The sequence below is a fragment of the Phyllobates terribilis genome, unplaced genomic scaffold (genome assembly GCF_046119375.1).
Source record: "Phyllobates terribilis strain yellow unplaced genomic scaffold, ASM4611937v1 Scaffold_6__1_contigs__length_29720123, whole genome shotgun sequence".
In the NCBI taxonomy this organism is placed as follows: Eukaryota; Metazoa; Chordata; class Amphibia; order Anura; family Dendrobatidae; genus Phyllobates; species Phyllobates terribilis.
In genome coordinates this window covers 11,946,811-12,090,989 of record NW_027362766.1, presented here as the reverse complement: position 1 = coordinate 12,090,989, position 144,179 = coordinate 11,946,811, and the positions used below count along the sequence as shown (strand labels likewise).

Sequence of the window (144,179 nt, the reverse complement as noted above, 5' to 3'; positions counted from 1 at the left end):
AATATCAAGTGCTCTCTACTGATTCTCATTAGCGCCACCCAGTGGTCATAATATCAATTGCTCTCTACTGATTCTCATTAGTGCCACCCAGTGGTCATAATATCAAGTGCTCTCCACTGATTCTCATTAGCGCCACCCAGTGGTCATAATATCAAGTGCTCTCCACTGATTCTCATTAGCACCACCCGGTGGTCATAATATCAAGTGCTCTCTACTGATTCTCATTAGTGCCACCCAGTGGTCATAATATCAAGTGCTCTCTACTGATTCTCATTAGCGTCACCCAGTGGTCATAATATCAAGTGCTCTCCACTGATTCTCATTAGCGCAACCCAGTGGTCATAATATCAAGTGCTCTCTACTGATTCTCATTAGTGCCACCCAGTGGTCATAATATCAAGTGCTCTCCACTGATTCTCATTAGCGTCACCCAGTGGTCATAATATCAAGTGCTCTCCACTGATTCTCATTAGTGCCACCCAGTGGTCATAATATCAAGTGCTCTACTGATTATCATTAGCGCCACCCAGTGGTAATAATATCAAGTGCTCTCCAATGATTCTCATTAGTGCCACCCAGTGGTCATTATATCAAGGGCTCTCTACTGATTCTCATTAGTGTCACCCAGTGGTCATAATATCAAGTGCTCTCTACTGATTCTCGTTAGCGCTACCCAGTGGTCATAATATCAAGTGCTCTCTACTGATTCTCATTAGCGCCACCCAGTGATCATAATATCAAGTGCTCTCTACTGATTCTCATTAGTGCCACCCAGTGGTCATAACATCAAGTGCTCTCTACTGATTCTAATTAGCTCCACTCAGTGGTCATAATATCAAGTGCTTTCTACTGATTCTCATTAGTGACACCCAGTGGTCATAATATCAAGTGCTCTCTACTGATTCTAATTAGCTCCACACAGTGGTCATAATATCAAGTGCTTTCTACTGATTCTCATTAGCGCCACCCATTGGTCATAATATCAAGTGCTCTCTACTGATTGTTATTAGCACCACCCAGTGGTCATAATAACAATTGGTCTCTACTGATTCACCATAGTGCCACCCAGTGGTCATAATGTCAAGTGCTCACCACTGATTCTCATTAGCGCCACCCAGTGGTCATAATATCAAGTGCTCTCTACTGATTCTCATTAGCGCCACCCAGTGATCATAATATTAAGTGCTCTCTATTGATTCTCATTAGTGCCACCCAGTGGTCATTATATTAAGTGCTCTCCACTGATTCTCAATAGTGCCACCCAGTGGTCATAATATCAAGTGCTCTACACTGATTCTCATTAGTGTCACCCAGTGGTCATAATATCAAGTGCTCTCTACTGATTCTCATTAGTGCCACCCAGTGGTCATAATATCAAGTGCTCTCCACTGATTCTCATTAGTGCCACCCAGTGGTCATAATATCAAGTGCTCTTCACTGATTCTCAATAGCGCCACCCAGTGGTCATAATATCAAGTGCTCTCTACTGATTCTCATTAGTGCCACCCAGTTGTCATAATATCAAGCGCTCTTCACTGATTTTCAATAGCGCCATCCAGTGGTCATAATATCAAGTGCTCTCTACTGATTCTCATTAGTGCCACCCAGTGGTCATAATATCAAGTGCTTTCCACTGATTCTCATTAGCGCCACCCAGTGGTCATAATATCAAGTGCTCTTCACTGATTGTCATTATTGCCACCCCACCCAGTGGTCATAATATCGATTGCTCTCCACTGATTCTCATTAGTGCCACCCAGTGGTCATAATATCAAGTGCTCTCTACTGATTCTCATTAGCGCCACCCAGTGGTCATAATATCAAGTGCTCTCCACTGAATCTCATTAGTAACACCCAGTGGTCATAATATCAAGTGCTCTCTACTGATTCTCATTAGTGCCACCCAGTGGTCATAATATCAAGTGCTCTCTACTGATTCTCATTAGCACCACCCAGTGGTCATAATATCAAGTGATCTCTACTGATTCTCATTAGTGCCACCCAGTGGTCATAATATCAAATGCTCTCCAGTGATTCTCATTAGTGCCACCCAGTGGTCATAATATCAAGTGCTCTCTACTGATTCTCATTAGCACCACCCAGTGGTCATAATATCAAGTGCTCTCTACTGATTCTCATTAGCGCCACCCAGTGGTCATAATATCAATTCCTCTCCACTGATTCTCATTAGTGCCACCCAGTGGTCATAATATCAAGTGCTCTCTACTGATTCTCATTAGTGCCACCCAGTGGTCATAATATCAAGTGCTCTCCACTGATTCTCATTAGTGCCACCCAGTGGTCATAATATCAAGTGCTCTTCACTGATTCTCAATAGCGCCACCCAGTGGTCATAATATCAAGTGCTCTCCATTGATTCTCATTAGTGCCACCCAGTTGTCATAATATCAAGCGCTCTTCACTGATTTTCAATAGCGCCATCCAGTGGTCATAATATCAAGTGCTCTCTACTGATTCTCATTAGTGCCACCCAGTGGTCATAATATCAAGTGCTTTCCACTGATTCTCATTACCGCCACCCAGTGATCATAATATCAAGTGCTCTCTACTGATTCTCATTAGTGCCACCCAGTGGTCATAATATCAAGTGCTCTACACTGCTTCTCATTAGTGCCACCCAGTGGTCATAATATCAAGTGCTCTCTACTGATTCTCATTAGTGCCACCCAGTGGTCATAACATCAAGTGCTCTCTACTGATTCTAATTAGCTCCACTCAGAGGTCATAATATCAAGTGCTCTCTACTGATTCTCATTAGTGCCACCCAGTGGTCATAATATCAAGTGCTCTCTACTGATTCTCATTAGTGCCACCCAGTGGTCATAATATCAAGTGCTCTCTACTGATTCTCATTAGCACCACCCAGTGGTCATAATTTCAAGTGCTCTCTACTAATTCTCATTAGCGCCAGCCAGTGGTCATAATATCAACTGCTCTCCACTGATTCTCTTTAGTGCCACCCAGTGGTCATAATATCAAGTGCTCTCCACTGAATCTCATTAGTAACACCCAGTGGTCATAATATCAACTGCTTTCCACTGATTCTCATTAGCGCCACCTTGTGGTCATAATATCAAGTGCTTTTCACTGATTCTCAATAGCGCCACCCAGTGGTCATAATATCAAGTGCTCTCTACTGATTCTCATTAGTGCCACCCAGTGGTCATAATATCAAATGCTCTCCACTGATTCTCATTAGTGCCACCCAGTGGTCATAATATCAAGTGCTCTCTACTGATTCTCATTATCACCACCCAGTGGTCATAATATCAAGTGCTCTCTACTGATTCTCATTAGCGCCACCCAGTGGTCATAATATCAATTCCTCTCCACTGATTATCTTTAGTGCCACCCAGTGGTCATAATATCAAGTGCTCTCCACTGAATCTCATTAGTAACACGCAGTGGTCATAATATCAAGTGCTCTCTACTGATTCTCATTAGCGCCACCCAGTGGTCATAATATCAGGTGCTCTCCACTGAATCTCATTAGTAACACCCAGTGGTCATAATATCAAGTGCTCTCCACTGATTCTCATTAGTGCCACCCAGTGGTCATAATATCAAGTGCTCTCTACTGATTCTCATTAGTAACACCCAGTGGTCATAAAATCAGGTGCTCTCCACTGAATCTCATTAGTGCCACCCAGTGGTCATAATATCAAGTGCTCTTCACTGATTCTCAATAGCGCCATCCAGTGGTCATAATATCAAGTGCTCTCTACTGATTCTCATTAGTACCACCCAGTGGTCATATTATCAACTGCTTTCCACTGATTCTCATTAGCGCCACCCAGTGGTCATAATATCAAGTGCTCTTCACTGATTCTCAATAGCGCCACCCAGTGGTCATAATATCAAATGCTCTCCACTGATTCTCATTAGTGCCACCCAGTTGTCATAATATCAAATGCTCTCCACTGATTCTCAATAGTGCCACCCAGTGGTTATAATATCAAGTGCTCTCTGCTGATTCTCATTAGCGCCACCCAGTGGTCATAATATCAAGTGCTCTCTACTGATTCTCATTAGCGCCACCCAGTGGTCATAATATCGATTGCTCTCCACTGATTCTCATTAGTGCCACCCAGTGGTCATAATATCAAGTGCTCTCCACTGATTCTCATTAGCGCCACCCAGTGGTCATAATATCAACTGCTCTCTACTGATTCTCATTAGCGCCACCCAGTGGTCATAATATCAAGTGCTCTCCACTGAATCTCATTAGTAACACCCAGTGGTCATAATACCAAGTGCTCTCCACTGATTCTCATTAGCGCCACCCAGTGGTCATAATATCAAGTGCTCTCTACTGATTCTCATTAGTGCCACCCAGTGGTCATAATATCAAGTGCTCTCCACTGATTCTCATTAGTGCCACCCAGTGGTCATAATATCAAGTGCTTTCCGCTGATTCTCATTAGCGCCACCCAGTGGTCATAATATCAAGTGCTCTTCACTGATTCTCATTATTGCCACCCCACCCAGTGGTCATAATATCGATTGCTCTCCACTGATTCTCATTAGTGCCACCCAGTGGTCATAATATCAAGTGATCTCCACTGATTCTCATTAGCGCCACCCAGTGGTCATAATATCAACTGCTCTCTACTGATTCTCATTAGCGCCACCCAGTGGTCATAATATCAAGTGCTCTCCACTGAATCTCATTAGTAACACCCAGTGGTCATAATATCAAGTGCTATCTACTGATTCTCATTAGTGCCACCCAGTGGTCATAATATCAAGTGCTCTCTACTGATTCTCATTAGCACCACCCAGTGGTCATAATATCAAGTGCTCTCTACTGATTCTCATTAGTTCCACCCAGTGGTCATAATATCAAATGCTCTCCACTGATTCTCATTAGTGCCACCCAGTGGTCATAATATCAAGTGCTCTCTACTGATTCTCATTAGCACCACCCAGTGGTCATAATATCAAGTGCTCTCTACTGATTCTCATTAGCGCCACCCAGTGGTCATAATATCAATTCCTCTCCACTGACTCTCTTTAGTGCCACCCAGTGGTCATAATATCAAGTGCTCTCCACTGAATCTCATTAGCGCCACCCATTGGTCATAATATCAGGTGCTCTCTACTGAATCTCATTAGTAACACGCAGTGGTCATAATATCAAGTGCTCTCCACTGATTATCATTAGTGCCACCCAGTGGTCATAATATCAAGTGCTCTCTACTGATTCTCATTAGTAACACCCAGTGGTCATAATATCAGCTGCTCTCCACTGAATCTCATTAGTGCCACCCAGTGGTCATAATATCAAGTGCTCTTCACTGATTCTCAATAGCGCCATCCAGTGGTCATAATATTAAGTGCTCTCTACTGATTCTCATTAGTACCACCCAGTGGTCATAATATCAACTGCTTTCCACTGATTCTCATTAGCGCCACCCAGTGGTCATAATATCAAGTGCTCTTCACTGATTCTCAATAGCGCCACCCAGTGGTCATAATATCAAATGCTCTCCACTGATTCTCATTAGTGCCACCCAGTTGTCATAATATCAAATGCTCTCCACTGATTCTCATTAGTGCCACCCAGTGGTTATAATATCAAGTGCTCTCTACTGATTCTCATTAGCGCCACCCAGTAGTCATAATATCAAGTGCTCTCTACTGATTCTCATTAGCGCCACCCAGTGGTCATAATATCGATTGCTCTCCACTGATTCTCATTAGTGCCACCCATTGGTCATAATATCAAGTGCTCTCCACTGATTCTCATTAGCGCCACCCAGTGGTCATAATATCAACTGCTCTCTACTGATTCTCATTAGCGCCACCCAGTGGTCATAATATCAAGTGCTCTCCACTGAATCTCATTAGTAACACCCAGTGGTCATAATACCAAGTGCTCTCCACTGATTCTCATTAGCGCCACCCAGTGGTCATAATATCAAGTGCTCTCTACTGATTCTCATTAGTGCCATCCAGTGGTAATAATATCAAGCGCTCTCCACTGATTCTGAATAGCGCCACCCAGTGGTCATAATATCAAGTGCTCTCTACTGATTCTCATTAGCGCCACCCAGTGGTCATAATATCAAGTGCTCTCTACTGATTCTCATTAGTGCCACCCAGTGGTCATAATATCAAGTGCTTTCCGCTGATTCTCATTAGCGCCACCCAGTGGTCATAATATCAAGTGCTCTCCACTGAATCTCATTAGTAACACCCAGTGGTCATAATATCAACTGCTTTCCACTGATTCTCATTAGCGCCACCTTGTGGTCATAATATCAAGTGCTTTTCACTGATTCTCAATAGCGCCACCCAGTGGTCATAATATCAAGTGCTCTCTACTGATTCTCATTAGTGCCACCCAGTGGTCATAATATCAAATGCTCTCCACTGATTCTCATTAGTGCCACCCAGTGGTCATAATATAAAGTGCTCTCTACTGATTCTCATTAGCACCACCCAGTGGTCATAATATCAAGTGCTCTCTACTGATTCTCATTAGCGCCACCCAGTGGTCATAATATCAATTCCTCTCCACTGATTCTCTTTAGTGCCACCCAGTGGTCATAATATCAAGTGCTCTCCACTGAATCTCATTAGTAACACCCAGTGGTCATAATATCAAGTGCTCTCTACTGATTCTCATTAGCGCCACCCAGTGGTCATAATATCAGGTGCTCTCCACTGAATCTCATTAGTAACACCCAGTGTTCATAATATCAAGTGCTCTCCACTGATTCTCATTAGTGCCACCCAGTGGTCATAATATCAAGTGCTCTCTACTGATTCTCATTAGTAACACCCAGTGGTCATAATAACAGGTGCTCTCCACTAAATCTCATTAGTGCCTCCAAGTGGTCATAATATCAAGTGCTCTTCACTGATTCTCAATAGCGCCATCCAGTGGTCATAATATCAAGTGCTCTCTACTGATTCTCATTAGTACCACCCAGTGGTCATATTATCAACTGCTTTCCACTGATTCTCATTAGCGCCACCCAGTGGTCATAATATCAAGTGCTCTTCACTGATTCTCAATAGCGCCACCCAGTGGTCATAATATCAAATGCTCTCCACTGATTCTCATTAGTGCCACCCAGTTGTCATAATATCAAATGGTCTCCACTGATTCTCATTAGTGCCACCCAGTGGTTATAATATCAAGTGCTCTCTGCTGATTCTCATTAGCGCCACCCAGTGGTCATAATATCAAGAGCTCTCTACTGATTCTCATTAGCGCCACCCAATGGTCATAATATCGATTGCTCTCCACTGATTCTCATTAGTGCCACCCAGTGGTCATAATATCAAGTGCTCTCCACTGATTCTCATTATCGCCACCCAGTGGTCATAATATCAACTGCTCTCTACTGATTCTCATTAGCGCCACCCAGTGGTCATAATATCAAGTGCTCTCCACTGAATCTCATTAGTAACACCCAGTGGTCATAATACCAAGTGCTCTCCACTGATTCTCATTAGCGCCACCCAGTGGTCATAATATCAAGTGCTCTCTACTGATTCTCATTAGTGCCACCCAGTGGTCATAATATCAAGTGCTTTCCACTGATTCTCATTAGCGCCACCCAGTGGTCATAATATCAAGTGCTCTTCACTGATTCTCATTATTGCCACCCCACCCAGTGGTCATAATATCGATTGCTCTTCACTGATTCTCATTAGTGCCACCCAGTGGTCATAATATCAAGTGCTCTCCACTGATTCTCATTAGCGCCACCCAGTGGTCATAATATCAACTGCTCTCTACTGATTCTCATTAGCGCCACCCAGTGGTCATAATATCAAGTGCTCTCCACTGAATCTCATTAGTAACACCCAGTGGTCATAATATCAAGTGCTCTCTACTGATTCTCATTAGTGCCACCCAGTGGTCATAATATCAAGTGCTCTCTACTGATTCTCATTAGCACCACCCAGTGGTCATAATTTCAAGTGCTTTCTACTGATTCTCATTAGCGCCACCCAGTGGTCATAATAACAATTGCTCTCCACTGAATCTCATTAGTAACACCCAGTGGTCATAATATCAACTGCTTTCCACTGATTCTCATTAGCGCCACCCGGTGGTCATAATATCAAGTGCTTTTCACTGATTCTCAATAGCGCCACCCAGTGGTCTTAATATCAAGTGCTCTCTACTGATTCTCATTAGTGCCACCCAGTGGTCATAATATCAAATGCTCTCCACTGATTCTCATTAGTGCCACCCAGTGGTCATAATATCAAGTGCTCTCTACTGATTCTCATTAGCACCACCCAGTGGTCATAATATCAAGTGCTCTCTACTGATTCTCATTAGCGCCACCCAGTGGTCATAATATCAATTGCTCTCCTCTGATTCTCTTTAGTGCCACCCAGTGGTCATAATATCAAGTGCTCTCCACTGAATCTCATTAGTAACACCCAGTGGTCATAATATCAAGTGCTCTCTACTGATTCTCATTAGCGCCACCCAGTGGTCATAATATCAGGTGCTCTCCACTGAATCTCATTAGTAACACCCAGTGGTCATAATATCAAGTGCTCTCCACTGATTCTCATTAGTGCCACCCAGTGGTCATAATATCAAGTGCTCTCTACTGATTCTCATTAGTAACACCCAGTGGTCATAATATCAGCTGCTCTCCACTGAATCTCATTAGTGCCACCCAGTGGTCATAATATCAAGTGCTCTTCACTGATTCTCAATAGCGCCATCCAGTGGTCATAATATCAAGTGCTCTCTACTGATTCTCATTAGTACCACCCAGTGGTCATAATATCAACTGCTTTCCACTGATTCTCATTAGCGCCACCCAGTGGTCATAATATCAAGTGCTCTTCACTGATTCTCAATAGCGCCACCCAGTGGTCATAATATCAAATGCTCTCCACTGATTCTCATTAGTGCCACCCAGTGGTCATAATATCAAGTGCTCTCCACTGATTCTCATTAGCGCCACCCAGTGGTCATAATATCAAGTGCTCTCTACTGATTCTCATTAGTGCCATCCAGTGGTAATAATATCAAGCGTTCTCCACTGATTCTGAATAGCGCCACCCAGTGGTCATAATATCAAGTGCTCTCTACTGATTCTCATTAGCGCCACCCAGTGGTCATAATATTGATTGCTCTCCACTGATTCTCATTAGTGCCACCCATTGGTCATAATATCAAGTGCTCTCTACTGATTCTCATTAGCGCCACCCAGTGGTCATAATATCAACTGCTCTCTACTGATTCTCATTAGCGCCACCCAGTGGTCATAATATCAAGTGCTCTCCACTGAATCTCATTAGTAACACCCAGTGGTCATAATACCAAGTGCTCTCCACTGATTCTCATTAGCGCCACCCAGTGGTCATAATATCAAGTGCTCTCTACTGATTCTCATTAGTGCCATCCAGTGGTAATAATATCAAGCGCTCTCCACTGATTCTGAATAGAGCCACCCAGTGGTCATAATATCAAGTGCTCTCTACTGATTCTCATTAGCTCCACCCAGTGGTCATAATATCAAGTGCTCTCTACTGATTCTCATTAGTGCCACCCAGTGGTCATAATATCAAGTGCTTTCCACTGATTCTCATTAGCGCCACCCAGTGGTCATAATATCAAGTGCTTTTCACTGATTCTCATTATTGCCACCCCACCCAGTGGTCATAATATCAAGTGCTTTCTACTGATTCTCATTAGTGCTACCCAGTTGTCATAACATCAAGTGCTCTCTACTGATTCTAATTAGCTCCACCCAGTGGTCATAATATCAAGTGCTTTCTACTGATTCTCATTAGCGACACCCATTGGTCATAATATCAAGTGCTCTCTACTGATTCTTATTAGCACAACCCAGAGGTCATAATATCAATTGGTCTCTACTGATTCACCATAGTGCCACCCAGTGGTCATAATGTCCGGTGCTCGCCACTGATTCTCATTAGTGCCACCCAGTGGTCACAATATCAACTGCTCTCTACTGATTCTCATTAGTGCCACCCAGTGGTCATTATATCAAGTGCTCTCCACTGATTCTCATTAGTGCCACCCAATGGTCATAATATCAAGTGCTCTCCACTGATTCTCATTAGTGCCACCCAGTGGTCATAATATCAAGTGCTCTCTACTGATTCTCATTAGTGCCACCCAGTGGTCATAATAATCAATTGCTCTCTACTGATTGTCATTAGCGAAACCCAGTGGTCATAATATCAAGTGCTCTCCACTGATTCTCATTAGCGCCACCCAGTGATCATAATATCAAGTGCTCTCTACTGATTCTCATTAGTGCCACCCAATTGTCATAATATCAAGTGCTCTCCATTGAATCTCATTAGTGCCACCCAGTGGTCATAATAATATCGAGTGCTCTCCACTGATTCTCATTAGCGTCACACAGTGGTCATAAGATCAAGTGCTCTCCACTGATTCTCAATAGTGCCACCCAGTGGTCATAATATCAAGTGCTCTTCACTGATTCTCAATAGCGCCACCCAGTGGTCATAATATCAAGTGCTCTTCACTGATTCTCATTAGCGCCACCCAGTGGTCATAATATCAAGTGCTTTCCACTGATTCTCATTAGCGCCACCCAGTAATCATAATATCAAGTGCTCTTCACTGATTCTCAATAGCGCCACCCAGTGGTCATAATATTAAGTGCTCTCCACTGAATCTCATTAGTGCCACCCAGTGGTCATAATATTAAGTGCTCTCCACTGATTCTCAGCGCCACCCAGTGGTCATAATATCAAGTGCACTCCACTGATTCTCATTAGTGCCACCCAGTGGTCATAATGTCAAGGGCTCTCCACCGATTCTCAATAGTGCCACCCAGAGGTCATAATATCAAGTGCTCTCCACTGAATTTAGTTAGCGCCACCCAGTGGTCATAATATCAAGTGCTCTCCACTGAATCTCATTAGTGCCACCCAGTGGTCATAATATCAAGTGCTCTCCACTGAATCTCATTAGTAAAACCCAGTGGTCATAATATCAAGTGCTCTCCCCTGATTCTCATTAGCGCCATCCAGTGGTCATAATATCAAGTGCTCTCCACTGATTCTCATTAGCGCCACCCAGTGGTCATAATATCAAGTGCTCTTCACTGATTCTCATTAGCGCCACCCAGTGGTCATAATATCAAGTGCTTTCCACTGATTCTCATTAGCGCCACCCAGTAGTCATAATATCAAGTGCTCTTCACTGATTCTCAATAGCGCCACCCAGTGGTCATAATATTAAGTGCTCTCCACTGAAGCTCATTAGTGCCACCCAGTGGTCATAATATTAAGTGCTCTCCACTGATTCTCATTAGTGTCACCCAGTGGTTATAATATCAAGTGCTCTCCACTGATTCTCATTAGTGCCACCCAGTGGTCATAAAATCAAGTCCTCTCCACTGAATCTCATTAGTAACACCCAGTGGTCATAATATCAAGTGCTCTCTACTGATTCTCATTAGCGCCACCCAATGGTCATAATATCAAGTGCTCTCCACTGAATCTCATTAGTAACACCCAGTGGTCATAATATCAAGTGCTCTCCACTGATTCTCATTAGCGCCACCCAGTGGTCATAATATCAAGTGCTCTCTACTGATTCTCATTAGCGCCACCCAGTGGTCATAATATCAAGTTCTCTCTACTGATTCTCATTAGTGCCACCCAGTGGTCATAATATCAAATGCTCTCCACTGAATTTAGTTAGCGCCACCCAGTGGTCATAATATCAAGTGCTCTCCACTGATTCTCATTAGTGCCACCCAGTGGTCATAATATCAAGTGCTCTTCACTGATTCTCAATAGCGCCACCCAGTGGTCATAATATCAAGTGCTCTTCACTGATTCTCAATAGCGCCATCCAGTGGTCATAATATCAAGTACTCTCTACGGATTCTCATTAGCGCCACCCAGTGGTCATAATATCAAGTGCTTTCCACTGATTCTCATTAGCGCCACCCAGTAGTCATAATATCAAGTGCTCTTCACTGATTCTCAATAGCGCCACCCAGTGGTCATAATATCAAGTGCTCTCCACTGAATCTCATTAGTGCCACCCAGTGGTCAAAATATAAAGTTCTCTTCACTGATTCTCAATAGCGACACCCAGTGGTCATAATATCAAGTGCTCGCTACTGATTCTCATTAGCGCCACCCAGTGGTCATAATATCAAGTGCTCTCCAATGAATCTCATTAGCGCCACCCAGTGGTCATAATATCAAGTGCTCTCCACTGATTCTCAGCGCCACCCAGTGGTCATAATATCAAGTGCTCTCCACTGATTCTCATTAGTGCCACCCAGTGGTCATAATGTGAAAGGCTCTCCACTGATTCTCAATAGTGCCACCCAGAGGTCATAATATCAAGTGCTCTCCACTGAATCTCATTAGTGCCACCCAGTGGTCATATTATCAAGTGCTCTCCACTGAATCTCATTAGTAAAACCCAGTGGTCATAATATCAAGTGCTCTCCACTGATTCTCATTAGCGCCATCCAGTGGTCATAATATCAAGTGCTCTCCACTGATTCTCATTAGCGCCACCCAGTGGTCATAATATCAAGTGCTCTCTACTGATTCTCATTAGTGCCACCCAGTGGTCATAATATCAAGTGCTCTCTACTGATTCTCATTAGTGCCACCCAGTGGTTATAATATCAAGCGCTCTCCACTGATTCTCATTATTGCCACTCAGTGGTCATAATATCAAGTGCTCTCCACTGATTCTCATTAGTGCCACCCATTGGTCATAATATCGAGTGCTCTCCACTGATTCTCATTAGCGCCACCGAGTGGTCATAATATCAAGTGCTCTCTGCTGATTCTCATTAGCGCCACCGAGTGGTCATAATATCAAGTGCTCTCTACTGATTCTCATTAGTGCCACCCAGTGGTCATAATATCAAGTGCTCTCTACTGATTCTCATTAGCGCCACCCAGTGGTCATAATATCAAGTGCTCTCCACTGATTCTCATTAGCGCCACCGAGTGGTCATAATATCCAGTGCTCTCCACTGATTCTCATTAGTGCCATCAAGTGGTCATAATATCAAGTGCTCTCTGCTGATTCTCATTAGTGCCACCGAGTGGTCATAATATCAAGTGCTCTCCACTGATTCTCATTAGCGCCACCCAGTGGTCATAATATCAAGTGCTCTCCACTGATTCTCATTAGTGCCACCCAGTGGTCATAATATCAAGTGTTCTCTACTGATCCTCATTAGCGCCACCCAGTGGTCATAATATCAATGGCTCTCTACTGATTCTCATTAGCGCCACCCAGTGGTCATAATATCAAGTGCTCTCCACTGATTCTCATTAGTGCCACCCAGTGGTCATAATATCAAGTGCTCTCCTCTGATTCTCATTAGTGCCACCCAGTGGTCATAATATCAAGTGCTCTCTACTGATTCTCATTAGCGCCACCCAGTGGTCATAATATCAAGTGCTCTCCACTGATTCTCATTAGCGCCACCCAGTGGTCATAATATCAAGTGCTCTCTACTGATACTCATTAGTGCCACCCAGTGGTCATAATATCAAGTGCTCTCTACTGATTCTCATTAGCGCCACCCAGTGGTCATAATATCAATTGCTTTCCACTGATTCTCATTAGCGCCACCCAGTGGTCATAATATCAAGTGCTCTCTACTGATTCTCATTAGCGCCAACCAGTGGTCATAATATCAAGTGCTCTCCACTGATTCTCATTAGTGCCACCCAGTGGTCATAACATCAAGTGCTCTCCACTGATTCTCATTAGCGCTACCCAGTGGTTATAATATCAAGTGCTCTCCACTGATTCTCATTAGTGCCACCCAGTGGTCATAATATCAAGTGCTCTCTACTGATTCTCATTAGCGCCACCCAGTGGTCATAATATCAAGTGCTCTCTACTGATTCTTATTAGCGCCACCCAGTGGTCATAATATCAAGTGCTCTCTACTGATTCTCATTAGCGCCACCCAGTGGTCATAATATCAAGTGCTCTCCACTGATTCTCATTAGCGCCACCCAGTGGTCATAATATCAAGTGCTCTCCACTGATTCTCATTAGCGCCACCCAGTGGTCATAATATCAAGTGCTCTCTACTGATACTCATTAGCTCCACCCAGTGGTCATAATATCAAGTGCTCTCTACTGATTCTCATTAGCGCCACGCAGTGGTCATAACATCAATTGCTTTACACTGATTCTCATTAGCGCCACCCAGTGGTCATAATATCAAGTGCTCTCTACTGATTCTCATTAGCGCCACCCAGTGGTCATAATATCAAGTGCTCTCCACTGATTCTCATTAGTGCCACCCAGTGGTCATAACATCAAGTGCTCTCCACTGATTCTCATTAGCGCTACCCAGTGGTCATAATATCAAGTGCTCTCCACTGATTCTCATTAGCGCCACCCAGTGGTCATAATATCAAGTGCTCTCTACTGATTCTCATTAGTGCCACCCAGTGGTCATAATATCAAGTGCTCTCTACTGATTCTCATTAGCGCCACCCAGTGGTCATAATATCAAGTGCTATCTACTGATTCTCATTAGTGCCACCCAGTGGTCATAATATCAAGTGCTCTCCACTGATTCTCATTAGCGCCACCGAGTGGTCATAATATCAAGTGCTCTCTGCTGATTCTCATTAGCGCCACCGAGTGGTCATAATATCAAGTGCTCTCTACTGATTCTCATTAGCGCCACCCAGTGGTCATAATATCAAGTGCTCTCCACTGATTCTCATTAGTGCCACCCAGTGGTCATAACATCAAGTGCTCTCCACTGATTCTGATTAGCGCTACCCAGTGGTCATAATATCAAGTGCTCTCCACTGATTCTCATTAGTTCCACCCAGTGGTCATAATATCAAGTACTCTCTACTGATTCTCATTAGTGCCACCCAGTGGTCATAATATCAAGTGCTCTACTGATTATCATTAGCGCCACCCAGTGGTAATAATATCAAGTGCTCTCCAGTGATTCTCATTAGTGCCACCCAGTGGTCATTATATCAAGGGCTCTCTACTGATTCTCATTAGTGTCACCCAGTGGTCATAATATCAAGTGCTCTCTACTGATTCTCGTTAGCGCTACCCAGTGGTCATAATATCAAGTGCTCTCTACTGATTCTCATTAGCGCCACCCAGTGATCATAATATCAAGTGCTCTCTACTGATTCTCATTAGTGCCACCCAGTGGTCATAACATCAAGTGCTCTCTACTGATTCTAATTAGCTCAACTCAGTGGTCATAATATCAAGTGCTCTCTACTGATTTTCATTAGTGCCACCCAGTGGTCATAATATCAAGTGCTCTCTACTGATTCTCATTAGTGACACCCAGTGGTCATAATATCAAGGACTCTAGACTGATTCTCATTAGTGCCACACAGTGGTCATAATATCAAGTGCTCTCTACTGATTCTAATTAGCTCCACCCAGTGGTCATAATATAAAGTGCTTTCTACTGATTCTCATTAGCGCCACCCATTGGTCATAATATCAAGCGCTCTCTACTGATTGTTATTAGCACCACCCAGTGGTCATAATAACAATTGGTCTCTACTGATTCACCATAGTGCCACCCAGTGGTCATAATGTCAAGTGCTCACCACTGATTCTCATTAGCGCCACCCAGTGGTCATAATATGAAGTGCTCTCTACTGATTCTCATTAGCGCCACCCAGTGATCATAATATTAAGTGCTCTCTATTGATTCTCATTAGTGCCACCCAGTGGTCATTATATCAAGTGCTCTCCACTGATTCTCATTAGTGCCACCCAGTGGTCATAATATCAAGTGCTCTACACTGATTCTCATTAGTGCCACCCAGTGGTCATAATATCAAGTGCTCTCTACTGATTCTCATTAGTGCCACCCAGTGGTCATAATATCAAGTGCTCTCCACTGATTCTCATTAGTGCCACCCAGTGGTCATAATATCAAGTGCTCTTCACTGATTCTCAATAGCGCCACCCAGTGGTCATAATATCAAATGCTCTCCATTGATTCTCATTAGTGCCACCCAGTGGTCATAATATCAAGCGCTCTTCACTGATTCTCAATAGCGCCATCCAGTGGTCATAATATCAAGTGCTCTCTACTGATTCTCATTAGTGCCACCCAGTGGTCATAATATCAAGTGCTTTCCACTGATTCTCATTACCGCCACCCAGTGATCATAATATCAAGTGCTCTACACTGATTCTCATTAGTGCCACCCAGTGGTCATAATATCAAGTGCTCTCTACTGATTCTCATTAGTGCCACCCAGTGGTCATAACATCAAGTGCTCTCTACTGATTCTAATTAGCTTCACTCAGAGGTCATAATATCAAGTGCTCTCTACTGATTCTCATTAGTGCCACCCAGTGGACATAATATCAAGTGCTCTCTACTGATTCTCATTAGTGCCACCCAGTGGTCATAATATCAAGTGCTCTCTACTGATTCTCATTAGCACCACCCAGTGGTCATAATATCAATTGCTCTCCACTGATTCTCTTTAGTGCCACCCAGTGGTCATAATATCAAGTGCTCTCCACTGAATCTCATTAGTAACACCCAGTGGTCATAATATCAACTGCTTTCCACTGATTCTCATTAGCGCCACCTTGTGGTCATAATATCAAGTGCTTTTCACTGATTCTCAATAGCGCCACCCAGTGGTCATAATATCAAGTGCTCTCTACTGATTCTCATTAGTGCCACCCAGTGGTCATAATATTAAATACTCTCCACTGATTCTCATTAGTGCCACCCAGTGGTCATAATATCAAGTGCTCTCTACTGATTCTCATTAGCACCACCCAGTGGTCATAATATCAAGTGCTCTCTACTGATTCTCATTAGCGCCACCCAGTGGTCATAATATCAGGTGCTCTCCACTGAATCTCATTAGTAACACCCAGTGGTCATAATATCAAGTGCTCTCCACTGATTCTCATTAGTGCCACCCAGTGGTCATAATATCAAGTGCTCTCTACTGATTCTCATTAGTAACACCCAGTGGTCATAATATCAGGTGCTCTCCACTGAATCTCATTAGTGCCACCCAGTGGTCATAATATCAAGTGCTCTTCACTAATTCTCAATAGCGCCATCCAGTGGTCATAATATCAAGTGCTCTCTACTGATTCTCATTAGTACCACCCAGTGGTCATATTATCAACTGCTTTCCACTGATTCTCATTAGCTCCATCCAGTGGTCATAATATCAAGTGCTCTTCACTGATTCTCAATAGCGCCACCCAGTGGTCATAATATCAAATGCTCTCCACTGATTCTCATTAGTGCCACAAAGTTGTCATAATATCAAATGCTCTCCACTGATTCTCATTAGTGCCACCCAGTGGTTATAATATCAAGTGCTCTCTGCTGATTCTCATTAGCGCCACCCAGTGGTCATAATTTCAAGTGCTCTCTACTGATTCTCATTAGCGCCACCCAGTGGTCATAATATCGATTGCTCTCCACTGATTCTCATTAGTGCCACCCAGTGGTCATAATATCAAGTGCTCTCCACTGATTCTCATTAGCGCCACCCAGTGGTCATAATATCAACTGCTCTCTACTGATTCTCATTAGCGCCACCCAGTGGTCATAATATCAAGTGCTCTCCACTGAATCTCATTAGTAACACCCAGTGGTCATAATAACAAGTGCTCTCCACTGATTCTCATTAGCGCCACCCAGTGGTCATGATATCAAGTACTCTCTACTGATTCTCATTAGTGCCACCCAGTGGTCATAATATCAAGTGCTCTCCACTGATTCTCATTAGTGCCACCCAGTGGTCATAATATCAAGTGCTTTCCACTGATTCTCATTAGCGCCACCCAGTGGTCATAATATCAAGTGCTCTTCACTGATTTTCATTATTGCCACCCCACCCAGTGGTCATAATATCGATTGCTCTCCACTGATTCTCATTAGTGCCACCCAGTGGTCATAATATCAAGTGCTCTCCACTGATTCTCATTAGCGCCACCCAGTGGTCATAATATCAACTGCTCTCTACTGATTCTCATTAGCGCCACCCAGTGGTCATAATATCAAGTGCTCTCCACTGAATCTCATTAGTAACACCCAGTGGTAATAATATCAAGTGCTCTCTATTGATTCTCATTAGTGTCACCCAGTGGTCATAATATCAAGTGCTCTCTACTGATTCTCATTAGCACCACCCAGTGGTCCTAATTTCAAGTGCTTTCTACTGATTCTCATTAGCGCCACCCAGTGGTCATAATATCAATTGCTCTCCACTGAATCTCATTAGTAACACCCAGTGGTCATAATATCAACTGCTTTCCACTGATTCTCATTAGCGCCACCCGGTGGTCATAATATCAAGTGCTTTTCACTGATTCTCAATAGCGCCACCCAGTGGTAATAATATCAAGTGCTCTCTACTGATTCTCATTAGTGCCACCCAGTGGTCATAATATCAAATGCTCTCCACTGATTCTCATTAGTGCCACCCAGTGGTCATAATATCAAGTGCTCTCTACTGATTCTCATTAGCACCACCCAGTGGTCATAATATCAAGTGCTCTCTACTGATTCTCATTAGCGCCACCCAGTGGTCATAATATCAATTCCTCTCCACTGATTCTCTTTAGTGCCACCCAGTGGTCATAATATCAATTGCTCTCCACTGAATCTCATTAGTAACACCCAGTGGTCATAATATCAACTGCTTTCCACTGATTCTCATTAGCGCCACCCGGTGGTCATAATATCAAGTGCTTTTCACTGATTCTCAATAGCGCCACCCAGTGGTCATAATATCAAGTGCTCTCTACTGATTCTCATTAGTGCCACCCAGTGGTCATAATATCAAATGCTCTCCACTGATTCTCATTAGTGCCACCCAGTGGTCATAATATCAAGTGCTCTCTACTGATTCTCATTAGCACCACCCAGTGGTCATAATATCAAGTGCTCTCTACTGATTCTCATTAGCGCCACCCAGTGGTCATAATATCAATTCCTCTCCACTGATTCTCTTTAGTGCCACCCAGTGGTCATAATATCAAGTGCTCTCCACTGAATCTCATTAGTAACACCCAGTGGTCATAATATCAAGTGCTCTCCACTGATTCTCATTAGTGCCACCCAGTGGTCATAATATCAAGTGCTCTCTACTGATTCTCATTAGTAACACCCAGTGGTCATAATATCAGGTGCTCTCTACTGATTCTCATTAGCGCCACCCAGTGGTCATAATATCAGGTGCTCTCCACTGAATCTCATTAGTAACACCCAGTGGTCATAATATCAAGTGCTCTCCACTGATTCTCATTCGTGCCACCCAGTGGTCATAATATCAAGTGCTCTCTACTGATTCTCATTAGTAACACCCAGTGGTCTTAATATCAGGTGCTCTCCACTGAATCTCATTAGTGCCACCCAGTGGTCATAATATCAAGTGCTCTTCACTGATTCTCAATAGCGCCATCCAGTGGTCATAATATCAAGTGCTCTCTACTGATTCTCATTAGTACCACCCAGTGGGCATAATATCAACTGCTTTCCACTGATTCTCATTAGCGCCACCCAGTGGTCATAATATCAAGTGCTCTTCACTGATTCTCAATAGCGCCACCCAGTGGTCATAATATCAAATGCTCTCCACTGATTCTCATTAGTGCCACCCAGTTGTCATAATATCAAATGTTCTCCACTGATTCTCATTAGTGCCACCCAGTGGTTATAATATCAAGTGCTCTCTACTGATTCTCATTAGCGCCACCCAGTGGTCATAATATCAAGTGCTCTCTACTGATTCTCATTAGCGCCACCCAGCGGTCATAATATCGATTGCTCTCCACTGATTCTCATTAGTGCCACCCATTGGTCATAATATCAAGTGCTCTCCACTGATTCTCATTAGCGCCACCCAGTGGTCATAATATCAACTGCTCTCTACTGATTCTCATTAGCGCCACCCAGTGGTCATAATATCAAGTGCTCTCCACTGAATCTCATTAGTGCCACCCAGTGGTCATAATATCAAGTACTTTCCACTGATTCTCATTAGTGCCATACAGTGGTAATAATATCAAGCGCTCTCCACTGATTCTCAATAGCGCCACCCAGTGGTCATAATATCAAGTGCTCTCTACTGATTCTCATTAGCGCCACCCAGTGGTCATAATATCAAGTGCTCTCTACTGATTCTCATTAGTACCACCCAGTGGTCATAATATCAAGTACTTTCCACTGATTCTCATTAGCGCCACCCAGTGGTCATAATATCAACTGCTCTTCACTGATTCTCATTATTGCCACCCCACCCAGTGGTCATAATATCAAGTGCTCTTCACTGATTCTCGTTAGTGCCACCCAGTGGTCATAACATCAAATGCTCTCTACTGATTCTAATTAGCTCCACTCAGTGGTCATAATATCAAGTGCTTTCTACTGATTCTCATTAGTGCTACCCAGTTGTCATAACATCAAGTGCTCTCTACTGATTCTAATTAGCTCCACCCAGTGGTCATAATATCAAGTGCTTTCTACTGATTCTCATTAGCGACACCCATTGGTCATAATATCAAGTGCTCTCTACTGATTCTTATTAGCACAACCCAGAGGTCATAATATCAATTGGTCTCTACTGATTCACCATAGTGCCACCCAGTGGTCATAATGTCCGGTGCTCGCCACTGATTCTCATTAGTGCCACCCAGTGGTCATAATATCAACTGCTCTCTACTGATTCTCATTAGTGCCACCCAGTGGTCATTATATCAAGTGCTCTCCACTGATTCTCATTAGTGCCACCCAGTGGTCATAATATCAAGTGTTCTCTACTGATTCTCATTAGTGCCACCCAGTGGTCATAATATCAAGTGCTCTCTACTGATTGTTATTAGCGAAACCCAGTGGTCATAATATCAAGTGCTCTCCACTGATTCTCATTAGCGCCACCCAGTGATCATAATATCAAGTGCTCTCTACTGATTCTCATTAGTGCCACCCAATTGTCATAATATCAAGTGCTCTCCACTGAATCTCATTAGTGCCACCCAGTGGTCATAATAATATCGAGTGCTCTCCACTGATTCTCATTAGCGTCACACAGTGGTCATAATATCAAGTGCTCTCCACTGATTCTCATAAGCGCCACCCAGTGGTCATAATATCAAGTGCTCTCCACTGATTCTCATTAGAGTCACCCAGTGGTCATAATATCATGTACTCTCTACTGATTCTCATTAGTGCCATCCAGTGATAATAATATCAAGCGCTCTCCACTGATTCTCATTAGCGCCACCCAGTGGTCATAATATCAAGTGCTCTCTACTGATTCTCATTAGTGCCACCCAGTGGTCATAATATCAAGTGCTCTCTACTGATTCTCATTAGTGCCACCCAGTGGTCATAATATCAAGTACTCTCTACTGATTCTCATTAGTGCCACCCAGTGGTCATAATATCAAGTGCGCTCCACTGATTCTCATTAGCGACACCCAGTGGTCATAATATCAAGTGCTCTCCACTGATTCTCATTAGTGCCACCCAGTGGTCATAATATCAAGTGCTCTCTACTGATTCTCATTAGTAACACCCAGTGGTCATAATATCAGGTGCTCTCTACTGATTCTCATTAGCGCCACCCAGTGGTCATAATATCAGGTGCTCTCCACTGAATCTCATTAGTAACACCCAGTGGTCATAATATCAAGTGCTCTCCACTGATTCTCATTCGTGCCACCCAGTGGTCATAATATCAAGTGCTCTCTACTGATTCTCATTAGTAACACCCAGTGGTCATAATATCAGGTGCTCTCCACTGAATCTCATTAGTGCCACCCAGTGGTCATAATATCAAGTGCTCTTCACTGATTCTCAATAGCGCCATCCAGTGGTCATAATATCAAGTGCTCTCTACTGATTCTCATTAGTACCACCCAGTGGTCATAATATCAACTGCTTTCCACTGATTCTCATTAGCGCCACCCAGTGGTCATAATATCAAGTGCTCTTCACTGATTCTCAATAGCGCCACCCAGTGGTCATAATATCAAATGCTCTCCACTGATTCTCATTAGTGCCACCCAGTTGTCATAATATCAAATGCTCTCCACTGATTCTCATTAGTGCCACCCAGTGGTTATAATATCAAGTGCTCTCTACTGATTCTCATTAGCGCCACCCAGTGGTCATAATATCAAGTGCTCTCTACTGATTCTCATTAGCGCCACCCAGCGGTCATAATATCGATTGCTCTCCACTGATTCTCATTAGTGCCACCCATTGGTCATAATATCAAGTGCTCTCCACTGATTCTCATTAGCGCCACCCAGTGGTCATAATATCAACTGCTCTCTACTGATTCTCATTAGCGCCACCCAGTGGTCATAATATCAAGTGCTCTCCACTGAATCTTATTAGTAACACCCAGTGGTCATAATATCACGTGCTCTCTACTGATTCTCATTAGTGCCATCCAGTGGTAATAATATCAAGCGCTCTCCACTGATTCTCAATAGCGCCACCCAGTGGTCATAATATCAAGTGCTCTCTACTGATTCTCATTAGCGCCACCCAGTGGTCATAATATCAAGTGCTCTCTACTGATTCTCATTAGTGCCACCCAGTGGTCATAATATCAAGTACTTTCCACTGATTCTCATTAGCGCCACCCAGTGGTCATAATATCAACTGCTCTTCACTGATTCTCATTATTGCCACCCCACCCAGTGGTCATAATATCAAGTGCTCTTCACTGATTCTAATTAGCTCCACCCAGTGGTCATAATATCAAGTGCTTTGTACTGATTCTCATTAGTGCTACCCAGTTGTCATAACATCAAGTGCTCTCTACTGATTCTAATTAGCTCCACCCAGTGGTCATAATATCAAGTGCTTTCTACTGATTCTCATTAGCGACACCCATTGGTCATAATATCAAGTGCTCTCTACTGATTCTTATTAGCACAACCCAGAGGTCATAATATCAATTGGTCTCTACTGATTCACCATAGTGCCACCCAGTGGTCATAATGTCCGGTGCTCGCCACTGATTCTCATTAGTGCCACCCAGTGGTCATAATATCAACTGCTCTCTACTGATTCTCATTAGTGCCACCCAGTGGTCATTATATCAAGTGCTCTCCACTGATTCTCATTAGTGCCACCCAGTGGTCATAATATCAAGTGTTCTCTAGTGATTCTCATTAGTGCCACCCAGTGGTCATAATATCAAGTGCTCTCTACTGATTGTTATTAGCGAAACCCAGTGGTCATAATATCAAGTGCTCTCCACTGATTCTCATTAGCGCCACCCAGTGATCATAATATCAAGTGCTCTCTACTGATTCTCATTAGTGCCACCCAATTGTCATAATATCAAGTGCTCTCCACTGAATCTCATTAGTGCCACCCAGTGGTCATAATAATATCGAGTGCTCTCCACTGATTCTCATTAGCGTCACACAGTGGTCATAATATCAAGTGCTCTCCACTGATTCTCATAAGCGCCACCCAGTGGTCATAATATCAAGTGCTCTCCACTGATTCTCATTAGAGTCACCCAGTGGTCATAATATCATGTACTCTCTACTGATTCTCATTAGTGCCATCCAGTGATAATAATATCAAGCGCTCTCCACTGATTCTCATTAGCGCCACCCAGTGGTCATAATATCAAGTGCTCTCTACTGATTCTCATTAGTGCCACCCAGTGGTCATAATATCAAGTGCTCTCTACTGATTCTCATTAGTGCCACCCAGTGGTCATAATATCAAGTACTCTCTACTGATTCTCATTAGTGCCACCCAGTGGTCATAATATCAAGTGCGCTCCACTGATTCTCATTAGCGTCACCCAGTGGTCATAATATCATGTGCTTTCTACTGATTCTCATTAGTGCCACCCAGTGGTCATAATATCAAGTGCTCTCTACTGATTCTCATTAGCGCCACCCAGTGATCATAATATCAAGTGCTCTCTACTGATTCTCATTAGTGCCACGCAATTGTCATAATATAAAGTGCTCTCCACTGAATATCATTAGTGCCACCCAGTGGTCATAATAATATCGAGTGCTCTCCACTGATTCTCATTAGCGCCACCCAGTGGTCATAAGATCAAGTGCTCTCCACTGATTCTCATAAGCGCCACCCAGTGGTCATAATATCAAGTGCTCTCCACTGATTCTCATTAGTGCCACCCAGTGGTCATAATATCAAGTGCTCTCTACTGATTCTCATTAGTGCCACCAAGTGGTCATAACATCAAGTGCTCTCTACTGATTCTAATTAGCTCCACCCAGTGGTCATAATATCAAGTGCTTTCTACTGATTCTCATTAGTGCCACCCAGTGGTCATAATATCAAGTGCTCTCCACTGATTCTCATTAGTGCCACCCAGTGGTCATAATATCAAGTGCTCTCTACTGATTCTCATTAGTGCCACCAAGTGGTCATAACATCAAGTGCTCTCTACTGATTCTCATTAGCGCCACCCAGTGGTCATAATATCAAGTGCTCTCTACTGATTCTCATTAGCGCCACCCAGTGATCATAATATCAAGTGCTCTCTACTGATTCTCATTAGTGCCACCCAGTGGTCATAATATCAAGTGCTCTCCACTGAATCTCATTAGTGCCACCCACTGGTCATAATATCGAGTGCTCTCCACTGATTCTAGTTAGCGCCACCCAGTGGTCATAAGATCAAGTTCTCTCTACTGATTCTCATAAGCGCCACCCAGTGGTCATAATATCAAGTGCTCTCCACTGATTCTCATTAGCGCCACCCAGTGGTCATAATATCAAGTGCTCTCTACTGATTCTCATTAGTGCCACCCAGTGGTCATAATATCAAGTGCTCTCTACTGATTCTCATTAGCGCCACCCAGTGGTCATAATATCAAATGCTCTCCACTGAATTTAGTTAGCGCCACCCAGTGGTCATAATATCAAGTGCTCTCTACTGATTCTTATTAGTGCCACCCAGTGGTCATAATATCAAGTGCTTTCCACTGATTCTCATTAGTGCCACCCAGTGTTCATAATATCAAGTGCTCTTCTCTGATTCTCAATAGCGCCACCCAGTGGTCATAATATCAAGTGCTCTTCACTGATTCTCATTAGCGCCACGCAGTGGTCATAATATCAAGTGCTCTTCATTGATTCTCATTAGCGCCACCCAGTGGTCATAATATCAAGTGCTCTCTACTGATTCTCATTAGTGCCACCCAGTGGTCATAATATCAAATGCTCTCCACTGATTCTCATTAGTGCCACGCAGTGGTCATAATATCAAGTGCTCTCTACTGATTCTCATTAGTGCCACCCAGTGGTCATAATATCAAATGCTCTCCACTGAATTTAGTTAGCGCCACCCAGTGGTAATAATATCAAGTGCTCTCCACTGATTCTCATTAGTGCCACCCAGTGGTCATAATATCAAGTGCTCTTCACTGATTCTCAATAGCGCCACCCAGTGGTCATAATATCAAGTGCTCTTCACTGATTCTCATTAGCGCCACCCAGTGGTCATAATATCAAGTGCTTTCCACTGATTCTCATTAGCGCCACCCAGTAGTCATAATATCAAGTGCTCTTCACTGATTCTCAATAGCGCCACCCAGTGGTAATAATATTAAGTGCTCTCCACTGAATCTCATTAGTGCCACCCAGTGGTCATAATATTAAGTGCTCTCCACTGATTCTCAGCGCCACCCAGTGGTCATAATGTCAAGTGCTCTCCACTGATTCTCATTAGTGCCACCCAGTGGTCATAATGTCAAGGGCTCTCCACCGATTCTCAATAGTGCCACCCAGAGGTCATAATATCAAGTGCTCTCCACTGAATTTAGTTAGCGCCACCCAGTGGTCATAATATCAAGTGCTCTCCACTGAATCTCATTAGTGCCACCCAGTGGTCATAATATCAAGTGCTCTCCACTGAATCTCATTAGTAAAACCCAGTGGTCATAATATCAAGTGCTCTCCACTGATTCTCATTAGCGCCATCCAGTGGTCATAATATCAAGTGCTCTCCACTGATTCTCATTAGCGCCACCCAGTGGTCATAATATCAAGTGCTCTTCACTGATTCTCATTAGCGCCACCCAGTGGTCATAATATCAAGTGCTTTCCACTGATTCTCATTAGCGCCACCCAGTAGTCATAATATCAAGTGCTCTTCACTGATTCTCAATAGCGCCACCCAGTGGTCATAATATTAAGTGCTCTCCACTGAATCTCATTAGTGCCACCCAGTGGTCATAATATTAAGTGCTCTCCACTGATTCTCATTAGTGCCACCCAGTGGTTATAATATCAAGTGCTCTCCACTGATTCTCATTAGTGCCACTCAGTGGTCATAATATCAAGTGCTCTCTACTGATTCTCATTAGCGCCACCCAGTGGTCATAATATCAAGTGCTCTCCACTGATTCTCATTAGTGCCACCCAGTGGGCATAATATCAAGTGATCTCCACTGATTCTGATTAGTGCCACCCAGTGGGCATAATATCATGTGCTCTCCACTGATTCTCATTAGTGCCACCCATTGGTCATAATATCAAGTGCTCTCCACTGATTCTCATTAGCGCCACCGAGTGGTCATAATATCAAGTGCTCTCTGCTGATTCTCATTAGCACCACCGAGTGGTCATAATATCAAGTGCTCTCTACTGATTCTCATTAGCGCCACCCAGTGGTCATAAATATCAAGTGCTCTCTACTGATTCTCATTAGTGCCACCAAGTGGTCATAACATCAAGTGCTCTCTACTGATTCTCATTAGTGCCACCAAGTGGTCATAACATCAAGTGCTCTCCACTGATTCTAATTAGCTCCACCCAGTGGTCATAATATCAAGTCCTTTCTACTGATTCTCATTAGTGCCACCCAGTGGTCATAATATCAAGTGCTCTCCACTGATTCTCATTAGTGCCACCCAGTGGTCATAATATCAAGTGCTCTCTACTGATTCTCATTAGTGCCACCAAGTGGTCATAACATCATGTGCTCTCTACTGATTCTAATTAGCTCCACCCAGTGGTCATAATATCAAGTGCTTTCTACTGATTCTCATTAGCGCCACCCATTGGTCATAATATCAAGTGCTCTCTACTGATTCTTATTAGCACCACCCAGTGGTCATAATATCAAGTGCTCTCCACTGATTCTCATTAGTGCCACCCAGTGGTCATAATATAAAGTGCTCTCTACTGATTCTCATTAGCGCCACCCAGTGATCATAATATTAAGTGCTCTCTATTGATTCTCATTAGTGCCACCCAGTGGTCATTATATCAAGTGGTCTCCACTGATTCTCATTAGTGCCACCCAGTGGTCATAATATCAAGCGCTCTCCACTGATTCTCATTAGTGCCACCCAGTGGTCATAATGTCAAGTGCTCTCTACTGATTCTCATTAGTGCCACGCAGTGGTCATAATATCAAGTGCTCTCTACTGATTCTCATTAGCGCCACCCAGTGGTCATAATATCAAGTGCTCTCTACTGATTCTCATTAGCGCCACCCAGTGATCATAATATCAAGTGCTCTCTACTGATTCTCATTAGTGCCACCCAGTGGTCATAATATCAAGTGCTCTCCACTGAATCTCATTAGTGCCACCCACTGGTCATAATATCGAGTGCTCTCCACTGATTCTCATTAGCGCCACCCAGTGGTCATAATATCAAGTGCTCTCCACTGATTCTCATTAGCGCCACCCAGTGGTCATAATATCAAATGCTCTCTACTGAATCTCATTAGCGCCACCCAGTGGTCATAATATCAAGTGCTCTCTACTTTTTCTCATTAGCGCCACCCAGTGGTTATAATATCAAATGCTCTCCACTGAATTTAGTTAGCGCCATCCAGTGGTCATAATATCAAGTGCTCTCCACTGATTCTCATTAGTGCCACCCAGTGGTCATAATATCAAGTGCTCTTCACTGATTCTCAAAAGCGCCACCCAGTGGTCATAATATCAAGTGCTCTCCACTGATTCTCATTACTGCCACCTAGTGGTCATAATATCAAGTGTTCTTCACTGATTCTCAATAGCGCCATCCAGTGGTCATAATATCAAGTGCTCTCTACTGATTCTCATTAGCGCCACCCAGTGGTCATAATATCAAGTGCTCTTCACTGATTCTCAATAGCGCCACCCAGTGGTCATAATATCAAGTGCTCTCTACTGATTCTCATTAGTGCCATCCAGTGGTCATAATATCAAATGCTCTCCCCTGATTCTCATTAGTGCCACGCAGTGGTCATAATATCAAGTGCTCTCTACTGATTCTCATTAGTGCCACCCAGTGGTCATAATATCAAGTGCTCTCTACTGATTCTCATTAGCGCCACCCAGTGGTCATAATATCAATTGCAATCCACTGATTCTCATTAGTGCCACCCAGTGGTCACAATATCAAGTGCTCTCCACTGAGTTTCATTAGTGCCACCCAGTGGTCATAAAATCACGTGCTCTCCACTGAATCTCATTAGTAACACCCAGTGGTCATAATATCAAGTGCTCTCTACTGATTCTCATTAGCGCCACCCAATGGTCATAATATCAAGTGCTCTCCACTGAATCTCATTAGTAACACCCAGTGGTCATAATATCAAGTGCTCTCCACTGATTCTCATTAGCGCCACCCAGTGGTCATAATATCAAGTGCTCTCTACTGATTCTCATTAGCGCCACCCAGTGGTCATAATATCAAGTTCTCTCTACTGATTCTCATTAGTGCCACCCAGTGATCATAATATCAAATGCTGTCCACTGAATTTAGTTAGCGCCACCCAGTGGTCATAATATCAAGTGCTCTCCACTGATTCTCATTAGTGCCACCCAGTGGTCATAATATCAAGTGCTCTTCACTGATTCTCAATAGCGCCACCCAGTGGTCATAATATCAAGTGCTCTTCACTGATTCTCAATAGCGCCATCCAGTGGTCATAATATCAAGTACTCTCTACTGATTCTCATTAGCGCCACCCAGTGGTCATAATATCAAGTGCTTTCCACTGATTCTCATTAGCGCCACCCAGTAGTCATAATATCAAGTGCTCTTCACTGATTCTCAATAGCGCCACCCAGTGGTCATAATATCAAGTGCTCTCCACTGAATCTCATTAGTGCCACCCAGTGGTCAAAATATAAAGTGCTCTTCACTGATTCTCAATAGCGACACCCAGTGGTCATAATATCAAGTGCTCGCTACTGATTCTCATTAGCGCCACCCAGTGGTCATAATATCAAGTGCTCTCCAATGAATCTCATTAGCGCCACCCAGTGGTCATAATATCAAGTGCTCTCCACTGATTCTCAGCGCCACCCAGTGGTCATAATATCAAGTGCTCTCCACTGATTCTCATTAGTGCCACCCAGTGGTCATAATGTCAAGGGCTCTCCACTGATTCTCGATAGTGCCACCCAGAGGTCATAATATCAAGTGCTCTCCACTGAATTTAGTTAGCGCCACCCAGTGGTCATAATATCAAGTTCTCTCCACTGAATCTCATTAGTGCCACCCAGTGGTCATATTATCAAGTGCTCTTCACTGATTCTCATTAGCGCCACCCAGTGGTCATAATATCAAGTGCTCTCTACTGATTCTCATTAGCGCCATCCAGTGGTCATAATATCAAGTGCTCTCCACTGATTCTCATTAGCGCCACCGAGTGGTCATAATATCAAGTGCTCTCCACTGATTCTCATTAGTGCCACCCAGTGGTCATAATATCAAGTGCTCTCCTCTGATTCTCATTAGCGCCATCCAGTGGTCATAATATCAAGTGCTCTCCACTGATTCTCATTAGCGCCACCGAGTGGTCATAATATCAAGTGCTCTCCACTGATTCTCATTAGTGCCACCCAGTGGTCATAATATCAAGTGCTCTCCACTGAATCTCATTAGTAAAACCCAGTGGTCATAATATCAAGTGCTCTCCACTGATTCTCATTAGCGCCATCCAGTGGTCATAATATCAAGTGCTCTCCACTGATTCTCATTAGCGCCACCCAGTGGTCATAATATCAAGTGCTCTCTACTGATTCTCATTAGTGCCACCCAGTGGTCATAATATCAAGTGCTCTCTACTGATTCTCATTAGTGCCACCCAGTGGTTATAATATCAAGTGCTCTCCACTGATTCTCATTAGTGCCACTCAGTGGTCATAATATCAAGTGCTCTCCACTGATTCTCATTAGTGCCACCCATTGGTCATAATATCAAGTGCTCTCCACTGATTCTCATTAGCGCCACCGAGTGGTCATAATATCAAGTGCTCTCCACTGATTCTCATTAGTGCCACCCAGTGGTCATAATATCAAGTGCTCTCCTCTGATTCTCATTAGTGCCACCCAGTGGTCATAATATAAAGTGCTCTCTACTGATTCTCATTAGCGCCACCCAGTGATCATAATATTAAGTGCTCTCTATTGATTCTCATTAGTGCCACCCAGTGGTCATTATATCAAGTGGTCTCCACTGATTCTCATTAGTGCCACCCAGTGGTCATAATATCAAGCGCTCTCCACTGATTCTCATTAGTGCCACCCAGTGGTCATAATGTCAAGTGCTCTCTACTGATTCTCATTAGTGCCACGCAGTGGTCATAATATCAAGTGCTCTCTACTGATTCTCATTAGCGCCACCCAGTGGTCATAATATCAAGTGCTCTCTACTGATTCTCATTAGCGCCACCCAGTGATCATAATATCAAGTGCTCTCTACTGATTCTCATTAGTGCCACCCAGTGGTCATAATATCAAGTGCTCTCCACTGAATCTCATTAGTGCCACCCACTGGTCATAATATCGAGTGCTCTCCACTGATTCTCATTAGTGCCACCCAGTGGTCATAATATCAAGTGCTCTCCACTGATTCTCATTAGCGCCACCCAGTGGTCATAATATCAAATGCTCTCTACTGATTCTCATTAGCGCCACCCAGTGGTCATAATATCAAGTGCTCTCTACTGATTCTCATTAGCGCCACCCAGTGGTTATAATATCAAATGCTCTCCACTGAATTTAGTTAGCGCCACCCAGTGGTCATAATATCAAGTGCTCTCCACTGATTCTCATTAGTGCCACCCAGTGGTCATAATATCAAGTGCTCTTCACTGATTCTCAAAAGCGCCACCCAGTGGTCATAATATCAAGTGCTCTCCACTGATTCTCATTACTGCCACCTAGTGGTCATAATATCAAGTGTTCTTCACTGATTCTCAATAGCGCCATCCAGTGGTCATAATATCATGTGCTCTCTACTGATTCTCATTAGCGCCACCCAGTGGTCATAAAATCAAGTGCTCTTCACTGATTCTCAATAGCGCCACCCAGTGGTCATAATATCAAGTGCTCTCTACTGATTCTCATTAGTGCCACCCAGTGATCATAATATCAAATGCTCTCCCCTGATTCTCATTAGTGCCACGCAGTGGTCATAATATCAAGTTCTCTCTTCTGATTCTCATTAGTGCCACCCAGTGGTCATAATATCAAGTGCTCTCTACTGATTCTCATTAGCGCCACCCAGTGGTCATAATATCAATTGCAATCCACTGATTCTCATTAGTGCCACCCAGTGGTCACAATATCAAGTGCTCTCCACTGAGTTTCATTAGTGCCACCCAGTGGTCATAAAATCACGTGCTCTCCACTGAATCTCATTAGTAACACCCAGTGGTCATAATATCAAGTGCTCTCTAGTGATTCTCATTAGCGCCACCCAATGGTCATAATATCAAGTGCTCTCCACTGAATCTCATTAGTAACACCCAGTGGTCATAATATCAAGTGCTCTCCACTGATTCTCATTAGCGCCACCCAGTGGTCATAATATCAAGTGCTCTCTACTGATTCTCATTAGCGCCACCCAGTGGTCATAATATCAAGTTCTCTCTACTGATTCTCATTAGTGCCACCCAGTGATCATAATATCAAATGCTGTCCACTGAATTTAGTTAGCGCCACCCAGTGGTCATAATATCAAGTGCTCTCCACTGATTCTCATTAGTGCCACCCAGTGGTCATAATATCAAGTGCTCTTCACTGATTCTCAATAGCGCCACCCAGTGGTCATAATATCAAGTGCTCTTCACTGATTCTCAATAGCGCCATCCAGTGGTCATAATATCAAGTACTCTCTACTGATTCTCATTAGCGCCACCCAGTGGTCATAATATCAAGTGCTTTCCACTGATTCTCATTAGCGCCACCCAGTAGTCATAATATCAAGTGCTCTTCACTGATTCTCAATAGCGCCACCCAGTGGTCATAATATCAAGTGCTCTCCACTGAATCTCATTAGTGCCACCCAGTGGTCAAAATATAAAGTGCTCTTCACTGATTCTCAATAGCGACACCCAGTGGTCATAATATCAAGTGCTCGCTACTGATTCTCATTAGCGCCACCCAGTGGTCATAATATCAAGTGCTCTCCAATGAATCTCATTAGCGCCACCCAGTGGTCATAATATCAAGTGCTCTCCACTGATTCTCAGCGCCACCCAGTGGTCATAATATCAAGTGCTCTCCACTGATTCTCATTAGTGCCACCCAGTGGTCATAATGTCAAGGGCTCTCCACTGATTCTCGATAGTGCCACCCAGAGGTCATAATATCAAGTGCTCTCCACTGAATTTAGTTAGCGCCACCCAGTGGTCATAATATCAAGTTCTCTCCACTGAATCTCATTAGTGCCACCCAGTGGTCATATTATCAAGTGCTCTCCACTGAATCTCATTAGTAAAACCCAGTGGTCATAATATCAAGTGCTCTCCACTGATTCTCATTAGCGCCATCCAGTGGTCATAATATCAAGTGCTCTCCACTGATTCTCATTAGCGCCACCCAGTGGTCATAATATCAAGTGCTCTCTACTGATTCTCATTAGTGCCACCCAGTGGTCATAATATCAAGTGCTCTCTACTGATTCTCATTAGTGCCACCCAGTGGTTATAATATCAAGTGCTCTCCACTGATTCTCATTAGTGCCACTCAGTGGTCATAATATCAAGTGCTCTCCACTGATTCTCATTAGTGCCACCCATTGGTCATAATATCAAGTGCTCTCCACTGATTCTCATTAGCGCCACCGAGTGGTCATAATATCAAGTGCTCTCCACTGATTCTCATTAGTGCCACCCAGTGGTCATAATATCAAGTGCTCTCCTCTGATTCTCATTAGTGCCACCCAGTGGTCATAATATCAAGTGCTCTCTACTGATTCTCATTAGCGCCACCCAGTGGTCATAATATCAAGTGCTCTCCACTGATTCTCATTAGCGTCACCCAGTGGTCATAATATCAAGTGCTCTCTACTGATACTCATTAGTGCCACCCAGTGGTCATAATATCAAGTGCTCTCTACTGATTCTCATTAGCGCCACCCAGTGGTCATAATATCAATTGCTTTCCACTGATTCTCATTAGCGCCACCCAGTGGTCATAATATCAAGTGCTCTCTACTGATTCTCATTAGTGCCAACCAGTGGTCATAATATCAAGTGCTCTCCACTGATTCTCATTAGTGCCACCCAGTGGTCATAACATCAAGTGCTCTCCACTGATTCTCATTAGCGCTACCCAGTGGTTATAATATCAAGTGCTCTCCACTGATTCTCATTAGTGCCACCCAGTGGTCATAATATCAAGTGCTCTCTACTGATTCTCATTAGCGCCACCCAGTGGTCATAATATCAAGTGCTCTCTACTGATTCTTATTAGCGCCACCCAGTGGTCATAATATCAAGTGCTCTCTACTGATTCTCATTAGCGCCACCCAGTGGTCATAATATCAAGTGCTCTCCACTGATTCTCATTAGCGCCACCCAGTGGTCATAATATCAAGTGCTCTCCACTGATACTCATTAGCTCCACCCAGTGGTCATAATATCAAGTGCTCTCTACTGAATCTCATTAGTGCCACCCAGTGGTCATATTATCAAGTGCTCTCCACTGAATCTCATTAGTAAAACCCAGTGGTCATAATATCAAGTGCTCTCCACTGATTCTCATTAGCGCCATCCAGTGGTCATAATATCAAGTGCTCTCCACTGATTCTCATTAGCGCCACCCAGTGGTCATAATATCAAGTGCTCTCTACTGATTCTCATTAGTGCCACCCAGTGGTCATAATATCAAGTGCTCTCTACTGATTCTCATTAGTGCCACCCAGTGGTTTTAATATCAAGTGCTCTCCACTGATTCTCATTAGTGCCACTCAGTGGTCATAATATCAAGTGCTCTCCACTGATTCTCATTAGTGCCACCCATTGGTCATAATATCAAGTGCTCTCCACTGATTCTCATTAGCGCCACCGAGTGGTCATAATATCAAGTGCTCTCCACTGATTCTCATTAGTGCCACCCAGTGGTCATAATATCAAGTGCTCTCCTCTGATTCTCATTAGTGCCACCCAGTGGTCATAATATCAAGTGCTCTCTACTGATTCTCATTAGCGCCACCCAGTGGTCATAATATCAAGTGCTCTCCACTGATTCTCATTAGCGCCACCCAGTGGTCATAATATCAAGTGCTCTCTACTGATACTCATTAGTGCCACCCAGTGGTCATAATATCAAGTGCTCTTTACTGATTCTCATTAGTGCCACCCAGTGGTCATAATATCAATTGCTTTCCACTGATTCTCATTAGCGCCACCCAGTGGTCATAATATCAAGTGCTCTCTACTGATTCTCATTAGTGCCAACCAGTGGTCATAATATCAAGTGCTCTCCACTGATTCTCATTAGTGCCACCCAGTGGTCATAACATCAAGTGCTCTCCACTGATTCTCATTAGCGCTACCTAGTGGTTATAATATCAAGTGCTCTCCACTGATTCTCATTAGTGCCACCCAGTGGTCATAATATCAAGTGCTCTCTACTGATTCTCATTAGCGCCACCCAGTGGTCATAATATCAAGTGCTCTCTACTGATTCTTATTAGCGCCACCCAGTGGTCATAATATCAAGTGCTCTCTACTGATTCTCATTAGTGCCACCCAGTGGTCATAATATCAAGTGCTCTCCACTGATTCTCATTAGCGCCACCCAGTGGTCATAATATCAAGTGCTCTCCACTGATTCTCATTAGCGCCACCCAGTGGTCATAATATCAAGTGCTCTCTACTGATACTCATTAGCTCCACCCAGTGGTCATAATATCAAGTGCTCTCTACTGATTCTCATTAGCGCCACGCAGTGGTCATAATATCAATTGCTTTCCACTGATTCTCATTAGCGCCACCCAGTGGTCATAATATCAAGTGCTCTCTACTGATTCTCATTAGCGCCACCCAGTGGTCATAATATCAAGTGCTCTCCACTGATTCTCATTAGTGCCACCCAGTGGTCATAACATCAAGTGCTCTCCACTGATTCTCATTAGCGCTACCCAGTGGTCATAAGATCAAGTGCTCTCCACTGATTCTCATTAGCGCCACCCAGTGGTCATAATATCAAGTGTTCTCTACTGATTCTCATTAGTGCCACCCAGTGGTCATAATATCAAGTGCTCTCTACTGATTCTCATTAGCGCCACCCAGTGGTCATAATATCAAGTGCTCTCTACTGATTCTCATTAGTGCCACCCAGTGGTCATAATATCAAGTGCTCTCTACTGATTCTCATTAGCGCCACCCAGTGGTCATAATATCAAGTGCTCTTCACTGATTCTCATTAGCGCCACCGAGTGGTCATAATATCAAGTGCTCTCTGCTGATTCTCATTAGCGCCACCGAGTGGTCATAATATCAAGTGCTCTCTACTGATTCTCATTAGCGCCACCCAGTGGTCATAATATCAAGTGCTCTCCACTGATTCTCATTAGTGCCACCCAGTGGTCATAACATCAAGTGCTCTCCACTGATTCTCATTAGTGCCACCCAGTGGTCATAATATCAAGTGCTCTCTACTGATTCTCATTAGCGCCACCCAGTGGTCATAATATCAAGTGCTCTCCACTGATTCTCATTAGTGCCATCGAGTGGTCATAATATCAAGTGCTCTCTACTGATTCTCATTAGTGCCACCCAGTGGTCATAATATTAAGTGCTCTCTACTGATTCTTATTAGTGCCACCCAGTGGTCATAATATCAAGTACTCTCTACTGATTCTCATTAGTGCCATCCATTGGTCATAATATCAAGTGCTCTCTACTGATTCTCATTAGCGCCACCCAGTGGTCATAATATCAAGTGCTCTCTACTGATTCTCATTAGTGCCACTCAGTGGTCATAATAACAAGTACTCTCTACTGATTTTCATTAGTGCCACCCAGTGGTCATAATATCAAGTGCTCTCTACTGATTCTCATTAGTGCCATCGAGTGGTCATAATATCAAGTGCTCTCCACTGATTCTCATTAGTGCCACCCAGTGGTCATAATATCCAGTGCTCTCCTCTGATTCTCATTAGCTCCACCCAGTGTTCATAACATCAAGTGCTCTCTACTGATTCTCGTTAGCGCCACCCATTGGTCATAATATGAAGTGCTCTCTACTGATTCTCATTAGTGCCACCCAGTGGTCATAATATCAAGTGCTCTCTACTGATTCTCATTAGCGCCACCCAGTGTTCATAACATCAAGTGCTCTCCTCTGATTCTCATTAGCTCCACCCAGTGTTCATAACATCAAGTGCTCTCTACTGATTCTCGTTAGCGCCACCCATTGGTCATAATATCAAGTGCTCTCTACTGATTCTCATTAGCGCCACCCATTGGTCATAATATCAAGTGCTCTCTACTGATTCTCATTAGCGCCACCCAGTGGTCATAATATCAAGTGCTCTCCACTGATTCTCATTAGTGCCACCCAGTGGTCATAATATCAAGTGCTCTCCAATGATTCTCATTAGTGCCACCCAGTGGTGATAATATCAAGTGCTCTCTACTGATTCTCATTAGTGCCACCCAGTTTTCATAATATCAAGTGCTCTCCACTGATTCTCATTAGCGCCACCCAGTGGCCATAATATCAAGTGCTCTCCACTGATTCTCATTAGTGCCACCCAGTGGTGATAATATCAAATGCTCTCTACTGATTCTCGTCAGTGCCACCGAGTGGCCATAATATCAAGTGCTCTCCACTGATTCTCATTAGTGCCACCCAGTGGTCATAATATCAAGTGCTTTCCACTGATTCTCATTAGTGCCACCCAGTGGTCATAATATCAAGTGCTTTCCACTGATTCTCATTAGTGCCACCCAGTGGTCATAATATCAAGTGCTCTCTGCTGATTCTCATTAGTGCCACCCAGTGGTCGTAATATCAAGTGCTCTCTACTGATTCTCATTAGCGCCACCCAGTGTTCATAACATCAAGTGCTCTCTACTGATTCTCATTAGCGCCACCCATTGGTCATAATATCAAGTGCTCTCTACTGATTCTCATATAGCCTCTGTTGATCCATTATCCCAATACAATCACATATATAGGTATAACAATGCGTAAAGGGACTGTACACAAAGATAAGATATTACCATAATTACCAAAGAGCTCAAGTCAGAGGTCCAAGTACCCCTGGACGAAGCATTTCCTGTGCGAAACGCGCGTCGGGTGCGTGGTGGGTACTTGGACCTCTGACTTGAGCTCTTTGGTAATTATGGTAATATCTTATCTTTGTGTACAGTCCCTTTACGCATTGTTATACCTATATATGTGATTGTATTGGGATAATGGATCAACAGAGGCTATTTACCTATTATTATTAATTTTGGATTGTTATTATTCTTTGTGATCAATATATTTATATATACACCTCTGTCTCTGTTTGTTCGTGATATTTTATATCATGTTTTATATTGATTACCAATGATATATTTATGCTAGTTACCTGAATGATATAGCCTTTTTGCTTATATATATACTATGGGTCCAGGCATCCCACCACATTTTTTTCATCTGTGGTGTGCCTTGTTTTTATGATTATTATATGTAATTTTTAATATGTATTTCATTAAAGTATTGGCATTTTTTCAACTTTGGGTCTTTTAGTTGTTTCTTTGCCCTTATTTATCTTGGTGTTTTATTCAATTAGTTAGTAACAGTAGCACCATCTGGTGGTAATCAAACATAATACACTATGCAAAATAAATTTAGATTTGAACATTAGCTCCATCTAGTGTTGATTACATAGAATTGCAACCAGCTACTGTGGAATTATAGTGAACTGAAGTCACTGGTCACTATACAATGAGTGTGGCTGTAATCACTTCCCGGCACCATGTGTGCGGAGCATGTGCAGAGCGTGTGTGAGGAGCGTGTGCGGAGCGTGTGCAGAGCGTGTGCGCAGAGCATGTGTGCGGAGCATGTGCAGAGCGTGTGTGCAGAGTGCGTGCAGAGCTGGCTGTCAATCAAGGTGCAGTGGGTTGTCTTGTGCATTCCCTCTGCAGAGCGTTAATAGAAGTTAATATGCTGTCTGTACCCCATTATAGTGCCATGAGAAATACAACTCATCCTGCAAAAAATAAAGCCTCGTATACTTTGATGGAAAAATATAAAAGTTATGGCCCTTGCTGTGCAGAAAAGAAAAAAACAAGGTTGTAAATGCTTTGCAGTATTAAGATAAATGCTGAGATCACACCTGCCATTACTTCCTCTTGGGGTAGGGCATTTCTTAACCTTACTACTCTAACTGTAAAGATTCCTTTCCTATATAGATGTAATGTGAAATGTAACTAGGAGTAAATGGTGTATAAAGAGAACCTACCACAAATCTGGGCGACCTTTTTAGATTGGTGATTTTTCTAAATTATCCTGTAGCAACCACACAAAAAATTGCCCCTGATGTCCCCTGAAAGGGACGGAACGGAACTAGTTCTTCTCCCGTTTGCATAGTCCTCTGGCACAATGTAGAGATTGCATCAAGGACAAGATCTAGATTTGCACTCTCCTCTTCTTCCGGACTATGTTAGGCGACTTGTCCTTCACAAAACCATGACCAGTAGGTTTTAGATGATATTCTTGACCTCGCAGTCCTTCTTGAGCACCGTGCGTCCCGTCACACTCACCCTGTTACAAGAGGCTAAAAAGATGAGATACAACAGTCTATGAATTACCAAGCTCAGTTCTCTCAATACCTATCTATTCTTTTTGCTCTCAATTCTGATAATTTTGGTGAAAAGCGATATAATCCACCATTTTACTGCTCCATCTGCTCGTTAGCAGCATACAGCCAGATTTGGTTGATTTGAATAGCATTGCTGTATTGTGGAAGCAGAGAAACTTATATTACTGCGGTATTAATCCTGATTGGGTTTTTTTTTTTGCAAGCTGCAAAATATTATACTGCATTTAAAATGGGCAAGACGCGTGGCAAGGAATGGGAGGTGGACGTGGTGGTGATGGTGCACGCAGAGGCCGTGGGCAAGATGAAACTGTGCCACAACAAACACCCACATCATGTCGCTCGACCTTCCTGTCCCACTTTCTAGGGGACCGCAGAACACCACTATTGAAGCCAGACCAGTGTGAAAAGGTCATTGGTTGGATAGCAGATAATGCTTCCAGTCACTTTGCCACCACCAGCACCACCCTGTCTTCCACACGGTGAAGTCTCAGTAGCCGTGAGTCTGGACCACATATTCCTCACCCTGATCCTCCTTCCTCCCACCATGTCGAGTGCCCGGAGAAAACTGATCCCACACTTGGACACTCCGAAGAGCTGTTCACTTTTCCATTTATAGATTCGGGCCTCTCGCCCGGTCCACTTGAAGCGGGGCAAGAGGAGATCACATGTAGCGATGCCCAAATATTTGAGCAGCCACGGTCACATGAAGGCAATGGTGGGAAAGTGTCACAAGAGGTGGATGGTGATGAGACACAATTGTCAGCAAATCAGGAGGAGGCCCAGGATGCATACGTGGAAAATGAGGTGGTGGACGATAAAGTCACTGATCCAACCTGGCAAGGTGACATGCAGAGTGAGGACAGCAGCAGAGAGGGAGAGGGAGGCGTAGCACCACAATAGGGAGGAACAAGCAGTGTGGTGGCCACAGACACAAGGCGGGCAACTGTTCCCAAAAACACCAATACGAGGGAAGTTTGACAGTCCAACTGTTAGGTCTTCCTGAGTCTGGCTCTTTTTAAAAGACTCTGCAGTTAACCCCAAAAAGGCCATTTGCAACATCTACCATGCCAGTGTGGCACCTCACCCAGAGGTGTGGTATCCCACTCTCAGGTAAGGAAGGAGTACTGCCCAGGACCCTAACACCTGCATCCAACACTACACTACTCGAGACCAGCAGAAAGGGCAAGATGCCCTGCTCCTCTGCTGAGCCCTGTCCCTGGCTGGAGTGGGGGGAACCAAGAGAGGAGGAACCATGTAGTGGGTGTGGGTGAAGGAAGGAGTTTAGTGGAGCACTTCGGCAAGTGTATAAAAAGGGATGGAACCATCTAGAACGGTTCCAGTCAGAGGAGGAAGAGTTTGGAGCAGGAGCTCTGCTCAGGGAAGCGCAAAAGCGCCGGCCTGAGTGAGAAGTCCCAGGAGAAGGAGAGGAGGAAGGAACGGGAGCAGAGAGAAGGCTCCAGGAGTGAAGAAAGGATCCCAGGGGTACGGGCAGTGCTGGAGGCCACCCGTACGTCCGAATCTACCAGGCAGTGGAGGGATCGAGCCGCAGAGGGGACCGGCCTCTAACTAGTGAGAATTACAAAGTTCAATTAGAAACCGGAGGCTTCTGTACTTTCAGGGTGCAGTTGCCACATCCGCACTCAAGTCGCCAAAAAGGTAACTACATAGGATCCAGGAAACTCCAGGTTGCCCAGAAAGATCCGAGGATACCGGCTTGGGACATTGTTTGTGAGGCGCAGGGCAAGAAGGGTGAGAGCCAGCGCAGGAAGATGGCTGAGAAGGGCATATAGAACGGGGTCCTGTCAGGCACTCTTAAAATACCTGAGGAATTACTGAACCCCTGCCCGGTGAACGCAGGACGACATGGGAAGTTATGATCTGCAGTTGTAACCAGGAGCAAAGTAAGAACTATGAGTAAATCCGGAAGACTGCACCCCACTGTCTCTATGAATTATTACTGCTGCGCCATCACCCCCTGCACTACACTGCACCACAACCTCTACCTCAACATCTACACTGCCCTGGAGCTAAGCTCTACCTGTGGAGAGCTGAACCAACTCTGCTGCATTCACACCAGCTCCAGAGGACCTGCTCCGCAGCGGCGGCTCCCTTTAGCCACATACCACAGGTGGCGTCACGAACATTAAAAGAACTTGAAATCCCCTTTATTAAATCATTCCCCTTTTCATTGACTGCCCTGGGTCACGGAGTGGGTCACTGCCACTGTGACATCCTCAGCCCCAACGACCAGCCCGGCTACCGAGTACCCCACGGCCCAGGGGGCGAGTCACCAGCATCACCAGGGGCAGCAAACCTACACCACCATATCAAGAGGGTGACCATCATGCAACATGTACATAATTTTTTTAAGGGTGTTTATGATGCCGTATATTTTTCGAGGCCTACCTCTAACATTCTGTATGTTATACAGTATGTTCATGTATACAGTATGTTCATGTATACAGTATGTTCATGTATACCCTCCAGGGGTAAATGTTTTTCAGCCCATGCACTTAGTGCATGGGCATTACCAGTATAGGAGACCCACTCCTTAATAATGGAATTTTTTTTTTTTTAACGAAGCCCTCCTCTATGTCTCTTCAAAGAAGTTGTGGAGGCACGGGGTCTTCAGTGGGTGTAATACCACTCAGACAACACAGGGTGAGGGTAAAACAGCGTGGCAATACTTTATTGAACCACCAAATCGACAATAAACACATAGAACAGTCCCAGCAAATACCCAAGATGGTGCAACATTACACAGTCTCACCCTTCCTCTCCGCCCGCCTGGGATAGAACAGCTGCGACTTTGGGATTTCCAGGGCCAACTACCTCAACCAGTGGCCCCCCACTTTTGGCGGGCCCTCACAGAGAGGGGGTAGTGGCAACCTCAGGAAGCTGACAGTCCATCGAGGTACAAGGCCAGGAGGCCCGAGGGTGCCACCCTGGCTTCTCCGAGAGTTTCCATGAGGCCAGATGACCGGCTGGTCCCAATCTGGCTTCTCCGAATGTTTCCATGGGTTCCAGGCATAGGCGGATTATAATGAGGGCATTCTGGGTGACCGCCCGGGGCCCCGAGCCTGCAGGGGGACCGCAGCTCCGGGCGGGGTGTCTAATGCCGGATTGCCCTTATTATATGTGCGGGCCGCCGCGGCACATATCGGTAGCAGTGGCGGGAGGGGGGGCCCCGGACCGCTCTCCCAGCAGCGGCCGCTGCTGCTTCTTCATCGGCCGGGCCAGCACTGCAGCAGTTAACTTCCCTGTGCTGGCCCGGCCGCGTCATTGCTACGAGACACGGCCCTGTGCGCGGCCGTGTCTCCTAGCTGTGACGTCACGTGCCCGGCCTGCACTGCTGCAACGAAGAAGTCAGAGCAGGCAGGAAGAATGGAGACGGGGGATGGTGAGTCTGCGTGTGTGTGTGTGTGTGTGTGTATGTATGTGTGTGTGTATGTATGTGTGTGTGAGTGTGTGTGCAGATATCATTGTGTGATGTCTGTTTATATGTATTTTTGTGTTTCAAATGTGTTTATGCGTGTGTATGTATGTGTGTGTGTAGCCATCTGTGTATAGATGGCTACGTGCAGCCTCCCGCTGTGTATAGATGGCGCCGTGCGGCCTCCTGCTGTGTATAGATGGCGCCGTGCGGCCTCCCGCTGTGTATAGATGGCTACGTGCGGCCTCCCGCTGTGTATAGATGGCTACGTGCAGCCTCCCGCTGTGTATAGATGGCGCCGTGCGGCCTCCCGCTGTGTATAGATGGCGCCGTGCGGCCTCCCGCTGTGTATAGATGGCTACGTGCGGCCTCCCGCTGTGTATAGATGGCTACGTGCGGCCTCCCGCTGTGTATAGATGGCTACATGCGGCCTCCCCCTGTGTATAGATGGCTACCAGCGTGTGTGTGTGTATGTGTGTGTGTGTATGTATGTGTGTTTATGTGTGTGTGTGTATGTATGTGTGTGTATGTATGTGTGTGTGTATGTATGCGTGTGTATGTATGTGTGTGTGTGTGTGCAGATATCATTGTGTGATGTCTGTTTATATGTATTTTTGTGTTTCAAATGTGTTTATGAGTGTATGTATATGTTTGTGTGTGTGCGTGACTGCGTGCGGCCTCCTGCCGAGTATAGTTGGCGCCGTGTGGCCTCCTGCTGTCTCCGGGGGGGGGGGCGCCGTGCGGCCTCCCACTATGTATAGATGGCACCGTGCGTACTCCCACTATGTATAGATGGCGCCGTGCGCCCCCCCCGCTGTGCATAGATGGCGCCGTGCGGCCTCCTGCTGTGCATAGATGGCGCCGTGAGGCCTCCTGCTGTGCATAGATGGCGCCGTGCGGCCTCCTGCTGTGTATAGATGGCGCCGTGCGGCATCCTGCTGTCTCTGGGGGGGGGCGCTGTGCGGCCTCCCGCTGTGTATAGATGGCTATGTGCGGCCTCCCGCTGTGTACAGATGGCTACATGCGGCCTCCCGCTGTGCATAGATGGCTACGTGCGGCCTCCCGCTATGTATAGATGGCTACGTGCGGCCTCCCGCTGTGTATAGATGGCTACGTGCGGCCTCCTGCTGTGTATAGATGGCGCCGTGCGGCATCCTGCTGTCTCTGGGGGGGGCGCCGTGCTGCCTCCCGCTGTGTATAGATGGCTACGTGCGGCCTCCCGCTGTGTACAGATGGCTACGTGCGGCCTCCCGCTGTGCATAGATGGCTACGTGCGGCCTCCCGCTGTGTATAGATGGCTACGTGCCGCCTCCCGCTGTGTATAGATTGCTACGTGCGGCCTCCCGCTGTGTATAGATGGCGCCGTGCGGCATCCTGCTGTCTCTGGGGGGGGCGCCGTGCTGCCTCCCGCTGTGTATAGATGGCTACGTGCGGCCTCCCGCTGTGTACAGATGGCTACATGCGGCCTCCTGCTGTGCATAGATGGCTACGTGCGGCCTCCCGCTATGTATAGATGGCTACGTGCGGCCTCCCGCTGTGTATAGATGGCTACGTGCGGCCTCCTGCTGTGTATAGATGGCGCCGTGCAGCATCCTGCTGTCTCTGGGGGGGGCGCCGTGCTGCCTCCCGCTGTGTATAGATGGCTACGTGCGGCCTCCCGCTGTGTACAGATGGCTACGTGCGGCCTCCCGCTGTGCATAGATGGCTACGTGCGGCCTCCCGCTGTGTATAGATGGCTACGTGCCGCCTCCCGCTGTGTATAGATTGCTACGTGCGGCCTCCTGCTGTGTATAGATGGCGCCGTGCGGCATCCTGCTGTCTCTGGGGGGGCGCCGTGCTACCTCCCGCTGTGTATAGATGGCTACGTGCCGCCTCCCGCTGTGTATAGATGGCTACGTGCGACCTCCCGCTGTGTATAGATGGCTACGTGCGGCCTCCCGCTGTGTACAGATGGCTACGTGCGGCCTCCCGCTGTGCATAGATGGCTACGTGCGGCCTCCCGCTGTGCATAGATGGCTACGTGCGGCCTCCCGCTGTGTATAGATGGCTACGTGCGGCCTCCCGCTGTATATAGATGGCTACGTGTGCTCAATATTGAGTCATACAATTAATACAATACAATTAATTGAGTCATACAATTAATGTAAAGCTATGTGCCCACGATACAGAAATGTTCCGGATTTTTTTTTGACCGTTTCTGCATCTCCCTAGCAGAAAAAACGCATGCAGATTTTACATGCGGATTGTACATGCGGATTTTACATGCGTTTTCCTGCCAGGGACTTGCGGATGTGAAGTGTTCTTCACTTGCATTTCCGCATGCGGGTTGACAAGCGATTTTAGCATCACTTGGAAAGTGCTTGACAACTTGGTTACACTATATAAATCCATGCAACCGGCAACCAGCATGGATTTATATAGTGTGACCGTAAAAGAATGGTAAAAAATAAAAAATATATACTTACCTTCTGATGGCCTGCCGACGTCAGCGGTCGCGTGACCCGTCACATGACTACATGACATCACGGCAGGTCCTTTTCAGACCATCGCGAGCTGCCGGCAAGCCAGGACGCATCGGATAAACACACCGGAGGCCATCAGACAGTAAGTATGATATTTATTTTTTATTTTATTCTTTTTTTTTAAAGGTTCTATGGTACCCGGGTCCGGAGGAGAGTCTCCTGTCCTCCACACCCGGGTACCATCCGCACATTGAAACGTATGGATTCCGCATCTACAGATGCAGGGATGCGGATTCCATGCGTTTTAATGCAAGTCAATGGCGGCGAAAACGCCGCGCTTCCGCAAAATAATTGGTAATGCGGATTTTTCCGTAGCGGAAATTTCCGCAGCATGTGCACAGCACATGCGGATTATCATTGGGGAACATTGCAGACCTTCTACCAAGCGTTTTTTAAGCGTTTCTGCAGCGGAATCGCCGCTGCGGAATCGCTTAAAAAACGCATAGTGGGCGCACAGCCTAAAAAAAAATATTATAACTAATATTATGCCAAATTAATTTCACGTGAACTATCACATGATCTATCACAGGGGATCATGTGACATGTCACGTGATAAATCAGGTGTGTGTGGGGGGGGCCCGCGCCTTCTAAACTGCCCGGGGCCCTTGCTACTCTTAATCCACCCCTGGTTCCAGGCGACCGGAGGGTCCCACCTTGCAACCCCAAACAACATATCCAAGGGGTCTGGTGACTTCATCGTCCCAACCTGGTCTCCCCTAATGTATCCATGGGCTCTCTGATGGTCAATGCTGCAGATCCGTATCCTTCCAGTCAGGGCTATTTACCCTTAGGCTGGAATCATGTAGAATCCAAATCTGTGTCTCTTTGGATAAAGCCATGCTACCAAGCTGATGGTGTGAAGAGAGTCTGATCTTTGATTCTCCTTGTAAAGTCTCTTTCAATTCTCTGTTTCAAATCTGCCTGCTACAGAGGCATATGTTTCTTAATTAGTTCACATTTGTTCTTTCAAGTACACATCCACAGGGCAAGGTTTAGGGATGGTATTATTCCACAGGGCTCAAGGCTCATTGTTTGAGCCTTTAATCAATTTACATAGTTGGTATAGCAGGAGGCTCTTGTAAATAAGCATCTTGCTGGCTTTAGTATAATATGCAATTAGCATAGTAACAAACATCATTGTTTCAGAACCAAAATAATTGTATGTCGTTCTTGACCAGCCACAGAAACACACACAAGTTCTTAAGTCAACAGAAACACAATAGTGCATTTCTCTTGGCTTAACAAATCTAGACGTCTGGCTGATTAAGATTAGAAGCTGTTTCGTCACAGAAGTATTGGACTGCGTCCTAATTTTTGGCAGCTCTTGAACTTGCTGCATATGCAATAACAGTATAGGAGACACACTCCTTTATAAGGGGAACATTTTTTTTTAATGAGGACCTCCTCTAAGTCTCTTCAAAGGGGTATTGGAGTGCGTCCTAATTTTGAGCAGCCCTTGAACTTGCTGCATATGCAGTAACAGTATAGGAGACACACTCCTATGTTGTATGTTGCAGTATCAGATGGCCCTTGTTGAAGAATTATTTTTAAAAAATCCCATCTGACAACGCTGAGGTCACAGTGTCTTGGACAACCAAGGAGTACAGGCGAGGGAAAACAAAGCAGATGCAGCAGAGGCAGGGGAACACTGTCAAAGGTCTGGGACAGTTTTCTCAGACCCTCCCAGCACCCAGGCCGTGATGCGCGGGTTACTCTGACATAGAGGGAAAAGTTTTGGAAGATGCTGAAGGACTACCTTAGCGACCGTACCAACGTCCTCCGTGATTCCTCTGTGCCTTACAACTATTGGGTATCCAAGCTGGACACGTGGCATGAACTGTCTTCTCTACGCCTTGGAGGTCCTGGCCGCTAGCATTTTGTCAGAAATGGTTTTTAGTGCCACCGGGGGTATTATAACATATACGCAATAACAGTATAGGAGAGCCACTGAGTTCTTATGACAGCTCAGTGATCGTTTAGTGACCTGCCTCCTATTTTACCTAGCCCCGCACTACTAGATGCATTATGTAAAATAGGAGGCATGTCAGTGAAGGCACAATGAGCTGTCATAAGAGCATACAGATGAATATGTAAGCAGAGCACCAGATAGAGCTCCCCCCACAGGCCGCCCCGGAGCACCAGATAGAGCACCCCACTCAGGCTGCCCCGGAGCACCAGATAGAGCACCCCACTCAGGCCACCCCGGAGCACAAGATAGAGCGCCCCCCACAGGCTGCCCCGGAGCACCAGATAGAGCACCCCACTCAGGCTGCCCCGGAGCACCAGATAGAGCGCCCCACTCAGGCTGCCCTGGAGCACCAGATAGAGCACCCCACTCAGGCTGCCCCGGAGCACCAGATAGAGCGCCCCACTCAGGCCGCCCCGGAGCACAAGATAGAGCGCCCCACTCAGGCAGCTCCGGAGCACCAGATAAAGCGCCCCACTCAGGCCGCCCCGGAGCACCAGATAGAGTGCCCCCCTCAGGCCGCCCTGGAGCACCAGATAGAGCGCCCCACTCAGGCCGCCCCGGAGCACCAGATAGAGCGCCCCACTCAGGCCGCCCCGGAGCACCAGATAGAGCACCCCACTCAGGCCGCCCGAAGCACGGGCATATCATTATCTCCAAACTGAAAGTAAAGATTACACAAGAACCAAAGGACGGATTTGATCAATCAAGGTGTCATATTAATCAGTGTAATGTCACCCTCCTGACTGCGTATGTGGTTTACTGAGCACAACCCTGCTGACAGGTGCGCTTTAATAATGGGAAGGCCAATTCAAATCGATTCTATATTCTACAATATTACCTCTCATCTGAAATTCATTTACGGGTGAGCTATCGCAGTATGGATAGCGTATTACACCAATCCCGCCAGGTATTATTTCCTTATACTGGGTACTGCTGCTGCAAAAAAATATATATTCTATTCCATATTGATACCGCTGTTAGCTGCATTTATAATAGGGACAGGTGCAAGATATCATCAGCTGGAGATGAGTGTTGTTCATTGTCGTCGAATACCGTTGAAAGAAATGCAGAAGTGCAGAAACGCATCAAAAACTCTACTTGTGAACATAGCCAGAGATGTGGAGGAGCATTCTTGTTTTTGGATATTTATTTTGCCTTACATATAAATTATTACCCTGGAAGGAATGTTTCTTAGCATTTTTTTCCACGAAAATCCATTTTTTGCTTAGTTTTTTGTATGTTTTATTGTCAATCCGTAAGAGTGGCGTAATACCTCTGACAACGTTGTTGACAACAGTGATCTGGGAGTCAGAGATGCTTCCAGGAGTCTTCCCCATGCTGTTCCCATATCATTTGACACTGTTCCCATCGATTTGGGCAATTTTTAGGCCCTCTGCAGACCGCCGGGGGGAGCCGCCTGAAAAATGCTCGAGTTTCCCATAGACTTACATTGGGCTCGTTACTAGGGTCGAGCACCCGAGTATTCCAATGTGCTCGACCCGAGCAACGAGTACCCGAGCATTTTAGTGCTCGCTCATCACTAATCACTTACTGAACTTAGTTTCCTCAGTTCCCTTGGATGAATATCTCAACTACATTGAGCCCAACCTCGGTTAATTTTGTTCACTGAGCTCAAATAGATGCAGACGGTGCTGGAAATGTGAAAACTCAAATGTGCATTTTTTGGGGTAATCTCTGAAGACGAGTCCTGGCTGGAGAAGTTATCGAGGTGGTCTGGGCCAGATAGAAAAGTCAACAACCCCAATCAGAAAGTACATCAGCTGCAAATCCCTCTTATATGTTCTCCAGGACTGGTATCTACCACTATATGGTCACCATGTGGTGGTAATATCGGTCTTAGTCTGGGTATAGAGATTTATTTTCAGTAACAGCACGGTCATCTGGTGAGGTACCCTATACCCATTATTAGGGTGAGCCACCATAGTCATAAACAAGGTTATCCAGTTAGGGGCCCACTCAGATGTTTTTCCCCTTGATGTGGACCCCTAGGTACGCCTCTGCCCCCCGCCAAGTATAAAACATCAGCATCACACCAGTGCACAGCAAGAACTTTATATTGATATCATAACTAATATTTTGTAAACATATATGTCTCTCTTGCGATACACAACCATTTATTACTCTATGGCCACTGGGTGGCGCTGTCCTGAGGCTCGCGATTTACACCCATTGCCAAAACATTAAAGAAAATAACCGCTAGTTACGATTCTTGTTCATACATTTGGATATAGTAAAGGCGCGGGATCGTCCCCACACAACGGTGATACACAAGACACACAATCCAGCATATGGATTACTAAATATTACACAATTGTTCCTTGGCTCATGTAACACAAAATGAGTTGATGAAGGATTCGGGGTTGGTGGGGGTGGAATAATACACAGACAGTGCTATCCAGAAATACGTGGCTCCATGTCTGAAGATGAAGGGGATGGCAGGACGGGTCGTCAGTGCCGCTCCTGGTACTGCATCGCCATCTGTTGGCTCAGCTTCAGGGCAATCTCCCCGATCAATGTCCAGTACTCGTCAAAACTGATCTTCCCGTCCTCATCCAGATCCAAGGACTGAATCAACTTGTTGGCCGCCTCCTTGTTCTGGGTGTGCTGGGGACAGAGAAAACAGAAAATATGACTAGAATCATTACAGGTATCTCCATCGTCATATCCTTTCTTGGTGAGCTCAGAGAGGAGGTCACCAGGGTCTCCAGAAGCCAAAGCCAAACCAGTGTCCTACAGGATGACCCCTTCATTACAGAAGATGATGCTTATAGGAATGGTATCAGGCTTAAGATTTGTTCCTATCAGTCAGCGTCCCTGAACTCGGGGAAATTGGTCCAGATTAGACATGAGCTTAAAGCGGACACCATAGCCCTGTTTTATCTGGTAGATTAACTGCTGCCAAGATGTCAACCCCATCTGGTGGCACAGGAGGTCTCTGACCACAAACCTCCTGTCTGGAAGCTCCTACTTGGCACTTCTGCGCTTGATCCGCACCACGTTCCTCCTTTTAGATGCCTGGACCTGAATAGTTTGGTAGAGAAGGTTGGCGTGCACTCTGCAGAGCGAGCGAGGTGCAGATGAGGTGGGGTATAACAGTCAGTAGGTAAAGATTCACCGCACACTCTTAGTTGTAGATTTTCTATGCAACAAAGTTTATATACGTAAGTGGTGATTGCACATTTACACAAATATAAAAAGGTGCAGGAAGTGCGACTGTAATAAATTAACGTAACATTTCGACCCAGCAGGGTCTTATCCATATAGAGTCGCGTGTAAAGCTACAGTGGTGCAGAGGTCTCAGGATAAAGTACCGTATTTTTTGGACTATAAGACGCACCTAGGTTTTAGAGGGGGAAAATATAAAAAAAAATGTAAGCAAAAAATGTGGTCATGAAGCCCTGTTAAGTGGGGTGGGGTCTGCTGCTGACATTGTTATAGGGGTAATGTCCCCCAATTCTGTTAATATCCCTCATCCTGGTATATATGGCCTCTTCCTTCCTGTTATACGTGGCCCTCATCCCCATCCTGGTATGTATGGCCCCCCTCATCCCTCTTCCTGGTATGTATGGCCCCCTTCATCCCTCATCCTGCTATGTATGGCCTCCTTCATCCATCATCCTGCTATGTATGGCCCCCTTCATCCATCATCCTGCTATGTATGGCCCCCGTCATCCATCATCCTGCTATGTATGGCCCCCTTCATCCCTCTTCCAGGTATGTATGGCCCCCTTCATCCCTCTTCCAGGTATGTATGGCACCCCTCATCCCTCTTCCAGGTATGTATAGCACCCCTCATCCCTCTTCCTGGTATGTATGGCCCCCTTCATCCCTCATCCTGCTATGTATGGCCCCACTTATCCCTTTTCCTGGTATGTATTGCACCCTTCATCCTGGTATGTATGGCCCCCTTCATCCCTCTTCCTGGTATGTATGGCACCCCTCATCCCTCTTCCTGGTATGTATGGCCCCCTTCATCCCTCTTCCTGGTATGTATGGCCCCCTTCATCCCTCTTCCTGGTATGTATGGCCCCCTTCATCCCTTTTCCTGGTATGTATGGCCCCCTTCATCCCTCATGCTGGTATGTATGGCCCCCCTTCTCCCTCTTCCATGTCAAGCATACCAGGAAGAGGGATGAGGGGGTCCATACATACTAGGATGAGGGATAAAGGATGCCATACATACCAGGAAGAGGGATGAGGGGTGCCATACATACCAGGATGAGGGATGAAGGGTGCCATACATACCAGGAAGAGGGATGAGGGGTGCCATACATACCAGGATGAGGGATGAAGGGTGCCATACATACCAGGATGAGGGATGAAGGGTGCCATACATACCAGGATGAGGGATGAAGGGTGCCATACATACCCATGGGCATGGGGAGCAGTGAATATTCATATTCTTTAGCAGTGGGCACAGTGTAGGATGCAGCAGTGGGTTACTGCCTCCTGTGCCCCGCTCCTTCGCTGCTGCAGCTCCCCGCACCACCCACTATATATATACAGTACAGACCAAAAGTTTGGACACACCTTCTCATTTAAAGATTTTTCTGTATTTTCATGACTTTGAAAATTGTACATTCACACTGAAGGCATCAAAACTATGAACTAACACATGTGGAATTATATACTTAACAAAAAAGTGTGAAACAACTGAAAATATGTCTTATATTCTAGGTTCTTCAAAGTAGCCACCTTTTGCTTTGATGACTGCTTTGCACACTCTTGGCATTCTCTTGATAAGCTTCAAGAGGTAGTCACCGGAAATGGTCTTCACTTCACAGGTGTGCCCTGTCGGGTTTAATAAGTGTGATTTCTTGCCTTATAAATGGGGTTGGGACCATCAGTTGTGTTGTGCAGAAGTCTCGTGGATACACAGCTCATAGTCCTACTGAATAGACTGTTAGAATTGGTATTATGGCAAGAAAAACGCAGCTAAGTAAAGAAAAACGAGTGGCCATCATTACTTTAAGAGATGAAGGTCAGTCAGTCTGAAAAATTGGGCAAACTTTGAAAGTGTTCCCAAGTGCAGTTGCAAAAACCATCAAGTGCTACAAAGAGACTGGCTCACATGAAGACCGCCCCAGGAAAGGAAGACCAAGAGTCACCTCTGCTTCTAAGGATAAGTTTATCCGAGTCACCAGCCTCAGAAATCGCAGGTTAACAGCAGCTCAGATTAGAGACCAGGTCAATGCCACACAGAGTTCTACCAGCAGACACATCTCTACAACAACTGTTAAGAGGAGACTTTGTGCTGCAGACCTTCATGGTAAAATAGCTGCTAGGAAACCACTGCTAAGGACAGGCAACAAGCAGAAGAGACTTATTTGGGCTAAAGAACACAAGGAATGGACATTAGACCAGTGGAAATCTGTGCTTTGGTCTGATGAGTCCAAATTTGAGATCTTTGGTTCCAACCACCGTGTCTTTGTGCGACGCAGAAAAGGTGAACGGATGGACTCTACATGCCTGGTTCCCACCGTGAAGCATGGAGGAGGAGGTGTGATGGTGTGGGGGTGCTTTGCTGGTGACATTGTTGGGGATTTATTCAAAATTGAAGGCATACTGAACCAGCATGGCTACCACAGCATCTTGCAGCGGCATGGTATTCCATCCGGTTTGCGTTTAGTTGGACCATCATTTATTTTTCAACAGGACAATGACCACAAACACGCCTCCAGGCTGTATAAGGGCTATTTGACTAAGAGGGAGAGTGATGGGGGGCTACGCCAGATGACCTGGCCTCCACAGTCACCAGACCTGAACCCAATCGAGATGGTTTGGGGTGAGCTGGACCGCAGAGTGAAGGCAAAAGGGCCAACAAGTGCTAAGCATCTCTGGGAACTCCTTCAAGATTGTTGGAAGACCATTTCCGGTGACTACCTCTTGAAGCTCATCAAGAGAATGCCAAGAGTGTGCAAAGCAGTCATCAAAGCAAAAGGTGGCTACTTTGAAGAACCTAGAATATAAGACATATTTTCAGTTGTTTCACACTTTTTTGTTCAGTATATAATTCCACATGTGGTAATTCATAGTTTTGATGCCTTCAGTGTGAATGTACAATTTTCATAGTCATGAAAATACAGAAAAATCTTTAAATGAGAAGGTGTGTCCAAACTTTTGGTCTGTACTGTATATATATATATATATATATATATATATATATATATATATATATATATATTGGACTATAAGAGGCACCCCCCACTTTCCTACAAAATTTTGGAGGAAAAAAGTGCATCTTATTATCCAAGAAATATGGTAGATACAATTCAAGATGTGATTGTCATGGAACATGACCTGGAGCAGGTGTGGTGCAGGAGCGCTCCCGCGCCTTCCTGGTGTGCATGCGTTCTAGAAGAGCCTCTTATACCTTGTGTATTTGTTGATGACGGGGGGGAATTGCACACATTATTCTGCACTTTATCATCTTCACACTTAGTGTCAGTCTGTGCAATATCCACTATAGATTGTGTGCTCCCTCCAGTCCCCGACCACATAGGTACGGTAGGAAGTCTATCCCCAGTCTGTACCCCAACATTACAGCTCTGCTCATGTCCACCGTCCTGTCTTTGTGCTTGGTCCTGGGACTTCTGGTACTTCTGCTGGCATCTGAGCAGCATGCTCCTGATTGGGGTCTGCTACAGAGTTCTGCGGCTTCTGGTGGAGTGTTGACCCCTTTTGAAATCAGAAGCTGGCAGCCCCAGTACTGGACAGGACAATGTCTGACCCTGAATCCGCTTCGGAGGACCGGACGCTAGATCAGGTTTGTTGTAAACTGTCTCTGGTCTCTATACAGTGGTGTTCAAAATAATAGCAGGGTGTTCACAAACATGAGTTATCACAACATCTTCATACTGGTTGTTATTTCCAGCATTGGGAACATTGCTCACTGTTTTCTAATTCAAAACACGAAGAGTAATGTAGATAATGTATAACTACTTTACAGAAAAGAACAAAAAATATGAACATTGTTCTGTTCTAAAAAATGCATTTGTCTTTACAAACTTACAATATGTCTCTTCTTTTTTTTGAGGATTTCGCATTCCTATGAATCACTAACCTAATATTTAGTTGTTACAGTTTTTTAGAGCTGCGTCACATCTATGTTGCATAGAGTTAACCAACTTCTGGCCCCTGTCAGCTGTTATTCCAGCCCATGATACTTTGACTACATCCCACAATTTTTGGGCATTTGTTGGCTTTGCCTCAGAAATGGCATTTTTGATCTCACCCCATCTATCGGATTAAGGTCCGGGGATTGGGCTGACCACTCCATAACCTCAATTTTGTTGGACTGGAAACAAGATTTTTCTTGTTTACTGGTGTGCTTAGGGTCATTGTCTTGGTGAAACACGAATTTCAAGGGCATATCCTCTTCAGTGTAAGGCAACATGACCTCTTCAAGTATTTTAATATATGCAAACTGGTCCATGATCCCTGCTATGCAGTAAATAGGTCCGGACCATAGTAAGAGAAACATGCCCATATCATGATGCTTCACCACCATGCTTCACTGTCTGCAGGGTGTACTATGGCTTGAATGCAGAGTTTGGGGGTCGTCTGACGAACTGTCTGCGGTCCTTGGACTCAAAAAGAACAATTTTACTTTCATCAGTCCACAAAATGTTTCTCCATTTGTCTTTAGGCCAGTTGATGTGATCTTTGGCAAATTGTATCCGCTTCAGTACATGTCTTTTTTAACAGTGGGACTTTGCGGGGACTTCTTGCTAAGAGATTAGCTTCACACAGGCGTCTTCTAACTGTCACAGTCCTCACAGGTAACTTGGAGACTGTCTGTGATCATCCTGGAGCTGATCATTGGCTAAGCCTTTGCCATTCCGGCTATTCTTCCATCCATTCGAATGGTAGTCTTCTGTTTTCTTCCACGTCTCTCTGGTTTTACTTTCCATTATAAAGCATTGGAGATCATTGTAGCTGAACAGCTGATCATTGTCTGCTCTTCTTCATAAGTTTTACCCTCTCCAATCACTAATCACAGTACGCTGTTCTTCTAAAGAATGTCCCCAACAACCCATATTTCTCAGGCTTTCAAGGAGAAATGCATGTACAACATGTGCTGGCTTCACCCTTAGATAAGGGCCATCCGATTCACACCTGTTTCTTCACAGAATGATTGACCTCACTAATTGACCTCCACACTGCTATTATATTGAACATACCAAGTATAATTAATTATTCACAGACTCAGAAACCAGCAGATCATGAATGCCGAGTCTGGGCATTCTACTGCACCGACTTGTAAATTGTCTGACATGCGGTAATATAAGTTATACCAAAAACCATGATTAATTTGGTCAGTCATCTTGGACTTCTAGTATTTTGAACACTACTGTGTGTCTCTCACGATGCTTAAATATAGACGGCTCATTAGGTTTTTTCAAAGCTATTTTCATGGTTTCACCACTGGATTCACCACAGGCTCCAGGCTCCACAACACTTTTACTGCTACCACCTGACCTTGTGCCCCCAGAGAACACCATGCTAGTCACCACGTCTTGCTGCCATAGTTTTGCTCGTCTGTCTGTGTGCTGGAGGGATGAGCTGCCCATCTGCAGCCTGTGATGAGGGCTGCCACAAGGAATTTCAGGGCTCCAAACTGGCAAAATTCTCCGGCCCCCTTGAGTCTCCACCTTCACCCCTCAGGTTTAGTGACATGCAGATGTCATTGTGCAGGAAGGGGGACGAGGTGAGCTGTGATGCTGCCTACTGTGAATCTGTTATCTCTTGTTGACCAACGTGTTGAGATGATGAAGAGGCTCTTACTAATGTGGCCTTTCTTGAATTTCGGCATTAAATATGAAACATTGGAAAGAATTTCAGCATACCCATGTGGGATGTGGACTGTCTTACCCTATTCCTGCCCCTGAAGACAACAAACGCGTCATGTGAATACTGTCATGCGGTTTTATATGTAAAAGTGATGTGCTTCCTATGTAATGTATTATGGTAATGTACAGCATCATGTGACTATAATATAGGATACGCTTATACAGTAATTTAGCAACAGTATAAGACATAGGATAAGGATAATAGGATTAGCATATGAGATAGGAAGTAGTTAATGAGAGAACTAGCCCAGTGGGTGGGCACTGGTGTTAATAAAATGGGGGGCACTTCCTCATAGAGCAAGTTCAGAGAGAGTTAGTGAAGTGCATAGTGAACGTCAAGATCAGGCACAGTGGGCTGCTAGGGGCAGCATGTCTCTCGTTCCAGGCAGCGGGAGGCATTACTGGGATCCGTAACCTAAGATCTGCCCAGAGAGGTCCCTCCTTGAGCTTGTTACAGACAAAAGAATCACTTTTGTATTATAGTAGTTATATTCTTGTACATAGGAGCAGTATTATAGTAGTTATATTCTTGTACATAGGGGCAGTATTATAGTAGTTATATTCTTGAACATAGGGGGCAGTATTATAGTAGTTATATTCTTGTACATAGGAGACAGTATTATAGTAGTTATATTCTTGTACATAGGGGGCAGTATTATAGTAGTTATATTCTTGTACATAGGGGGCAGTATTATAGTAGTTATATTCTTGTACATAGGGGCAGTATTATAGTAGTTATATTCTTGTACATAGGAGCAGTATTATAGTAGTTATATTCTTGAACATAGGGGGCAGTATTATAGTAGTTATATTCTTGTACATAGGAGACAGTTTTATAGTAGTTATATTCTTGTACATAGGGGGCAGTATTATAGTAGTTATATTCTTGTACATAGGGGGCAGTATTATAGTAGTTATATTCTTGTACATAGGGGGCAGTATTATAGTAGTTATATTCTTGTACATAGGAGCAGTATTATAGTAGTTATATTCTTGTACATAGGGGGCAGTATTATAGTAGTTATATTCTTGTACATAGGGGGCAGTATTATAGTAGTTATATTCTTGTACATAGGGGGCAGTATTATAGTAGTTATATTCTTGTACATAGGAGCAGTATTATAGTAGTTATATTCTTGTACATAGGGGCAGTATTATAGTAGTTATATTCTTGTACATAGGGGCAGTATTATAGCAGTTATATTCTTGTACATAGGGGGCAGTATTATAGTAGTTATATTCTTGTACATAGGGGGCAGTATTATAGTAGTTATATTCTTGTACATAGGGGGCAGTATTATAGTAGTTATATTCTTGTACATAGGAGCAGTATTATAGTAGTTATATTCTTGTACATAGGGGCAGTATTATAGTAGTTAGATTCTTGTACATAGGGGGCAGTATTATAGTAGTTAGATTCTTGTACATAGGGGGCAGTATTATAGTAGTTAGATTCTTGTACATAGGGGGCAGTATTATAGTAGTTATATTCTTGTACATAGGGGCAGTATTATAGTAGTTATATTCTTGTACATAGGGGCAGTATTATAGTAGTTAGATTCTTGTACATAGGGGGCAGTATTATAGTAGTTATATTCTTGTACATAGGGGCAGTATTATAGTAGTTATATTCTTGTACATAGGGGCAGTATTATAGTAGTTATATTCTTGTACATAGGGGGCAGTATTATAGTAGTTATATTCTTGTACATAGGGGGCAGTATTATAGTAGTTATATTCTTGTACATAGGAGCAGTATTATAGTAGTTATATTCTTGTACATAGGGGCAGTATTATAGTAGTTATATTCTTGTATATAGGGAGCAGTATTATAGTAGTTATATTCTTGTACATAGGGGGCAGTATTATAGTAGATATATTCTTGTACATAGAAGCAGTATTATAGTAGTTATATTCTTGTACATAGGGGCAGTATTATAGTTGTTATATTCTTGTACGTAGGGGCAGTATTATAGTAGTTATATTCTTGTACATAGGAGCAGTATTATAGTAGTTATATTCTTGTACATAGGAGCAGTATTATAGTAGTTATATTCTTGTACATAGGGGGCAGTATTATAGTAGTTATATTCTTGTACATAGGAGCAGTATTATAGTAGTTATATTCTTGTACATACGAGCAGTATTATAGTAGATTCTTGTACATAGGAGCAGTATTATAGTAGTTATATTCTTGTACATAGGGGGCAGTATTATAGTAGTTATATTCTTGTACATAGGGGCAGTATTATAGTAGTTATATTCTTGTACATAGGGGGCAGTATTATAGTAGTTATATTCTTGTACATAGGGGGCAGTATTATAGTAGTTATATTCTTGTACATAGGGGCAGTATTATAGTAGTTATATTCTTGTACATAGGGGCAGTATTATAGTAGTTATATTCTTGTACATAGGAGCGGTATTTTATTAGTTATATCCTTGTACATAGTATTACCATATTATTCTTGGTACTCACAGTCAGGACATGCGGCAGCTCCTGCTTTACCATCTCTCGAAACTCCTTCTTGTTCATCTTGTCATGTTTTCCTTTCTTCTTCGCGTAGTCGTAATATTTACGGACCAAAATCTCTATAGCGGATTCCAGCTCGCTGCAGCCGGACGCCATTTGTGCACAGGATTGGGTGACTCCTTATTGAGTGGTCAAATCAATCTGCGAAAGTTGTCGTCTATCCTGTACAGTGTCAGCTCTTGAGTCTAGCATTGCTTTATATATGATGTCATTTCTTGCTTCTTCCCGTCATCTCCTTCGTCTCACGGGATTCTACATTTAGAGATGGAAGAGAAAGATAAAATATTAGAAATCTAAAAATGTATTTCTATATCTGAATCCAGCGACGAAGGAGAAGACGGGAGAGAGGGGACGGGAAGGGGGACGGGAGAGAGGGGACGGGAGAGAGGGGACGGGACAGAGGGGACGGGACAGAGGGGACGGGACAGAGGGGACGGGAGAGAGGGGACGGGAGAGGGGACGGGAGAGGGGACGGGAGAAGGGACGGGAGAAGGGACGGGAGAGGGGACGGGAGAGGGGACGGGAGAAGGGACGGGAGAAGGGACGGGAGAAGGGACGGGAGAAGGGACGGGAGAGGGGACGGGAGAGAGGGGACGGGAGAGAGGGGACGGGAGAGAGGGGACGGGAGAGAGGGGACGGGAGAGAGGGGACGGGAGAGAGGGGACGGGAGAGAGGGGACGGGAGAGGGGACGGGAGAGGGGAAGGGAGAGGGGAAGGGAAAGGGGACGGGAGAGGGGAAGGGAGAAGGGATGGGAGAGGGGACGGGAGAGGGGAAGGGAGAGGGGAAGGTAGAGGGGACGGGAGAGGGGACGGGAGAGGGGATCCTATAAACAATGGCGACACATCCTGTGATACCTACCAAGTATCTAATCAGCTGCTCTATCCCCAGAGAAATGTGACCATAGTGGAGAAAGGGCTGATCACACCAGTCTGTAATACAAGAAAACAAGCTGCTACCTGTGCTGTGATCTTGTCCACGAGATCCACCCCAACCTAAGATCCCCTATATATCCCCTTATATCGCCCACCACCACACCCGTCATCCCTTTACCCATTATCGTATTAGTATAGTGCTGCTCACATCCCCGGATATCAGTGCGGGGTGTCAGGCCGTCCCCGGATAGCAGTGCGGGGTGTCAGGCCGTCCCCGGATAGCAGTGCGGGGTGTCAGGCCGTCCCCGGAGAGCAGTGCGGGGTGTCAGGCCGTCCCCGGAGAGCAGTGCGGGGTGTCAGGCCGTCCCCGGAGAGCAGTGCGGGGTGTCAGGCCGTCCCCGGAGAGCAGTGCGGGGTGTCAGGCCGTCCCCGGAGAGCAGTGCGGGGTGTCAGGCCGTCCCCGGAGAGCAGTGCGGGGTGTCAGGCCGTCCCCGGATAGCAGTGCGGGGTGTCAGGCCGTCCCCGGATAGCAGTGCGGGGTGTCAGGCCGTCCCCGGATAGCAGTGCGGGGTGTCAGGCCGTCCCCGGAGAGCAGTGCGGGGTGTCAGGCCGTCCCCGGAGAGCAGTGCGGGGTGTCAGGCCGTCCCCGGAGAGCAGTGCGGGGTGTCAGGCCGTCCCCGGAGAGCAGTGCGGGGTGTCAGGCCGTCCCCGGAGAGCAGTGCGGGGTGTCAGGCCGTCCCCGGAGAGCAGTGCGGGGTGTCAGGCCGTCCCCGGAGAGCAGTACGGGGTGTCAGGCCGTCCCCGGAGAGCAGTGCGGGGTGTCAGGCCGTCCCCGGAGAGCAGTGCGGGGTGTCAGGCCGTCCCCGGAGAGCAGTGCGGGGTGTCAGGCCGTCCCCGGAGAGCAGTGCGGGGTGTCAGGCCGTCCCCGGATATCAGTGCGGGGTGTCAGGCTGTACCCGGATATCAGTGCGGGGTGTCAGGCTGTCCCCGGATATCAGTGCGGGGTGTCAGGCTGTACCCGGATATCAGTGCGGGGTGTCAGCCCGTCCCCGGATATCAGTGCAGGGTGTCAGGCCGTACCTGGATATCAGTGCGGGGTGTCAGGCCGTACCTGGATATCAGTGCGGGGTGTCAGGCCGTACCTGGATATCAGTGCGGGGTGTCAGGCCGTACCTGGATATCAGTGCGGGGTGTCAGGCCGTACCTGGATATCAGTGCGGGGTGTCAGGCCGTACCTGGATATCAGTGCGGGGTGTCAGGCCGTACCTGGATATCAGTGCGGGGTGTCAGGCCGTACCTGGATATCAGTGCGGGGTGTCAGGCCGTACCTGGATATCAGTGCGGGGTGTCAGGCCGTACCTGGATATCAGTGCGGGGTGTCAGGCCGTACCTGGATATCAGTGCGGGGTGTCAGGCCGTACCTGGATATCAGTGCGGGGTGTCAGGCCGTCCCTGGATATCACTGTAGGGTGTCAGCTGCTCCTGTCCCTGGATATCAGTGCGGGGTGTCAGGCCGTCCCCGGATATCAGTGCGGGGTGTCAGGCCGTCCCCGGATATCAGTGCAGAGTGTCAGGCCGTACCTGGATATCAGTGCGGGGTGTCAGGCCGTACCTGGATATCAGTGCGGGGTGTCAGGCCGTCCCTGGATATCACTGTAGGGTGTCAGCTGCTCCTGTCCCCGGATATCAGTGCGGGGTGTCAGGCTGTACCCGGATATCAGTGCGGGGTGTCAGGCCGTCCCTGGATATCAGTGCGGGGTGTCAGGCCGTCCCTGGATATCAGTGCGGGGTGTCAGGCCGTCCCCGGATATCAGTGCGGGGTGTCAGGCCGTCCCCGGATATCAGTGCGGGGTGTCAGGCTGTACCTGGATATCAGTGCGGGGTGTCAGGCCGTCCCTGGATATCAGTGCGGGGTGTCAGGCCGTCCCTGGATATCAGTGCGGGGTGTCAGGCTGTACCTGGATATCAGTGCGGGGTGTCAGGCCGTCCCTGGATATCAGTGCAGGGTGTCAGGCCGTACCTGGATATCAGTGCGGGGTGTCAGGCTGTCCCTGGATATCACTGTAGGGTGTCAGCTGCTCCTGTCCCCGGATATCAGTGCGGGGTGTCAGGCTGTACCCGGATATCAGTGCGGGGTGTCAGGCCGTCCCTGGATATCAGTGCGGGGTGTCAGGCCGTCCCTGGATATCAGTGCGGGGTGTCAGGCCGTCCCCGGATATCAGTGCGGGGTGTCAGGCCGTCCCCGGATATCAGTGCGGGGTGTCAGGCTGTACCTGGATATCAGTGCGGGGTGTCAGGCCGTCCCTGGATATCAGTGCGGGGTGTCAGGCCGTCCCTGGATATCAGTGCGGGGTGTCAGGCTGTACCTGGATATCAGTGCGGGGTGTCAGGCCGTCCCTGGATATCAGTGCGGGGTGTCAGGCCGTCCCTGGATATCAGTGCGGGGTGTCAGGCCGTCCCTGGATATCAGTGCGGGGTGTCAGGCTGTACCTGGATATCAGTGCGGGGTGTCAGGCCGTACCTGGATATCAGTGCGGGGTGTCAGGCCGTCCCTGGATATCAGTGCGGGGTGTCAGGCCGTCCCTGGATATCAGTGCGGGGTGTCAGGCCGTACCTGGATATCAGTGCGGGGTGTCAGGCTGTACCTGGATATCAGTGCGGGGTGTCAGGCCGTCCCTGGATATCAGTGCGGGGTGTCAGGCTGTACCTGGATATCAGTGCGGGGTGTCAGGCCATCCCTGGATATCAGTGCGGGGTGTCAGGCTGTACCTGGATATCAGTGCGGGGTGTCAGGCCGTCCCTGGATATCAGTGCGGGGTGTCAGGCCGTCCCTGGATATCACTGTAGGGTGTCAGGCCGTCCCTGGATATCAGTGCAGGGTGTCAGGCCGTCCCTGGATATCAGTGCAGGGTGTCAGGCCGTCCCTGGATATCAGTGCGGGGTGTCAGGCCGTACCTGGATATCAGTGCGGGGTGTCAGGCCGTCCCTGGATATCAGTGCGGGGTGTCAGGCCGTACCTGGATATCAGTGCGGGGTGTCAGGCCGTACCTGGATATCAGTGCGGGGTGTCAGGCCGTACCTGGATATCAGTGCGGGGTGTCAGGCCGTCCCTGGATATCAGTGCGGGGTGTCAGGCCGTCCCTGGATATCAGTGCGGGGTGTCAGGCCGTCCCTGGATATCAGTGCGGGGTGTCAGGCCGTCCCTGGATATCAGTGCAGGGTGTCAGGCCGTCCCTGGATATCAGTGCAGGGTGTCAGGCTGTACCTGGATATCAGTGCGGGGTGTCAGGCCGTCCCTGGATATCACTGTAGGGTGTCAGCTGCTCCTGTCCCTGACTCTGGGATCCGTCCCTGGCTCTGGGATCCGTCCCTGGCTCTGGGATCCGTCCCTGGCTCTGGGATCCGTCTCTGGGATCCGTCCCTGGCTCTGGGATCCGTCCCTGACTCTGGGATCCGTCCCTGACTCTGGGATCCGTCCCTGGCTCTGGGGTCCGTCCCTGGCTCTGGGATCTGTCCCTGGCTCTGGGATCTGTTCCCTTCCTCGTCTTCCTCATCCTGGTTTCTGTTTCCTGTCCTCAGATCCTCCCCCAGCTGCTGCCATTGCTCAGCCCAGAGCTCAGGAGCAGTGTGTCCTCCCCACCATCTGTGTGGGTGTACACCGATGTAGCAGAGCTGTGTGTGATCTGTGGTGTTACATAGGACTGCAGGTGACATCTACTACATGACCACAACATACTGCACCCGTTAGGCCGTGTTCACACCAAGTTTTTAAGTCCTTTGTTTATACGCTGGAAAAAATCTGACTAATAGCAGCCGCCTCTCCTATGCATTTATACCTATATTGTGGACAGTATTAAAAATGCCTCCAATCGTGTCTCTAGCCTTTACATGATGTAGTGGACACGAGCTGCCAAGCTCAGTGATTGGCTGTACTTGTGAATTCACCGCTGCAGCCAATCAAGGTTTGTGGCCAATTTAATTCCAACATTTTAAAAAGGTTTAAACATTCTTACAGAAATGTCCTCTAGTCGTCCGTGTCCTGCAGCGATTTTTATTTACCCCTAAAAGTTTTAGCAGAAGATCGAGTGATCTGATCTGCTCCCTGCCTGGTGTCCTTGTTGTGGGCTGCTATTACCCCCCACCACCAGACCCTCACACAGGATCCTGCACTGAAAACACTCTATTTTTGCCAGTGTACTCATGGTGCCCCTCCTCCACTGTGTCACAGCCAATTTCCAACCATAGCTCCCAACCATCCCGGTTTCGGCAGGACTGTCCCACTTTGAGGGCTTAGTCCCGCGTCCCGTCACAGCTCAGCTGTTCTCCCGGCTGTGGAGGGTGGTGGGGTGGGTTGCGGCGGTGGAGCAGCGGGCACAGGTAGTAGACGGCAGCTGCAGCTACCACGTGTGCCCGCTGCTAAAGAGAATGAATATTCACTCCCCTCCATGCCCATGAGAGTGAATATTTATTCTCCTTAATAGCACACACTGTCAGTCGCAGCCACAGGCTTCCTGCTGCGGCTCCGCGATCCTGTGTGTCCGCTATGGGTGTGGAGAAGAGTGTATATTCATTCTCTTTAGTAGTGGGCACAGAGGATCGCGGAGGCTATGCTGACAGTGCGCGCTATTAAGGAGAATGACTATTCACTCCATAGTCCCATGGAGAGGAGTGAATATCCCCGTAGCTCACCTCGGCATCTGAGGGCGCATGGCAGTGACGTCATGCGCTGCTCAGATGCTAAGATCAGCTGCCGGCAGATTGAACACAGCGCTGGAGCAGATCGGAGGAAGGTGGATAGAAGTGTTTATTTTTTTCATGTGTGCAGTGATGGGGGGCCATGCATAACAGGATTGGGTCTGAGGGGGCCATGCATAACAGGATTAAGTCTGAGGGGTCCATGCATGCCAGGATTGGGGATGAGGGGGTCATGCATGCCAGGAGCGGCTCACTCTCCCCGGCTCCTCTGCTGATCGGTCGCATAGATTACAGCGGGGGACACTTAGGTGAGTGTAAGGATTTTATTATTTTATTCTTATTTTTACACAGGGACACTACAGGAGCCAACACTGCTATCCTCATCATTGTTCCTGCTGGTGCTGTTTGCAGCGCCAGCAGGGAAGTATGATGAGGGTAGTGTTCAGCACTTGGGAACTGTAACGCTGATTCCCAGGCGCCGGTCCGTGTAATCCTGATGCGGCACACGATTGCCACATGTGTGACACACACGGATATCTCTGGTACCGGTTTTTCCAGTACCGGGAATATACGGACATGTGAATCTGGCCTTAATTGAAGCTGGATGCTACCTGCCATTTCTATTTGTAGGTCTATGCCCAGGAGAGGAATATCTAATAGCACAGGTTCCCATCTACAACAGATCAGGCTTGTAGGTAGCAGATGGGCGCACACAAAGATCAGACTTGTAGGTAGCAGATGGGCGCACACAAAGGTTAGGCTTGTAGGTAGCAGATGGGCGCACACAAAGGTTAGGCTTGTAGGTAGCAGATGGGCGCACACAAAGGTTAGGCTTGTAGGTAGCAGATGGGCGCACACAAAGATCAGACTTGTAGGTAGCAGATGGGCGCACACAAAGGTTAGGCTTGTAGGTAGCAGATGGGCGCACACAAAGATCAGACTTGTAAGTAGCAGATGGGCGCACACAAAGGTTAGGCTTGTAGGTAGCAGATGGGCGCACACAAAGGTCAGGCTTGTAAGTAGAGATGAGCGTTGTTCTACTCGAACTGTTCGCCAATCTCAAATTCGAGCTGTTTTGGGCGGTGTTCGAGCAGTTCGGCGAACACGAACAATTTGAGAAAAATTCGGCTGTTCGAGGTTATGTTCGATAACTGTTCGTGCACCAAAATCATAACTGGATTTTTTCTCAGTAGTGATGAAAATTAATGTTAATCCGCAGTTTGAGTGTACAGCGGGGCGGGGGGAGGGGCAGGGGATGGATCTCTGCAGGAATAATGAAGATCTCCATTTTTTTTTCTCTTTCCCGCATTTGCAGTGGGGAGGTGCAATCTGTCAGCCTATCAGCAGCGCACACACGGAGCGAAGTGCTTTTTTTCACACAAGCAAGGGCATGTGTGATTGGCAGTGTATGTCACATGTCCTTGCCCTATAAGACCAAGCCATTTTCCCCGTCGCCACCATTTTCTCACTGCTGCAGCTGCGTGTTAGACGGCACCGCTGTTGCTGTGTGCGCTATACCTTGTTAATTTCAAGCCAATTTTCGCACAAATCTACAGATAGCTTGGGAGTAGGGAATAGTTGTGATTGCAGTCCTTTTAAGGACTAGGTTACAGCATTTCCTACGACTTTTATCAGGCAGGTCTGTGCTCTTAAATAGATAGATTGTGGGAGTAAAGACTAATTGTAATTGGAGTCCTTTTCAGGACTAGGTTACATCAGTTCCTATCAGTTTTTGCCAGGCAGGTCTGTGCCAGTGCTGTGCAAGTTTTTTTCACAGCATTTGGCTGAATCTAGCAAAGCTAATCCTTTTTGGCCTATTGCAGAGTGTGTTAGTCAGTGGAGTAGCCTATCTGTGTTGCAAGATATACCACCTGTGTATAGAATACCAATTTTTTTACTGCACCTAGTGAAGTAAAATCTTTTGGGCATAGCATCATTCTATTAGTCCATCTATACTGGCCTCCATCAGGTTGCAAATTGAATATAATTTTTTTCTGCATCTAGCTCTGAAAAAATATTTGGCCTTCTAGTAGTGTGTCGGACTTTCTCTATTAGTCCTTCTATACTGACCTCCATCAGGTTGCAAATTGAATATAATTTTTTTCTGCATCTAACCCAGCCAATAGTTTTGGCCTAATACCACAGTTTGGCCACTCAGCTCTGCTCGGTTACCATCCATTGTTTTTTTGTGCAAACAACTCCAGAGTTGTTAATTAGTTAACCACCAAAATGAGTGGAAAAAGGCCTGCTGCTGGTGGAAAGGGGAATAGGCGCGTTGGGAAGGGGAAAAAGGTTGTGTCCGTGGGGTAGGTGTTAAAGCAACAGTAACATCTGCAGAAGAAAGACCATCTTCCAGCCAAACTAAAATGTCTACTTCTTTTAGCGGACAATGTGATAAGATCTCTTTCTTACGGCCACGCCAATCGCTACAAATTCCAGATGAGGCACAAAAACAGCAGGTGCTTCAACGGATATCAAGTGCTCCTTTAAGTGGGCTCTCCTCCACCTCAACTTCACCATCACAAATACTCCAGTCCTCAAAGGTGTCACCCAAATCGCACTTGCTTCCTCACAGCTCCCAAATCTCCAGCTGCCCGTCTGAGTATGAGATAGAACAGATGGTTGAGTCTGCAGAGCTGTTTACTCATACTATAGCCTGGGAATCAGAGGTCGACTCCAGCGCTTCTCTGAATCCAGACGAGGAAATGATCTGCACTGATGCCCAGAATCTTTATGAGTCGGATCCAGGACCAGACGCAGAAGGTTCTGACCATAATGTAGACCCTCATTCCCAAACTGTAACTCCTGTTGGTGGAGACAATGAGGAAGACGATGATAAGACTCAAATACCTGATTGGAGCGACAACTTTAGTTTTTTGTCAGGGCAGGAACAGGTTGGCTCTGAGGACGACGGGTGTGATAACGCACAGGGTGATGATGATGAGGTCGGAGATCCCACTTACTGTCAACCCACAGTCAGCCAAGAGATGAGGTCAGCAGAGGAGGTGGAGGAAGATGCTAGTGACGACGAGGTCAGGTTGCGCCTTCCTGGACAGAGACGTAGTACTGGAAGCACGTCAACAACTGCATCCTCAAACACAACTCTGCCTCTCACCACAAGTCGTGGTGGCTCTTCAGGTCGCATGGGTGCTAAGCCTTGCATAGCCTGGGCATTTTTTCAGATCGATAAAGATGACCCAACTCGTGTTATCTGTAACATTTGTCAGCAAAAGCTAAGTAGAGGCCAAAAAATACATAGTTTGAGTACTTCATGCATGAACCGGCACATGGACATGAAACATAAGTTGCAGTGGGAAGCTCAGTGTGCTACAATGCGGCCTAGCCGGCCGGGCCAACCACCGTCTGCCATATCTTGTGCATCCGCGGCCTCTTCATCCTCTGTGACTGGGGGGACAGCAGTCACACCTGTTTTGGGGCGCAGACCTGCCACCTCTTTACCCGCAACAGCCAGCGTGATTGGCAGGTCATCATTTTCTTTGGAGGTGGTAACACCAGCTGGTGTTGAGCGCTGTCCGACATTGATAGCACCACCTTTGGATCAAGGCAACCTAACATGTCCGCCTGCATCTTCCTCACAGACCGGCAGTTTGCCGGGGACACCCTTATCAACCCCGTCTAAGCACAATAGCCAGCCCTCGGTCCCTCAGATGTGGACAAGTAAAAGACCATTTCCTCCTAGCCATGAGAAAGCTAAGAGGTTGAATTTCACCATCTGCAAGTTCTTGGCTACAGAAATGCTGCCTTTCCGCCTGGTGGACACAGGGGATTTTCGAGACCTTATGTCCGTCGCAGTGCCCCAGTACCAGATGCCCAGTCGGCACTACTTCTCAAAGAAAGGTGTGCCTGCGCTCCACCAGCATGTCGCACACAACATCACCGCTTCTTTGAGAAACTCTGTGTGTGACAGGGTGCATTTCACCACAGACACTTGGACGAGTAGGCATGGACAGGGGCGTTACATGTCGCTGACTGGGCACTGGGTAACTATGGTGACAGCAGGACAAGGGGCTGCTGTCCAAGTCTTGCCGTCCCCACGAGTTGTGCGTCAATCCTCTTTATGTCAAAGTTCCTCCACTGCTTCTGCCTCCTCAACCTCCTCTCGGTCTTCCACCTGCACCCAAAGCCTGTCTGGTCATGCCACAAGCTTTCTAACTGCGCAGAAGGGATCCTGCATACCTCCTTACTATGCTGGCAGTAGGGCTCAACGTCATCAGGCGGTTTTTACATTGAAATGTCTGGGAAATGTGAGTCACACAGCTGAGGAGTTGTGGTCAGCTCTGGAGAACCAATTTCATGAATGGTTGTCTCCACTGGACCTGAAACCAGGGAAGGCCGTGTGCGACAATGCTGCAAACCTGGGTGCGGCCCTTCGCCGGGGCAATGTCACACACGTGCCTTGTATGGCTCACGTGTTGAACCTGGTTGTCCAGCAATTTTTAGCCCACTATCCCAGACTAGATGGCCTTCTGCAGAGGGCACGGTCGCTGTGTGCTCACTTTCGCCGTTCGCATCCCGCAGCTCAGCGACTTACATCTCTACAGAAGTCGTTGGGCCTGCCACTTCACCGGCTAAAATGCGATGTGCCTACCCGGTGGAATTCAACTCTGCACATGTTGCAGCGACTGTGGCAGCACCGACAAGCCCTGGTGCAATACGTTCTGACGTATAGCCTGGGCCAACGAGATTCAGAGGTGGGGCAAATCACGCTGGAGGAGTGGTCTCAGATCAGGGACCTATGCACCCTTCTGCACAGTTTTGAAATGGCGACGAAGATGTTTAGTGCTGACGATGCCATTATCAGCATGACTATTCCGGTGATTTACATGCTGGAGCACATGTTAAACAGAATTCGGAGTCAGGTGGTGGCACAAGAGGAGGTGGAGGAAGTAGAGGAGGAGGAGTTGTATGCGGAAGGGCTAACATCTGCAAGGTCCAGACGGTCGGCAGCACCAAGGCGGCAGGCATGTGAGGGTGGGGGAGATGGTTTTACCAGGGCGCATGGTAGCAGCCAAACTAGTGAGGAAGGTGCAGGAGCCCAGGAAGAAGTGGAGGACGAACTGATGGAAGACTCATCAGATGAGGGAGACCTTGATCACATTTCTGTTGTGCGAGGTTGGGGGGAGAGGACAGAGGAAGGAAGCATGATTGTTACCTCGCCACCAACACAACAGGGACTTGGTGCTCCTGGATGCGCAACACACATGAGTGCCTTCTTGCTGCACTACCTGCAACATGACCCTCGAATTGTGAGAATTAGAAATAATCCTGACTACTGGGTTGCCACACTGTTAGATCCCCGGTACAAAAGTAAATTTGCAGAAATTATTCCTGCCATAGAAAGGGATGCACGCATGCAGGAGTATCAGCAGAGACTGTTGCAGAATCTTACATGTGCTTTTCCACAAAATACCAGTGGTGCACGTAGTGAATCTCACAGTTCCAACTTGCCAACCGTGGGACCGTCAAGTGTTCAGCACTCAAACCGTAACAGAACCACAGTATCTGCTGGTAACATCAATTTTGCGGAATCATTTCACCACTTTTTTAGCCCATCCTTTGCAAGGCCACAGGAGACAAGAAGTCTGACACATAGTCAACGCCTAGAGACGATGGTACAGGAGTATCTCCAAGTAAACATTGAAGCCACGACTGTGTCACTGGACCCTTGCTCTTTTTGGGCTTCCAATCTGGATAAATGGCCGGAGCTAGCCACTTACGCCTTGGAGATCTTGTCATGCCCCGCAGCCAGCGTTCTGTCTGAACGTGTGTTCAGCGCTGCTGGTGGTGTGCTGACAGATAAGCGCACGCGGCTCTCCACTGATAATGTAGACAGACTCACGTTCATAAAGATGAACAAATCATGGATCCGAAACGACTTTTCTACCCCTGTGTCATCCTGGGGAGAGTAAAAGCTTGATGATTGGTTAAAATCACCCTACCAACCGTTTTAAGCTTTCAAATTACTAATCATGTTTATCTGTATCTTGGCTGGAAAATAATTTGGGCTTTGTAGCAGTGTGCAGCACTGATTCTATTAGGCCATCTATAATAAGCTCCACCAGATTTAAAATTACTAATCATGTTTATCTGTATCTTGACTGGAAAATAATTTGGGCTTTGTAGCAGTGTGCAGCACTGATCCTATTAGGCCATCTATACTAAAGCTTCACCAGATTTAAAATTAATAATAATTTTTAGCTGCATCTAGCCCGGAAAATAATTTTGGGGCTCCGAGATGCGCAAGACACATAAGTGCCTTCTTGCTGCACTACCTGCAGCATGACCCTCATATTGTCAGAATTCGAAGTAATCATGACTACTGGGTTGCCACACTCTTAGATCCCCCAAACTTTTCGATCAACCTTTTCATTTTAATAAAGACCAAAAAAATGGTCATTTTTGAAATTATAAGCATTAGCAGGTTGTTAGAAACTGAAATCAAACAGTTTTCAACTCAAAACTTTATTCTAGGTGATGTTACATTTTCACATAGGACCCCTTGTTCGAAAGGAGCTTCTGAACTCTCTCGTCCATTGAATTTGTCAGGTTTTGGATGGTTTCTGCTTCAATTGTTTTGCATGAGGACAGAATACCCTCCCAGAGCTGTTGCTTAGATGTGAACTGCCTCCCGCCATCATAGACACTCCTTTTAATGATGCTCCAAAGGTTCTGAATGGGGTAGAGGTCAGGGGAGCATGGGGGTCACACCATAAGTTTGTCCCCTTTTATGCCCATATCAGCCAGAGATACAGATGTTTTATGTGCAGCATGAGATGGTGCATTATCATGCAGAAAAATGATCTTGCTGTGAAATACACGGTTCTTCTTCTTGAACCATGGCAGGAAGTGCTGTTTGAGAAAATCCACATACATTATGGAGTTCATCTTTAGCGCCTTCAGGGATCCTAAAGGGGCCGACAATCTCTCTCCCCATGATTCCAGCCCAAAACATTACTCCACCTCCTCCTTGTTGGCGCTGTAGCCGTGTTTGCGTGGGGTGTCCATCAACCAGCCATCCTCCACTCCATCCATCTGGACCATCGAGCGCTGCACGGCACTCATCCGTGAACAAAACAGTTTTGAAATCAGTCTTCATGTAATGTTTGGCCCACTGGAGCCGTTTCTGCTTGTGTGAAGTGGATAGAGGAGGTCGACAGGATGGCGTATGCACAGCTGCAAACCTCTGAAGGACCCTGCATCTTGTTGTTCGGGGGACGTTGGAGGCACAAGCAGCTTCAAAAACTTGTCTGCTGCTATGACAAGGCTTTTTTGCCGCTGCTCTTTCAACCTGACGTAATTGCCTGTAGGAAAGAGTCCTCAATTTGCCCTTATCAGCACGCACACGTGTGTACTGTGAATCAGCTACATACTTCTTGATTGCCAAGACACTTCATCCTGATCATCGCACAATGTTGATTGTAGTCATGCCTTGACCTAAACACTCCACAATTTGTTGCTTCTCAGCAGCCGACACATCCTTTTTCTTTCCCATTTTGGCAGAAAATGTAGGCTGCTTAATAATGTGAGACAGCCTTCTTAAGTAGTCTTGCCTTTCATTGGACACACCTGCCAAACTAATTAGCACAGGTGTCTGCAATTGCTTACAGTGATATAAAGAGCCCTGACACACATCACCATCAATGAGTTTAACTGACAAACAAACAAATTCTTCCCTTATCACTCCTAAACACTTTTTGTATAATAATTTGGAACGCGGTGTACATGTGCTTTTCCACAAAACACCAGTGGTTCACGTAGTGAATCTTACAGTTCTAACTTGCCAACCGTGGTCTGTATGGAGTTGTTCAATAAAGGGCCCAAAATTAAGATAACATAGATGGGAGAGGTCTCTATGAATAGGAATTCCTAAGTATTTGATACCCTGTGAGGGCCAGGCAAAGGGAAAGTTGGACTGGATGGAATCCTATATGGATTTGGGGAGGGAGACATCGAGGGCCTCAGACTTCGCTGCATTGATTTTAAAATTTGACCATGTAACAAAGTGATCTATTTCAGCCATAACAGCATGGATGGATATATGTGATTGAGTGATATATACTAGGACATCATCAGCAAATAGAGAGCACTTGTACTCGGTGCCTCCCACCTCAATCCACCTAATATTGGGGTTATGGCGAATTGATGAGAGCAGGTGCTCCGTCACTAGGATGTATAAGAGAGGGGACAGAGAACATCCCTGCCTTGTCCCATTGGTGATTGTGAAAGGTGATGAAAATGTTCTGACGCGCCCCCTGGGCCTTGGGACACCCGGAGCCGGACCCTTTTTGGTGGATGCTGGTGGTTGTAGTCTTCGTGGCGACGACCCGGTTCCGTGGCTCAGGGCGGTCAAACCAGTGGCGGAACTATTTATGTGGTTTTGATGTTTAAATGTCCGACTACGCCACCCGTGGATTGCGGTCAGAGTGAACCGCCGCTACAGGGCAGACCGCTAAGGCTGGTGTTGTGGGTGCAGCAGAGCGTAGCATAACTCCCCACGGGAGGAGTATAGCCTCAGGGCAGTGTATGCGGAGGATGGGGGTGATGGTGCAGGGCAGCAGCAGTAACGACACGGAGTCAGTGATGCAGTCCAGGGCCTTTACTCACAGTTCTTATTATCCAGACCACGTCTGCAGGTAACGGCTGCCCACGTCGTACTGTGCTCACCAGGTGAGGGGCTCAGACAACTCCCAGATAACTTTGGAGTGCTTCACAGGACCCCCTTTGTGTGTCCTTTGTCTGGCCTTTCTTACCAACCCTTCTGTCCGGCTGCCTCGGGCCTCCTCTTGGTAAACTTGGCGCCAGTTTCCCTGACCCTATGTGGTGCCTTCCTAGCGGGTGGAGCAAGGGGCTGCGCCACATAAAATGTCAGAGCCTCCTGTTTCTAGCTGAGGGTCGTTTCCTGCCTCCACTAGTTTCGGGGACCGGTCTCCCCCTTTGGCCTGACCCCTCCACGCAGGTGGATTCGGGCGTGCGGTGGCGACTCGCCCGTCCGCACCCCTGAGATCCCTTCGTTCCTCGTTCCTGGAGCCTTCTCCGCTCCTCTTCCTTCCTTCTCCCTCTTCCAGGCCTGGGCCTCTGTTACTAGGCCCGCCTCCGGAGCAGAGCTCATGCAGAGCCCCTGCTCCCTGCCAGTTCTGCTCAGACTTCTCTGCACTGAACTAAGATGGTGCCCACCTTTTATACTCCCTTCTCAATGCACCCAGGAACTGCTTCCTCCCTGCTCCTGCACTACAGGGTTCCCCTTCCTCAGTGTTCCCTCCCCCCACTCCAGCCAGGGACAGGGACTGTCGTGCCCATCTCAGGGGCATATTGGTCGCCCTGCCCCACGGCAATGTGGTGTAATGCATGCAGGTGTCGGGTCCTGATCCACACTCCATCCTTACCTGAGAGTGAGATATCACACCTCTGGGTGAGGTGCAATACCTCTGTAGCAACCGAGCCCTCAGGGTGCTACAGTTCCATTTATCTTCAGCCTAGGTGACGTATTGTGATACAGGGCCGTGATTTTGGCTATAAAAGGGTCCCCTAGAGCCCTACCCCAAGCTTTTTAAGAGAATCATATATGGTGTGCCAGGAGACTCTATGGAATGCTTTCTCAGCATCCAACGAGAGTATCTAACTACAAATTTTTAACTGCATCTAGCCCAGGAAATACTTTGTGCCTAGTAGCAGTGTCTGCTAGTCAGCGGATTATCCCGGCTGTTAAGCAAGCTACACCACCTGTAGTTTAGACACTTAATTTTTTCAAAGGAAATGCTTCGGGACCACGGGATACTCAGTGAAGAGCATCAGGAGGCACCCCAAGGCATAGGGGCTGGGACTGGCACTAGGATGCCTTGCGGTGGACAGCCGAGCTCGATCCTTATAAAAGCTTTTTAACTGCAGCAGCTTTAGTGGACGCTACTGGAGCTGGAATTACGCGGCTGCTGGCATGAGACTTGCCCTCCAATAGATCCTTGTAAATGGATTTAAAGTGTATTCATTCAAATTAGAGAGACAATTTAAATTAAAAAGCTTAGAGATGCCTCCACCACAGGGGGGCTCGCTCGACCCACCAGCGGACAGGCACCAGTATTGGGAGAGGGGGGCTGGCCGTCAGGGTTCACCGCGGCTCTGGCACAAACCTGGCGACACGGAGGTGGCACGGGCAGGAGCGGACTGAACGTGTCGGCTTCTCACTTTTTGGATTTTAGAAGGGCATGACATGCCTATATCTGTGTCTCCCCCTCCTTTTACTCCTCCACCTCTTTTCTTTTCGCATGACTATATGTACTTGTCACTTTTCCATGTGTTAGTTATGTCTTCTGAGCAGTTTGTCAGCTTTTGGACACCTTTGAAGGTGTTTTCTATGTGTTTCTATGTGTTTTTGTTTGCCTGCCATTGGTTTTAACGGTGTTCGAAGGTGTTCGACGAACAGTTCGACGAACAGTTCGGCGAACACACGGGTGTTCGACGAACCGAACCGAACTCGAACACTACGGGGGTGGCTCAACACTACTTGTAAGTAGCAGATGGGCGCACACAAAGGTTAGGCTTGTAGGTAGCAGATGGGCGCACACAAAGGTCAGGCTTGTAAGTAGCAGATGGGCGCACGTATTTTGATCAACCTGTGTACTAAGTACCTGAATTTTATAACTGTAGTCTATAAGGAATGCCGTTCACAATTCATTTACTTGATGTTCACACAGTACCGTTGGTGTGGTTTAGAAACTTCTCAGTGGTTGTCGTGATAAAGAGGCCGGTTGTCAGCATTAAGGGGCCACATGGCTGTGTATTATCCCGATTATCGCACCCATGACAGCCCTTCCTATGAAGCCGCACACAGACTATGAAATAATGAGGAAACATCTTATAATTCCAGTCTCTTTATTGTCACAGGGCAGGAATAAAGGCACGATATACAGATTGGGCCGTCGCCATGTGATGAAGACATCACTGCTTCTTAGGTTTCATGTCTCGCTCAACGTTCTTGCTCATCAGTCCGACCAGGCTCCAATACTTCCCAAACTTCATATCACTGTCCTGGTTAATAGACAGTTTAACCATCTCCTCTAACGAGACGTCCTAAGAAAATAGAACAGTTTTATGTGAAATCTTGTTCAAGAAATCTCCACCCACAATAATGGCATGTAACGAAGGGAAAGGACCAGGATATCGAAAACATTACATGTCTATAGTCTGGTTCATTGGTCTTGGCCATCGACCACCAGAAGTATCAGGAATCCCACCCCCTATTAATCTCTCCTTATTAATAATAATCTCGCTGATTTTGCGGGACTTACCTTCATCAGGTGCGGCAGCTCCGTCTGAGAAAGTTTGATGAAATCATTGACGCTCAGAGTTTCTTTGATGCCCTCCTCTCCGGCGTGGTCAATAAACCATTTCACTGTGGTCAGAATGGCACCTTCCAGTTCAGTCTGTGAAGATGGCATCTTATGCCGTGCAGAACAGTGGCATTAATACGCCTGGCATCATGAATGGAGGAGCACATGCAATAAAAGCCAGAAGCCAAGGAGATAGCGGGAAGGGGAAACAAAGAGCAGGAATGGACCCAAAGTTGAGTAAGGAGCTCAGCAATAGAAAGCAGAGGGCAGCAGGTGACACTGAAGCAGGAGACATCACCACCAGGGCTTCTTCTCCTCTGACTCTACTCACTCACACAGATGTAGCTACAGTGCCTACAAGTAGTATTCAACCCCCTGCAGATTTAGCTGGTTTGATAAGATGCAAATAAGTTAGAGCCTTCAAACTGCAAACGAGTGTAGGTTTTATGAACAGAAGCATAAATCTTACAAACCAAAAAGTTATGTTGCTCAGTTGAATTTTATTAAATTTTAAACATAAAAGTGTGGGTCAATTATTATACAACCCCTATGTTTAATATTTTGTGGAATAACCCTTGTTTGCAATTACAGCTAATAATCGTCTTTTATAAGACCTGATCAGGCCGGCACAGGTCTGTGGAGTTATCTTGGCCCACTCCTCCATACAGATCTTCTCCAAGTTATCTAGGTTCTTTGGGTGTCTCATGTGGACTTTATTCTTGAGCTCCTTCCACAAGTTTTCAATTGGGTTAAGGTCAGGAGACTGACTAGGCCACTCCAACACCTTGACTTTTTCCCTCTTGAACCAGGCCTTGGTTTTCTTGGCTGTGTGCTTTGGGTCGATGTCTTGTTGGAAGATGAAATTACGACCCATCTTAAGATCCTTGATGGAGGAGTGGAGGTTCTTGGCCAAAATCTCCAGGTAGGCCGTGCTATCCATCTTCCCATGGATGCGGACCAGATGGCCAGGCCCCTTGGCTGAGAAACAGCCCCACAGCATGATGCTGCCACCACCATGCTTGACTGTAGGGATGGTATTCTTGGGGTCGTATGCAGTGCCATCCAGTCTTCAAACGTCACGTGTGTGGTTGGCACCAAAGATCTCGATCTTGGTCTCATCAGACCATAGAACCTTGAACCAGTCTGTCTCAGAGTCCTCCAAGTGATCATGAGCAAACTGTAGACGAGCCTTGACATGACGCTTTGGAAGTAAAGGTACCTTACGGGCTCGTCTGGAACGGAGACCATTGCAGTGGAGTACGTTACTTATGGTATTGACTGAAACCAATGTCCCCACTGCCATGAGATCTTCCCGGAGCTCCTTCCTTGTTGTCCTTGGGTTAGCCTTGACTCTTCGGACAAGCCTGGCCACGGCACGGGAGGACACTTTCAAAGGCTGTCCAGGCCGTGGAAGGCTAACAGTAGTTCCATAAGCCTTCCACTTACGGATGATGCTCCCAACAGTGGAGACAGGTAGGCCCAACTCCTTGGAAAGGGTTTTGTACCCCTTGCCAGCCTTGTGACCCTCCACGATCTTGTGTCTGATGGCCTTGGAATGCTCCTTTGTCTTTCCCATGTTGACCATGTCTGAGTGCTGTTCACAAGTTTGGGGAGGGTCTTAAATAGTCAGAAAAGGCTGGCAAAAGAGATCTTTAATCCACACATGTGAAGCTCATTATTCTTGGTGCCTGAACTACTTCTTAATACTTTAGGGGGACCAAACAGAATTCTTGTGGTTTGAGGGGTTGAATAATAAATGACACTCTGAATTAACTTTTAACGTTTTAAAAAAAAACAAAAAAAAAAACAATATTTGCTGCAGTGCATTTCCCACTTCCAGGCTGATCTACAGTACAAATGTCACAATGCCAAGTTAATTCCGCATGTGTCAACCAGCTAAATCAGCAGGGGGTTGAATACTACTTGTAGGCACTGTATATACCAGCCCACCATGCTTTTAAGAAGGCCCCCCCAGTGTACTGCGGAGAGGTGTGACCCTCACGACCCACCTCAGAGAGCCACTGTTATTCTAAGGAACTAGGATGGCACACATATCAGCCACCCTTCAGTCACGGCCTGTGGAACAGACAGTGCCCACCAACACCATCTGAGCCAACCAGATCCCGGCAGAAGATCTTCCACATGTCAGATCCCTAGTTGGTGGCATCTTAGAGGCCTGGCATACAATACACACCGTCACTGGAGAATGTAACCGAAGACCCTTCCCATGTGTTTGACATCTGAACACTGAGACAGTGAACGCTGCTACTTATCGCACCAGTCCTGATGCTGGGGATGAATGACAGTCCTCATACAGGACACACGATGCTTTTTACACCGACCATCAGACTGCAACACCTGGGGCCTCCGCCGCCAGTATATAGGTGTTCAATGTAAAGGTCATCACTCTAGGCCTCATTCAGACGTCCATATTTCATGCACGTGTCCTGGTCGTGTTTTCCACTGATAGAACATGCGTCAATTATAATATTGGCTGCTGTTCACATGTCATTGTTTTTTTGAAGACTGTGTGTCCACAAAAAAGCAGAAACCTGTCTGTTTAGATCCGAATTATGGATCAAAATTACCATAAAAACTCACTGTCTGCGCGGATTGCAATCCATGTACTGTCCATTATTAACATTGCATATGGGTAGGAGAGTGTCAAGGTTACGCAGCCGGGGGTCCCACAGATCCCACCTCTGTCACCAGTTATCAAGGATATGCAGCCAGGGGGTCCCACAGATCCCACCGCTGTCACCAGTTATCAAGGAAACGCACCCGGGGGGTCCCACAGATCCCACCACTGTCACCAGTTATCAAGGATACGCAGCCGGGGGTCCCACAGATCCCACTGCTCTCACCAGTTATCAAGGAAACGCACCCGGGGGTCCCACAGATCCCACCAGTTATCAAGGATACTCAGCCGGGGGTCCCACAGATCCCACCACTGTCACCAGTTGTCAAGGACACAGCCGGAGGGTCCCACAGATCCCACCACTGTCACCAGTTGTCAAGGATACGCAGCTAGGGGGTAGCACAGATCCCACCACTGTCACCAGTTATCAAGGATACGCAGCCGGGGGGTACCACAGATCCCACCGCTGTCACCAGTTATCAAGGATACGCAGCCGGGGGTCCCACAGATCCCACCACTGTCACCAGTTATCAAGGATACACAGCCAGGGGGACCCACATATTCCACCACTGTCACCAGTTATCAAGGATACGCAGCCGAGGGTCCCACAGATCCCACCACTGTCACCAGTTATCAAGGAAACGCACCCGGGGGGTCCCACAGATCCCACCACTGTCACCAATTATCAAGGATACGCAGTCCACAGATCCCACCGCTCTCACCAGTTATCAAGGAAACGCACCCGGGGGTCCCACCGATCCCACCAGTTATCAAGGATACGCAGCCGGGGGTCTCACAGATCCCACCACTGTCACCAGTTGTCAAGGACGCCGCCAGGGGGTCCAACAGATCCTACCGCTGTCACCAGTTATAAAGGAAACGCACCCGGGGGGTCCCACATATCCCACCACTGTCACCAGTTGTCAAGGATACGCAGCCGGCGGGGTAGCACAGGTCCCACCACTGTCACCAGTTATCAAGGATACGCAGCCGGGGGCCCCACAGATGCCATCGCTGTCACCAGTTATCCAGGATACGCAGCCGGGGGATCCCACAGATCCTACCGCTGTCACCAGTTATCAAGGAAACGCACCCGGGGGTCCCACAGATCCCACCACTGTCACCAGTTGTCAAGGATACGCAGCCAGGGGGTCCCACAGATCGCACCACTGTCACCAGTTATCAAGGATACGCAGCCGGGGGGGTAGCACAGATCCCACCACTGTCACCAGTTATCAAGGATACGCAGCCGGGGGCCCCACAGATCCCACCACTGTCACCAGTTGTCAAGGATACGCAGCCAGGGGGTCCCACAGATCGCACCACTGTCACCAGTTATCAAGGATACGCAGGTGGGGGGTACCACAGATCCCACCGCTGTCACCAGTTGTCAAGTATCCGTGGCCGGGGGGGTACCACAGATCCCACCGCTGTCACCAGTTATTAAGGAAATGCACCCGGGGGGTCCCACAGATCTCACTACTGTCACCAATTGTCAAGGATACGCAGCCGGGGGGGTACCACAGATCCCACCGCTGTCACCAGTTATCAAGGAAACGCACCTGGGGGGTCCGACAGATCCCACCGCTGTCACCAGTTGTCAAGGATACACAGCCAGGGGGTACCACACATCACACCGCTGTCATCAGTTATCAAGGATACGCAGCCGGGGGGTACCACAGATCCCACCGCTGTCACCAGTTGTCAAGGATACGCAGCCGGGGGGTACCACAGATCCCACCGCTGTCACCAGTTGTCAAGTATCCATAACCGGTGGGTACGACAGATCCCACCGCTGTCAACAGTTGTCAAGGATACGCAGCCAGTTGATCCCACAGATCCCACTACTGTCACCAGGTGTCAAGGAAGCAGCCAGGGGGTCCCACAGTTCCCACCGCTGTCACCAGTTGTCAAGGATACGCAGCCAGGGGTGGTCCCACAGATCCCACCGCTGTCACCAGTTGTCCAGGATACGCAGCTGGTTGGTCTACTAAACTGCTTGTGCATGCCCTCATCATCTCCCGCCTCGACTATTGCAGCATCCCCCTCTGTGGCCTACCTGCTAACACTCTCGCACCCCTCCAGTCCGTCCTCAACTCTGCTGCACGACTCGTCCATCTCTCGCCTCGCTACTCCTCTGCTAAGCCCCTTTGCAAATCCCTTCACTGGCTCCCATTTCCCCAGCGCATCCAGTTCAAACTACTAACACTGACCTACAAAGCCGTCCATAACCTCTCTCCTCCGTACATCTCTGAACTAATCTCCAAATATATTCCCTCACGTAATCTCCGGTCCTGCCAAGACCTCCTTCTCTCCTCCACACTTATCAGTTCCTCACGCAATCGCCTCCAAGATTTCTCCCTAATATCCCCCATCCTCTGGAATTCTGTGCCTCAACATGTCCGATTATCCACCACATCCGGATCCTTCAGACGGAACCTGAAAACCCATCTCTTCAAACAAGCTTACAGCCTGCTATGACCCCGCTGCCGCCTCAACAACACCGGAGCTACTGTAGCCCCCCAACCTACTGTCTCCTTCCCCATTCCTGTAGAATGTAAGCCCCCTGAGGGCAGGGTCCTCTTCCCTCCGTACCAGTCTATCATTGTTAGTCTGTTTACTGTAGTGATATTCTTATTTTGTATGTAACCCCTTATGTACAGCGCCATGGAATCAATGGTGCTATATAAATTAATAATAATAATAATAATAATAAAAAAATAATAATACTATCTGCTGAGCCTTTTATGTGTAACTGGCTATCAGAGATGTTCAGAAGCAGGAACATGTTTCCCTATGTGGATATGCTGGAAGATGTGGATTTCCTCACAAGCAGATTTCCTTTATTAGTAAATTACTATTTCACTCAATATTAAAACATATTATGCATATATACTCCCATATTAGATCACACCCTACAGACATATGCCTTGACCACAATGGAATTACCAAGCTCAGTTCCCTCAATACCCATGGAGAAATGTATCAGTTACCAAGCTCAGTTCCCTCAATACCCATGGAGGAATGTATCAGTTACCAAGCTCAGCTCCCTCAATACCGGTAGATGAATATATCATTTATCAAGCTCAGTTCCCTCAGTACCAGTAGATGAATATATCATTTATCAAGCTCAGTTCCCTTAGTACCAGTAGATGAATATATCATTTATCAAGCTCAGTTCCCTCATTACCAGTAGATGAATATATCATTTATCAAGCTCAGTTCCCTCAGTACCGGTAGATGAATATATCAGTTACCAAACTCAGCTCCCTCAATACTCATGTAGAAATGTATCAGTTACCAAACTCAGCTCTCTCAGTACCGGTAGATGAATATTTCATTTATCAAGCTCAGCTCCCTCCGTACCGGTAGATAAATATATCAGTTACCAAACTCAGCTCCCTCAATACCCATGGAGAAATGTATCAGTTATCAAACTCACCTCCCTCAATACCCATGGAGGAATATATCAGTTACCAAGCTCAGTTCCCTCAATACCCATGGAGGAATGTATCAGTTACCAAGCTCAGCTCCCTCAATACCAGTAGATGAATATATAATTTATCATGTTCAGTTCCCTCAGTACCGGTAGATGAATATATCATTTATCAAGCTGAGTTCCCTCAGTAACAGTAGATGAATATATCATTTATCAAGCTCAGTTCCCTCAGTACTGGTAGATAAATATATGAGTTACCAAACTTAGCTCCCTCAATACCCATGGAGAAATGTATCAGTTACCAAACTCTGCTCCCTCAATACCGGTAGATGAATATATCATTTATCAAGCTCAGTTCCCTCAGTACCGGTAGATGAATATACCATTTATCAAGCTCAGTTCCCTCACTATCAGTAGATGAATATATCATTTATCAAGGGCAGTTCCCTCAATGAATATATCAGTTACCAAACTCAGCTCCCTCAATACCCATGGAGAAATGTATCAGTTACCAAACTCTGCTCCCTCAATACCGGTAGATGAGTATATCATTTATCAAGTTCAGTTCCCTCAGTACCAGTAGATGAATATATAATTTATCAAGCTTAGTCCCCTCAGTACCGGTAGATGAATATATCAGTTACCAAACTCAGCTCCCTCAATCCCCATGGAGAAATGTATTAGTTACCAAACTCTGCTCTCTCAATACCGGTAGATGAATATATCATTTATGAAGCTCAGTTCCCTCAGTACCGGCAGATGAATATATCATTCATCAAGCTCAGTTCCCTCCGTACCAGTAGATGAATATATCAGTTACCAAACTCAGCTCCCTCAGTACCGGTAGATGAATATATCATTTATCAAGCTCAGTTCCCTCAGTATCGGTAGATGAATATTTCAATTACCAAACTCAGCTCCCTCAATACCCATGGAGAAATGTATCAGTTACCAAACTCGGCTCTCTCAGTACCGGTAGATGAATATTTCATTTATCAAGCTCAGTTCCCTCCGTACCGGTAGACAAATATATCAGTTACCATACTCAGCTCCCTCAATACCCATGGAGAAATGTATCAGTTATCAAACTCACCTCCCTCAATACCCATGGAGGAATGTATCAGTTACCAAACTCAGCTCTCTCAGTACCCATGGAGGAAAGTATCAGTTACCAAGCTCAGCTCTCTCAGTACCAGTAGATGAATATATCATTTATCAAGCTCAGTTCCTTCAGTACCAGTAGATGAATATATCAGTTACCAAACTCAGTTCCCTCAGTACCGGTGCATGAAACTATCAATTTCTGAGGTCAGAGCCCTCAATATCATTGGATGAAAATATCAATTACATAGCCCAGGTTTATTAACATTCGTAGATGAATATATAATTTACCATTTACCAAGCTCAGTTTCCGCAATACAAGAAGATTAAAATATGACTTGCAGAGAGTAATTCTGTTAGGCTCAACAAGTGAGATGGATTTACTAAACTGCAGGTCGAGGTGTATACATGGCTGAGGGTGATGACACAGCACTGAGGACCAAGACAAACGGATATGCTGGATGACAAGCAGTAAGCGGAGCAGGACACACTGGAAGCCACAGGAAATTGCAGAGTTGATTGCAGCAGAATGTGAATAGACAATAAATAACCATTCATTATGCTTACAGCATACTATCGGTTAACAAGCAGGTCTGAGGAGAAGTAGAAATCACAGAAGACATGAATGTAGCTGAAGAAACTGGTTAATGCTAAACGCCAAAAAAACAGCAAACAAAGGCAACTGACTGAATACTGGTCTAAGTGCACCTTTAAAGGCCTTGGATGGTGACGTCAAGTAGTAAAACCCGACATGAAGCACAGCAGAGGAGGTAGCCATAGGGGAAGGGAGCGGAGGCCAGCCCTGGATGCACAATAGGAGCGTAACACGTTCCCTTGATACCCATGAATGAATATATCAACATGAAGCTGAATTGCTTTGATACCTATAGACAGTGTCTAAGGCTGTGTGCACAAGATGAGTTTTGGTGAGTTTTTGACTTTTTTGTAAAATGAGGCGGAAACGCACTAAAATCGCTTGCGCGTTTTCTAGCTGTGGGTCTTTTTCATCTAATGTAAGTCTAAAGGAAAAATCTGCACATAAAACTCAGCGTCCTCGCAGGAGACATTCACATGTTGCAGATTTCAAATCCGCGTAACTGTATTATTTTCTACGCTTATGTATCTGGTGCATTACGGCACCTTTCATAATTGTTTGGTCACTAGGTGGCGTTGTCATTGGACTTGCATTTGACAACCATGACATCCCCTATATATAGTCTGCCCCCTGCTGGCTGTGAAGGGGATGACAGGACGGGTCATCAGTGCGGCACCTGGTACTCCATCGCCATCCGTTGCCTCAGCTTCAGGGCAATCTCCCCGATCAATGTCCAGTACTCGTCAAAACCGATCTTCCCGTCCTTGTCGACATCTAAGGACTGGAAATGTTTGTTGATCAATTCCTTGTTCGATGTGAACTGGGGACAGAAAAACAAAAAATAACAGCAGAATAGTCATGTCCAGTGTAATATCAAAAGAGGAGAATCCATAAACCTAAAAATACAAACACCCCCTGCGCTGCCGCAGAAGAAAGACTAACAGATCCAAGGCTGACCCAAGACAAGCCTCAAAATACAATAATTACTCTAATCAGATGCTCCTATACAGCATTAGAGTCTACAGATAGTATTATAGCAGTATATTATTCTACATAGGGGCAGTATTATAGTAGTTATATTCTTGTACATAGGAGCAGTATTATAGTAGTTATATTCTTGTACATAGGAATAGTATTATAGTAGTTATATTCCTGTACATAGGGGCAGTATTATAGTAGTTATATTCCTGTACATAGGGGTAGTATTATAGTGGTTATATTCTTGTACATAGGAGCAGTATTATAGTAGTTATATTCTTGTACATAGGGGGCAGTATTATAATAGTTATATTCCTGTACATAGGGGCAGTATTATAGTAGTTATATTCCTGTACATAGGGGCAGTATTATAGTGGTTATATTCTTGTACATAGGAGCAGTATTATAGTAGTTATATTCCTGTACATAGGAGCAGTATTATAGTAGTTATATTCTTGTACATAGGGAGCAGTATTATAGTAGTTATATTCTTGTACATAGGAGCAGTATTATAGTAGTTATATTCTTGTACATAGGGGGCAGTATTATAGTAGTTATATTCCTGTACATAGGGGCAGTATTATAGTGGTTATATTCTTGTACATAGGAGCAGTATTATAGTAGTTATATTCCTGTACATAGGAGCAGTATTATAGTAGTTATATTCTTGTACATAGGGAGCAGTATTATAGTAGTTATATTCTTGTACATAGGAGCAGTATTATAGTAGTTATATTCTTGTACATAGGGGGCAGTATTATAGTAGTTATATTCTTGTACATAGGGGGCAGTATTATAGTAGTTATATTCTTGTACATAGGGGCAGTATTATAGTAGTTATATTCTTGTACATAGGGGGCAGTATTATAGTAGTTATATTCTTGTACATAGGAGCAGTATTATAGTAGTTATATTCCTGTACATAGGGGCAGTATTATAGTAGTTATATTCTTGTACATAGGGGGCAGTATTATAGTAGTTATATTTTTGTACATAGGGGCAGTATTATAGTAGTTATATTCCTGTACATAGGAGCAGTATTATAGTAGTTATATTCTTGTACATAGGAGCAGTATTATAGTAGTTATATTCTTGTATAAAGGGAGCAGTATTATAGTAGTTATATTCTTGTACATAGGAGCAGTATTATAGTAGTTATATTCTTGTACATAGGGGCAGTATTATAGTAGTTATATTCTTGTACATAGGGGCAGTATTATAGTAGTTATATTCTTGTACATAGGAGCAGTATTATAGTAGTTATATTCCTGTACATAGGAGCAGTATTATAGTAGTTATATTCTTGTACATAGGAGCAGTATTATAGTAGTTATATTCTTGTACATAGGGGCAGTATTATAGTAGTTATATTCTTGTATATAGGGAGCAGTATTATAGTAGTTATATTCTTGTACATAGGAGCAGTATTATAGTAGTTATATTCTTGTACATAGGGGCAGTATTATAGTAGTTATATTCTTGTACATAGGGGCAGTATTATAGTAGTTATATTCTTGTACATAGGGGGCAGTATTATAGTAGTTATATTCTTGTACATAGGGGCAGTATTATAGTAGTTATATTCCTGTACATAGGAGCAGTATTATAGTAGTTATATTCTTGTACATAGGAGCAGTATTATAGTAGTTATATTCTTGTACATAGGGGGCAGTATTATAGTAGTTATATTCTTGTATATAGGGAGCAGTATTATAGTAGTTATATTCTTGTACATAGGGGGCAGTATTATAGTAGTTATATTCTTGTATATAGGGAGCAGTATTATAGTAGTTATATTCTTGTACATAGGAGCAGTATTATAGTAGTTATATTCTTGTACATAGGGGCAGTATTATAGTAGTTATATTCTTGTACATAGGGGCAGTATTATAGTAGTTATATTCTTGTACATAGGGGGCAGTATTATAGTAGTTATATTCTTGTGCATAGGAGCAGTATTATAGTAGTTATATTCCTGTACATAGGGGCAGTATTATAGTAGTTATATTCTTGTACATAGGGGGCAGTATTATAGTAGTTATATTCCTGTACATAGGGGCAGTATTATAGTAGTTATATTCTTGTACATAGGGGGCAGTATTATAGTAGTTATATTCTTGTACATAGGAGCAGTATTATAGTAGTTATATTCTTGTACATAGGAGCAGTATTATAGTAGTTATATTCTTGTACATAGGAGCAGTATTATAGTAGTTATATTCTTGTACATAGGGGGCAGTATTATAGTAGTTATATTCTTGTATATAGGGAGCAGTATTATAGTAGTTATATTCTTGTACATAGGAGCAGTATTATAGTAGTTATATTCTTGTACATAGGGGCAGTATTATAGTAGTTATATTCTTGTACATAGGGGCAGTATTATAGTAGTTATATTCTTGTCATAGGGGGCAGTATTATAGTAGTTATATTCTTGTACATAGGAGCAGTATTATAGTAGTTATATTACTGTACATAGGGGCAGTATTATAGTAGTTATATTCTTGTACATAGGGGGCAGTATTATAGTAGTTATATTCTTGTACATAGGAGCAGTATTATAGTAGTTATATTCCTGTACATAGGAGCAGTATTATAGTAGTTATATTCTTGTACATAGGAGCAGTATTATAGTAGTTATATTCTTGTACATAGGGGGCAGTATTATAGTAGTTATATTCTTGTATATAGGGAGCAGTATTATAGTAGTTATATTCTTGTACATAGGAGCAGTATTATAGTAGTTATATTCTTGTACATAGGGGCAGTATTATAGTAGTTATATTCTTGTACATAGGGGCAGTATTATAGTAGTTATATTCTTGTACATAGGGGGCAGTATTATAGTAGTTATATTCTTGTACATAGGAGCAGTATTATAGTAGTTATATTCCTGTACATAGGAGCAGTATTATAGTAGTTATATTCTTGTACATAGGAGCAGTATTATAGTAGTTATATTCTTGTACATAGGAGCAGTATTATAGTAGTTATATTCTTGTACATAGGGGCAGTATTATAGTAGTTATATTCTTGTACATAGGGGGCAGTATTATAGTAGTTATATTCTTGTACATAGGGGGCAGTATTATAGTAGTTATATTCTTGTACATCGGAGCAGTATTATAGTAGTTATATTCCTGTACATAGGAGCAGTATTATAGTAATTATATTCCTGTACATAGGGGCAGTATTATAGTAGTTATATTCCTGTACATAGGGGCAGTATTATAGTAGTTATATTCTTGTACATAGGGGCAGTATTATAGTAGTTATATTCTTGTACATAGGAGCAGTATTATAGTAGTTATATTCTTATACATAGGAGCAGTATTATAGTAGTTATATTCTTGTACATAGGGGCAGTATTATAGTAGATATATTCTTGTACATAGGGGGCAGTATTATAGTAGTTATATTCTTGTACATAGGGGCAGTATTATAGTAGTTATATTCTTGTACATAGGAGCATTATTATAGTAGTTATATTCTTGTACATAGGAGCAGTATTATAGTAGTTATATTCTTGTACATAGGAGCATTATTATAGTAGTTATATTCTTGTACATAGGAGCAGTATTATAGTAGTTATATTCTTGTACATAGGGGCAGTATTATAGTAGTTATATTCCTGTACATAGGGGCAGTATTATAGTAGTTATATTCTTGTACATAGGGGCAGTATTATAGTAGTTATATTCTTGTACATAGGAGCAGTATTATAGTAGTTATATTCTTATACATAGGAGCAGTATTATAGTAGTTATATTCTTGTACATAGGGGCAGTATTATAGTAGATATATTCTTGTACATAGGGGGCAGTATTATAGTAGTTATATTCTTGTACATAGGGGCAGTATTATAGTAGTTATATTCTTGTACATAGGAGCATTATTATAGTAGTTATATTCTTGTACATAGGAGCAGTATTATAGTAGTTATATTCTTGTACATAGGAGCAGTATTATAGTAGTTATATTCTTGTACATAGGGGCAGTATTATAGTAGTTATATTCTTGTACATAGGGGGCAGTATTATAGTAGTTATATTCCTGTACATAGGGGCAGTATTATAGTAGTTATATTCTTGTACATAGGGAGCAGTATTATAGTAGTTATATTCTTGTACATAGGGGGCAGTATTATAGTAGTTATATTCTTGTACATAGGGGCAGTATTATAGTAGTTATATTCTTAAACATAGGAGCAGTATTATAGTAGTTATATTCTTGTACATAGGAGCAGTATTATAGTAGTTATATTCTTGCACATAGGGGCAGTATTATAGTAGTTATATTCTTGTACATAGGGGGCAGTATTATAGTAGTTATATTCTTGTACATAGGGGGCAGTATTATAGTAGTTATATTCTTGTACATCGGAGCAGTATTATAGTAGTTATATTCCTGTACATAGGAGCAGTATTATAGTAATTATATTCCTGTACATAGGGGCAGTATTATAGTTGTTATATTCCTGTACATAGTGGCAGTATTATAGTAGTTATATTCTTGTACATAGGGGCAATATTATAGTAGTTATATTCTTGTACATAGGAGCAGTATTATAGTAGTTATATTCTTATACATAGGAGCAGTATTATAGTAGTTATATTCTTGTACATAGGGGCAGTATTATAGTAGATATATTCTTGTACATAGGGGGCAGTATTATAGTAGTTATATTCTTGTACATAGGGGCAGTATTATAGTAGTTATATTCTTGTACATAGGAGCATTATTATAGTAGTTATATTCTTGTACATAGGAGCAGTATTATAGTAGTTATATTCTTGTACATAGGGGCAGTATTATAGTAGTTATATTCTTGTACATAGGGGGCAGTATTATAGTAGTTATATTCTTGTACATAGGAGCAGTATTATAGTAGTTATATTCTTGTACATAGGAGCAGTATTATAGTAGTTATATTCTTGTACATAGGGACAGTATTATAGTAGTTATATTCTTGTACATAGGGGGCAGTATTATAGTAGTTATATTCTTGTACATAGGGGGCAGTATTATAGTAGTTATATTCTTGTACATAGGAGCAGTATTATAGTAGTTATATTCCTGTACATAGGAGCAGTATTATAGTAGTTATATTCCTGTACATAGGGGCAGTATTATAGTAGTTATATTCCTGTACATAGGGGCAGTATTATAGTAGTTATATTCTTGTACATAGGAGCAGTATTATAGTAGTTATATTCTTATACATAGGAGCAGTATTATAGTAGTTATATTCTTGTACATAGGGGCAGTATTATAGTAGATATATTCTTGTACATAGGGGGCAGTATTTTAGTAGTTATATTCTTGCACATAGGGGCAGTATTATAGTAGTTATATTCTTGTACATAGGAGCATTATCATAATAGTTATATTCTTGTACATAGGAGCAGTATTATAGTAGTTATATTCTTGTACATAGGGGCAGTATTATAGTAGTTATATTCCTGTACATAGGGGGCAGTATTATAGTAGTTATATTCTTGTACATAGGGGCAGTATTATAGTAGTTATATTCTTGTACATAGGGGCAGTATTATAGTAGTTATATTCTTGTACATAGGAGCAGTATTATAGTAGTTATATTCTTGTACATAGGAGCAGTATTATAGTAGTTATATTCTTGTACATAGGAGCAGTATTATAGTAGTTATATTCTTGTACATAGGGGCAGTATTATAGTAGTTATATTCTAGTACATAGGGGGCAGTATTATAGTAGTTATATTCTTGTACATAGGGGCAGTATTATAGAAGTTATATTCTTGTACATAGGGGGCAGTATTATAGTAGTTATATTCTTGTACATAGGAGCAGTATTATAGTAGTTATATTCCTGTACATAGGGGGCAGTACTATAGTAGTTATATTCTTGTACATAGGGGCAGTATTATAGTAGTTATATTCTTGTACATAGGAGCAGTATTATAGTAGTTATATTCTTGTACATAGGGGCAGGTTTATAGTAGTTATATTCTTGTACATAGGGGGCAGTATTATAGTAGTTATATTCTTAAACATAGGAGCAGTATTATAGTAGTTATATTCTTGTACATAGGAGCAGTATTATAGTAGTTATATTCTTGTACATAGGGGGCAGTATTATAGTAGTTATATTCTTGTACATAGGAGCAGTATTATAGTAGTTATATTCTTGTACATAGGAGCAGTATTATAGTAGTTATATTCTTGTACATAGGGCAGTATTATAGTAGTTATATTCTTGTACATAGGGGGCAGTATTATAGTAGTTATATTCTTGTACATAGGAGCAGTATTATAGTAGTTATATTCTTGTACATAGGAGCAGTATTATAGTAGTTATATTCTTGTACATAGGGGCAGCATTATAGTAGTTATATTTTTGTACATAGGGGCAGTATTATAGTAGTTATATTCTTGTACATAGGAGTATTATTATAGTAGTTATATTCTTGTACATAGGAGCAGTATTATAGTAGTTATATTCTTGTACATAGGGGCAGTATTATAGTAGTTATATTCCTGTACATAGGGGGCAGTATTATAGTAGTTATATTCTTGTACATAGGGGCAGTATTATAGTAGTTATATTCTTGTACATAGGGGCAGTATTATAGTAGTTATATTCTTCTACATAGGAGCAGTATTTTAGTAGTTATATTCTTGTACATAGGAGCAGTATTATAGTAGTTATATTCTTGTACATAGGAGCAGTATTATAGTAGTTATATTCTTGTACATAGGGGCAGTATTATAGTAGTTATATTCTTGTACATAGGGGGCAGTATTATAGTAGTTATATTCTTGTACATAGGGGCAGTATTATAGTAGTTATATTCTTGTACATAGGGGGCAGTATTATAGTAGTTATATTCTTGAACATAGGAGCAGTATTATAGTAGTTATATGCCTGTACATAGGGGGTAGTATTATAGTAGTTATGTTCTTGTACATAGGGGCAGTATTATAGTAGTTATATTCTTGTACATAGGAGCAGTATTATAGTAGTTATATTCTTGTACATAGGGGCAGGTTTATAGTAGTTATATTCTTGTACATAGGGGCAGTATTATAGTAGTTATATTCTTAAACATAGGAGCAGTATTATAGTAGTTATATTCTTGTACATAGGGGCAGTATTATAGTAGTTATATTCTTGTACATAGGGGGCAGCATTATAGTAGTTATATTCTTGTACATAGGAGCAGTATTATAGTAGTTATATTCTTGTACATAGGAGCAGTATTATAGTTATATTCTTGTACATAGGGCAGTATTATAGTCGTTATATTCTTGTACATAGGGGCAGTATTATAGTAGTCATATTCTTGTACATAGGAGCAGTATTATAGTAGTTATATTCTTGTACATAGGAGCAGTATTATAGTAGTTATATTCTTGTACATAGGAGCAGTATTATAGTAGTTATATTCCTGTACATAGGGGGCAGTACTATAGTAGTTATATTCTTGTACATAGGGGCAGTATTATAGTAGTTATATTCTTGTACATAGGAGCAGTATTATAGTAGTTATATTCTTGTACATAGGGGCAGGTTTATAGTAGTTATATTCTTGTACATAGGGGGCAGTATTATAGTAGTTATATTCTTAAACATAGGAGCAGTATTATAGTAGTTATATTCTTGTACATAGGAGCAGTATTATAGTAGTTATATTCTTGTACATAGGGGCAGTATTATAGTAGTTATATTCCTGTACATAGGGGGCAGTATTATAGTAGTTATATTCTTGTACATAGGGGCAGTATTATAGTAGTTATATTCTTGTACATAGGGGCAGTATTATAGTAGTTATATTCTTCTACATAGGAGCAGTATTTTAGTAGTTATATTCTTGTACATAGGAGCAGTATTATAGTAGTTATATTCTTGTACATAGGAGCAGTATTATAGTAGTTATATTCTTGTACATAGGGGCAGTATTATAGTAGTTATATTCTTGTACATAGGGGGCAGTATTATAGTAGTTATATTCTTGTACATAGGGGCAGTATTATAGTAGTTATATTCTTGTACATAGGGGGCAGTATTATAGTAGTTATATTCTTGAACATAGGAGCAGTATTATAGTAGTTATATGCCTGTACATAGGGGGTAGTATTATAGTAGTTATGTTCTTGTACATAGGGGCAGTATTATAGTAGTTATATTCTTGTACATAGGAGCAGTATTATAGTAGTTATATTCTTGTACATAGGGGCAGGTTTATAGTAGTTATATTCTTGTACATAGGGGCAGTATTATAGTAGTTATATTCTTAAACATAGGAGCAGTATTATAGTAGTTATATTCTTGTACATAGGGGCAGTATTATAGTAGTTATATTCTTGTACATAGGAGCAGTATTATAGTAGTTATATTCTTGTACATAGGAGCAGTATTATAGTTATATTCTTGTACATAGGGCAGTATTATAGTCGTTATATTCTTGTACATAGGGGCAGTATTATAGTAGTCATATTCTTGTACATAGGAGCAGTATTATAGTAGTTATATTCTTGTACATAGGAGCAGTATTATAGTAGTTATATTCTTGTACATAGGGTCAGTATTATAGTAGTTATATTCTTGTACATAGGGGGCAGTATTATAGTAGTTATATTCTTGTACATAGGAGCAGTATTATAGTAGTTATATTCTTGTACATAGGAGCAGTATTATAGTAGTTATATTCTTGTACATAGGGGCAGTATTATAGTAGTTATATTCTTGTACATAGGGGGCAGTATTATAGTAGTTATATTCTTGTACATAGGGGCAGTATTATAGTAGTTATATTCTTGTACATAGGAGCATTATTATAGTAGTTATATTCTTGTACATAGGAGCATTATTATAGTAGTTATATTCTTGTACATAGGGGCAGTATTATAGTAGTTATATTCCTGTACATAGGGGGCAGTATTATAGTAGTTATATTCTTGTACATAGGGGCAGTATTATAGTAGTTATATTCTTGTTCATAGGGGCAGTATTATAGTAGATATATTCTTGTACATAGGAGCAGTATTATAGTAGTTATATTCTTGTACATAGGAGCAGTATTATAGTAGTTATATTCTTGTACATAGGAGCAGTATTATAGTAGTTATATTCTTGTACATAGGGGCAGTATTATAGTAGTTATATTCTTGTACATAGGGGGCAGTATTATAGTAGTTATATTCTTGTACATAGGGGCAGTATTATAGTAGTTATATTCTTGTACATAGGGGGCATTATTATAGTAGTTATATTCTTGTACATAGGAGCAGTATTATAGTAGTTATATTCCTGTACATAGGGGGCAGTATTATAGTAGTTTTATTCTTGTACATAGGAGCAGTATTATAGTAGTTATATTCTTGTACATAGGAGCAGTATTATAGTAGTTATATTCCTGTAAATAGGGGGCAGTATTATAGTAGTTATATTCCTGTACATAGGGGGCAGTATTATAGTAGTTATATTCTTGTACATAGGGGCAGTATTATAGTAGTTATATTCTTGTACATAGGAGCAGTATTATAGTAGTTATATTTTTGTACATAGGGGCAGGTTTATAGTAGTTATATTCTTGTACATAGGGGGCAGTATTATAGTAGTTATATTCTTAAACATAGGAGCAATATTATAGTAGTTATATTCTTGTACATAGGAGCAGTATTATAGTAGTTATATTCTTGTACATAGGGGGCAGTATTATAGTAGTTATATTCTTGTACATAGGAGCAGTATTATAGTAGTTATATTCTTGTACATAGGGGCAGTATTATAGTAGTTATATTCTTGTACATAGGGGCAGTATTATAGTAGTTATATTCTTGTACATAGGAGCAGTATTATAGTAGTTATATTCTTGTACATAGGGGCAGTATTATAGTAGTTATATTCTTGTACATAGGGGGCAGTATTATAGTAGTTATATTCTTGTACATAGGGGCAGTATTATAGTAGTTATATTCTTGTACATAGGGGGCAGTATTATAGTAGTTATATTCTTGTACATATGGGCAGTATTATAGTAGTTATATTCTTGTACATAGGGGCAGTATTATAGTAGTTATATTCTTGTACATAGAGGCAGTATTATAGTAGTTATATTCTTGTACATAGGAGCAGTATTATAGTAGTTATATTCTTGTACATAGGGCAGTATTATAGTAGTTATATTCTTGCACATAGGGGGCAGTATTATAGTAGTTATATTCTTGTGCATAGGAGCAGTATTATAGTAGTTATATTCTTGTACATAGGGGGCAGTATTAGAGTAGTTATATTCTTGTACATAGGAGCAGTATTATAGTAGTTATATTCTTGTACATAGGGCAGTATTATAGTAGTTATATTCTTGTACATAGGGGGCAGTATTATAGTAGTTATATTCTTGTACATAAGGGCAGTATTATAGTAATTACATTCATGTACATAGGGGCAGTATTATAGTAGTTATATTCTTGTACATAGCGGCAGTATTATAGTAGTTATATTCTTGTACATAGGGGCAGTATTATAGTAGTTTTATTCTTGTACATAGGGGCAGTATTATAGTAGTTATATTCTTGCATATAGGAGGCAGTATTATAGTAGTTATATTCTTGTACATAGGAGCAGTATTATAGTAGTTATATTCTTGTACATAGGGGCAGTATTATAGTAGTTATATTCTTGTACATAGGGGCAATATTATAATAGTTATATTCTTGTACATAGGGGGCAGTATTATAGTAGTTATATTCTTGTACATAGGGGGCAGTACTATAGTAGTTATATTCTTGTACATAGGGGGCAGTATTATAGTAGTTATATTCTTGTACATAGGGGGCAGTATTATAGTAGTTATATTCTTGTACATAGGAGCAGTATTATAGTAGTTATATTCTTGTACATAGGAGCAGTATTATAGTAGTTATATTCTTGTACATAGGAGCACTATTATAGTAGTTATATTCTTGTACATAGGGAGCAGTATTATAGTAGTTATATTCTTGTACATAGGAGCACTATTATAGTAGTTATATTCTTGTACATAGGAGCAGTATTATAGTAATTATATTCTTATATATAGGAGAGTATTATAGTAGTTATATTCTTGTACATAGGGGGCAGTATTATAGTAGTTATATTCTTGTACATAGGAGCAGTATTATAGTAGTTATATTCTTGTACATAGGAGGCAGTATTATAGCAGTTATATTCTTGTACATAGGGGCAGTATTATAGTAGTTATATTCTTGTACATAGGAGCAGTATTATAGTAGTTATATTCTTGTACATAGGGGCAGTATTATAGTAGTTATATTCTTGTACATAGGGGCAGTATTATAGTAGTTATATTCTTGTACATAGGGGGCAGTATTATAGTAGTTATATTGTATATAGGAGCAGTATTATAGTAGTTATATACTTGTACATAGGGGGCAGTAATATAATAGTTATATCCTTGTATATAGGAGCAGTATTACAGTAGGTATATTCTTGTACATAGGGGGCAGTATTATAGTAGTTATATTCTTGTACATAGGGGGCAGTATTATAGTAGTTATATTCTTGTACATAGGAGCAGTATTATAGTAGTTATATTCTTGTACATAGGGGCAGTATTATAGTAGTTATATTCTTGTACATAGGGGCAATATTATAATAGTTATATTCTTGTACATAGGGGGCAGTATTATAGTAGTTATATTCTTGTACATAGGGGGCAGTATTATAGTAGTTATATTCTTGTACATAGGAGCAGTATTATAGTAGTTATATTCTTGTACATAGGGGCAGTATTATAGTAGTTATATTCTTGTACATAGGGGCAGTATTATAGTAGTTATATTCTTGTACATAGGAGCAGTATTATAGTAGTTATATTCTTGTACATAGGGGCAGTATTATAGTAGTTATATTCTTGTACATAGGGGGCAGTATTATAGTAGTTATATTCTTGTACATAGGAGCAGTATTATAGTAGTTATATTCTTGTACATAGGGCAGTATTATAGTAGTTATATTCTTGCACATAGGGGGCAGTATTATAGTAGTTATATTCTTGTACATAGGAGCAGTATTATAGTAGTTATATTCTTGTACATAGGGGGCAGTATTAGAGTAGTTATATTCTTGTACATAGGAGCAGTATTATAGTAGTTATATTCTTGTACATAGGGCAGTATTATAGTAGTTATATTCTTGTACATAGGGGGCAGTATTATAGTAGTTATATTCTTGTACATAAGGGCAGTATTATAGTAATTACATTCATGTACATAGGGGCAGTATTATAGTAGTTATATTCTTGTACATAGGGGCAGTATTATAGTAGTTATATTCTTGTACATAGGGGCAGTATTATAGTAGTTTTATTCTTGTACATAGGGGCAGTATTATAGTAGTTATATTCTTGCATATAGGAGGCAGTATTATAGTAGTTATATTCTTGTACATAGGAGCAGTATTATAGTAGTTATATTCTTAGACATAGGGGCAGTATTATAGTAGTTATATTCTTGTACATAGGGGGCAGTACTATAGTAGTTATATTCTTGTACATAGGGGGCAGTATTATAGTAGTTATATTCTTGTACATAGGGGGCAGTATTATAGTAGTTATATTCTTGTACATAGGAGCAGTATTATAGTAGTTATATTCTTGTACATAGGAGCAGTATTATAGTAGTTATATTCTTGTACATAGGAGCACTATTATAGTAGTTATATTCTTGTACATAGGGAGCAGTATTATAGTAGTTATATTCTTGTACATAGGAGCACTATTATAGTAGTTATATTCTTGTACATAGGAGCAGTATTATAGTAATTATATTCTTATATATAGGAGAGTATTATAGTAGTTATATTCTTGTACATAGGGGGCAGTATTATAGTAGTTATATTCTTGTACATAGGAGCAGTATTATAGTAGTTATATTCTTGTACATAGGAGGCAGTATTATAGCAGTTATATTCTTGTACATAGGGGCAGTATTATAGTAGTTATATTCTTGTACATAGGAGCAGTATTATAGTAGTTATATTCTTGTACATAGGGGCAGTATTATAGTAGTTATATTCTTGTACATAGGGGCAGTATTATAGTAGTTATATTCTTGTACATAGGGGGCAGTATTATAGTAGTTATATTGTATATAGGAGCAGTATTATAGTAGTTATATACTTGTACATAGGGGGCAGTAATATAATAGTTATATCCTTGTATATAGGAGCAGTATTACAGTAGGTATATTCTTGTACATAGGGGGCAGTATTATAGTAGTTATATTCTTGTACATAGGGGGCAGTATTATAGTAGTTATATTCTTGTACATAGGAGCAGTATTATAGTAGTTATATTCTTGTACATAGGGGCAGTATTATAGTAGTTATATTCTTGTACATAGGGGCAATATTATAATAGTTATATTCTTGTACATAGGGGGCAGTATTATAGTAGTTATATTCTTGTATATAGGAGCAGTAATATAGTAGTTATATTCATGTACATAGGGGGCAGTATTATAGTAGTTATATTCTTGTACAAAGGGGCAGTATTATAGTAGTTATATTCTTGTACATAGGGGGCAGTATTATAGTAGTTATATTCTTGTACATAGGAGCAGTATTATAGTAGTTATATTCTTGTACATAGGAGCAGTATTATAGTAGTTATATTCTTGTACAAAGGGGCAGTATTATAGTAGTTATATTCTTGTACATAGGGGGCAGTATTATAGTAGTTATATTCTTGTATATAGGAGCAGTATTATAGTAGTTATATTCTTGTACAAAGGGGCAGTATTATAGTAGTTATATTCTTGTACATAGGGGGCAGTATTATAGTAGTTATATTCTTGTACATAGGAGCAGTATTATAGTAGTTATATTCTTGTACATAGGGGGCAGTATTATAGTAGTTATATTCGTGTACATAGGAGCAGTATTATAGTAGTTATATTCTTGTACATAGGGGCAATATTATAGTAGTTATATTCTTGTACATAGGGGGCAGGATTATAGTAGTTATATTCTTGTATATAGGAGCAGTATTATAGTAGTTATATTCTTGTACAAAGGGGCAGTATTATAGTAGTTATATTCTTGTACATAGGGGGCAGTATTATAGTAGTTATATTCTTGTACATAGGAGCAGTATTATAGTAGTTATATTCTTGTATATAGGAGCAGTATTATAGTAGTTATATTCTTGCACATAGGGGCAGTATTATAGTAGTTATATTCTTGTACATAGGGGGCAGTATTATAGTAGTTATATTCTTGTACATAGGGGCAGTATTATAGTAGTTATATTGTTGTACATAGGAGCAGTATTATAGTAGTTATATTCTTGTACATTGGGGGCAGTATTATAGTAGCTATATTCTTGTACATAGGGGCAGTATTATAGTAGTTATATTCTTGTACATTGGGGGCAGTATTATAGTAGTTATATTCTTGTACATAGGAGCAGTATTATAGTAGTTATATTCTTGTACAAAGGGGCAGTATTATAGTAGTTATATTCTTATACAGAGGGGGCAGTATTATAGTAGTTATATTCTTGTACATAGGGGCAGTATTATAGTAGTTATATTCTTATACATAGGGGGCAGTATTATACTAGTTATATTCTTGTACATAGGAGCAGTATTATAGTAGTAATATTCTTGTACACAGGGGCAGTATTATAGTAGTTATATTCTTGTACACAGGGGCAGTATTATAGTAGTTATATTCTTGGAGGAAGGTGAGGTTAGGGGCGCTGGTGGATATAGTCAGTAATAGTTGCTGCAAATAGTGAGGGGCACCATACACCCCATAGGTAAAAGAAATAAAAAATTATTAGAAAACTATTGCGCTAGTATACCGGGTTCAGGAAATGCGAAAGGATTAGTTGATAAAAGCTGTTTATTCCATTTAAAAGTTAAAATTCATAGATAAGGAGGATTAAAGTGCATGTAACAGAGATAAGGAAGGGAGGGGAATCTTGGCTGTCGAGGATACGAGGTAGGACTGTAATGGAAGGCTGAGGTTCACTTTAGTAGATCTTTCTGAGGGATCCAAAGTGTGTGGGTACCTGTGAAGGGTAGAAAGCCGCAACACTACGGATCAACAACCACTCAAGGTACTGCACTGCCTCACCAATGATTTCAAGACAGTTGCCTATATAGGAACTTCCACTTGTGGTACATATTATAGAGCCAATAGACTCTCTGGACTATTCAGGGACTTTAGGCCTAACTCTAAATCTGAATAGCCAACCAAACTTTGTACCTCAGAACCAAGAGGAACAAGAATCCTATAGTTTTATAAAACACCGGTACCCGGCCAACCAGCTCCCCTGGTACAATCAAATTTACCACCTAAACCAGTCAGTGGTAATTTATTCTAGATACTACTAGTATTAATACGAGGGATATAACACCAATACTAATGAATTCACTTTAAGTCCCTACAGGATAATACAGTGAACTTTTGGATTAAATCCTGACCGAAGTATCCATACCTACCACAGAACAAGCCGTTTGGTAGAACTGAACCACAACAGAGTTCACCTAATCAACCGCCAGTTCCTCACTGGTAACGTATTTCACCCTATCGCAAATAGTGCATTGTAATGTTATGTTAGGTACATGTCAATTTGTCCGGTTCAGACCTAATGTGAACATTTAGTCCCCACAGAAAACTCCCTCTCTAGCCATACAAACACACGGGGCTCCCGGGACCACCAGTATCAATAATCTACATCCAATCTCCAGCCAACTAAACAGGTAATTATCTAGATCTACTATACTAAGATAAAAGAGGAGCCAAAGAGTGTCCCTTAATCCAGTTGTTCATTTCTCTTCTAGCTGGTCGTCCTGAACGCAGCTGACCAGAGACACCTACCCACTCCCGATCAGAACATACTCACTGACGCGCCCCCTGGGCCGTGTGGTACCCGGAGCCAGGCCTGTAGATGCTGGGGGTTGTAGTCACAGTGGCAGTGACCCGGTCCGTGACCCAAGGCGGTCAAACCAGGGGTATTCTATGGGTATCTGGTTTAAATAGTCCGACTACGCCACCTGTGGGATGCGGTTATTGGTAACCGCCGCTGCGGGGCTGTCCACTGAAGCTGGTGGTATGTGCAGCAAGGTAGTGTAACTCCCCACAGGAAGAGTGTAGCTTCAGGGCAGCGTGTTTGGATGATGGTGGTGATGGTGCAATGTGTCGCGGTGCAAGAATGATCACAGAGTCCAGACGATGCAGTCCCAGATCCTTTACTCACGGTTTAAGCAGTTCCACTTACAGGGCCAGTGTAAGAGCCCACGGCGTCCTGTGCTCACGCGGTGAGGGGCTCGGTCGACCCTCAGGTAACTCCGGAGTACTTTTCAGGACCCCCTTCTGTGTGTCCTCTCTGGCATCTCTCCTTGTATCTCACACCTAGCGGCACCTCTGTCCAGTGTCCTCGGGCCTTGACGGGTGACGTGTGTTCCGTCCCCTGACCCTATGTGGCTACTTTCCTAGTGGCTGGTGTGGACTGCCTGCTGTACTTGAAGTGCTGCAGCCTCCGGTTCCCAGTTGAGCCCTGTAGTCTCTGCAGGTTGAGGGATCCGGTTCCCTTCTTCTGGCCTGACCCTCCTACCTCCCGGTAGCGGCGGGCATACGGGTGGCGGTTGCACGGCCCGTACCCTTAGGGTCCCTTTGGTTCCTGTCGTGGAGCGTTCCTGCTCTCTCTTTCCCCTCTTCTCTCCTTTCAGGCTCAGGCCTCTTAACTAGGCCTGCCTGGGGAGCATAGCTCGTACAGAGCCCCTGCTCCTGACTGACCACCGACTGACTCTCCTTCTGACTCTCTTCTCCTGAACCAAAATGGTTCCTTAATTTTTATACCTCCTACTCCAGTGCTCCCAGGATCTACGTCCTCCACCCATCCACTACCTAGTTCCCCCTCTCTAGGTGGTTCCCCCCACTCCAGCCAGGGATCAGGGACTGTGCTCTCCCGTAGGAGCATTGTCGCCCTGTCCCCCGGAAATGTGGTGTAGTGGATGTAGTGTTAGGGTCCTGAGCCATACTCCTTCCTTACCTGAGAGTGAGATACCACACCTCTGGGTGAGATGCAATACCTCTGTGGCGACCGAACCCTCAGGGGCGCCACACACCCCCCTGGTAAAACACAGCACGTCCGCGGGCTGGAACAGAGTAAAAGACAATTTTTAAGGACATACAAACTTTTAGGACACGTCCACATATAAGATTGTAAACAACACATCTTCCCTTTATGGGAGGCATACTTCTTTTAACGTTACTGGTTACGTTTCATTTACCAAAACATTATAAACACTTTCTTCACATATTATAAAACATTTCTGTCATAAACATTCTTCATATTTTGGCATTTGTCATATCAAAAACAATTTTCACATAAACTTTTCAAGTAAACTTTCGGTCAACCGGTCACAGTGATGTCTGCAACCAGGTTTCCATTTTTCAATAAGGTGCAACTTGCAAACACGGATATGAGAGACCCGTCCCAAACTCTCAACGGAGGCCCTGGGGTGGCTGCAGGGCTTAGATGATCCAGATGCTGGACCTCGTCTTCGGCCACCTCCAACGGGTTTTTGTTCTGAGGTACTCGTTGTAGTTCTTATAAAACCAATAAGGGGCACCTGAAGAGGTGCAACTATTTACAAGAAGTGGCTGCTCCCAGTCCTCAGCCGGTTAGTCTTTGGACCCTTTCCGGGTAACTAATGAACACTCACAAGTTTTTCAACGTAGAACTGCATCCTTTTGGGCAACCTGGTAAACAACAAACTTTTTTTTTTTTTTCAGTGTCCCTGCATACCCTGACGGGTAACTTATTTACATCCTATATACTCAGTTCCTCTTACAGTACTTAGTAAGGGTGCTCCCTGCAGGGAGGCTCTGGTCCATCACAGGCTGACCCAGCCGGGTCTTCAGCATGGTGGAACTCTGTCTCCACCCGGTGGACGTATAGGGCATACCAGCCCCTGACTCCTCAGTGCCTGGTGTAGGACACGGTGTCCCCGGGATACAGGTCCCGATCTGGATGTCCCTCTGGCAGGCGGGATTCCACGTCTCTCCTATTTACAAAGAGATCCGTGTCTGTCAGTGGGTCCCAGATGAACCCCCATCCCGCGTCCAGGTCGAACTTCACCACGGCCCCGGTAATTCTGCGACCACGAGCCGCTCGCTTGTCATGGCGGGTCCGGGCCTTTTCCTCCATATTCCTGGCCTCGAGTTGCTCCCACCGCTCACGCCGCTGTTTCCGCTCTTTTTTGAACTTGAGCAGCTGTTGATAGCAGAACTCCTTGCGGTTTGCTGCGGCTGCCCTGGTCTCCTGGGAGAACCCCATTAAATCCTCCCCCGAGTGATCCCACTCAAATTGGGCCTCATCCTCTGGTACCTGGGAAGTGGAGGCGGCGGGCTGTGGAGCGGGCAGGAGTGAAGGCCGCTGGTCCTCCACCTCCACGGACCAGTCCCAGGGGAAGCGCCCGTACACCCATCCGAGTGCCGGAGGGGGCGGCTCCTGCAGAGGACCTAGGAGCGGGCCGGCATCGCTGGTGACTGGAGCTGGTTCCGGGATCTGGAGGGCACTTGGAACTGGCGCGCCCTGGTACACACATAGCGAGCACGTGGCGGTCTCGCCCTGGTTTAAAGGGCCTGGCTCTGGCGTCGGGAGTGGGACAGCTTCGATGACGCCCGGGATCTGCGACTCCACCAGGGGGCCCAGGGGCAGGTCGACACTTACAGCGTCCGGCACAGGAGACCTTCTCCTACCTGCTCCTGCGGCCGCTCCTGCGTCGGGCGCGGTCTCCTGACCTTGATCCCGGTCCTCGGAGGCTGGGGCGCCGCCGGTGCTGGGCAGCATCGCTGGCTGCCGGGCCGCCATCCTTTGCTCCATCTCCCTCTTCCAGTCCGCGATGGCGTCTTGCTGCGCCCTGGCCATTCTCAGGCCCAGATATTCCATGCGGGCGCGGAGGAACTCGGTATCCTCCCGGGGGAGCTTGGCCACCAGCTCCTCCAGGGTATAAGGTGCTTCGGCCAGCAACATGTCGCTGGCAGGGTCTCCGGAGCTACATAGTTACATAGTTACATAGTTTATAAGGCCGAAAAAAGACAAGCGTCCATCCAGTTCAGCCTATTTCTTGTGCACTGCAGCTATTCCGCAGCGTTGATCCAGGGGAAGGCAAAAAAAAAACCATGCAGTATAGGCCAATTTACATCATTGAGGAAAAATTCACTTCCCGACTCCAGTCAGATTAAATTCCTGGATTAATTAACTAAGCATAAGATGTAATTTTATTGTTCTCAAGAAAGGCGTCCAGGCCTCTCTTGAACTCATTAAGTGAGTTGGACATCACCACTTCCTCTCCCAGAGAGTTCCAGAGTCTCACGGCTCTGACCGTAAAGAATCCCCTTCTATGCTGGTGCAGGAACCTCCTTTCCTCCAGACGCATAGTGTGCCCCCTCGTCTTTGTCACCATCCTTGGTATAAACAGGTCATGGGAGAGATCTCTGTACTGCCCCCTGATGTATTTATACATGTTTATGAGGTCTCCCCTAAGCCTTCTCTTTTCCAACGTAAATAGGCCTAATTTTGACAACCTCTCTGGGTATTCTAGTCCCTCCATTCCCTTTATTACCTTAGTCGCCCTCCTTTGTACCCTCTCTAGCTCCAATATGTCTTTCCTGAGAACCAGAGCCCAGAACTGTGCACAATATTCTAAGTGCGGCCTTACCAGCGCTTTATACAGAGGAAGAACAATGTTCTCATCATATGCCCCTATTCCTCTTCTGATGCATGCCACGGTCCATCTCCTTTCCCGGGTGCGGCCTGCCTCGACTGGTCCAGACCACACCTTGTCTCTCGGTTTTCCTGACTCCCTTCCCCTTTCGGGGGCGGTTCCAGGGCAGTCTGCTGTCGGTCACCTCCAAGGGCAGCACCCCCACGTCGATGGACACATCTGTAGCACCCCGAGGGTTCGGCCGCTACAGGGGTATTGCACCTCTGCCAGAGGTGTGATATTCCACTCCCGGGTAAGGATGGAGTTTGGACCAGGGCTCAGTTAGCTGCATACAGCACACTCACCCCATTTCCGAGGGACAGCTCAACGGTGCTCCCATTAGACATAAATGCAGGCACGACAGACCATGTCCCTGGCTGGAGTGGGGAGGGGGGTGGAAAACCCAGTGATGTAGGAGCAGATAGGGGTTGGGTTCTGAGCATAGGTAGGAGCCCATTGGTTGCTGGTCACCTGAGCTCACACACTTTGGGGAGGTATATAAGGTGGGCACCATCTTAGTTCTTGGTCTGGTTTTGTCAGTTCAGTCAGAGAAGAAGCAGAGTGGAGATGTGACAGGGAGCTGTGGCCCAGCCTCGGCCCAGCTCCATGAGGCAGGCCTAGAGTGAAGGCCGGAGCCAGGAGAAAGGAACAGAAAGGAACAGAAACAGGAAGAGAAGTATCCAAAGTGTGGAAAGGCTCAGAAACAAGAAGGTGGAAGGGACCCTAAGAACCCATGATAATATCGGGTGAAGGGTCAGGCAGATTAAGGGTACCGGATCCCAAGTTGGTGGAGGAGAAACAACCCTCAGCCAAAGACCGGAGGCTGTGATCATTTATTGGTGCGACACCTCATCAAACCTGCTAGGAAGGCACCATATAGGACAGCGGGGAACGGGATCCACGTTTACCCGCGCAGATCCGCGGCAGCTGGACAAAAGTGGGTCACTGGTGAGGCAGGCCAGAGAAAGGATAGAAGGGGGTCCTGTGCCATATTCCTGAACTGCCTGAGAGTTGACTGAGCCCCTCACCTGGTGGACGCAGCACGGCTTGGGCGGTCATTGCTGACGGAAGTGACTGAGAATATACGAACTGTGAGTAAAAGACCCTGGACTGCAACACGTAGTCTGTGTGTTCCTTGCTCCTCCAGCACTATCGGTACTGGGACTCCCTGCACCATCACCTCCCACCATCCACTACACTGCCCTGGGGCTGCACTCCTCCCTGGGGAGTTACACTACCTCAGCTGCATACACCATCAGCCCCAGCGGTCTGCCTTGCAGCGGCGGTTCATAATAGCCGCAATCCACGGGTGGCGCAGTCGGACATTACCTAAAACATATAAAAGACTGCCACTGGTGAGCCACGGGACCGGGTTGCCACTACTACCCCCATCGTCTCCTCATTGCCCGGTTCCGAGTGCCCCACGGCCCAGGGGGCGAGTCACATCCACATAAATGATCACTGCTGGTTGGGGCGGGCTACGCTTTTGGCGCCATTCTGGAACCTTGCCCACGATGGGAGGTGGTTTCTTGTCGCCTTTTGACTCGCACATAATGGCGTCCGTTCTTCAGGGGTAGACGCCACATTCAGTACAGTGAAACAGTCTTTAGGCACACATTACCCGATGATAACGGGCTGGTTACGGATCCTGCCGACTACGCCAAAGTAGACTCGCCCCCTGGGCCGTGGGGATACCCGGAGCCGGGCCTGTAGATGCTGGGGGTTGTAGTCACCGTGGCAGTGACCCGGTCCGTGACTCAGGGCGGTCAAACCAGGGGTATTCTATGTGTATCTAGTTTAAATAGTCCGACTACGCCACCTGTGGAATGCGGTTATTGGTAACCGCCGCTGCGGAGCAGTCCACTGAAGCTGGTGGTATGTGCAGCAAGGTGATGTGACTCCCCACAGGAAGAGTATAGCTTCAGGGCAGCGTGTATGGATGATGGTGGTGATGGTGCAATGTGTCGCGGTGCAAGAATGATCACAGAGTCCAGACGATGCAGTCCCAGATCCTTTACTCACGGTTTAAGCAGTTCCTCTTACAGGGCCAGTGTAAGAGCCCACGGCATCCTGTGCTCACGCGGTGAGGGGCTCGGTCGACCCTCAGGTAACTCCGGAGTACTTTTCAGGACCCCCTTCTGTGTGTCCTCTCTGGCCTCTCTCCTTGTACCTCACACCTAGCGGCACCTCTGTCCAGTGTCCTCGGGCCTTGACGGGCGACGTGTGTTCCGTCCCCTGACCCTATGTGGCTACCTTCCTGGTGGCTGGTGTGGACGGCCTGCTGTACTTGAAGTGCCGCAGCCTCCGGTTCCCAGTTGAGCCCTGTAGTCTCTGCTGGTTGAGGGATCCGGTTCCCTTCTTCTGGCCTGACCCTCCTACCTCCCGGTAGTGGCGGGCATACGGGTGGCGGTTGCACGGCCCGTACCCTTAGGGTCCCTTCGGTTCCTGTCCTGGAGCCTTCCTGCTCTCTCTTTCCCCTCTTCTCTCCTTTCAGGCTCAGGCCTCTTAACTAGGCCTGCCTGGGGAGCATAGCTCGTACAGAGCCCCTGCTCCTGACTGACCACCGACTGACTCTCCTTCTGACTCTCTTCTCCTGAACCCAAATGGTTCCTTAATTTTTATACCTCCTACTCCAGTGCTCCCAGGATCTACGTCCTCCACCCATCTGTGACGCCTCTACTCGAAAGCCCTTTTCTTTACCCTGGGAGATGGGGGACTCGGAGTCTGGTCCTCTGAAGTAGAGATGGGGTGCAGCCATGGCCCCGACCCAACCCGTGCTCAGGGCCATCACAATTAAAAGGATGGTGTGGGCTTATCCGGGTTGAGTGGCTGATTCTGACTACGCCACCTGTGGCACCTGGTGAAGGCCACCAGCGCCGCTGCAGTCCGCTGAGGCATGGTGGTATAGCGGCCAACGTTGTTACTACTCCCCACAGGCGGAGCAAGGCCTTAGGGCAGAGGGACAGGATGACAGGGGTAGTAGTAGAGGAGTACGGGCGCCGCGTCGTGCGGTGTAGCGCAGAATAAACAGTCCGGAGGCCATAGGGGTGAACTTCCAAGGCTTTACTCACATTCGAGATGGCAGAAGGAAGGCGACTCCCTGCTCCCCTCGGAGTCCTGCGGTCACCAGGGACCGGGGTCCGACTACCTCCGAGCAAGTCCAGCGTTCTATCAGGACCCCGCACCAGAGTGTTCCTGAACTACAGACCGTATCCTTTCCTGTCCGTGTGTGTAGATAGGCCGGGGGGTCTCCCTCTGAGCTCCTCTCAGAACAAGGGCACGGGTGGCAGCTCCGCTCCGTCCGAAACCCGGTGGGATCCTCAGGGCCTACCGGGCTTTCCCGACCAGGACATAGAGTAGCAAGGTCGGGTGCCGGGGGCCGGTACCCCTCTTGCAGCCGGGCTCCCTCTGAATATATCAGGTGGTGAGGACAGGTGGCGTACACCGCTCCGTCTGCATCCTCCCCGGGATCCATTTGCGGTGGAGCTACACTCCTGAGCTCCGGACCTTCTTGGTCATGGTCCTTGACCGGGCTGAGACATTCCTTATCTGCAACCTGCCCCTCGACCCAAGGCCAGGGTACGAGTGCCGTGCCTCCATCCTCTGCAGGTCCACACAGGATCCACGCTCAGGGAGGGAGATCACGATCCAAGAACCCAGAACCAAGATGGCTGAGTATTAAATATGAAATTTATAAAGTGTCACTAAAATGTGAGTCCTCCACCCTCACCCACTAATTGGTTCCCCTATCTCTTGGTTCCCCAGTCTCCCTGTAACCAGGAGGGCAGCACCTAGTGCATATTAGCCCCCTCTGGTGGAGAAGTGTGGTGTTGGATGTGACGGAAGGGTCCTGACCATCACACTGTCCTTACCTCAGAGGAGGAATACTACACTCCATTACATAAATGCAGCATCCCTGTGGCGGTCGAACCCTCAGGGGCGCCACACACCCACTACTTAGTTCCCCCTCTCTAGGTGGTTCCCCCCATTCCAGCCAGGGACCAGGGACTGTGCTCTCCCGTAGAAGCAATCTCGCCCTGTCCCCCAGAAATGTGGTGTAGTGAATGTAGTGTTAGGGTCCTGAGCCATACTCCTTCCTTACCTGAGAGTAGATACCACACCTCTGGGTGAGATGCAATACCTCTGTGGCGACCGAACCCTCAGGGGCGCCACACTCACCACTTACTTCTGCTCCAGGTATATACGCCCCACTCCCTAATTACACAACCTGATAACTCGCCTGAAGCAGCAAATTATAACAATAGTATATACCCTTCACAGGTACCCACACACTTTGGATCCCTCAGAAAAATCTACTAAAGTGAACCTCAGCCTTCCATTACAGTCCTACCTCGTATCCTCGACAGCCAAGATTCCCCTCCCTTCCTTATCTCTGTTACATGCACTTTAATCCTCCTTATCTACGAATTTTAACTTTTAAATGGAATAAACAGCTTTTATCAACTAATCCTTTCGCATTTCCTGAACCCGGTATACTAGCGCAATAGTTTTCTTATAGTAGTTATATTCTTGTACATAGGGGCAGTATTATAGTAGTTATATTCTTGTACATAGGGAGCAGTATTATAGTAGTTATATTCTTGTACATAGGGAGCAGTATTATAGCAGTTATATTCTTGTATATAGGGAGCAGTATTATAGTAGTTATATTCTTGTACATAGGGGCAGTATTATAGTAGTTATATTCTTGTACATAGGGGGCAGTATTATAGTAGTTATATTCTTGTACATAGAGGGCAGTATTATAGTAGTTATATTCTTGTGCATAGGGGGCAGTATTATAGTAGTTATATTCTTGTACATAGAGGGCAGTATTATAGTAGTTATATTCTTGTACATAGGGGGCAGTATTATAGTAGTTATATTCTTGTACATAGGGGCAGTATTATAGTAGTTATATTCTTGTACATAGGGAGCAGTATTATAGTAGTTATATTCTTGTACATAGGAGCAGTATTATAGTAGTTATATTCTTGTACATAGGGGGTAGTATTATAGTAGATATATTCTTGCACATAGGAGCAGTATTATAGTAGTTATATTCTTGTACATAGGGGCAGCATTATAGTAGTTATATTCTTGTACATAGGAGCAGTATTATAGTAGTTATATTCTTGTACACAGGGGCAGTATTATAGTAGTTATATTCTTGTACATAGGGGCAGTATTATAGTAGTTTTATTCTTGTACATAGGGAGCAGTATTATAGTAGTTATATTCTTGTACATAGGAGCAGTATTATAGTAGTTATATTCTTGTACATAGGGAGCAGTATTATAGTAGTTATATTCTTGTACATAGGGGCAGTATTATAGTAGTTTTATTCTTGTACATAGGGAGCAGTATTATAGTAGTTATATTCTTGTACATAGGAGCAGTATTATAGTAGTTATATTCTTGTACATAGGGAGCAGTATTATAGTAGTTATATTCTTGTACATAGGAGCAGTATTATAGTAGTTATATTCTTGTACATAGGGGGTAGTATTATAGTAGATATATTCTTGCACATAGGAGCAGTATTATAGTAGTTATATTCTTGTACATAGGGGCAGCATTATAGTAGTTATATTCTTGTACATAGGAGCAGTATTATAGTAGTTATATTCTTGTACACAGGGGCAGTATTATAGTAGTTATATTCTTGTACATAGGAGCAGTATTATAGTAGTTATATTCTTGTATATAGGGGGCAGTATTATAGTAGCTATATTCTTGTACATAGGAGCAGTATTATAGTAGTTATATTCTTGTACATAGGGGGCAGTATTATAGTAGTTATATTCTTGTACATAGGGGCAGTATTATAGTAGTTATATTCTTGTACATAGGGGCAGTATTATAGTAGTTATATTCTTGTACATAGGGGCAGTATTATAGTAGTTATATTCTTGTACATAGGGGGCAGTATTATAGTAGTTATATTCTTCTACATAGGGGGCAGTATTATAGTAGTTATATTCTTGTACATAGGAGCAGTATTATAGAAGTTATATTCTTGTACACAGGGGCCAGTATTATAGGAGTTATATTCTTGTACATAGGGACCAGTATTATAGTAGTTATATTCTTGTACATAGGGGCAGTATTATAGTAGTTATATTCTTATACATAGGGGGCAGTATTATAGTAGTTATATTCTTGTACATGGGAGCAGTATTATAGTAGTTATATTCTTGTACATGGGAGCAGTATTATAGTAGTTATATTCTTGTACATAGGGAGCAGTATTATAGTAGTTATATTCTTGTACATAGGGGCAGTATTATAGTAGTTATATTCTTGTACATGGGAGCAGTATTATAGTAGTTATATTCTTGTACATAGGGGCAGTATTATAGCACTTATATTCTTGTACATAGGAGCAGTATTATAGTAGTTATATTCTTGTACATAGGAGCAGTATTATAGTAGTTATATTGTTGTACATAGGGGCAGTATTATAGTAGTTATATTCTTGTACATAGGAGCAGTATTATAGTAGTTATATTCTTGTACATAGGGGCAGTATTATAGTAGTTATATTCTTGTACATAGGAGCAGTATTATAGTAGTTATATTCTTGTACATAGGGGGCAGTATTATAGTAGTTATATTCTTGTACATAGGAGCAGTATTATAGTAGCTATATTCTTGTACATAGAGGCAGTATTATAGTAGTTATATTCTTGTACATAGGAGCAGTATTATAGTAGTTATATTCTTGTACATAGGGGGCAGTAATATAGCAGTTATATTCTTGTACATAGGAGCAGTATTATAGTAGTATATTATTCTACATAGGGGCAGTATTATAGTAGTTATATTCTTGTACATAGGGGACAGTATTATAGTAGTTATATTCTTGCACATAGGAGCAGTATTATAGTAGTTATATTCTTGCACATAGGGGGCAGTATTATAGTAGTTATATTCTTGTACATAGGAGCAGTATTATAGTAGTTATATTCTTGTACATAGGGGGCAGTATTATAGTAGTTATATTCTTGTATAAAGGGGCAGTATTATAATAGTTATATTCTTGTACATAGGGAGCAGTATTATAGTAGTTATATTCTTGTATATAGGAGCAGTATTATAGTAGTTATATTCGTGTACGTAGGAGCAGCATTATAGTAGTTATATTCTTGTACGTAGGAGGAGTATTATAGTAATTCTATCCTTGTACATAGGAGCAGTATTATAGTAGTTATATTCTTGTACATAGGAGCAGTATTATAGTAGTTATATTCTTGTACATAGGGGGCAGTATTATAGTAGTTATATTCTTGTATATAGGGGGCAGTATTATAGGAGTTATATTCTTGTACATAGGGGGCAGTATTATAGTAGTTATATTACTGTACATAGGGGGCAGTATTATAGTAGTATATTATTCTACATAGGGGCAGTATTATAGTAGTTATATTCTTGTACATAGGGGCAGTATTATAGTAGTATATTATTCTACATAGGGGCAGTATTACAGTAGTTATATTCTTGCACATAGGAGCAGTATTATAGTAGTTATATTCTTGTACATAGGGAGCAGTATTATAGCAGTTATAATTCTTGTACATAGGAGCAGTATTATAGTAGTTATATTCCTGTACATAGGGGGCAGTATTATAGTAGTATATTATTCTACATAGGGGCAGTATTATAGTAGTTATATTCTTGTACATAGAGGCAGTATTATAGTAGTATATTATTCTACATAGGGGCAGTATTATAGTAGTTATATTCTTGTACATAGGAGCAGTATTATAGTAGTTATATTCCTGTACATAGGGGGCAGTATTATAGAAGTTATATTCTTGTGCATAGGGGGCAGTATTATAGTAGTTATATTCTTGTACATAGGGGCAGTATTATAGTAGTTATATTCTTGTACATAGGGGGCAGTATTATAGTAGTTATATTCTTGTACATAGAGGCAGTATTATAGTAGTTATAATCTTGTACATAGCAGGCAGTATTATAGTAGTTATAATCTTGTACATAGGGGCAGTATTATAGTAGTTATATTCTTGTACATAGCAGGCAGTATTATAGTAGTTATAATCTTGTACATAGGGGGCAGTATTATAGTAGCTATATTCTTGTACATAGCAGGCAGTATTATAGTAGTTATAATCTTGTACATAGGGGCAGTATTATAGTAGTTATATTCTTGTACATAGGGGGCAGTATTATAGTAGTTATATTCTTGTACATACAGGCAGTATTATAGTAGTTATAATCTTGTACATAGCAGGCAGTATTATAGTAGTTATAATCTTGTACATAGGGGCAGTATTATAGTAGTTATATTCTTGTACATAGGGGGCAGTATTATAGTAGTTATATTCTTGTACATAGGGGCAGTATTATAGTAGTTATATTCTTGTACATAGGAGCAGTATTATAGCAGTTATATTCTTGTACATAGGGGGCAGTATTATAGTAGTTATATTCTTGTATATAGGGAGCAGTATTATAGTAGTTATATTCTTGTACATAGGGGCAGTATTATAGTAGTTATATTCTTGTACATAGGAGCAGTATTATAGTAGTTATATACTTGTACATAGGGAGCAGTATTATAGTAGTTATATTCTTGTACATAGGGGCAGTATTATAGTAGTTATATTCTTGTACATAGGGGGCAGTATTATAGTAGTTATATTCTTGTACATAGGGAGCAGTATTATAGTAGGTATATTCTTGTACATAGGGGGCAGTATTATACTAGTTATATTCTTGTACATAGGGGGCAGTATTATATTAGTTATATTCTTGTACATAGGGGGCGGTATTATAGTAGCTATATTCTTGTACATAGCAGGCGGTATTATAGTAGTTATAACCTTGTACATAGGGGCAGTATTATAGTAGTTATATTCTTGTACATAGGTGGCAGTATTATAGTAGTTATATTCTTGTACATACAGGCAGTTTTATAGTAGTTATAATCTTGTACATAGCAGGCAGTATTATAGTAGTTATAATCTTGTACATAGGGGCAGTATTTTAGTAGTTATATTCTTGTACATAGGGGGCAGTATTATAGTAGTTATATTTTTGTACATAGGGGGCAGTATTATAGTAGTTATATTCTTGTACATAGGAGCAGTATTATAGCAGTTATATTCTTGTACATAGGGGGCAGTATTATAGTAGTTATATTCTTGTACATAGGGGCAGTATTATAGTAGTTATACTCTTGTACATAGGGGGCAGTATTATAGTAGTTATATTCTTGTATATAGGGAGCAGTATTATAGTAGTTATATTCTTGTACATGGGAGCAGTATTATAGTAGTTATATTCTTGTACATGGGAGCAGTATTATAGTAGTTATATTCTTGTACATAGGGAGCAGTATTATAGTAGTTATATTCTTGTACATAGGGGCAGTATTATAGTAGTTATATTCTTGTACATGGGAGCAGTATTATAGTAGTTATATTCTTGTACATAGGGGCAGTATTATAGTACTTATATTCTTGTACATAGGGGCAGTATTATAGTAGTTATATTCTTGTACATAGGAACAGTATTATAGTAGTTATATTCTTGTACATAGGAGCAGTATTATAGTAGTTATATTGTTGTACATAGGGGCAGTATTATAGTAGTTATATTCTTGTACATAGGAGCAGTATTATAGTAGTTATATTCTTGTACATAGGGGCAGTATTATAGTAGTTATATTCTTGTACATAGGAGCAGTATTATAGAAGTTATATTCTTGTACATAGGGGGCAGTATTATAGTAGTTATATTCTTGTACATAGGAGCAGTATTATAGTAGCTATATTCTTGTACATAGAGGCAGTATTATAGTAGTTATATTCTTGTACATAGGAGCAGTATTATAGTAGTTATATTCTTGTACATAGGGGGCAGTAATATAGCAGTTATATTCTTGTACATAGGAGCAGTATTATAGTAGTATATTATTCTACATAGGGGCAGTATTATAGTAGTTATATTCTTGTACATAGGGGACAGTATTATAGTAGTTATATTCTTGTACATAGGAGCAGTATTATAGTAGTTATATTCTTGCACATAGGGGGCAGTATTATAGTAGTTATATTCTTGTACATAGGAGCAGTATTATAGTAGTTATATTCTTGTACATAGGAGCAGTACTATAGTAGTTATATTCTTGTACATAGGGGGCAGTATTATAGTAGTTATATTCTTGTATAAAGGGGCAGTATTATAATAGTTATATTCTTGTACATAGGGAGCAGTATTATAGTAGTTATATTCTTGTATATAGGAGCAGTATTATAGTAGTTATATTCTTGTACGTAGGAGCAGCATTATAGTAGTTATATTCTTGTACGTAGGAGGAGTATTATAGTAGTTATATTCTTGTACATAGGAGCAGTATTATAGTAGTTATATTCTTGTACATAGGGGGCAGTATTATAGTAGTTATATTCTTGTATATAGGGGGCAGTATTATAGGAGTTATATTCTTGTACATAGGGGGCAGTATTATAGTAGTTATATTACTGTACATAGGGGGCAGTATTATAGTAGTATATTATTCTACATAGGGGCAGTATTATAGTAGTTATATTCTTGTACATAGGGGCAGTATTAAAGTAGTATATTATTCTACATAGGGGCAGTATTACAGTAGTTATATTCTTGCACATAGGAGCAGTATTATAGTAGTTATATTCTTGTACATAGGTAGCAGTATTATAGCAGTTATAATTCTTGTACATAGGAGCAGTATTATAGTAGTTATATTCCTGTACATAGGGGGCAGTATTATAGTAGTATATTATTCTACATAGGGGCAGTATTATAGTAGTTATATTCTTGTACATAGAGGCAGTATTATAGTAGTATATTATTCTACATAGGGGCAGTATTATAGTAGTTATATTCTTGTACATAGGAGCAGTACTATAGTAGTTATATTCCTGTACATAGGGGGCAGTATTATAGAAGTTATATTCTTGTGCATAGGGGGCAGTATTATAGTAGTTATATTCTTGTACATAGGAGCAGTATTATAGTAGTTATATTCCTGTACATAGGGGGCAGTATTATAGAAGTTATATTCTTGTGCATAGGGGGCAGTATTATAGTAGTTATATTCTTGTACATAGGGGCAGTATTATAGTAGTTATATTCTTGTACATAGGGGGCAGTATTATAGTAGTTATATTCTTGTACATAGAGGCAGTATTATAGTAGTTATAATCTTGTACATAGCAGGCAGTATTATAGTAGTTATAATCTTGTACATAGGGGCAGTATTATAGTAGTTATATTCTTGTACATAGCAGGCAGTATTATAGTAGTTATAATCTTGTACATAGGGGGCAGTATTATAGTAGCTATATTCTTGTACATAGCAGGCAGTATTATAGTAGTTATAATCTTGTACATAGGGGCAGTATTATAGTAGTTATATTCTTGTACATAGGGGGCAGTATTATAGTAGTTATATTCTTGTACATACAGGCAGTATTATAGTAGTTATAATCTTGTACATAGCAGGCAGTATTATAGTAGTTATAATCTTGTACATAGGGGCAGTATTATAGTAGTTATATTCTTGTACATAGGGGGCAGTATTATAGTAGTTATATTCTTGTACAAAGGGGCAGTATTATAGTAGTTATATTCTTGTACATAGGTGGCAGTATTATAGTAATTATATTCTTGTACATACAGGCAGTTTTATAGTAGTTATAATCTTGTACATAGCAGGCAGTATTATAGTATTTATAATCTTGTACATAGGGGCAGTATTTTAGTAGTTATATTCTTGTACATAGGGGGCAGTATTATAGTAGTTATATTTTTGTACATAGGGGGCAGTATTATAGTAGTTATATTCTTGTACATAGGAGCAGTATTATAGCAGTTATATTCTTGTACATAGGGGGCAGTATTATAGTAGTTATATTCTTGTACATAGGGGCAGTATTATAGTAGTTATATTCTTGTACATACAGGCAGTATTATAGTAGTTATAATCTTGTACATAGCAGGCAGTATTATAGTAGTTATAATCTTGTACATAGGGGCAGTATTATAGTAGTTATATTCTTGTACATAGGGGGCAGTATTATAGTAGTTATATTCTTGTACATAGGGGCAGTATTATAGTAGTTATATTCTTGTACATAGGAGCAGTATTATAGCAGTTATATTCTTGTACATAGGGGGCAGTATTATAGTAGTTATATTCTTGTATATAGGGAGCAGTATTATAGTAGTTATATTCTTGTACATAGGGGCAGTATTATAGTAGTTATATTCTTGTACATAGGAGCAGTATTATAGTAGTTATATTCTTGTACATAGGGAGCAGTATTATAGTAGTTATATTCTTGTACATAGGGGCAGTATTATAGTAGTTATATTCTTGTACATAGGGGGCAGTATTATAGTAGTTATATTCTTGTACATAGGGAGCAGTATTATAGTAGGTATATTCTTGTACATAGGGGGCAGTATTATAGTAGTTATATTCTTGTACATAGGGGGCAGTATTATATTAGTTATATTCTTGTACATAGGGGGCGGTATTATAGTAGCTATATTCTTGTACATAGCAGGCGGTATTATAGTAGTTATAATCTTGTACATAGGGGCAGTATTATAGTAGTTATATTCTTGTACAAAGGGGCAGTATTATAGTAGTTATATTCTTGTACATAGGTGGCAGTATTATAGTAGTTATATTCTTGTACATACAGGCAGTTTTATAGTAGTTATAATCTTGTACATAGCAGGCAGTATTATAGTAGTTATAATCTTGTACATAGGGGCAGTATTTTAGTAGTTATATTCTTGTACATAGGGGGCAGTATTATAGTAGTTATATTTTTGTACATAGGGGGCAGTATTATAGTAGTTATATTCTTGTACATAGGAGCAGTATTATAGCAGTTATATTCTTGTACATAGGGGGCAGTATTATAGTAGTTATATTCTTGTACATAGGGGCAGTATTATAGTAGTTATACTCTTGTACATAGGGGGCAGTATTATAGTAGTTATATTCTTGTATATAGGGAGCAGTATTATAGTAGTTATATTCTTGTACATGGGAGCAGTATTATAGTAGTTATATTCTTGTACATGGGAGCAGTATTATAGTAGTTATATTCTTGTACATAGGGAGCAGTATTATAGTAGTTATATTCTTGTACATAGGGGCAGTATTATAGTAGTTATATTCTTGTACATGGGAGCAGTATTATAGTAGTTATATTCTTGTACATAGGGGCAGTATTATAGTACTTATATTCTTGTACATAGGGGCAGTATTATAGTAGTTATATTCTTGTACATAGGAACAGTATTATAGTAGTTATATTCTTGTACATAGGAGCAGTATTATAGTAGTTATATTCTTGTACATAGGGGCAGTATTATAGTAGTTATATTCTTGTACATAGGAGCAGTATTATAGTAGTTATATTCTTGTACATAGGGGCAGTATTATAGTAGTTATATTCTTGTACATAGGAGCAGTATTATAGTAGTTATATTCTTGTACATAGGGGGCAGTATTATAGTAGTTATATTCTTGTACATAGGAGCAGTATTATAGTAGCTATATTCTTGTACATAGAGGCAGTATTATAGTAGTTATATTCTTGTACATAGGAGCAGTATTATAGTAGTTATATTCTTGTACATAGGGGGCAGTAATATAGCAGTTATATTCTTGTACATAGGAGCAGTATTATAGTAGTATATTATTCTACATAGGGGCAGTATTATAGTAGTTATATTCTTGTACATAGGGGACAGTATTATAGTAGTTATATTCTTGTACATAGGAGCAGTATTATAGTAGTTATATTCTTGCACATAGGGGGCAGTATTATAGTAGTTATATTCTTGTACATAGGAGCAGTATTATAGTAGTTATATTCTTGTACATAGGAGCAGTATTATAGTAGTTATATTCTTGTACATAGGGGGCAGTATTATAGTAGTTATATTCTTGTATAAAGGGGCAGTATTATAATAGTTATATTCTTGTACATAGGGAGCAGTATTATAGTAGTTATATTCTTGTATATAGGAGCAGTATTATAGTAGTTATATTCTTGTACGTAGGAGCAGCATTATAGTAGTTATATTCTTGTACGTAGGAGGAGTATTATAGTAATTCTATCCTTGTACATAGGAGCAGTATTATAGTAGTTATATTCTTGTACATAGGAGCAGTATTATAGTAGTTATATTCTTGTACATAGGGGGCAGTATTATAGTAGTTATATTCTTGTATATAGGGGGCAGTATTATAGGAGTTATATTCTTGTACATAGGGGGCAGTATTATAGTAGTTATATTACTGTACATAGGGGGCAGTATTATAGTAGTATATTATTCTACATAGGGGCAGTATTATAGTAGTTATATTCTTGTACATAGGGGCAGTATTATAGTAGTATATTATTCTACATAGGGGCAGTATTACAGTAGTTATATTCTTGCACATAGGAGCAGTATTATAGTAGTTATATTCTTGTACATAGGGAGCAGTATTATAGCAGTTATAATTCTTGTACATAGGAGCAGTATTATAGTAGTTATATTCCTGTACATAGGGGGCAGTATTATAGTAGTATATTATTCTACATAGGGGCAGTATTATAGTAGTTATATTCTTGTACATAGAGGCAGTATTATAGTAGTATATTATTCTACATAGGGGCAGTATTATAGTAGTTATATTCTTGTACATAGGAGCAGTATTATAGTAGTTATATTCCTGTACATAGGGGACAGTATTATAGAAGTTATATTCTTGTGCATAGGGGGCAGTATTATAGTAGTTATATTCTTGTACATAGGAGCAGTATTATAGTAGTTATATTCCTGTACATAGGGGGCAGTATTATAGAAGTTATATTCTTGTGCATAGGGGGCAGTATTATAGTAGTTATATTCTTGTACATAGGGGCAGTATTATAGTAGTTATATTCTTGTACATAGGGGGCAGTATTATAGTAGTTATATTCTTGTACATAGAGGCAGTATTATAGTAGTTATAATCTTGTACATAGCAGGCAGTATTATAGTAGTTATAATCTTGTACATAGGGGCAGTATTATAGTAGTTATATTCTTGTACATAGCAGGCAGTATTATAGTAGTTATAATCTTGTACATAGGGGGCAGTATTATAGTAGCTATATTCTTGTACATAGCAGGCAGTATTATAGTAGTTATAATCTTGTACATAGGGGCAGTATTATAGTAGTTATATTCTTGTACATAGGGGGCAGTATTATAGTAGTTATATTCTTGTACATACAGGCAGTATTATAGTAGTTATAATCTTGTACATAGCAGGCAGTATTATAGTAGTTATAATCTTGTACATAGGGGCAGTATTATAGTAGTTATATTCTTGTACATAGGGGGCAGTATTATAGTAGTTATATTCTTGTACATAGGGGCAGTATTATAGTAGTTATATTCTTGTACATAGGAGCAGTATTATAGCAGTTATATTCTTGTACATAGGGGGCAGTATTATAGTAGTTATATTCTTGTATATAGGGAGCAGTATTATAGTAGTTATATTCTTGTACATAGGGGCAGTATTATAGTAGTTATATTCTTGTACATAGGAGCAGTATTATAGTAGTTATATTCTTGTACATAGGGAGCAGTATTATAGTAGTTATATTCTTGTACATAGGGGCAGTATTATAGTAGTTATATTCTTGTACATAGGGGGCAGTATTATAGTAGTTATATTCTTGTACATAGGGAGCAGTATTATAGTAGGTATATTCTTGTACATAGGGGGCAGTATTATACTAGTTATATTCTTGTACATAGGGGGCAGTATTATATTAGTTATATTCTTGTACATAGGGGGCGGTATTATAGTAGCTATATTCTTGTACATAGCAGGCGGTATTATAGTAGTTATAACCTTGTACATAGGGGCAGTATTATAGTAGTTATATTCTTGTACATAGGTGGCAGTATTATAGTAGTTATATTCTTGTACATACAGGCAGTTTTATAGTAGTTATAATCTTGTACATAGCAGGCAGTATTATAGTAGTTATAATCTTGTACATAGGGGCAGTATTTTAGTAGTTATATTCTTGTACATAGGGGGCAGTATTATAGTAGTTATATTTTTGTACATAGGGGGCAGTATTATAGTAGTTATATTCTTGTACATAGGAGCAGTATTATAGCAGTTATATTCTTGTACATAGGGGGCAGTATTATAGTAGTTATATTCTTGTACATAGGGGCAGTATTATAGTAGTTATACTCTTGTACATAGGGGGCAGTATTATAGTAGTTATATTCTTGTATATAGGGAGCAGTATTATAGTAGTTATATTCTTGTACATGGGAGCAGTATTATAGTAGTTATATTCTTGTACATGGGAGCAGTATTATAGTAGTTATATTCTTGTACATAGGGAGCAGTATTATAGTAGTTATATTCTTGTACATAGGGGCAGTATTATAGTAGTTATATTCTTGTACATGGGAGCAGTATTATAGTAGTTATATTCTTGTACATAGGGGCAGTATTATAGTACTTATATTCTTGTACATAGGGGCAGTATTATAGTAGTTATATTCTTGTACATAGGAACAGTATTATAGTAGTTATATTCTTGTACATAGGAGCAGTATTATAGTAGTTATATTGTTGTACATAGGGGCAGTATTATAGTAGTTATATTCTTGTACATAGGAGCAGTATTATAGTAGTTATATTCTTGTACATAGGGGCAGTATTATAGTAGTTATATTCTTGTACATAGGAGCAGTATTATAGAAGTTATATTCTTGTACATAGGGGGCAGTATTATAGTAGTTATATTCTTGTACATAGGAGCAGTATTATAGTAGCTATATTCTTGTACATAGAGGCAGTATTATAGTAGTTATATTCTTGTACATAGGAGCAGTATTATAGTAGTTATATTCTTGTACATAGGGGGCAGTAATATAGCAGTTATATTCTTGTACATAGGAGCAGTATTATAGTAGTATATTATTCTACATAGGGGCAGTATTATAGTAGTTATATTCTTGTACATAGGGGACAGTATTATAGTAGTTATATTCTTGTACATAGGAGCAGTATTATAGTAGTTATATTCTTGCACATAGGGGGCAGTATTATAGTAGTTATATTCTTGTACATAGGAGCAGTATTATAGTAGTTATATTCTTGTACATAGGAGCAGTATTATAGTAGTTATATTCTTGTACATAGGGGGCAGTATTATAGTAGTTATATTCTTGTATAAAGGGGCAGTATTATAATAGTTATATTCTTGTACATAGGGAGCAGTATTATAGTAGTTATATTCTTGTATATAGGAGCAGTATTATAGTAGTTATATTCTTGTACGTAGGAGCAGCATTATAGTAGTTATATTCTTGTACGTAGGAGGAGTATTATAGTAGTTATATTCTTGTACATAGGAGCAGTATTATAGTAGTTATATTCTTGTACATAGGGGGCAGTATTATAGTAGTTATATTCTTGTATATAGGGGGCAGTATTATAGGAGTTATATTCTTGTACATAGGGGGCAGTATTATAGTAGTTATATTACTGTACATAGGGGGCAGTATTATAGTAGTATATTATTCTACATAGGGGCAGTATTATAGTAGTTATATTCTTGTACATAGGGGCAGTATTATAGTAGTATATTATTCTACATAGGGGCAGTATTACAGTAGTTATATTCTTGCACATAGGAGCAGTATTATAGTAGTTATATTCTTGTACATAGGTAGCAGTATTATAGCAGTTATAATTCTTGTACATAGGAGCAGTATTATAGTAGTTATATTCCTGTACATAGGGGGCAGTATTATAGTAGTATATTATTCTACATAGGGGCAGTATTATAGTAGTTATATTCTTGTACATAGAGGCAGTATTATAGTAGTATATTATTCTACATAGGGGCAGTATTATAGTAGTTATATTCTTGTACATAGGAGCAGTACTATAGTAGTTATATTCCTGTACATAGGGGGCAGTATTATAGAAGTTATATTCTTGTGCATAGGGGGCAGTATTATAGTAGTTATATTCTTGTACATAGGAGCAGTATTATAGTAGTTATATTCCTGTACATAGGGGGCAGTATTATAGAAGTTATATTCTTGTGCATAGGGGGCAGTATTATAGTAGTTATATTCTTGTACATAGGGGCAGTATTATAGTAGTTATATTCTTGTACATAGGGGGCAGTATTATAGTAGTTATATTCTTGTACATAGAGGCAGTATTATAGTAGTTATAATCTTGTACATAGCAGGCAGTATTATAGTAGTTATAATCTTGTACATAGGGGCAGTATTATAGTAGTTATATTCTTGTACATAGCAGGCAGTATTATAGTAGTTATAATCTTGTACATAGGGGGCAGTATTATAGTAGCTATATTCTTGTACATAGCAGGCAGTATTATAGTAGTTATAATCTTGTACATAGGGGCAGTATTATAGTAGTTATATTCTTGTACATAGGGGGCAGTATTATAGTAGTTATATTCTTGTACATACAGGCAGTATTATAGTAGTTATAATCTTGTACATAGCAGGCAGTATTATAGTAGTTATAATCTTGTACATAGGGGCAGTATTATAGTAGTTATATTCTTGTACATAGGGGGCAGTATTATAGTAGTTATATTCTTGTACAAAGGGGCAGTATTATAGTAGTTATATTCTTGTACATAGGTGGCAGTATTATAGTAATTATATTCTTGTACATACAGGCAGTTTTATAGTAGTTATAATCTTGTACATAGCAGGCAGTATTATAGTAGTTATAATCTTGTACATAGGGGCAGTATTTTAGTAGTTATATTCTTGTACATAGGGGGCAGTATTATAGTAGTTATATTTTTGTACATAGGGGGCAGTATTATAGTAGTTATATTCTTGTACATAGGAGCAGTATTATAGCAGTTATATTCTTGTACATAGGGGGCAGTATTATAGTAGTTATATTCTTGTACATAGGGGCAGTATTATAGTAGTTATATTCTTGTACATACAGGCAGTATTATAGTAGTTATAATCTTGTACATAGCAGGCAGTATTATAGTAGTTATAATCTTGTACATAGGGGCAGTATTATAGTAGTTATATTCTTGTACATAGGGGGCAGTATTATAGTAGTTATATTCTTGTACATAGGGGCAGTATTATAGTAGTTATATTCTTGTACATAGGAGCAGTATTATAGCAGTTATATTCTTGTACATAGGGGGCAGTATTATAGTAGTTATATTCTTGTATATAGGGAGCAGTATTATAGTAGTTATATTCTTGTACATAGGGGCAGTATTATAGTAGTTATATTCTTGTACATAGGAGCAGTATTATAGTAGTTATATTCTTGTACATAGGGAGCAGTATTATAGTAGTTATATTCTTGTACATAGGGGCAGTATTATAGTAGTTATATTCTTGTACATAGGGGGCAGTATTATAGTAGTTATATTCTTGTACATAGGGAGCAGTATTATAGTAGGTATATTCTTGTACATAGGGGGCAGTATTATAGTAGTTATATTCTTGTACATAGGGGGCAGTATTATATTAGTTATATTCTTGTACATAGGGGGCGGTATTATAGTAGCTATATTCTTGTACATAGCAGGCGGTATTATAGTAGTTATAATCTTGTACATAGGGGCAGTATTATAGTAGTTATATTCTTGTACAAAGGGGCAGTATTATAGTAGTTATATTCTTGTACATAGGTGGCAGTATTATAGTAGTTATATTCTTGTACATACAGGCAGTTTTATAGTAGTTATTATCTTGTACATAGCAGGCAGTATTATAGTAGTTATAATCTTGTACATAGGGGCAGTATTTTAGTAGTTATATTCTTGTACATAGGGGGCAGTATTATAGTAGTTATATTTTTGTACATAGGGGGCAGTATTATAGTAGTTATATTCTTGTACATAGGAGCAGTATTATAGCAGTTATATTCTTGTACATAGGGGGCAGTATTATAGTAGTTATATTCTTGTACATAGGGGCAGTATTATAGTAGTTATACTCTTGTACATAGGGGGCAGTATTATAGTAGTTATATTCTTGTATATAGGGAGCAGTATTATAGTAGTTATATTCTTGTACATGGGAGCAGTATTATAGTAGTTATATTCTTGTACATGGGAGCAGTATTATAGTAGTTATATTCTTGTACATAGGGAGCAGTATTATAGTAGTTATATTCTTGTACATAGGGGCAGTATTATAGTAGTTATATTCTTGTACATGGGAGCAGTATTATAGTAGTTATATTCTTGTACATAGGGGCAGTATTATAGTACTTATATTCTTGTACATAGGGGCAGTATTATAGTAGTTATATTCTTGTACATAGGAACAGTATTATAGTAGTTATATTCTTGTACATAGGAGCAGTATTATAGTAGTTATATTCTTGTACATAGGGGCAGTATTATAGTAGTTATATTCTTGTACATAGGAGCAGTATTATAGTAGTTATATTCTTGTACATAGGGGCAGTATTATAGTAGTTATATTCTTGTACATAGGAGCAGTATTATAGTAGTTATATTCTTGTACATAGGGGGCAGTATTATAGTAGTTATATTCTTGTACATAGGAGCAGTATTATAGTAGCTATATTCTTGTACATAGAGGCAGTATTATAGTAGTTATATTCTTGTACATAGGAGCAGTATTATAGTAGTTATATTCTTGTACATAGGGGGCAGTAATATAGCAGTTATATTCTTGTACATAGGAGCAGTATTATAGTAGTATATTATTCTACATAGGGGCAGTATTATAGTAGTTATATTCTTGTATATAGGGGGCAGTATTATAGGAGTTATATTCTTGTACATAGGGGGCAGTATTATAGTAGTTATATTACTGTACATAGGGGGCAGTATTATAGTAGTATATTATTCTACATAGGGGCAGTATTATAGTAGTTATATTCTTGTACATAGGGGCAGTATTATAGTAGTATATTATTCTACATAGGGGCAGTATTACAGTAGTTATATTCTTGCACATAGGAGCAGTATTATAGTAGTTATATTCTTGTACATAGGGAGCAGTATTATAGCAGTTATAATTCTTGTACATAGGAGCAGTATTATAGTAGTTATATTCCTGTACATAGGGGGCAGTATTATAGTAGTATATTATTCTACATAGGGGCAGTATTATAGTAGTTATATTCTTGTACATAGAGGCAGTATTATAGTAGTATATTATTCTACATAGGGGCAGTATTATAGTAGTTATATTCTTGTACATAGGAGCAGTATTATAGTAGTTATATTCCTGTACATAGGGGACAGTATTATAGAAGTTATATTCTTGTGCATAGGGGGCAGTATTATAGTAGTTATATTCTTGTACATAGGAGCAGTATTATAGTAGTTATATTCCTGTACATAGGGGGCAGTATTATAGAAGTTATATTCTTGTGCATAGGGGGCAGTATTATAGTAGTTATATTCTTGTACATAGGGGCAGTATTATAGTAGTTATATTCTTGTACATAGGGGGCAGTATTATAGTAGTTATATTCTGGTACATAGAGGCAGTATTATAGTAGTTATAATCTTGTACATAGCAGGCAGTATTATAGTAGTTATAATCTTGTACATAGGGGCAGTATTATAGTAGTTATATTCTTGTACATAGCAGGCAGTATTATAGTAGTTATAATCTTGTACATAGGGGGCAGTATTATAGTAGCTATATTCTTGTACATAGCAGGCAGTATTATAGTAGTTATAATCTTGTACATAGGGGCAGTATTATAGTAGTTATATTCTTGTACATAGGGGGCAGTATTATAGTAGTTATATTCTTGTACATACAGGCAGTATTATAGTAGTTATAATCTTGTACATAGCAGGCAGTATTATAGTAGTTATAATCTTGTACATAGGGGCAGTATTATAGTAGTTATATTCTTGTACATAGGGGGCAGTATTATAGTAGTTATATTCTTGTACATAGGGGCAGTATTATAGTAGTTATATTCTTGTACATAGGAGCAGTATTATAGCAGTTATATTCTTGTACATAGGGGGCAGTATTATAGTAGTTATATTCTTGTATATAGGGAGCAGTATTATAGTAGTTATATTCTTGTACATAGGGGCAGTATTATAGTAGTTATATTCTTTTACATAGGAGCAGTATTATAGTAGTTATATTCTTGTACATAGGGAGCAGTATTATAGTAGTTATATTCTTGTACATAGGGGCAGTATTATAGTAGTTATATTCTTGTACATAGGGGGCAGTATTATAGTAGTTATATTCTTGTACATAGGGAGCAGTATTATAGTAGGTATATTCTTGTACATAGGGGGCAGTATTATAGTAGTTATATTCTTGTACATAGGGGGCAGTATTATATTAGTTATATTCTTGTACATAGGGGGCGGTATTATAGTAGCTATATTCTTGTACATAGCAGGCGGTATTATAGTAGTTATAATCTTGTACATAGGGGCAGTATTATAGTAGTTATATTCTTGTACAAAGGGGCAGTATTATAGTAGTTATATTCTTGTACATAGGTGGCAGTATTATAGTAGTTATATTCTTGTACATACAGTCAGTTTTATAGTAGTTATAATCTTGTACATAGCAGGCAGTATTATAGTAGTTATAATCTTGTACATAGGGGCAGTATTTTAGTAGTTATATTCTTGTACATAGGGGGCAGTATTATAGTAGTTACATTTTTGTACATAGGGGGAAGTATTATAGTAGTTATATTCTTGTACATAGGAGCAGTATTATAGCAGTTATATTCTTGTACATAGGGGGCAGTATTATAGTAGTTATATTCTTGTACATAGGGGCAGTATTATAGTAGTTATACTCTTGTACATAGGGGGCAGTATTATAGTAGTTATATTCTTGTATATAGGGAGCAGTATTATAGTAGTTATATTCTTGTACATGGGAGCAGTATTATAGTAGTTATATTCTTGTACATGGGAGCAGTATTATAGTAGTTATATTCTTGTACATAGGGAGCAGTATTATAGTAGTTATATTCTTGTACATAGGGGCAGTATTATAGTAGTTATATTCTTGTACATGGGAGCAGTATTATAGTAGTTATATTCTTGTACATAGGGGCAGTATTATAGTACTTATATTCTTGTACATAGGGGCAGTATTATAGTAGTTATATTCTTGTACATAGGAGCAGTATTATAGTAGTTATATTCTTGTACATAGGAGCAGTATTATAGTAGTTATATTGTTGTACATAGGGGCAGTATTATAGTAGTTATATTCTTGTACATAGGAGCAGTATTATAGTAGTTATATTCTTGTACATAGGGGCAGTATTATAGTAGTTATATTCTTGTACATAGGAGCAGTATTATAGTAGTTATATTCTTGTACATAGGGGGCAGTATTATAGTAGTTATATTCTTGTACATAGGAGCAGTATTATAGTAGCTATATTCTTGTACATAGAGGCAGTATTATAGTAGTTATATTCTTGTACATAGGAGCAGTATTATAGTAGTTATATTCTTGTACATAGGGGGCAGTAATATAGCAGTTATTTTCTTGTACATAGGAGCAGTATTATAGTAGTATATTATTCTACATAGGGGCAGTATTATAGTAGTTATATTCTTGTACATAGGGGACAGTATTATAGTAGTTATATTCTTGTACATAGGAGCAGTATTATAGTAGTTATATTCTTGCACATAGGGGGCAGTATTATAGTAGTTATATTCTTGTACATAGGAGCAGTATTATAGTAGTTATATTCTTGTACATAGGAGCAGTATTATAGTAGTTATATTCTTGTACATAGGGGGCAGTATTATAGTAGTTATATTCTTGTATAAAGGGGCAGTATTATAATAGTTATATTCTTGTACATAGGGAGCAGTATTATAGTAGTTATATTCTTGTATATAGGAGCAGTATTATAGTAGTTATATTCTTGTACGTAGGAGCAGCATTATAGTAGTTATATTCTTGTACGTAGGAGGAGTATTATAGTAATTCTATCCTTGTACATAGGAGCAGTATTATAGTAGTTATATTCTTGTACATAGGAGCAGTATTATAGTAGTTATATTCTTGTACATAGGGGGCAGTATTATAGTAGTTATATTCTTGTATATAGGGGGCAGTATTATAGGAGTTATATTCTTGTACATAGGGGGCAGTATTATAGTAGTTATATTACTGTACATAGGGGGCAGTATTATAGTAGTATATTATTCTACATAGGGGCAGTATTATAGTAGTTATATTCTTGTACATAGGGGCAGTATTATAGTAGTATATTATTCTACATAGGGGCAGTATTACAGTAGTTATATTCTTGCACATAGGAGCAGTATTATAGTAGTTATATTCTTGTACATAGGAAGCAGTATTATAGCAGTTATAATTCTTGTACATAGGAGCAGTATTATAGTAGTTATATTCCTGTACATAGGGGGCAGTATTATAGTAGTATATTATTCTACATAGGGGCAGTATTATAGTAGTTATATTCTTGTACATAGAGGCAGTATTATAGTAGTATATTATTCTACATAGGGGCAGTATTATAGTAGTTATATTCTTGTACATAGGAGCAGTATTATAGTAGTTATATTCCTGTACATAGGGGCAGTATTATAGTAGTTATATTCTTGTACATAGAGGCAGTATTATAGTAGTTATAATCTTGTACATAGCAGGCAGTATTATAGTAGCTATATTCTTGTACATAGGGGCAGTATTATAGTAGTTATATTCTTGTACATAGGGGCAGTATTATAGTAGTTATATTCTTGTACATAGGGGGCAGTATTATAGTAGTTATATTCTTGTACATAGGGGCAGTATTATAGTAGTTATATTCTTGTACATAGAGGCAGTATTATAGTAGTTATAATCTTGTACATAGCAGGCAGTATTATAGTAGCTATATTCTTGTACATAGGGGCAGTATTATAGTAGTTATATTCTTGTACATAGGGGCAGTATTATAGTAGTTATATTCTTGTACATAGCAGGCAGTATTATAGTAGTTATAATCTTGTACATAGGGGGCAGTATTAGAGTAGCTATATTCTTGTACATAGCAGGCAGTATTATAGTAGTTATAATCTTGTACATAGGGGCAGTATTATAGTAGTTATATTCTTGTACAAAGGGGCAGTATTATAGTAGTTATATTCTTGTACATAGGGGGCAGTATTATAGTAGTTATATTCTTGTACATACAGGCAGTATTATAGTAGTTATAATCTTGTACATAGCAGGCAGTATTATAGTAGTTATAATCTTGTACATAGGGGCAGTATTATAGTAGTTATATTCTTGTACATAGGGGGCAGTATTATAGTAGTTATATTCTTGTACATAGGGGCAGTATTATAGTAGTTATATTCTTGTACATAGGAGCAGTATTATAGCAGTTATATTCTTGTACATAGGGGGCAGTATTATAGTAGTTATATTCTTGTACATAGGGGCAGTATTATAGTAGTTATACTCTTGTACATAGGGGCAGTATTATAGTAGTTATATTCTTGTATATAGGGAGCAGTATTATAGTAGTTATATTCTTGTACATAGGGGCAGTAATATAGTAGTTATATTCTTGTACATAGGAGCAGTATTATAGTAGTTATATTCTTGTACATAGGGAGCAGTATTATAGTAGTTATATTCTTGTACATAGGGGCAGTATTATAGTAGTTATATTCTTGTACATAGGGGGCAGTATTATAGTAGTTATATTCTTGTACATAGGGAGCAGTATTATAGTAGGTATATTCTTGTACATAGGGGGCAGTATTATAGTAGTTATATTCTTGTACATAGGGGGCAGTATTATATTAGTTATATTCTTGTACATAGGGGGCGGTATTATAGTAGCTATATTCCTGTACATAGCAGGCAGTATTATAGTAGTTATAATCTTGTACATAGGGGCAGTATTATAGTAGTTATATTCTTGTACAAAGGGGCAGTATTATAGTAGTTATATTCTTGTACATAGGTGGCAGTATTATAGTAGTTATATTCTTGTATATACAGGCAGTTTTATAGTAGTTATAATCTTGTACATAGCAGGCAGTATTATAGTAGTTATAATCTTGTACATAGGGGCAGTATTTTAGTAGTTATATTCTTGTACATAGGGGGCAGTATTATAGTAGTTATATTCTTGTACATAGGGGGCAGTATTATAGTAGTTATATTCTTGTACATAGGAGCAGTATTATAGCAGTTATATTCTTGTACATAGGGGCAGTATTATAGTAGTTATATTCTTGTAGATAGGGGCAGTATTATAGTAGTTATACTCTTGTACATAGGGGGCAGTATTATAGTAGTTATATTCTTGTATATAGGGAGCAGTATTATAGTAGTTATATTCTTGTACATAGGGGCAGTATTATAGTAGTTATATTCTTGTACATAGGAGCAGTATTATAGTAGTTATATTCTTGTACATAGGGAGCAGTATTATAGTAGTTATATTCTTGTACATAGGGGCAGTATTATAGTAGTTATATTCTTGTACATAGGGGGTAGTATTATAGTAGCTATATTCTTGTACATAGGGAGCAGTATTATAGTAGGTATATTCTTGTACATAGGGGGCAGTATTATAGTAGTTATATTCTTGTACATAGGGGGCAGTATTATATTAGTTATATTCTTGTACATAGGGGGCGGTATTATAGTAGCTATATTCTTGTACATAGGGAGCAGTATTATAGTAGTTATATTCTTGTACATAGGGGGCAGTATTATAGTAGTTATATTCTTGTACATAGGGGCAGTATTATAGTAGTTATATTCTTGTACATGGGGGGCAGTATTATAGTAGTTATATTCTTGTACATAGGAGCAGTATTATAGTAGTTATATTCTTGTACATAGGAGCAGTATTATAGTAGTTATATTCTTGTACATAGGAGCAGTATTATAGTAGTTACATTCTTGTATATAGGAGCAGTATTATAGTAGTTATATTCTTGTATAAAGGGGCAGTATTATAATAGTTATATTCTTGTACATAGGGAGCAGTATTATAGTAGTTATATTCTTGTATATAGGAGCAGTATTATAGTAGTTATATTCTTGTACGTAGGAGCAGCATTATAGTAGTTATATTCTTGTACGTAGGAGGAGTATTATAGTAATTCTATCCTTGTACATAGGAGCAGTATTATAGTAGTTATATTCTTGTACATAGGAGCAGTATTATAGTAGTTATATTCTTGTACATAGGGGGCAGTATTATAGTAGTTATATTCTTGTATATAGGGGGCAGTATTATAGGAGTTATATTCTTGTACATAGGGGGCAGTATTATAGTAGTTATATTACTGTACATAGGGGGCAGTATTATAGTAGTATATTATTCTACATAGGGGCAGTATTATAGTAGTTATATTCTTGTACATAGGGGCAGTATTATAGTAGTATATTATTCTACATAGGGGCAGTATTACAGTAGTTATATTCTTGCACATAGGAGCAGTATTATAGTAGTTATATTCTTGTACATAGGGAGCAGTATTATAGCAGTTATAATTCTTGTACATAGGAGCAGTATTATAGTAGTTATATTCCTGTACATAGGGGGCAGTATTATAGTAGTATATTATTCTACATAGGGGCAGTATTATAGTAGTTATATTCTTGTACATAGAGGCAGTATTATAGTAGTATATTATTCTACATAGGGGCAGTATTATAGTAGTTATATTCTTGTACATAGGAGCAGTATTATAGTAGTTATATTCCTGTACATAGGGGGCAGTATTATAGAAGTTATATTCTTGTGCATAGGGGGCAGTATTATAGTAGTTATATTCTTGTACATAGGGGCAGTATTATAGTAGTTATATTCTTGTACATAGGGGGCAGTATTATAGTAGTTATATTCTTGTACATAGGGGCAGTATTATAGTAGTTATATTCTTGTACATAGAGGCAGTATTATAGTAGTTATAATCTTGTACATAGCAGGCAGTATTATAGTAGTTATAATCTTGTACATAGGGGCAGTATTATAGTAGTTATATTCTTGTACATAGCAGGCAGTATTATAGTAGTTATAATCTTGTACATAGGGGGCAGTATTATAGTAGCTATATTCTTGTACGTAGCAGGCAGTATTATAGTAGTTATAATCTTGTACATAGGGGCAGTATTATAGTAGTTATATTCTTGTACAAAGGGGCAGTATTATAGTAGTTATATTCTTGTACATAGGGGGCAGTATTATAGTAGTTATATTCTTGTACATACAGGCAGTATTATAGTAGTTATAATCTTGTACTTAGCAGGCAGTATTATAGTAGTTATAATCTTGTACATAGGGGCAGTATTATAGTAGTTATATTCTTGTACATAGGGGGCAGTATTATAGTAGTTATATTCTTGTACATAGGGGCAGTATTATAGTAGTTATATTCTTGTACATAGGAGCAGTATTATAGCAGTTATATTCTTGTACATAGGGGGCAGTATTATAGTAGTTATATTCTTGTACATAGGGGCAGTATTATAGTAGTTATACTCTTGTACATAGGGGCAGTATTATAGTAGTTATATTCTTGTATATAGGGAGCAGTATTATAGTAGTTATATTCTTGTACATAGGGGCAGTAATATAGTAGTTATATTCTTGTACATAGGAGCAGTATTATAGTAGTTATATTCTTGTACATAGGGAGCAGTATTATAGTAGTTATATTCTTGTACATAGGGGCAGTATTATAGTAGTTATATTCTTGTACATAGGGGGCAGTATTATAGTAGTTATATTCTTGTACATAGGGAGCAGTATTATAGTAGGTATATTCTTGTACATAGGGGGCAGTATTATAGTAGTTATATTCTTGTACATAGGGGGCAGTATTATATTAGTTATATTCTTGTACATAGGGGGCGGTATTATAGTAGCTATATTCCTGTACATAGCAGGCAGTATTATAGTAGTTATAATCTTGTACATAGGGGCAGTATTATAGTAGTTATATTCTTGTACAAAGGGGCAGTATTATAGTAGTTATATTCTTGTACATAGGTGGCAGTATTATAGTAGTTATATTCTTGTATATACAGGCAGTTTTATAGTAGTTATAATCTTGTACATAGCAGGCAGTATTATAGTAGTTATAATCTTGTACATAGGGGCAGTATTTTAGTAGTTATATTCTTGTACATAGGGGGCAGTATTATAGTAGTTATATTCTTGTACATAGGGGGCAGTATTATAGTAGTTATATTCTTGTACATAGGAGCAGTATTATAGCAGTTATATTCTTGTACATAGGGGCAGTATTATAGTAGTTATATTCTTGTACATAGGGGCAGTATTATAGTAGTTATACTCTTGTACATAGGGGGCAGTATTATAGTAGTTATATTCTTGTATATAGGGAGCAGTATTATAGTAGTTATATTCTTGTACATAGGGGCAGTATTATAGTAGTTATATTCTTGTACATAGGAGCAGTATTATAGTAGTTATATTCTTGTACATAGGGAGCAGTATTATAGTAGTTATATTCTTGTACATAGGGGCAGTATTATAGTAGTTATATTCTTGTACATAGGGGGTAGTATTATAGTAGCTATATTCTTGTACATAGGGAGCAGTATTATAGTAGGTATATTCTTGTACATAGGGGGCAGTATTATAGTAGTTATATTCTTGTACATAGGGGGCAGTATTATATTAGTTATATTCTTGTACATAGGGGGCGGTATTATAGTAGCTATATTCTTGTACATAGGGAGCAGTATTATAGTAGTTATATTCTTGTACATAGGGGGCAGTATTATAGTAGTTATATTCTTGTACATAGGGGCAGTATTATAGTAGTTATATTCTTGTACATGGGGGGCAGTATTATAGTAGTTATATTCTTGTACATAGGGGGCAGTATTATAGTAGTTATATTCTTGTACATAGGAGCAGTATTATAGTAGTTACATTCTTGTACATAGGTTCAGTATTTTAGTAGTTATATTCTTGTACATAGGGGCAGTATTATAGTAGTTATATTCTTGTACATAGGGGGCAGTATTATAGTAGTTATATTCTTGTACATAGGAGCAGTATTATAGTAGTTATATTCTTGTACATAGGGGCAGTATTATAGTAATTATATTCTTGTACATATGGGCAGTATTATAGTAGTTACATTCTTGTACATAGGAGCAGTATTATAGTAGTTATATTCTTGTACATAGGGGGCAGTATTATAGTAGTTATATTCTTGTACATAGGGGGCAGTATTATAGTAGTTATATTCTTGTACATAGGAGCAGTATTATAGTAGTTATATTCTTGTACATAGGGGGCAGTATTATAGTAGTTATATACTTGTACATAGGGGGCAGTATTATAGTAGTTATATTCTTGTACATAGGGGGCAGTATTTTAGTAGTTATATTCTTGTACATAGGAGCAGTATTATAGTAGTTACATTCTTGTACATAGGGGGCAGTATTATAGTAGTTATATTCTTGTACAGAGGGGCAGTATTATAGTAGTTATATTCTTGTACATAGGGGGCAGTATTATAGTAGTTATATTCTTGTACATAGGAGCAGTATTATAGTAGTTATATTCTTGTACATAGGGGGCAGTATTATAGTAGTTATATTCTTGTACATAGGGGGCATTATTATAGTAGTTATATTCTTGTACATAGGGGGCAGTATTATAGTAGTTATATTCTTGTACATAGGAGCAGTATTATAGTAGTTACATTCTTGTACATAGGGTCAGTATTTTAGTAGTTATATTCTTGTACATAGGGGCAGTATTATAGTAGTTATATTCTTGTACATAGGAGCAGTATTATAGTAGTTATATTCTTGTACATAGGAGCAGTATTATAGTAGTTATATTCTTGTAAATAGGAGCAGTATTATAGTAGTTATATTCTTGTACATAGGAGCAGTATTATAGTAGTTATATTCTTGTACATAGGAGCAGTATTATAGTAGTTATATTCTTGTACATAGGGGCAGTATTATAGTAGTTATATTCTTGTACATAGGAGCAGTATTATAGTAGTTATATTCTTGTACATAGAGGCAGTATTATAGCAGTTATATTCTTGTACATAGGAGCAGTATTATAGTAGTTACATTCTTGTACATAGGAGCAGTATTATAGTAGTTATATTCTTGTCCATAGGGGGCAGTATTATAGTAGTTATATTCTTGTACATAGGGGGCAGTATTATAGTAGTTATATTCTAGTACATAGGAGCAGTATTATAGTAGTTATATTCTTGTACATAGGGACCAGTATTATAGTAGTTATATTCTTGTACATAGGGGCAGTATTATAGTAGTTATATTCTTGTACATAGGAGCAGTATTATAGTAGTTATATTCCTGTACATAGGGAGCAGTATTATATTAGTTATATTCTTGTACATAGGAGCAGTATTATAGTAGTTATATTCTTGTACATAGGAGCAGTATTATAGTAGTTATATTCTTGTACATAGGAGCAGTATTATAGTAGTTATATTCTTGTACATAGGAGCAGTATTATTGTAGTTATATTCTTGTACATAGGGGCAGTATTATAGTAGTTATATTCTTGTACATAGGGAGGCAGTATTATAGTAGTTATATTCTTGTACATAGGAGCAGTATTATAGTAGTTATATTCTTGTACATAGGGGGCAGTATTATAGTAGTTATATTCTTGTACATATGGGGCAGTATTATAGTAGTTATATTCTTGTACATAGGGGGCAGTATTATAGTAGTTATATTCTTGTACATAGGAGCAGTATTATTGTAGTTATATTCTTGTACATAGGGGCAGTATTATAGTAGTTATATTCTTGTACATAGGGGGCAGTATTATAGTAGTTATATTCTTGTACATAGGGGGCAGTATTATAGTAGTGATATTCTTGTACATATGGGCAGTATTATAGTAGTTACATTCTTGTACATAGGAGCAGTATTATAGTAGTTATATTCTTGTACATAGGAGCAGTATTATAGTAGTTATATTCTTGTACATAGGGGGCAGTATTATAGTAGTTATATTCTTGTACATAGGGGGCAGTATTATAGTAATTATATTCTTGTACATAGGAGCAGTATTATAGTAGTTATATTCTTGTACATAGGGGGCAGTATTATAGTAGTTATATTCTTGTACATAGGGGGCAGTATTATAGTAGCTATATTCTTGTACATAGGAGCAGTATTATAGTAGTTACATTCTTGTACATAGGGGGCAGTATTATAGTAGTTATATTCTTGTACATAGGGGCAGTATTATAGTAGTTATATTCTTGTACATAGAGGGCAGCATTATAGTAGTTATATTCTTGTACATAGGAGCAGTATTATAGTAGTTATATTCTTGTACATAGAGGCAGTATTATAGTAGTTATATTCTTGTACATAGGAGCAGTATTATAGTAGTTATATTCTTGTACATAGAAGCAGTATTATAGTAGTTATATTCTTGTACATAGGAGCAGTATTATAGTAGTTATATTCTTGTACATATGGACAGTATTATAGTAGTTATATTCTTGTACATAGGGGGCAGTATTATAGTAGTTATATTCTTGTACATAGGAGCAGTATTATAGTAGTTATATTCTTGTACATAGGGGCAGTATTATAGCAGTTATATGCTTGTACATAGGGGCAGTATTATAGCAGTTATATTCTTGTACATAGGAGCAGTATTATAGTAGTTATATTCTTGTACATAGGAGCAGTATTATAGTAGTTATATTCTTGTACATAGGGGGCAGTATTATAGTAGTTATATTCTTGTCCATAGGGGGCAGTATTATAGTAGTTATATTCTTGTACATAGGGGGCAGTATTATAGTAGTTATATTCTTGTACATAGGGAGCAGTATTATAGTAGTTATATTCTTGTACATAGGGACCAGTATTATAGTAGTTATATTCTTGTACATAGGGGCAGTATTATAGTAGTTATATTCTTGTACATAGGGGCAGTATTATAGTAGTTATATTCTTGTACATAGGAGCAGTATTATAGTAGTAATATTCTTGTACATAGGGGGCAGTATTATAGTAGTTATATTCTTGTACATAGGGGGCAGTATTATAGTAGTTATATTCTTGTACATAGGAGCAGTATTATAGTAGTTATATTCTTGTACATAGGTAGCAGTATTATAGTAGTTATATTCTTGTACATAGGAGCAGTATTATAGTAGTTATATTCTTGTACATAGGGGGCAGTATTATAGTAGTTATATTCTTGTACATAGGAGCAGTATTATAGTAGTTATGTTCTTGTACATAGGAGCAGTATTATAGTAGTTATATTCTTGTATATAGGGAGCAGTATTATAGTAGTTATATTCTTGTACATAGAAGCAGTATTATAGTAGTTATATTTTTGTATATAGGGAGCAGTATTATAGTAGTTATATTCTTGTACATAGGGAGCAGTATTATAGTAGTTATATTCTTGTACATAGGGGGTGGTATTATAGTAGTTATATTCTTGTACATAGGGGGCGGTATTATAGTAGTAATATTCTTGTACATAGGGGCAGTATTATAGTAGTTATATTCTTGTACATAGGGGCAGTATTACAGTAGTTATATTCTTGTACATAGGGGGCAGTATTATAGTAGTTATATTCTTGTACATAGGGGGCAGTATTATAGTAGTTATATTCTTGTACATAGGAGCAGTATTATAGTAGTTATATTCTTGTACATAGGGGGCAGTATTATAGTAGTTATATTCTTGTACATAGGGGGCGGTATTATAGTAGTTATATTCTTGTACATAGGGGGCAGTATTATAGTAGTTATATTCTTGTACATAGGAGCAGTATTATAGTAGTTATGTTCTTGTACATAGGAGCAGTATTATAGTAGTTATATTCTTGTACATAGGGGCAGTATTATAGTAGTTATATTCTTGCACATAGGGGGCAGTATTATAGTACTTATATTCTTGTACATAGGAGCAGTATTATAGTAGTTATATTCTTGTACATAGGGGGCAGTATTATAGTAGTTATATTCTTGTACATAGGGGCAGTATTATAGTAGTTATATTCTTGTACATAGGGAGCAGTATTATAGGAGTTATATTCTTGTACATAGGGGCAGTATTATAGCAGTTATATTCTTGTACATAGGGGCAGTATTATAGTAGTTATATTCTTGTACATAGGGGCAGTATTATAGTAGTTATATTCTTGTACATAGGGGGCAGTATTATAGTAGTTATATTCTTGTACATAGGGGCAGTATTATAGTAGTTATATTCTTGTACATAGGGGCAGTATTATAGCAGTTATATTCTTGTACATAGGGGCAGTATTATAGTAGTTATATTCTTGTACATAGGGGCAGTATTATAGTAGTTATATTCTTGTACATAGGGGGCAGTATTATAGTAGTTATATTCTTGTACATAGGGGCAGTATTATAGTAGTTATATTCTTGTACACAGGGGGCAGTATTATAGTAGTTATATTCTTGTACATAGGGGGCAGTATTATAGTAGTTATATTCTTGTACATAGGGGCAGTATTATAGTAGTTATATTCTTGTATATAGGGGCAGTATTATAGTAGTTATATTCTTGTACATAGGGGGCAGTATTATAGTAGTTATATTCTTGTTCATAGGAGCAGTATTATAGTAGTTATATTCCTGTATATAGGGGGCAGTATTATAGTAGTTATATTCTTGTACATAGGGGGCGGTATTATAGTAGTTATATTCTTGTACATAGTGGGCAGTATTATAGTAGTTATATTCTTGTACATAGGAGCAGTATTATAGTAGTTATATTCTTGTACATAGGGGGCAGTATTATAGTAGTTATATTCTTGTACATAGGGGCAGTATTATAGTAGTTATATTCTTGTACATAGGGAGCAGTATTATAGTAGTTATATTCTTGTACACAGGGGGCAGTATTATAGTAGTTATATTCTTGTACATAGGGGGCAGTATTATAGTAGTTATATTCTTGTACATAGGGGCAGTATTATAGTAGTTATATTCTTGTATATAGGGGCAGTATTATAGTAGTTATATTCTTGTACATAGGGGGCAGTATTATAGTAGTTATATTCTTGTTCATAGGAGCAGTATTATAGTAGTTATATTCCTGTATATAGGGGGCAGTATTATAGTAGTTATATTCTTGTACATAGGGGGCGGTATTATAGTAGTTATATTTTTGTACATAGGGGGCGGTATGACCATAGTATATGCTAGTTACTCACAGTCATGATGTTTGACAGCTCCTGCTGCACAATTTCCTTGAACTCCTCCTTGTTCATCTTGTCATGTTTTCCTTTCTTCTTGGCGTAGTCGTAATATTTATGGACCAATGTTTCTATAGCGGATTCCAGTTCGCTGTAGCCGGACGCCATTAGTGCTGAGCTCCTACTGACAATCTGTGAGAGATGGGGAGGTTGGTGGGTCGTGAACTACATATGATGGGTTAATTTAATATAATAGGCATTATTTATAACCTGACCGCTTTGTAGCATAATATATGAAATCGGTGTTGCCCGTCCTGCCGGTGATCTTGTCCACGAGATCCGACTCCCACCTACAATCCCTCTTATATCGTCCACCAGCTCACCTGTCAGCACTATCCTTCTATATCTTATTCTACATTCCTAGTACATCATACTAAGGACCAGGAGGCACTGATTACGGGTGCAAAAAAAGGTCTGGGGGGCTAAGGCTGGTGCTGCCCAAAAGTTGATCATCAGCAGATTAACAAAAGGACAGATTGATGACTGTCACTAAAAAGAAGGGTGACCCGCCGATGAGGCCAGTTTCCGGTTTTGGTTTTCCTCCCCTTCTTCCCAGAGCTGTAACTCTTTTATTTTTCTCTCCACATAGAGGTATGAGGTCTTGGCTTTAGCGACACAAGTTCTACTTTTGAATTACACCATTAATTTTATCACATAGTTTACTGAAAAAACAGGGAAAAAAAATTCAAGTTCAGTAAAAACAATGTTTTGGGTTTTGCCACCTTTTGTTTTTCCGGCCGGTGCGGCTGCGTGACGGCTTATGTTTTTATTAATAGCATTTTGAAAAAGATATGACATTTTGATCTGTTTTTACAGCATTTTTTTTGTGTGTGATATTGCAGCAACCAAAACAACCACGTCATTTTGTCATTTTGTTGTACTTGAATCTTTGTTTACCGATCAGGTTAATTATTTTTTTAGATTTTGATAGATTGGACTTTTCTGAATGTGATGATACCACGTGTGTATTTTTTTATTAACTTTCATTTCGTTTGGGGAAAAGGTGGGTGATTTGAAAAATTGTTTTTGTTATTTTTTTCATATTTAATTTTTTTTTAAACTTTTCACTGTTTTTAATAGTCCCCTTAGGGGACTTGAAGCTGCAATTGTCTGATCGCTTGTGCTATGTACAGGAATGGCAGGGTTCCGAGGGAGCTCCGTATTGACAAGCACCCCCGCGTGTCACAGCAACCCATCGGCTGCCAGCGATCACGTCAGAGTGGCTTTTAACAGGTTAACAATCGCTGGCAGAGGCACACACCCACACCCTCACCTTTCTTACCTGCAGGATGACAGTGGACGGGGCTCGGTCGTCTGGATCTCTCTCCTTTCTGTTTCCCTCCTCCTGGTTTCTTCTTTTTATATGAACCCTCACGTCCTCCCCGGGGAGTGCAGTGCGTGTCCTCCCTCACCATGTGTATATTGGTGTATTCCAGTGTATCGTCTGTGGTGTTACATAGGACTGCAGGTGATCACTATGTTATTACCAGTACAAGCTTTATCTGATATTCTCACTAAGGTATATACTGGGGAAAAGCATGATATAAAACAAACTTATACAAACATGTGTCGCTCGTCTGAATTTTAACATATACCTTCCTCTTTGTCTACCTTTTTATTCTTTTCTCAACTAACTTTTAATGGTATTGAGAACACTATTCCCCATGAATGACTACTACGCTTTTCAGTACGTCTCCCATTGAGAACAATGGAACGTAATCTAGACGTCTTTCATTTGACTTTTTTTTTTTAAACCAAAAAAGTGGTCAACTAAGTTTTTTTAAAATTTATTTAAAAAAAATTCACTCTGAAATTGCTGTTCCCAGGGTAAAATGTGCACAATATGGAAACCAGTTCACTAAGAGGCATCACTAGCGTCAAAGATCCAGGGGTCCAGCCCCAAACGTCTTGGCCGGAGCCCCGGATCTCCTGCGACCACTGCATTAAACTGCGTCAGCATCGACATGACTCCGACATAGTTCAAACCCGTGATAGAGCAGAGAGACACGAGATCCCTGCCCTATCAGGATACGAGACAACAGCGTACTCACGCAGGCGGCGCGATGACGTCACTGCATCGCACCGCTCTGCAGGTCAGAAGAGATGACGGAGGCTGCGGTGCCAGGAATCAGGATGAGGTGAGTATAAACTTCATTGTATATGTCCGGGCAGTGGGGACCATCATAGTATATATATGGGCTGTGGGGACCATCATAGTATATATTTGGGCAGTGGGGACCATCATAGTATATATATATGGGCTGTGGGGACCATCATAGTATATATTTGGGCAGTGGGGACCATCATAGTATATATATATGGGCTGTGGGGACCATCATAGTATATATTTGGGCAGTGGGGACCATCATAGTATATATATATGGGCTGTGGGGACCATCATAGTATATATTTGGGCAGTGGGGACCATCATAGTATATATATATGGGCTGTGGGGACCATCATAGTATATATTTGGGCAGTGGGGACCATCATAGTATATATATATGGGCTGTGGGGACCATGATAGTATATATTTGGGCAGTGGGGACCATCATAGTATATATATATGGGCTGTGGGGACCATCATACTATATATATGGGCTGTGGGGACTATCATAGTGCATATATATACTCATCCATTTGTGTGGGGTATGGTCGGATACCAACCTAAACTTACGTCCTAACAGATAGTACCGTAATGTGTCCACCGCCCACTTTATGGCCAAGCACTCCTTCTCTATGACCGAATAATTCCTCTCACATGAGGACAGTTTCCTACTTGGGTAGAGAACAGGGTGCTCCTCCCCGTGTATCTCCTGGGAAAGGACATCTGAGACGTCCGTTTGAAGGATGAATTATTTCTTAAAGTCGGGGGCAACCAGGACCGGTTGCTTACACGGAGCCCCTTTCATTTTTTTAAAGGGCGTCTCTGACTCTTCAGACCATTTGGCCATTGCCAATTTCGTCCCCTTAAGGAGTTCAGACAGGGGTGCGGCCATCATGACGAAGCTTGGGATGAACCTCCTGTAGTATCCCACAATCCCCAGGAAGGGTGTAACTTGTTTTTTTGACACCGGCCTCGGCCAGGTTTGGATGGCCTCCACTTTATTGATTTGGGGTTTGATCTCGCCTCTACTGACTACATAACCCAGGTATTTGGCCTCTTCTTTCCCCATGGCGCATTTCTTCGGGTTTATTGAAAATTCTGAGCATCAAACACGCCTCCAGATGACTCTCCCAGTCCGGGCTGAAGATAACAATATCGTCCGGGTATGCTGCGGCGTATTGCTTATGGGGTGCAAGGATGCGATCCATGGCTCACCGGAAGGTTACAGGGGTCCCCTGCAGTACAAACGGCATCCGGACATACTGGAAGCATCCGTCTGGCGTAGAAAATGCAGTTTTCTTCTTACATAGTAACAGTTTTTAAGGTTGAAGGAAGACTAAGTCCATCTAGTTCAGCCCATAGCCCAACATGCTGATCCAGAGGAAGGCAAAAAAAAACCATGTGGCAAACACTAAGCTCCACATTGGGGAAAAAAATTCCTTCCCAACTCCATACGACAATCAGACTAGTTCCCTGGATCAACGCCCTATCAAGGAATCTAGTATATATAACCTGTAATATTATACTTTTCAGGAAAGGCATCCAGGCCCTTCTTAAATGTTAGTAGTGGATCACTCATTACACCATCATGCGGCAGAGAGCTCCATAGTCTCAGGCGTAGAAGATGCCCCCTTGTCCCCGTCTCAGGCCTCAGAGTAAAAGGATCAGTAGAAAGGTCTTTGTACTGTCCGCTCATATACTTGTGTCGCGCCCCCAGGGCAATGGGGTACTCGGAGTCCGGGCCGGTAGATGCTGGGGAAAAGGGGGATCAGTCACAGTGGCTGGCCCGGTCCATGGCCCAGGGCGGTCAACTAAAAGGGGGGAAAGTTTATAGGGGGTTTATAGTTCAATTGTGATGCCACCTGTGGTTTCTGGTCATTTGTACCAGCGCTGCTGCAGACCTCTGAGGCAGTTGATAAGGCAGCTGGGATGCAACGGCTGCCCACAGGTGGAGCGGGCCTCAGGGCAGGGTAGAGTTTGATGGTGGGTGGTGATGCTGGGACCTGTAGTGCAGGAGGGATGGCGCAGCAGGAGTAACTGACAGAGACAGGGGATTCGCTTCAATACCTTTACTGGTGCGGATGTCAGGTACGGTCCAGGGTACTCAGTAGGATGGGTGCACTTCAAGACTTCTCCCCAGTGAGCTGGTATAAGGCCTCCTGGTCCTTGTCTGCCTCTCTGTATGCTCCTGGCCAGCCTGCAACTGGGCCTAGCTTATGTGTCGTGCTATTCCTTTACCTGTCGCTTGGTAGTAGGACCTTCTGCTGGCAACCACTATCCCTGGTAACGCTGGGGCCTTCATGGTTCCTGGTCCTGTTAAGGGTTTAGGATCAGGTCAGCCAGGGACTTGTAGTCCTCCTGGTATGCCGGTGATCCCTACTGGGTATAAAGGACCCTGTAGGCGCTGACCCGGTGTCCGGTTTGTATATTCGGGGTGAGCCTATGATGCTCCTCTGCCCCCTCAACTCCTCTCTCCTCTCCTCCTCGCTGTCGGCCACACTCGGGGCCCTCAGAACACTGCAGCAGACGTGCTGCGTCTTTGGTGCTCTCAGTGTCAGCACGCTCTCAGACTCTCTGACTCTGTCTGACTCACTCTGACTCCTGGCTCCACCCTCCATATATATCTATCCCTAACGGGCTCCCTCTGGTGGTATGAGGTGGAAGGGTGGAGGTGTTTGTATGTAATGAGGGCCTCTTGTGGAGAAGTCCATCCATGCACCCTGGGTCCTGTGGTACCTGTGAACAGCAGGGTGCCACACTTGTACATAGTAATAAGATCACCCCTAAGCCTTTGTTTTTCTAATGTAAATAACCCCAAGTGTAATAACCTGTCTTGGCATTGCAGACCCCCCAGTCCTCTAATAACCTGTCTTGG

The 144,179-nt window shown here is 42.1% G+C and overlaps 2 protein-coding genes across 5 annotated transcripts; both read right to left on the bottom strand.

Annotated features, from left to right (window-relative positions):
* Positions 1–49,056: 49,056 nt before the first annotated feature.
* Positions 49,057–63,989, bottom strand: LOC141152745 (protein S100-A16-like). Of its 3 annotated transcripts, none has more exons than XM_073637376.1 (4): positions 63,968–63,987; positions 59,265–59,335; positions 58,352–58,657; positions 49,057–49,624 (listed from the first exon to the last, which is right to left on the bottom strand). In XM_073637376.1, exons 3-4 carry the CDS (start codon positions 58,499–58,501, stop codon positions 49,469–49,471), a joined length of 306 nt encoding a protein of 101 aa, XP_073493477.1. In that variant the 5' UTR covers positions 58,502–58,657; positions 59,265–59,335; positions 63,968–63,987; the 3' UTR covers positions 49,057–49,468. The 3 variants fall into 3 exon arrangements, with proteins under 3 accessions (XP_073493477.1, XP_073493478.1, XP_073493479.1); XM_073637377.1 differs by lacking the exon at positions 63,968–63,987 and adding an exon at positions 60,390–60,408; XM_073637378.1 differs by lacking the exon at positions 59,265–59,335 and having other exon boundaries at positions 63,968–63,989.
* Positions 63,990–74,854: 10,865 nt separating this feature from the next.
* On the bottom strand, positions 74,855–140,635 carry LOC141152744 (protein S100-A16-like). Of its 2 annotated transcripts, none has more exons than XM_073637375.1 (5): positions 140,471–140,631; positions 139,156–139,329; positions 83,768–83,911; positions 75,277–75,426; positions 74,855–75,058 (listed from the first exon to the last, which is right to left on the bottom strand). In XM_073637375.1, the coding sequence occupies exons 2-5, from the start codon at positions 139,303–139,305 to the stop codon at positions 74,927–74,929; spliced, it is 576 nt and encodes a 191-aa protein (XP_073493476.1). In that variant the 5' UTR covers positions 139,306–139,329; positions 140,471–140,631; the 3' UTR covers positions 74,855–74,926. The 2 variants fall into 2 exon arrangements, with proteins under 2 accessions (XP_073493476.1, XP_073493475.1); XM_073637374.1 differs by having other exon boundaries at positions 74,859–75,058; positions 140,480–140,635.
* Between the last annotated feature and the right edge of the window lie 3,544 nt (positions 140,636–144,179).

Bases quoted from the DNA above. Each gene is read 5' to 3' on its own strand.
- LOC141152745 (XM_073637378.1), bottom strand. From the start codon at position 58,501: ATGGCGTCCGGCTGCAGCGAGCTGGAATCCGCTATAGAGATTTTGGTC. The intron at 49,625-58,351 runs GTGAGTACCAAG...CTCTGTCCCCAG, and splicing joins AGCTGCCGCATGTCCTGACT to CACACCCAGAACAAGGAGGC.
- LOC141152744 (XM_073637374.1), bottom strand. From the start codon at position 139,305: ATGGCGTCCGGCTACAGCGAACTGGAATCCGCTATAGAAACATTGGTC. The intron at 83,912-139,155 runs GTGAGTAACTAG...TTCTGTCCCCAG, and splicing joins AGCTGTCAAACATCATGACT to TTCACATCGAACAAGGAATT. The intron at 75,059-75,276 runs GTAAGTCCCGCA...CTATTTTCTTAG, and splicing joins AGCTGCCGCACCTGATGAAG to GACGTCTCGTTAGAGGAGAT.